We start from the raw sequence: 122852 nt of genomic DNA on the forward strand, positions 1-122852 counted from the left end.
TGTGATTGCAAATTCAACTAGCTTTCTCCCTCCCGCCTCCCGCACAATACTACTCAAATCATCTTATCTCAGCGGGCATCACCCTCCTTCTCTCACTTACACCAAAATAAATGGACGAACACACATTTCTTCTTTTTTCCAAATACATGTACACGTAACATTTATTCACTTCCATTCAAATGCCAGAAACAGCATTTCACTTTGGTATCACTTCACCACGAAACAGAATTAAATCTTTTGGCAAGGATAGCAATTGAGACACACACTTCATTTTTCAATATAAGAAATAAAATGACAATATATACAATGTAATGGATGTACATATCATATTACTTGTATATCTAACATAAACCATTATTTTGACTCTTATATAGTCTATGAGAAGTTCCTTCTATACCCACGTGTCGATCTTGCCAGTCCGCATTAATTCTGCTACCCCAAAATACCCGATCATAGTATTGTCCTGTCGAAATTCTTTCATTTTAGCGCAATTCCAAGACGAATGCGAATAATCTTCTGAGCTTTGACTACAAAAAGAACAGAAATTATCAACAGCAAAACCATATTTAAATAGGTGCATGGTCCTTACTGTAAACCACCCCATGAAGTAATTCAAATTGAAATTTGTGTTGAAAGTGTTGAAATTCTAGTCCTCACAAGAATATCTCATACTTTTTTCAGGAAAATTAAATTTCGAATGGCCATTTCTGATTTCTAAGCAATCACACTTGCATAATCATACATGTATAGATTTTATAAACTAGACACAAAATGTGCATAAAGCTTCTGTGATTGCACATATCTTACAGTAATGATTTGCTAACAATTTTTAAAGAAATATTTTATCGCAATCACACATATCTTATGCAGCTTGTACTTGAAACCAATTGCGTACATGTATAGAAAATACATGCACCATCAAATTCTCCTCTTTTTAAGAAAGACTCGAGACTCTAATGCAATACATGTATTTCTTTAATATACAAGTGTATAAAGATAATATAAGAGATCGATCTCATCTGGGAGTTTTTGTCAAACAAAAAGTTCCAAATGATAAATCCTTCGCCTGAATAAATCTGCATTAAATGCCTCCCCCCTTCAATAAAAAATCTGTTACTGAATACATTGTATATATATGACTGGGTTCATAATGTTCTCCCTCTCAAAAATTTCTGCAGTTGTAAAAATACACAAATATACATGTACACACACACACACACACGCACAAACACACTCACACAGTCGTTATATTCGAACGAGTTCAAGGGAGGCGATTTCGATATTGAGCTCACGTGAAACGGTGCTGTGCAATAATTCAACTGAAAAGTATACACTGGACGCAACTGCGAAATTTGTTATGACCCCAGAGAGATCGAACAGGGAAAGAGAATGACCGAGAGCATTTCTATTTACTCATATATTTTTTTTTAAATTCAGTTTCTTTTCCTTTCTTTCGTTTCAGATATTTTTATCCTTAATCTTTCGTCCGCTGTTACCAATACAATGTAGTTGTAATGCGATAATTACTCAACCTGTGAATAAGATCAATTATTGCTGACATGACGCATGTTATAGAAACAAAGCAGACTTATAAGGATTACTTAAAAGTTGAAGACTGTTATTCTTAATTCCAGTAGTAGCACAAGAAGGTGGTTTTGGTACAGATGAAAAATATTTAAAGGCCTGTAAAATGATGATATCATTGAGTTTTCAGGAAAGTGTATAGGACAATCCTTTCAAAATTTATTTCTTTTTATAACTTCGATTAAATGTGTATCGATGAATTAAGAAGATTACAACTTTTCGTGGTGTTAAAAATAGCGGAACTATGAACGGGAAGTATCAAGAGAATTGTACATATACCTGTATTTCATTCCTACAGCATATTAAAAAGGGCATTTGAATTACTAGCTCCCTCAAGACAGTGTATCGATAACCCTTTATAATTATCAGTAGCATGTCGAGAGAATATTCCGAAAGTTTGCAGACTACATGTATTTTCTTGTACAATTTTTTTTTTGTCCACTACTGTATTAACATCACGAACTGTGTTGTATATCCTTCTTATCCAAAGATTGCGGCGCATGAATTTAAGCAAAACTTTAGTCTTAAACGGATAATGTTATTTTAATTCTCTTAAACTTCGTTTGTGTGTCCTGTACTAGTATATAATACCGATTTCTGCGTTTACTGGCCATTCATTAATGATTTAGGGATCACATTCTCTTTCTTTTCTGGACTTGGATTCAACGGCCGATAATGCAAATTGTGTATACTGTGGCTTATCAACATAAAAACAATTCAAGTTGGCAGAGATAGAATAATTACACACGAGTGGTTGTAGTTAAACTGCCTCGCACTATTAGATTCGTTATCTTACAAGCGATGCGAGTTTTAAAGGGAATTCCATGTTGCCAAGCTGTCATTGACAATCAGCAAAATCACACAAACTAACTGTATTAAACAAAATGTATTCGGGCCTACATTTTGGATTAAAAAATTAATCCTCTAATAGTGATCGGTTGAAAGAGCTTCAAGTGATTGCATTTGGAACTACATGTACAGTAAATGTACATATTTGGAAAATATATGACGTCACTGCTTATGACATTTTCCAAACAGTGCACTACTGTATTTGTGAAATGATGTCACAAAGCAAGTATGACATATTATAAAGCAATTGTTACATGGCGCGCTGCTGTTGAATGCCAAGGCGTGAAATGTATAGCAATTTCTAAAAAGCAATTGTGACACCATAATACAATTCTGACATTGCACGCTGCTTCGTCGGTCGACTTTATAAAATACAGTAGCATAAAGTAAAAATCAGTTGTGACATCGCACCACGTTTCATACAGTCACTGTTGGACCCTTCCACATCATCGCATCCACCACACGACTTCTCGAGCCACATTCCCCTTCTTTTGTTTAAATCTTTGGTCCCAAATGTAAAACAAATAAAAAGTCATGCCCTGCCTAATTTGCACGGTTAAAACTTTGGGCCTCGGTGTCTCCCAAACCTATACAAATGTACTACATTTTGGAGACACCTCTGCCCGTAGTTTTAAAGGACAGGTTCACCTTCATAAACATAAGGATTGAGAAAATGCAGCAATATAAGTAGAACACATCAGTGAAAGTTTGAGGAAAATTGGACAATCGATGCAAAAGTTATGAATTTTTAAAATTTTTGTGTTGGAACCGCTGGATGAGGAGACTACTGCAGCTTGTGAGTCATATGCGTACAACAGTATAAAGAAAATGTAAAGAAAAATTCAACATATTTTCACTTTTTTCGCATAATAAAAGACCACTTGACTTGTCTCTTTCTAGAGGCAGGGGAAATAATATTACCCATAACATATGTCGGTAACGATTCAAGGGAATGTGTACTTTTTTTCAAAAGATGAAATTTCGTGAAATTCTCTTTATATTTTCCTTATATTGTTGTACGCATGTGACATCTGAGTTATTCATACACTGCAGTAGTCTTCTCATCCAGCGGTTACTGCACAAAAACTTCAAAAATTCATAACTATTGAACAGATTGTCCGATTTTCCTCAAACTTTCAATGTGTTCTACTAATATAGTTACAATCTCTCAATCCTTATGTTTATGAAGGTGAACTTGTCCTTTAACCAGAAACTCTCTAGGCAAAGTATTTGTACAGTATATTTATACTGGATCAAAAATGTAAATATCCTATGGGGAATGGGTGAAAGAGCTTCACGTGATTATGTGTACTGTACATGTATTTGTTTGTCATATTTTGTATCAAAAAGTTATCCTCTGACGATTGGTTCAAAGAGTTTCACGTGATTTTAGGTATTATATACAAATATACTTTGCCTTGAGAGTTTCTGGTTATGGGCTGAGGTGACTCTGAAAAGAACTATTCAATGAGGGCCGCAGCCCCGAAGTGAATACACGTACTGTATGTACAATGTAGTTCCTTTGGAGTCACCGAGAAAGAAGCTCGAAATTAGGCAAAGTATATTTGTTTTATATTTTGAATCCAAAATTTGAACAAAAAGGGGGAAAATAGGGGGAAATGCGAGGCGAAAATCATGTGGTGATGGATGCGATCGTGTAAAGGGACCCTATAGGCCTACGTATAGGGCTACTGACCCAATGTCAGAAGTGCTTTGTGATGTTTTGGTTAAAAAAAAATATCATATACATATTTCACAGAGTGACGGTACAAAGCAATGAGCAATGTCAGAATATCTTTATGAGGTCACAATTGATTAGTTAGAAATCGATACATTTAACAGACTAACGTACTGACCGGTGTGCAATGTCAAAATTGCTTTGTGGTGTCACAATTGTTTTTGTTACAAATGTTACATTTCACAGAGTGACAGTACAAAGCTGCGCACAATTTCAGAATTGCTTCAGTGTGACATCATTTCGCAAATGGTATACCGTATTATAATTGCAAAATGTCGTTATAGAGGTGATGTCATTTTGCAAATACATGTAGACCAGTCTAGTACTTCATGGAGTGTCAAACATGCCAATATTCTGACATAGCTGAAAATACCTATAATCACGTGAAGCTCTTTCAACCAATCAATTGAGCATAATTGTTTGATCCAAAATATAATTTCAGCTATGTCAGAATGTTGGCATATTAATTTTGACACTCCATGAAGTAGTACTATATGTACTTGCAAAATATGTCACAAAGCAATAACCATTCTGAAATTGTGCGCAGCTTTGTTCCGTCACTAGCTGTGAATGTAACAACTTTTAACAAAACAATTGTGACATCATAACGAAATTTAGACATCGCGCGCTGCGCTCGTACCGTCACTGTGAAATGATTGCAACAATAGTGTATTTCTGACCAAACAATTGTGACATCACAAAGCAATTTTGATATTGCGCACTACTTCGTACCGTCACTCTAATGTAACGAAACAATAGTGACGTCATAAAGCAATTTGGACATTTCGCTCTGTGAATGAAACATTTCCGAATACTAAACAATATTGTAACATCACAAAGCATTTCTGACATGAAGGGTCCCTTCACAACGCCGCATCCAGCCAGGGGCCCATTGCATAAAACTTACCGTTGAATTTCAGTGGTAACTACCGTCAAAATTAGTCGTCACAGCCAATCAGCATCAAGGATTCTAAAATTTACCGCTAATTTGAAGACTTACCGCTAGAAAGGAGCGGTAAGTCCAGCGGTAAGGGTTTTATGCAACAGGGCCCAGGGATCAATCGGGTACAGTACCACATGTAGGCCTAACGTTTGGGGGTGTTTCACAAAGCTGTTCCTAAAGTTACGAAGGACTTAAGAACGACCGGTGATCAGTTCTTGTGCTGAATTATTGAGATTCTGATAAGTATAGCACATACGAAATCACCAGTCGTTCTTAAGTCCTTCGTAACTTTAGTTTCAGAACAGCTTTGTGAAACACCCCCAAGAAGTTCTACCAATCAAAATGCTAACAATTGTATTACACTGTAATATACAAACGTAGAAAGGAAAGTCGGACCGAACCGCGCTCTTCTCTAAAAACAGGCCACGGGAGAGGGCCTCTCTGAGTCTTACTGTTAGATTTGATATGGACCCGCTTTAATTGTTTGTCTGAAAACGAAAAAAAACACACAAACAAAGAAACAGATTTTAAAAAGACACGTATGCGAATGCGTACGTGTAACAATTACACGAGGATCTGTTTCCCCTTCTAATGCACTATACCCTATCCATATCAATTCATTTCAACAGAGTTTCAATCATGACACAAACAAATGTAATAGCACTAATACATGTACCGCACTGAACCATTATTTGCTGACAGTCGTATCGCTCCGAGCTGGCCCTGTGGCTGATATCTCTCTCTACCGTACGGCTTGTCGGGCCGACCAGCCGGGCCTACCAGCCGGGCCGACCAGCCGTAAAGAGAGATCAGCCAGGTGCCAAACATGACTGGATAGCCAAAGTTGGACTGTCTCTTATTTTGTCCGATCCGAACGAAACCGTTCGTCTCACTGCTGCTTTCTCCTCTCGATGGTTTACGGACTCCTCTACAACAAACTAGCACTTCCTGCAACGTCGGCCCCGCCTCCTCCGATACATGCAGCCGTCGCTGATCGCCAGTTCTCTGTAGGTATTCCAATACGTACGTACAGTACACGTACGTACAGCATGCTTATCCTTCGATACAAGTGGCGTCTGCTGCGGAAATTGATTGCCTTGCTTCTGCAAGTTTCGGGTCCTTCCCACGAAGAATGTAATGCGAGTCTGCTATCAAATGAGTATGCACTCTGCCGTATATAATTCATCGGATTCACCCCGTACCAATATGTATTTTGCTCCGGGAGTTTTGCCAACACTTGTGGCTTTACGGGTGACAGAGTCAAGCTAACAGAGCAGGAAGAACCGAAAAAGCCGGGAATTCCCAAAACTTAAATTCTTACTTCATGACATCACTGGGCATGACTACCAATGACTCGCCCTGGTTACCGAACGTCATACACCTTGATTCCAAATGTAGGAAACCCCTCACCGTTGGTACTGCTAGGAGGTTCCTTGGAACGGTGAAGTGGTCACATAAAAACGTACTCCGATTCATATATTTAGAGTTATCGGATGTCTGCGATTATAAGGCCTTTTGAAGTCTAAAATCGTAAATGTATAGCCACTTAATTTCATAAAACACCATTGTGTATGAAAATCAATAAGGAAACGACGTTTTATCTTTGGCGGATTAATAATTTTGGTCAAATATTAGTGATAGGGCCCATTCTCGCCGCCATTTTCTAACTTATCCCTTGGCTCGACGACGCCCGGCCCATGTATGTGTGCATGTGTATGTGAGTCTATTTGATTGCTACTTTACTTCGACTGATGCCAATATCCACATTTCGGAAAAGAGGAGGTTGATTGATTTGTGAGAGTATTTTCTTCATAGGCCATCATCTCCACGTACCAACATGGGGAATCCTGATAAGGCATATCTTATTCAAAAGGCTAAACTCGCTGAGCAGGCCGAGAGGTACGATGACATGGCCGAGGCAATGAAGAAGGTGACCGAAATGGGCTGTCCCCTGACCAACGAGGAACGAAATCTGTTATCTGTAGCGTACAAAAACGTTGTCGGAGCAAGGCGCTCATCATGGAGGGTAATCAGCAGTATCGAAGCGAAGGAGGCGAACCAGAGTAGCAATTCAACAGAAGCGCTCTCAGAAAGGAAAAAGGCGTTGGCGAAGGATTACAGGGTGAAAGTTGAGAAGGAGCTTGAGGATATCTGCAATCAGGTTTTGGTAGGTAGCATCTGATCCAACGAGATGAATGTAAATTTACTGATAACTTCGTCATAGATTGCTGTATCTTATGTGCTCGCTGGTAACGACATTGGCAACAGCAGGGATGTAAGGGGATGTAACACCCTATGTAAACTGCGCTCTCACGGCATTGCAGGGTGTCGCCCGTACGGGCTGTAGTGTACAGGCCCTACTGTGACTGGGACACTGTGTGGGTTTCTAACAGCTAGGTGAGCATGTGTCACGATATAGGCGGACTGTCGATGGACTTCTGGGTTCTCTCGCTTAGACAGCCAAGGGCCTACACTTGTTCTCACTGACCCAAACGAAGGGAATTTATACATTGAGTAATTATCCCGGTTTGCAGCATCAACATAGACTAACGACTAACGTTAGAGTAGTCTAATTGTGGCAGTAGATTTCTGTACGGCCGTGAGCCTGTTCACAGTTCACGGCAGTCTAACGTTACTTAGAGTGTCCAACACATCGACACCGTAGTCTGTCCATTGAAACCGACACCCCTCTGTTCTATGGCTTTGTGCGTGAAGAATGAACTTCCACGCATTAGAACCTAAGACAACACCACCGTACGTGCAGTGGTTCTGCTTTTTCACTGGGCATTTGAAGATGTTGAAATATTACTGAAAACCCGATAATAAACAAGATCAACAGCAAAACATGATACCGTAGATTATGAATGTAACGCAAGCTGCCCATGATTTGACCATAACGCTGTCCAACATTCGACCGCCTGCTACATTTAAAACGTATGCTAGGGTTCATCGTTCAGCACTAGATGGCGCTCTCGCACGTAGGAAGGCTACATCTTTTTCTACGCACGCAGTGATCAACTTCTGAGCCCATTCGCGATGATCGCTAGCTGTATCAGTTTTGAGAGGGGTGCATTGATATTCTTTTCAAAAGTAATACGGCCGTATGACAAACAACGCATTCTAATCGCAAACCTGAACCTACTTCTGCCTTCCTGTACGCAGCCGCAGCCTGTACGTGGGTTTGCGTCTGCTACCGGCTTACCGTAGTTATGGGTAAACTCGGCCTAGCGGGTAAAGTCGGCCGCCAGCGCGCACAGTACATAAAATTGTACTGTGCGCGCTGGCGGCTGACTTTACCCGCTAGGCCGAGTTTACCCATAACTACGGTACTGCTAGTAGCCCGAGGGGGATGATTTGTTCAGCACGCTAAATCGAAATTTCACACTTATTTGTCGTGACCTTTGATGTATTTTGTACTTTTATAAAATCCACATTGCGCAAAATATGGTAGTATCGAAACTACACTTTCAAAATTGAAATGTTTTCTGAATTTTTAAAAGAGATTTATCGACTTCACATAAGCGCATGTGTTAACAACAGTTCACGAAATGGACCCTTGTAATGCGTGGTTTCAGTGAAATCAGCTGCCCGATCAGAACCCGCGAAGAGCTTTGCGGTTGCTGCCGCGGGAGTCGCTATGGATGTGTGATTTACGACTGCCATTCCGCGTATACAGATGCCGCGCGCTGGCTCAGCGCTAGCGAGCTCTCCTATGACGATATGCAAATCGAAGCTTCCATTAAAATGGGAAAATCGTGAATGTGAAAAGTTATTAAAATGCAAGATTTTTTTCAAGAAAACAAAAAGTTAGGCTGATTTAAACCATATTTATGTCTATATATTATCAATGCACATATAATTGATCTCATTTCATGGCTTGGTGTACATCTGATTTTCATATGATAAACGCTACCTATGCGTGTGCTTGTGGTCAAATTTTGGCACGACAGGTCGAACCTTGGCATTTTTGTCTTGGGACTATAGGAAAAGCAATACGTGCATTTCACACGTATTGTCAGTGGAGGGTAGGGGTGTTGGTTTCCAATTATGGCGCAACTGAGTGCGTCAAAATAGCCCACTCGTTCGAAGCAGTTATCTTGGAGCGTGTACCGCAAATACCATTTTCAATGCGCGCCTGTGAATTCAGAGTATTTTCTTTAGGCCTATTGTCTACATATGAATAAGATTTCAGGCAAACAGAGATATTTTGACCCTTTTACAACCAATGGCGAGTTAAAGCCAAAACATAGTTCTGGTACGCCTGCAAAAGTTGTCAAACTTCGCTCCCAAATGTCAACGTATGCCTAGGAAATGTGCGGAATAACGCTGTAATAACAAGATATTCGATGGGCAACGACGAAAATGCGAAATATTAACCAAAAAGGTTCAGTCTCCGAACTTACCTGAATGGGGTCAGGCTAAACTCGGACTCGGGGATAACTCGGCCTCGCTTTGACGGCGGGCTGAGTTGTATTGGTTGTCCCTCTGGATTGTACAGTGTTGTACTATGGGAGTGGCCTGTATAAACTACATTGTAGCGCTCCGCGTTCTGGCTACTCGCAGTAATGGTCCGAGTTACTACAACACGCGCATCAAAAAACCTCTTTGGCGCGCATGCAAAATTAGTGTGCGCCTATCAAGCACCTCTAAAAACAATCAAAGACGCTTGATAAACAACAAAAACTTCAATGACCGCACGTCTCAGCAACTGAGGTGATGTGCGTATAGGCTTGAGGACCGTGCGCTGTCCATTTGTTTTGTACAGGATTAGCACGCACTTTCCTGTCTGTTCAGTTAGGCCTCGTTTGGCATTATACAGTAGAATGTGGCGATCACGAACTGCGTGTAAACTGTCTGAAATAGGGTCGAGTTTTCCCTGAGACCGAGTTAGTCTGGAACCTTCTGGAATAAAAGTCGGTTTTCCGACTTTAATTACTTTTCTCAAAAATTTTCAAAACGACTCATCATTCCGGCAAACCGCGTCAGCCAGGTAAGTTTCTTTGTAGACTCTTTTGATATATTGCAAGCAAATATGAGATGGTGCCAGACGGGTTCTCAAGCCCTTACCAGAACTTTGTTTTCACTTTAACTCGCCAGGCTTCGCGCTGTGTCCCAGCCAAACGGCGAGTTAACTTGCCGAAATACACGCCTGTCTTTGATCGTGAATAAAAGCTCTATATGCTGCCCTCGCATGATGAAAGTTTACGATACGATAGGGGGTACCATTGAAAATTCTTGAGAAAACTTTCAATAAAGCTCTCCAATGCATCGCTGCTTCGCGAGTGTAGCGTAGTGTATTTAGTGACATGAGTCTGACTTCACCACAGTTTTGCGAGTGGTTAAATTCGCGATTGTGAAGTACAGCGAGCGCGGAATGCAGAATGTATGCGTGCACGTCTCATCCAATATTTTTGCGTGTTAGCACCCGACTCGCTAAATTCGCGAAACTAAAAACAGCGAAATATGCAGCGTAGTGCAGGGAAAATACATGCAAGTCTTTGGGAGCGCTGCAGAATCGTAAGGTTAGGTTGTATCAATTCTGATTTTCCAGACTGAATATTAATATTTTTCTTTCGTCTCCAGAGTAAAATGAAGCTGATAGTGTGAAAATATGATTATCAGAGAACATCTATTCATAGAAAAACATCAGGGTTTTGATGTGTTGGACACAACTATACAACATAGGGTAAGCCTACCAGTATTCGATCACCTACCAGAATTTGGTCATTTACCTTGAGTAAAACCACCAGTTTTCGGACACTCAAGCTTTTCTTCAATATTTGTTCAACTCAATAAAACGTACAAAATGATATCGACAACAATGTGTGTTAAATATATCGAAACTAGAGTAAAACTCGAAGTTTTCGGCTGGCCTCCAGAATTCGGACACTCATCACTTATCACAAGCCAGCAAATTCTATCGTCACAACACATGCATATCATGGCGCCCATATTACATCATTTCACATACTGGCACAGTCGTTCACAGCAGGGAAGTGCTATAGTCACCTCCAAAAATCCATCTGAAATCCCGAATTTTGCCGTCATAAAAATGTAGAATCGGCGCAATTCATCCAAAGCCATTCTGTTGCGAGATTTTTCGCTTATCGCAAGTTCAGAGTGTGATGCTATCCTCAAAAAAGCAAAAGAAAAACATCGCCATATGTGCCGATGCAGTAATTAAAGGCGCGTAGTCCCGGTAGTGTAGAGGGCGCTGTTGATGATACTGCCGATCACCGTTAGCATTGATACGAAGATTACTGAAGTTGAGCTGTCGTCAAGAGTGAAGTGCGTAGGTGTTGCTAAGTAATGTTGCCTTCGTTGTCTTCTCTGCGCATCACGCAGTCTATAGTAATTCCAGGGTGCATGCATATGTGCTTGTTATTATGACATCACAAAAGAAGTTTGCGAAAGTTGTCATCCCCCTCAGCCGAATCATGAGCCGAACTGTGATCGAACCACTGACCACAGTGAATCAGACTTCTTCGGACTCCGGGAAGTGGGCCACAGCGTAAGCACTAAAGAGGTGTCGATAGCGTAGGTCTCTATAGGAAACTTGCGTTGTTGCCGGCGTACGCATTTGACTACTGTAAAAGTGGAAATTTTCACGGTGTTGAAATTTTCGCGCATTTCACGCAACCAGAAACTAGGGCAAAACTAAATGCACGCGAATATCTTCGGCCCCCATATGATCCTGTGCATGACGTCTTGATTCTGCGGAATTAAAAACACGCGAAACTCTTCTTACCCGGCCAAGCGCGAAAAATTAGTCGCGCGAAAATATTCACTTTCACAGTAACCCTAACCCTTTTCCAAAGCGTGCATGAATAATGCCCCACTTTAATGCCTGAATTCATAAATGTGGTTACAAAATGTCATTTTGTCGACGAAATGACTGATTTCATCACAAAATAGAGGCCATGCGACACTTCGCGCTCCATACATATTGTCCATGGTTTAAACCATGGTTTCAATTGTACCACCTTCGTGAATTCGGGCCTGAGAGTCTGGGTCACCGAAAAAGCGCAGAAAAAAAAAATCAAGAAATATGCCTTTTTTTAGGGAGATTTTTTGCTTATTACAAGCTAGACTGTGATGGGTATCTGCAAAAGGCAAAAGAAAAATAAAATCTCCATACATGCCGATGTAGTGACTAAAATGTACAGGGGTTCAATGCAAGTACAGACTTGTCAGAATTTGGTCACCAATGGGCGCCGCAACATCCCCAATTCAATTTTGCGTCAACAAGGTATTTCACGACGCAATTTTGAGTGACCTTGACTGCGCGTTGACATTGAACGCACAAAATGTGACAAGTTGGTCTGTCCACGTTACACGCATTCACCACTAAGTCTAGAAATGGTTTGATATCATTTTAGAGCTGTTATTTTCTTCTCTCATCAAATTAGGCTGTTGATTGAAAAAAAAGTTTCAATGAGCATTCATGATTTGACCTTCATATGTTAATACACAGATTTCTGTCCAGCATTATACACGTTCATCCAAAATTTTTCATTTTGGCATAACTTCTAATAGATTGCTTGCTTGAAGCAATTTTGAGGCAAAGTTATCTCTCATCAAAGTGTTCATGAAGATGACATAGTATTAGGGGTACTTCACATTGGAAACAGAAAATAAAGGGACATCCCTGAAAAGTACCCTTTTACTGTGGAAATGCCCACATACATGTAGATCTACCAGGTACTTGTAGCTCACAGCGCCACGAGCCTCACACACACAGCACATCATTAATGCACCTATCAATTCTCGCTATCGCCAATGACGTAAACAGTACCCGGATGTGGCTTTTTCGTCAAGATTTAGTGCACTTGGTAGCAAGGGTACTTCCGGCGCGGGGCATAATTTGCACAACGCTAGCGTGCGCGTACGTGTACCTTACCTGTAGCGCAGCGCCGACCACGGATACTAGTACAGTAGGCGAATAGGCCGCTGTACCGCCCGAGCCAGCGAGTGGCCAGGCCTGTCATACTCGTACACTGTAGTCCCCGCCGGCGGCCGGCCTTGCATTAGCATTCACCATAGACAGATAGACAGAAAGATCCGTCTGTCCGGAGGACTCTTTTATATTTTGCCATTAACGCTGTCCTCCGTAGACGGTGGGGATCGGTGAAGCCAGACGCAGTCTCCGCGGAACATTCCCCGACGGACAGATACAGACCGATCTTTCGGTCAACATGCACCACACTGCACGCAGCGCATAAGCTAATTATATAACACATACCGGTACGGCGTACTGCTTGATCATGCGATCGATGAGCACATCACAGACCAGTCATCTCTGCATACGCTGAAAATATGCTGGAAAATATTCACCCACCTGGATATACAGTATATCGTCATGGAATATGCCCATCTTTTCTTTTATTTGTTCTCTGTCGAAATGTCACGAACACAATCGGAACGAACAGTAATTTCTTCCAAGTAAGTACGTACAATGTACGTAGGCACTAGGCCTACTACCTAGTGCTACTATAATACTACCACTACTAGTAAGTCGCGCGTGCACGTACTGCGCTGTGGAGTCACCCGCAAACTTCACCCACGCGGCCACGTCACGTCTCGCATGCCAGTAAGGGTCCTATTTCTGCAGATTTTTTTCATTTATTGTCGTGCGAACAACACATGGCAGCTTCGCAGCAACAACCAAATAGTCGTATTAACAGCAATTTCTTAAGAATGGAGAAATTTCAAATCATATTAAAGCTGTAATTCAAGTCGAGAAAACCGGAAGTACACGTAGAATACAGTCGGTTGTGTGTATGAATAGCATTAGTCACGTATCACGTGCGTACGAACGGAAGTGACTTTGCTACCGGACTATCCCATAATGCACCGTAAATGACGCTTAAATCAACATCCGGGTACTTTTTACGTCATTGGCGATAGCGAGAATTGTAAGACCCACTAGGTGACCCCCGCGAGATGTCAGTCATGGTCAAAGGAGAGTCCACTTCTTATTACCATGTACACACCCTCCGTCGCCACTTTGGACTCACCATTCAATGAATTATGCGCACCCTCCGTCGCAATTTGGACTTACCTGCAGAATTTGACTTTCCATCTTACGCACATCAGGTTTTGGAGGTTTCGTGATGTCTGTAACTTGTGTCTTCTTTATTTTCACTTGCTACTAATTAAAATCTATCAACAGAAAATTTTGAACTTAAAATATAACAAAATTATAACTGTAGTTTTGATACGGAAAAATATCCCTCGTAAATATTTATTGTTGAACATTTTCCCCCTCCAAATTCAAATTCGTCGTTCGAGTACATACGGATCGTGCAGTGCATGCGCGTGAATATGTGCTGCTGCACGGTTACAACTAATGTGCATGCGCATGCATATTGTACGTTGCGCTATAGCGGGACTATTTTTTTTGTAGTCGAGTGGCGCTGGCAGTAGTATCGTACGTATACCACTGCACCCGACTGTACTGCATGCACCGTTATTAATGCCCACATGTTGTATTGAACGCCGTGCGTTTTCAATGCCAAACCAGCAGCAATCGCAACTGCATGGCACTGCCACACGAAATACATGTACTTTCAAAGATAGCAATCGTGAATAGGTAGGCCTACATGTACATTCATTTTCTATTGGCTTTGAAAAACTGATGTTTCTTTGAAGTGTATTATTGCATATGTCAAATATTTGAACTGCAATAGTATTTACTGGTTGTTTTGAAGAGTTCTGGTTCACATGCATTCACTGATTCGACATTCATGTACATGCGTTGATCGACGCGTCCATGGTATTCAGTACCGGTCCTGTGCGTACGTGCGTAATAACGCGCGTTCGATGCTGAAAGTAGTGCCAGCAGTGGACTAAATTGGACGCACCCCGTACGCACATCGGGACCCACCCAGTAAAGAGACTGACATTGCCCCACCATAACATCTCTGGCGCGACTCACCAAAGGTGTCCTTGACGGTGCCCTGAGTCCATAATTTTGGCGCAAGTACTCGCCCATGACGCATTTCTCCCGGGGGTCACATAGTGGGTCTTACAATTGACGGGTGCATAACACCACAACACATGCATATAAACTCTCAGTGCCGCATAGGGTACACAAGGCAGCTGCTGCACATGGCTGTGCTAGCCTGGCTTTGCCAGCTGCGCCGCTGGCCATTGATTGTGGAATCGGAACGGAAGTAGGATCTTCTTTGAGAAAACTTACAATTAAAACAGATATGAACGTTTGTGACAAGACCCAAAAAAAGAAAGAAAAAAAAAACAAGCAAGAAATGAAAGACGAAGAGAGTGAATTGGATACCATTTCAAGAAAATGAAGCTGTCTAGAAGTTAAGGAAAAAATAGGTTATTACCTCCACCAAGGAAGGAGGAAGTTAAGTGATCATCAGTGTTGGTTTGTTTGCAAAATAACTCAAAATGTTGAGAACGGATTTGAATGAAACTTGCAGGAAAAGTCGATAATGACACAAGGAACAGATGATTTAATTTTGGTAGTGATCCAGGAATTTTTATGGATTTTTGAAGGACTTTTGATACTTTGACATTTTAGGTCAATGAACTTGGTGTTCTAGCTTGTGCATACTGGAGGTTTACATATGTGCACTAAAGTGCGTGCTCTGTTCAGGCAAGGTGGCACGCAACTGAAAGCTGATGACGCAAAGAAAAGATTTCTATATCTGAAAATTGCATTCCTGTATGTATAGGTGGCAATGAGTTGCTGGCTTGGCGGAGGTCTGCGCTCTCCGAGTGCTTCTCAACCGTAGTTTTCAGAGCGGTGCTTGCCTGCTACCAGCTGAAGTCTTGATGTACCACTGGGACTCTGAACAGTCGTAGCGATTTCATTACGAGGTCCCCCAATCAATTGTGACTTTGCTATTGATTATAATCTATCGTTATGAATACGGCGAGAACAGAGTGAAAAAAATAAAACGTACCGGGTACTGTATATGCTGAATATTTCGCAAGGTTTTCATTTTCGTGAATTTCGCGAGTCAGGTGCTATTTGCGAAATTAGACACGCGAAAATATTTACTCTGATCCAGATGTGAATGTGACGTACATGTGTACACTTCTCCATTCAGTACAGGACTCCATGATCGCGAATTTAACCACTCGCGAAATCATCGGGAATTCCAGATTCGTGAAAATTTAGACTTGCGAAATATATGGCGTATACAGTATTTGCAAGAAAATAACATTAAGAAGGCAATTTGTCTGTTTTGTGACCATAGTTTGAAAAAAAAAAACACTGATAGTCCTGGGCCCTGTTTTATGAAGAGTTAAAATTGATTTTCAAGTTGATTTCAACTGTAAGTTTATGGCAACCTGTGTGGTATAAAGGAAATTTAAAATCAATTTTATTTTTTGATAAAACAGGGCCCCAGGGAGGTGGAGAGACAGAATGTTAGGTGAAAACATCAAGTAATGTTACAGCATGATTACAGTATAACATTGGAGAAATCTTGCAATCTCATTCTTGGTTTTAAAAATCACTACCGTAGGAGTGGAAATTTTTGCGGTGTTGAAATTTTCTCGCATTTTGCGCAGCCAGAAAGTAGTGCGTAAATAAAAGCACACAAATATATCTGCTTGCTATATGTTGCACATGTCTTGACTCCGCGAAATTAAAAACGCGCAAAACCAATCTTACCCAATCGAGCGTGAAAAAATTACATGTGCGAATATATCCACTTTTACAGTATGTTACTGTTCAATAAGCATTCGAACTGTGAATTACTCTATAAGTCCTACCTTTGGGATTTGCCAATCAAGAGTTCTTTATATTTAGCACAGGAATACAATTCAGAAATAAGTGAAACCACCCAACAAAGATCTATATTCACTTTCAGTTACAACAACATGGCATTAACAATGATGCAACTCTGAACATGGTGCAGTTATAATGCCGGAGGCCAACTGTGGACACTGGCAAGTTAGTGAAATAATTTTTTGCAACCTGGTACATCGATGGGCAGTTAACACTGTTGCATTCACGGATCACAAGTGTAGAGGCGAGGCACGCTGATGCAATGGACAGACGCCCATGATATTCATTGAGCCGAGCTGCTCTTGTTACTTGCCATGGCTCATGGCACAATTACATTGCCAAAATTTTCTTGCCTGCATGGATAGTATTGCGCACCGAGTTCCAATGTGCACATAGGACCTCTTAAATTAAAGTTGAATTCTGCAGATGTGTATCCTGTTTTTGATGGAGGGGTGTATCTATTTCATCGAGTGGCAAGTCCAAATTTGTGCTGAAGGGTGTATCACATTCATCGAGATGGTGATGCGCCTCTGACAATGACGTAACCATCCTGGAGTCAGGGTGTATCTTACAATTGACAGGTGCATGAACTTGAAGAAAAGGGAGTGATCTAGGACCTCTGTTACACATACGAAAAAGCTTCTTGTGTAAATGGTCACACAAAAATGGGGCCGGTCTAAGGCCAACTCCACTTCAGGCCACCTCTAGCGGTGGTCTGAGGCCAGCCCTGGCTATGTGTAAACGGTACCCAGCCAGAGGCTGGCTTTCAGAGTTGCGGTTGACTGGTCAATTGACCTTCTGCAGTGGCGAGAGCACGGTAGAGTTTCGAAACCAAATTCACCAAGCAAAATGTTTGTTTGCTCAGAGGACGCTCCTATGGCAGAGTAGGGAAAGGCGACGTGAGACCGGCCCATGTGTAAACAGGGTCCATGAGGAGCGTCATCACTTGAGCCGGCCCTGAAGCTCATGTGTAAACGGTCCACAAAGTGGCCTCGGGCCGGCCATGCAAAGCAGGCCTCGGGCCGCCTTTCATGTTTAACAGGGTCAAAGTCTAGATGGTTCTGGCGTGTTTCCTTTTTTTCTCCTGCATGTGATTCTATGTCTGTGAAATGTGTTGCTTGCAAAATGATGCAAAGGATAATAAGGCTGAGTAAAATAAAGATTAGTTTCTCGGTCCTTGCGCACATCCGATTTTGGATTCGTGCCAATTTTTTTTTATGCCTCCGCCACGAAGTGGTGCCGGAGGCATTATTTTTTAAAATATTGACCATTTTTCAAAATGGCGATGATAATATATATTTTTTGGTGTGACTGTTGGCATCTATTGCAAGTTTCCACATCAACTTTTAAGATATTTACTACTTATGGGCAGCAGAACAAATATTGAAATTCAGCTCCCATTCCAAATAGTGATCAATTACTGCAGGTTATTTTAGGAATAGTTTTGTGTCCAGATTGGATCAGTTCACAAGCTACACATATCTGGTGCTGCAGCGCAGTCTCTGAATTCTATTCAGTGTGCCAGATCATCTATAGCAGCAGCACGCATGCGTAAGCCAGCGCAATAGCAGGCACAAGTACATGGCCTTTGAAAACTATGCAAGGCTCATGGGCATAATGGTTCAGGGAAGACAACATTGTCCATTCACTGCATACATGCTGATATCTTCTTACCACTGTACTGTGCCCATGCCGACAGTGCAGCTGGTCGTGTGCATGTAGATCATTCTTGCCCAGTGGTTCAATTGCTCGTACACGCTATACTGTTTATTACCAGATGAGACTGTAATGCAGTCCGTGCATGATAGAAATGGCACATCATGATCCAGAAAGTGAATGTCCCTTTTTTTTTTGCAGCCCAAGTATAGTAGATATCAAGAAGATTGATGTGGCAACTCAAAAAGAGTGGGGGGGGGGGGGGGGGGGAGGGCGAGAAATACAAATTGATGTTTTCGTTAGCATTTTGAGAAATAGTAAAGAAATATAAAACAATGAGGGGGCCACAATCAGATGAGAATATAATTTATGGGGGGGGGGGGCATCACGGCCAACTAAAGAGGCATCGACGTCCATCGATGGCCGTTAATTAATTTGAGCCCTGTAACTTAGAACCATTTGAGGTATATAAGTGAACTTTGGCATATGTGTGAGCGGATGAAGCTGTGCTTGTCAGCTTTTGGGCGCTCACGGTCAAAGGTTGTAGGACGAGGTCAAGTTGTACTCAAAGAGATCGAATGTAAAATATCGATCAAGATTTCTATGTCCTTCTAGTTCTTATTTTTGTCTGTATCGTAAGTTCATTGTAGTTGTTGAAAGATGTAAAATGGCATTCTTTTTGATATGTGTGTGAAAGGTGGCGTTATGATGAAAACTATTACTTGCAGTTGCTTGTAATGATTGTCTCTTATGCATTGTGAACAAAAATGGGAGATTTGTATATTTTCTGCATGTTTTAGGAAGTTGAAGTTTGTTCAGATAGTGATAATTTTCAATGTGCTTGTTTTCATACAGAAACTGCTAGATGAAAATCTCATCACGCCCGACTCAGAGAAAGACAAAAAGGGAGACGATGCCGGTGCAGATAGCAAGTCGGTAGCAGCGGAATATGAAAGTCATGTTTTCTATCTCAAGATGAAGGGAGATTACTACCGTTACCTGGCTGAAGTGAAGCAGGGAGACAGCAGAACTGGTAAGAACTGTGCACTTTAAAATATTTTAACACAAGACAAGCTGTTGAGGTTCAGTGGGGAAGACCACAGACTATCAGTCAAGAGGCCTGTGGTTGGGAGTGCCCTGGCTGCAGGGGTTGTGCCCCTAGGCAAGGCATTTTATCCATATTGTGTAGTGCATCTGAAGGGATGTAAACCCTCCTATGCTATGATTTGGTAGGCTTATAAGCATTCATTGCTTATCTAGCTATTTGTAAAATAAATGAGTGTAAATCAGGTCTTTTGAATGGTCCCCTCAGAGCTGACTCTGTCCTGTAGGATGACAAAAGACGTTTGTTGGGATGTCCTTGTGAAACACATTGGAAACATTCTGCATTAGATTTCAGATGGCCATTTGTGCTTTATGCTCATTGCCTTAAAATTCTCAGTTGTAGTCATGACTTGAGCATTTACCTTCTTTTCTTTTTTTTTTTAAATTTGAGGCAGCGGCGTCACTAGGAGGGAAGAAAGGAGATAGAGGAAGAGGAAGGGAAGGAGTAAGAGGAAGAGGAGGACGATGAGGAAGAGGAGGATGAGGAGACGAGAAAGAGGAGGAGGAGGACAAAAGTTGTTATTCCAAAAGATAAAATAAAGTTTGTTTTTCCGAACCACACTAATGCCCCAAGATAACTAGGTATTCGTTAATCCAAACATTTGTGACGTTATTATGACGGTTCTTCATTCCGAAAATGAAATATGGTTCCTTAATCCAACATTTGAAAATGAAATCAGATCAGTTTAATATTTCGCAGAAGGTGCATTTGATCCTAAATTTAAATAATTTACTGTATAAGTGGAAATTTTCGCACAAACAGACGCTTGCGTGAAAATAAAAGCACGCAAATATTTTTGTATGCCGTATGTTCCAGCAGTCAATGTCTTGATTCTGCAAAATTAAAAATACGCGAAATCCATCTTACCTGGCTGAGCGCGAAAAATTACTTGCGCGAAAATATCTACTTTTACAGTATGTTAATCGGGAAACGGAAAGAAGTTGCATACATTGTACATATGAGACCTCCCGGGTCTCTTGTTTGTTCAGTGGGAGATCATGATTATGTATTTTTTTTTGTGTTTGTATTATACAGCAATTGTTGACAAATCCAAATGCGCCTACGAAAAGGCAATGGGGGAGAGCGAGGACAAGATGGCCCCAACACATCCGATTCGTCTGGGACTGGCCCTGAACTTCTCAGTTTTCTACTATGAAATCCTGAATAATCCAGACGAGGCTTGCAAACTAGCAAAGAGTGTGAGTGCCCTCCAACTTTAGTATCGTACTTATCAAGCAGCTTTTCTCATTGCATGGCATGATGTATTCTAGAGTTTGCAATGGTATTTTGATCTTCCATTTTTAAAGACATTCATCATTTATTTACGAGCAGTCTCCATTGTCTTGTTGCACATGGTTTGTGTTTAATGACAGGAATTTGACTAGTTGCATATTACTGTATTTAAAAATTGCACAGATGACAGCCACAGGATGCAATGGTACTTTAACTGAATGTCATGGGATGGGCAATCAACCAGTCGGATGGCTACATTCTTTTTAGGTGTTACATAAAAGTAACTGAAAATGAATATGCAGTGGACTCCTGTTGTGACATAGTCTTCAGGACCGGCAGTTTTCTTTCGTTAGATCAAAATTTTGTTATATAATTGTACAAAAACACACACACACACACACACACACAAAACACTCCAAAAAAACAGCAGATAATGTTGTAGCCAGAATTTTTACTTTGTTATAACCAGAATTTCGTTATAACTGTGTTCTTTATAACTGGAGTGCACTGTAATCCACTGTGAATAGTTCAGGAAAACCGGTACCCTCAAACAATGCTCGATGTGCTATGGCAACAAGGTTGACTGTACAAAGTACTGTAAAACATGATATATTCGCGGCATGAATTTTTCGCGAATTGGAACCGACAGCCTTTTTCGTGGCAAGAAATTTTCGCGAAGTCCACTGGCGTTCAATGCATATAGTGTAAACAAGGACTTTCGCGTGCATTTTAATTTCACGAATCTTGGCGCTCGCGAAATTCGCGAAATTAAAGTGCACGCGAAAATTCCTCGTTTTACAGTATATGTAGTGAGAATATTAGTGAAGTTCACTTGTTTCCGACGTGGCAGGGGGTATTCTATAGAGGGCATGATAAAGAACAGTAATAAAAATTATTGATACATTAAAAAAAGAATAGTATTTTTTAGGGTGACATTCCATATTGAATTCTGAAATCCCCATGGACGTGATACACAGGCCACCAGGTTCCTGTAGGAAATGTGTTAAGAGTTTGTACATCAGACATGGCTAAAATGCGTGTTCAATCAAATGTTATCTGCTTTCAGGTTGTCTTTGTTTGTATTTGGCATTGCAATTTGTGGTAATCAATTATTTTTCTATATATTTTGCAGGACTCTATGCAATTTTTTTTTTTTTTTTTTTTCTGTAATGACCCTCTGGCCACTAAAATCTGGATATCTTAACTTTTTGTGGTCCGAAATATTCAGCAACATATCAATCCTATTTGAATCTTGAAGTGCCTGATCTGGATGCCGGAAGATAGCCTTTTTTGGAAATTTTGGAGTTTTAACATCAATTTAGTGACCCCAGGACATTTGGCCACCACTAAATGATAAGCTCTGTTCCTGTTCAATAGATCAGAAGTGTACCAATATGCCGAGTATTATGTTTGTTCTATTTGTGAAATATACTTGAGGCATGTCCTCTGCAAAATATTAGAATTTTTTTGTTATTCTGCTTTTTATTTATTGGAGCTTAAATGTAAATTTAAAGAGTGTAAAAAAAAAAAACAACTTGGAAGAAATAGACTTGTCAAGTACTCAATTCTTTCAATTGTGAACTATCGCCTTGTCAATATCCCCCCCCCCCCAATATGTCTCAAATAATAGTGATATGCAATACATGCGTGCGATCAGCTAACCGATTGACATGGAATCTCGATCATATTTGTTCTAATTATTCGCGATCATATTTGTGAAGATGTACGCATATATTTAGAATGTGCACACATCAGTACTGGCGCTTACGGAGTAGAACTTGAACGCGCGGAGCACAATTGCCAAATTGTTATAGAGATATGATCTGATTATCAAATACAATTTTATGTACATACTTTCAGGGGCTATCACAGGTAAATTTTGGCTGTGTATTCTAGCTGTACACAAATTTGATTTCCAGGGTATTGGTACACTTCAAAATGTTCCCTTCTTGCATTGATTTTGAACTGATGGCAGTGATATCTTTCACATAGAGAGTGCGGATTGATACATCAGTTCACCACGTAATAAAACACGTCAACTTATTATTAAGCGTCAGCCAATGCGCAATTTACATTGTAAATAGCCTGTTGCTGGCCTTGAGCGATGATCAAAATTTCTCTTCAGGGGATTATGTGATGTGCCATGTAACAGTCTGCATGCTTTTTTAGTGTGTAGGGGAATCCTAATTATCCCCCACCCACACATAGTGTGCATGGGAGTATATTCGAATCGCTCTTAGATCGGGTGGCTGTTCGGTCCATTGCAAAATCTTGTGGATCGAACTACTCTCATTTTTTTTAAGCACTTGACCCCAAATTTGGCATGTTTGTGTGACCGTTATCAAAGGCAGATGTTTAAGACACATTTTTCGTTAGTATCACATAATGCGTTGCCTTGGCAATGGCAAATTTTCATTAAAATCATACAAAATGTTGTGGATCAAACTACTCTCAGTTTTAATGCGATTCAGGTGAAATTCAGCTTTTTTTATATGATCAATGGAATTTTTAGTCGTGCAAGACACCTTTTTCATGTGTGTGAAGAAATCTGTTTTTTACCGATCATTAAAAAAAATGTGGATTGACCTCATTCCCTTAGTTTTTGAGTATTTGCCCCGTGTTCTGGCACATGTGACTGCTACAGTATGTAGATGTGCAAAACACATCTTTTGTCCATGTTGAACAATACATTGCCATGGTGACAGCATTTTTTCACTAAAAAGCATGCAAAATTTTGTGGATTCAGTCAGCATTATAAATGTACATTATTGTTATTATTATTATTATTCCCGTAACCATTACATTTTAATTAAATATGTGTTCTTACTTGAGCAAATGTACTCTGAAGTTGAGGTTGCTTGTTGATTATGAGATTTTGCTTATCTAAAGCAGGTGGCAGGTTACAGGTAGAGCCTCGATACAATTATTGCAATTATTTATAACTCAATGCTGCACACTGGCTCTGGTCCGACGGTCCTTGACCAGTAAAAATCACTGTCACACCAGTAACTTTTTCAGGAATGGACCAGTAAAACATTGAAAAACTGGGTACCTACTGGTCCGACAGAGAGGCCGGACCAGTAGAAAAATGGGTTAATGTGCAGCCCTGTAAACAATTTGATCCTTTGTGTTACAGAATAGTGAGCCAAGTTTGTATGCATTTGTACACCAACAGGCTTTTGACAAGGCCATCGCTGAGCTTGATCAACTACAAGAGGATTCATACAAGGACAGCACGCTGATAATGCAGCTGCTCCGAGACAATTTAACTGTAAGTTGGTAATTACTGTCACTTTTGTGTGTGTGTGTGTGTGTGTGTGTGTGTGTGGTAGAGCGCTAGCATGTCATGCATATTGTGTCTTGGATGTGTAAAGCTGTGCCTCACACGTCATTATGATGGACCCAAAGGATACCAAGTGAGAACTTATTGTGCCTCCCCCACGGTGTAGCCGGGGGCATTATGTTTTTGTGTTGTCTGTCCATCAGTCTGTCCGTCGGTCTGTGATCAATTTTGTGGACAGCGCAACTTAAAGAAAAAACCCGCCCTAAAAATAAATTCCAAAAGAAAGAGAGGAAAAAAAATCCCTACAGAACATAGCATGTACTACCTGACAGTCATTCTTGTGAGAATTTTGGGTCCAAGGCCAAGGGTCCAAAGTCAGGTTGGAATGCTAAAATTCTACTATGTAGTGGTGAAACTACACTTTTCTCCATACCTTGGAGACTACTCAATGCATATGCTGAATGAAACTAGGTATATACATGCAATACTGCACAATGATTCCGTAAAGAAAGGTTTTGTTCTAAAAAATAGGATCAAAGGTCAAATGAAAATGTTCAAGTGTCATAATTTTCCCCATATTTTGAAAATAACTAAAAAGATTGTCATGAAAATGGATGTTACCAGTCAGTAATTATTTGAAGAATTGTAGGCCATGGTGTCAAAGGGCAAGAATCAAAGGTTAAATGAAAATGTTCCAATCCCAAAATACCTGCTCTTAAACAGTTTAGCCATCCATCCAAATGAAACCTAGTTGGAAGGAAAATAAGCACTAGCACATTTGTGACAGATATGTCGTTTATTATTTGTTGCCAGTTGTGTAAAACTGTCATCTCATATTGTGAAGACCTAGTCTAGATGTGTCGGGAGAACCATGCATTATGGCGCAGGCATACCAGTTGCCATATCGACATTTCTAATTCATAGTGTTTTTGAGTGTACTGCAAGCATCAGTTGTCAAAAGCCTGATGCGAATTGGAAATTGTTGCCAATTTGTGTAAGATACTGCAGTATAAACTTAAGTTGTTGTATATCTTGTGATGACATAGAAGAGGCAGTATATATTGGACATTTAACAAAAATAGAATTTGTATTCATGTTTTTGTGGTGACAGTCGAGAGGTAGGAAAAAATGTACTTCAAAAGAAAAAATGAAAAACTCTAGTCCAAGCTGGAAAAACAAAATAGCAAGTACATAACCCTTTGCATGGTTGGCCTATCAAATACTGACAGGCTTTCCTAACTGTATACGCTGTTATTTTCGCATACAGATATTTTCGTGAATGAAGCGGTCACAGACATTTTTGTGAGATGTTGTTTTCGCAAATTGACACAGAGACTATCATAAGCACACTATAAGCCTCTCTCATGGTGACATTTTTGCATGTTGTTGAATCGTGGTCCGACTGTGATTCTTGAAATTCGTTAAAATTAAACCCTCCCAGAAATAACAGCTTATACAGTATAGTATGGAAATGTCCTGTCTTTCATTGAATTGCCTGTTATCTTTTGGTCTCTTATGTGTATAGTTTTATGAAGCACATCTCCCCTATCAGTGCAATGTTGGGTAACATGAAGTAGGTCCAACAAAAAGAATTGTCTATGTCATACAAGTGATTGAGTTTGCAATGAAAACGGTGTGCAAGTCCTTCATTCCCATTTTATTTTACTTGTCATTACAGCTGTGGACATCCGACAATGCAGATGAAGTACAAGAAGCAGAGGATGGAAATTAAGAGTGTCTGCTAGCTGAATTCTAGGTTTGCCGTAAATGTTCTCATAATCACAAAAGATGTATCCAAACAAATAGCTTGAGAAAACAAAAGACTTTGCTTGTATCCTTTCCATATTTGAGGTAATGATGGAAAAAAGAGCACACTGAACTTAAAGCTTGTTGATCTCGTCAGTAAGAGGAAGGATGTGAGAGAAGAGTTTGGTTGTAAGTGATTATGCTGCACTTCTGCAAGGCAAGGTGGTTCTGTTTCGGATGGAATTATGACTTCAGTATGACGGCTTCAGGTCTACACCACTAACTTCCAAGATTTCAGTCAAAGTTTAAATTTATGACATGCAGCAAGAATCAACATGCATAATCCATGGGAATGAGTAATGGGGGAGAAAAAACAACAACACACAGGTAACTACACTGTCCATATTGTTCCACATCTCATGCAATTTATCTATATTCAATGGCAGAAACTAAGTTCAAGACAAGTAACCCTGTGATGTCATTTATTGGCTTGGTATGCATAAAGTACTTGCCTTGATGTTACTATTGTTAGATTCATCAGGAAGATAGACACTGGGCAGAATATACAAGAGTTGAAAAAAAAAGAGATAACAGCTTATGTCTTATTTATTTCTATCATACTGTTCAGTGTCCAGTAGTTGTTAGATGCAAAATGCATAGATCTAGATGATGTAATTGAAAGAATTCCATGAAGTTATGACTGTTGCTGCACTATGTGGTTGCCTCTTGAAAACTTAGTGCAAAGACTATTGTTATCAGTAAACCACATGTCACATTTAAGATATGAAATTGGCACATGTATGTGTAGAAACCTGAAGTATTTGTGCATGTTCTCTCAATTCCCACGGAAAGCAAGTTATGTTTGCATACCTATTTCCAAAGATCTTTGTTTTTTTTATTTTATTTTACATTATATGGAGGAGAACCATGAGGTGAGTGGTAAAGTTGCAGTACATACAAGCAGCAATGTAATGGTAACTTTATTTGTTTGAAGTGAATTTGTTATATTTATAGCACAATATCAAGTGTTGTCCAATAGAAATCAGCAACGCTTGCCATGACAGTGTGTTCTGCCAAAGCTTAGGCAAGAAGAAAAGAAAGGAAAGTAAAACTAAAATGCAAGTCTTTTTTTTTTCCCCCCTCTAAAATGTTTTGTGAAATGATACCCCTCCTTGAATGTTATGCACTTCTTCCTTTGGTGCACCCATGTCCGTTAGTTTCTTTAATGCGTGTCTTCGTGCTTTCAAGTGTGTCCCCATCCAATGTCTGGTCTCTGTGGAACTGATATCTGCATAAGCAGGCTTTGTCAATGTGTGTAAGACACTGGCGGCAGCAAGGGTTGGCCAACTGACTTGACATAATAACCATGTAATTGAGCCACACGTTACTCCAGAGACTTAATCGTTTAGGCAGGTTTCTCTTGCAAATTACGCTGAGAAACTTATTGGTAGGCACAGTACCAGTTCCGTTGGCAATTGCACTGGATCACTTGTTTATTTAATATTATCTATGTGTCATTGTGATATTTCTGGTTCAAAATGTATCAGAAATGTAGCATTTATGCATTTTTTTATTTGTGACAACAGAGGTGAAAATGTAATTGTAATGATAATGATATCTTATGTTTTATCGTGTAGTAATTTGTGATATATTCTTCCTGCAGGGACGACTATGATGTTTGAATTATTTCCATTGCCTTAGGAAGTTGGTTGTTTAACAAGTGAGTTCTGTAGTGTTAGATGACTTTAGCAGTTAGGATACCTTGTGTGAAAACAGTTGTACTGTAGTGTGGTTACAGGACTGTCTCATCGCTTTGCCATTTACTGCAGTCTTTATTTAGTTACTTTCATTTTCAGTAATTGATGCTTTGTAACTCGATCCATGCTGAGGAGGCTAAATGAACTCGATGGCCTACTACTTGTACTAAATCGACAAATACAGACTGCTTACTATTGAGAGTAGTAATTTATCTTTGGTTGTAGTTGTCTAATACAAACTGTCACAGGATCATAAAGTAGATATTACTGATTGTCCAATTTATGCTTCCCAAGGCGTATTCATTGCTGGATTGATTAATACTTTAGTATAATTTTCCAGAGAAGTTTCTTATAACAATTTTCATCTGAAAGTTTTCAAACAACTGTGCTTCATTTTATCAGAAGTTATCCCACGTTTGGTAATGTTAATCATGGCCTAAAGCTAACCGTGACAAGTAAGTGCATGCATTTTAAGCTGAATCAGATGTATTACCCATTACAATGTATCCTGTTGAACTGTCAGATGCACAGTTAAAATAATTATAATGTCTGTTGTCTGGATACACTTTGTGTCTGTTTTGTCATGTATTCTGTCGTGTGTACATGTACCACTGAATAAACTTGGCAGTTGTAAAAATTGGGTTGAACCAGTTGTAGTGTGTGTGTGTGTGTGTGTGTGTGTGTGTGTGTGTGTGTGTGTGTGTGTGTGTGTGTGTGTGTGTGTGTGTGTGTGAGTATATATGTGTGTGTGTCTGTATATGTGCTTGCATATTCTGATATTATCTTGTGTGTTCTGATGTGTGTGTGTGGTTTATGTATGTACAAACATGTACTGTAAAAGTGGAAATTTTTCTCACAACCAGAAACTAATTCATCTTATCCGGCTGAGTGCGAAAAAATTACTCATGCGAAAATACAACTTGTACATGCATCCACTTTTACAGTATGCCTTGGCAATTTTCTGTGCCGCATGGGACATTACATTTTGGGCAGCTGCTGAGCAGGTACATTATTTTTACCTCACAAGTCAACCTTGCATATAAGTCGAATCTATTTGGACTGAAGAAACGTAGCTTCAACTGTAATAGACAAAATTCGGCTTCTGAGGGATTAAAATCAGTAGAATGTAAAGAGAAAAGGACCTGAAAAGACCTTCGTCTTCAGCAATTATTTGACTTACGTGAGGTCGACTTGTAAAGGTTGACTGTAGGCCTATATCATGAAAACAGAATTTGAAACAAGTCGTGGTTTTATAGTGGTTGCACAAGAAACAATGCAGACATTCCTTCCATGGTCAGTGGGTGAGTAAACTCTAGCCATGAAATGGAATAGGGGTGGTGACAAAAGGTAAACTAGACTAAAGCTTAGGTCTTTACAATGTCTTTTTCTTGGCTAAGCAAGCATGACATGCTATTGCTTGGCTAAAGTAGTGTGTGAATGTGTGTGTGTGTGTGTGTGTGTGAATGTTTGTGTGCATGTGATCAGTGCAATTGAGAGTGCTATTGAACACTGTTCAAGTTGACTTAAGTAGAGAGAAATCAAGTAGAATGGTACAAGCTCTGCCTCAATTGAATTTGGAAGAAAGGTTTTCAAATACAAATCTCAAAAAAGTTTCTGTACAGTCAACCTTACCTATTTGGACTGAAGAATGAAATTTGAGGGACTAAAATTAATAGAATATAAAGAGAAGAGGACTTGAAAAGACCAGAGCGGGTTGATAGATAGAGTTGCGACACTGGGGTACAAAGGTCACGTCAAATAGTTCCCCCTGGTCGTCGATGTCGACGAATTATTTCTACAGGGTTTTCACATAGGCGCGCAGTACCCGGGCCCAGTGGCAGTGTGAGATACCATTGTTGCTTGCGACGGGAGTGTGTCTTGTTTAGAAAAATTTCGTGTTTTTACGGCAATCATGTAAACTTAATGAAGTAGAGAAAGGAGTACTTGCCTGTCGAAGTCAAGGAAACGGTTGCAAACAACCAGTAAGGATGAAATATTTTCAAAGTGATTTTAACGCTCCTGGATGATGTTGATGGGCGAACGTCAAAATGTGAGGACGGAAATATCATGTAGTCCCACTCCTTTACAATTGTTGTTGTAATTCAAAATCCCGGTTTGTGGGTCTTTATTGTTGTTATGACGACGAGGGGAAGCTGTTTTGCACTCTCGCGTAAAACTCATGCGCGGAGCGCGCAACTCTACTTTGCGCGAGCCACGGAACAAAATAACAATGAATGCATTGTTTGCGTTATAATAGGGTACGCGGTTTTCTAAGGTCTTATCGACATCATACGACCAGGGGGAACTATTTTGAGGGATTAACCAATCAGCGCGAACTTCCGGTGTCGCAACTCTATCTATCAACCCGCACTGGAAAAGACCAACTTCAGCAATTATTCGACTTACTGAGATCGGCAAGGTTGACCGTGTTTACTAAATAGTGATACAGTAATATAGAAACTCATAGAGACGTGGAATTTAACAAAACCCTCTTCTTTATAAAGTACATGTACAGTAGTAGGAGACCTGATATAACAATGTACAATTGTACATGTAATTGTCATGTATGGAGTTCCTCGTTACAAGAAGGCTCCTATGTGTTCATTGCCACCACATCATCGACATACTCAATTAATTAGCCGAGTTGATGAAGTTAAGTCGGTCGTATGTTAGGCTGTTATAGGCACCAGCTAATTTACATATGTGGTTATTACTCTGATATCAGCGTACCAAATCGTGAAATTTCAAAGTCCTCTTTGTTGGGGCCAATATTGTTGAAGCCATTACCATTCTGCTTGAATTCATTCTTCACTATTTTATAGCCGACTTCAACATTGTCGGTGAACTTGAAAGTGAAAAGCTTCTCAATGTCTAATTAGTTGACTTAGAGTATAACCTAGCAATATCTAAAGTGGGAATGAAACACAAACATACATTTGTGTTAAAGGGATCGTATAGTTTTGGTTGAGACCTAATTTCATGTTTCTAACATTTTTTGATGAGATAATGAGAAACCTCTTATGAAATGTGAAAGAGCGTGTAATTCCATGAGGAATTCAACGTTTATTTGATGAAAATTGGTTTTGAAATGGCCGAGATATCCAAAACAGAGCGATTCTAATAAAGTGTGGGACCCACATTTTATTACGATCGCTTTGTTTCACTTTGTTTTTGGATGTTTCAGTCATTCCAAAGCGGATTTTCGTCAAATAAACTTTGAATTCCTCTTAAAATGGTATGCTCTGTACTATATCTTAAGTGTTTTCTTGGTATCTCGCAAAAAGTTTAAAGCCCAATTCTCATCTCCACCAATACTGTATTATCCCTTTAAGTGAGTGCAGCAGTATGAGAACACATCAGTGAAAGTTTGAGGAAACTGGAATCTGTTAGAAATGTAATGAATTTTTAAAGTTTCGGTGCTGCCATTTTAGGCTGGATGAGAAGAGTGCAAGGTTTTGTGACATCTCGTATGGAAAACATTAACCCTTAACTTAAATGTCAGAAACAAGTCAATGGAATGTGTACTTTTCATTACAAAAGAAATCGTTTGTGGATTTGTGTTCATATTTTCTTTATACCCTAATCCACACATGACGTCACAAAATGATGAAGTCTTGTCATTCAGTGATGGTAGCACTAAAACGTCAAAAATTCATAACTTTTGAACGGATCGTCCGAGTTTCCTCAAACTACTTTCACTCATGTGTTCTTCCGATATCGCTGCATTCAATCAATTCACATGCATAATTGCGTGCGTCTCATTTCCCTAATTGGGACACGAATAAAATGTTCATGGCATCTGAATGTTGCTAGTGCTTTATAAGATAGTGATGCACGTAGCAAGAAATTTGCACATTATATGCAAGTAGTGATGGTATAATACGGTACCTCACAATTGTCAAATTGCTTCATACATAAAACGGGAAAACCTGGTTATGGTTTATATGCGTTGTACTTGAGCAGCTACAACCCCTTCTCCAGAGTTCTCACTGGTAGGTTGGTTGGAGCAGAGTTCTGCAATCATCTATCCTAGAGAATAAAGTTTTACCTCCACCAGTTGTAGAAACCTACAGTCTGTGGAGGTTGTGTTTTCTGTTCTGTCTGTTTGCTTGTCTGTGTGTGTACAGGTAACTTGAAAATGGCTGAAAACATTTTCACAAAATTTGCAGGATGTGTTCATAGTGAGGTAAGAAACAGTTACATTTTTGGGTCATGAGGTCAAAGTTCAGAGATCATAGGGTCATTAAGGACATAAAATAAACTTCATCTCCCAGTAACTGGAGAATGGATGACTGGATTTTCATCAAACTTGTAGGATGTGTTCATAATGAAGTAAGAAAGAAACAGTTAAATTTGGGGTTATGAGGTCAAAGGTCATACGGGGTCTAAAGAAACATGAAAAAGCTTAACTCCAAAATCAGAATGTATAGTGCATAATGCCCCTATATCTCCTTGTTTGTATTATAGATACTGCCTATGAAACGGCGATAGTATAATTATCGCTGCTTGGGGAGGTCTGCATTATTTTGAATTAGTGAAAACGGGAATTTTCAGGGAAAATGTGTACATAGAGGGAAATGCAAAGCTGTGACAATGCATTGCTTTTTCGTATTTTATCTCTAAAAATAAGCATAATTTCAGAATTTGGTGACTTTAAAAAAATACTTCTGTCCAATTTTGGTGAAATTTCTGTCATTCTACAAGAATTCACTTGTGTGTGTGTGTGTGTGTGTGTGTGTGTGTGTGTGTGTGCGTGTATGTGTGTGTGTGAAAATGAATGTGCAGTAAATGTGAATTGGCTTAGCACTCTTAAGGGAACGTGTTATTTCTGTCTAGTTCTGTTGTATAATGCAATATGCGTGCTGCAGCCATGTGCTGCAGCCATGTCCGGCAGGAGACCTGCCACCGACTTTTTGTTTCACTATGACAGGAAATCAATGGGTACTGCCCATTGTGCACTGATATAAGTTTTGCTAAGGAAGTACTCATTAAATTACCACAACTCAGAATTTTACTGCATACATCCTACATTGAATAAGCTTACATGAAACTGTTTCAATCCAGTAGGTCTGCACAAAATCTGAAATTATCCAAACTTTGCCAGTTTGAGTGAGAAATGCGAACGTCAATCTTATGAAAAATGTATTAGGAATGAAGAAGCTTTCGAAAATTCTGCTACAAAAACAATTATGGTATATCTGTGTGGATGAGGACTTGTGTGAAAGAATTCTTTACTCTACCTTATGAAGCACAAGCAATGTAGATTATGATAATGAAGTGGTACAATGCCATGCCACAGAAAAGAGATTTCTGGAAATTGGTGTGCTGTTAATTGAGAGCATAAATATAATACAGTCAACCTTGCTAAAGTTGACCTCGCATAATTCGAATAATCGCCTTAGTCGAAGGTCTTTTCAAGTCCTCTTCTCTCTTATGTTCTATGGATTTTAATCTATTCAATTGATTTTAATCTCTCATAAGTTGAATTTGAATCCCTCATAAGTCGAATCTATTTCTTCAGTCCAAATAGATTCGACTTACAGGCAAGGTTGACTGTATACGCATTTCAATAACCATGCTCATGGAGGAACAGTATTTACACACCTGCAGTATAACTGACAGGAGGTCATATGTGCATGTATAACTATAGTCGACCTCGCCCAAGTCAAATCCAAGGGGACTGGAGAAAATCATTCCACTTACTGTGGTACATGCATTTTCACTCAAACAACAGAATTAAACGTGTTCATAATTTTTTTCGTTGACTTGTGCAGGGTTGACTAATAGGCGAGGTTGACAGTAGTTGAGAAGCAAATGCCATTGTCTGCCTAGCCTGTATTTAGGCAGAGGATGCAGCTATTGTCTCTGCTGGTACGCAAAACGTCTGATGCGGCGAGACTACCGGTATTGTCTTTGCTAAGCGATAAGTCTGAAGCGGCAAGGCTACGAACAGTGAATGCACGTGGAGCATCCACTGCCTATATCCTTGTCTGACTGTAGTCGCTTTCTAATTATCAATTTTGAATCAGTGGCATTTTTTTCAAATTTTTAAAATATTTTTTTTAAAACAAAAAACTACCACTAATTCGCAGTCGATAATAAGAAAATAACGACTAGAGCAAGAGAAGTGGATATAGGCGGTGGATGCTCCCATTGTATGCAGTCTTGCTGCATTAGGCGTATCGCTTTATAGCAAAAACAAGTCTTGCAACATTATCAGATGTATAGTCTAACACCAAAGACAATAGTTGCATCCTCCGCTTAAATTATTGGCTGTAGTCTCCTGCCATGTTCAAGATAAAACCCATCTGGTTCTCGACTAATTACATGATGTGCAAATCGATATACAGTCATAACGAAACAAATTAATCAGATGAAACAATTTTGACTGGTTAAAAGAAAAGAAAAAGGAGAAACATTTAATGTGGAAATCAGCTCTGGTTCCATGCAAAATTGCAAGCATAAAATAATTTCTGGCTGATAAATACAAATAACTTTGACAAACTATGGACGGACTGCATGACAACATTATTGCCTGTGCGCGTACAGTGAAAGACTGGGATAACATAGAATCTTCACACTTATGAAAGAATTTTAGTGGGAAACTTGTAAGTGTTGCATCGGTTAAGAGAAAACAGTCTTCTCAACTTTTGTACTTGTTCACATAACAGAGAGTGCCAGCTGTGTTTTACATGGTAGTACGGGGTGTCCACTTGGGGGGCTGCTAAAGCAATGAAGACATGTGCTGGTTGCTTGGCGTTGCTTGGCACCAAAACCAGGTTGTAAAAATATCCATAGTACATGAGCTAACTGATGGGAAGCTACAATACAGAAAGGTTTTTAGTACATTTCATGAGCATTTTCTCTCCCTCACTCCATTTAGGAAATGCAGTACACTGTACTTTTTTCAAGCAATGTTACATTTTGTCTTTTCTTTTTGCTCCTGTATGCCATAAAAAATTCTTTTGAAGACCTTGGAATAGCTGTACTGAAGACACCCGCAATACTTGTGCAGATACACTTTGGCCAGAATTCATGAAGGCAGTTCAAATGTAGTCCCTGGATTCTGTAAATTTTGACTGCATAGTGCTGGCACAGGGCATATCACACATGCCTATAGGCTAGCTACCAAGAATAACGGGAGCTTACATGCGCATGTGCATGGTAGACCTTTTCGTAAACAAGTTTGCGTCCATGGACCCAATAAAAAGTAGGCCTACACCATGGATTTGATTTTAACCACCCTCATGAATGTGGGCCATATCAATCACATTTTTGTATGACATAGAAATTCTAGACATATGAACATGATTTGCACATATTTGGAGCATCTTTAGTGTGATTTTACAATTACATTAACACAGTACAGTACAGCCCTATAACGTACAAGACTAAAACACAACATGTTACACAAATCGTCCACGGCATCCTGTGGTATACACTGAAAAGAAATTGTACCTCAAAGTGCTAACCAACATCACTGACACAGCATGTCATAAAAGATTCAGTCGGAATGATATACAAATATTAATAGTACAGTGTATGATTGACAAAAGATGAATACTCTGATATATCCGAGTACTTGCACAGCATGAATACATATACAGGAAGACACTTTTCCCCTCCCTATACATTGAATATTCCAGGTATAACACAGAATGTTTACAAATGGTATAAAAATGTCTTTCACATATGGTTCTGCACCCGAGCTTGGATGAAAACTACATTGTTGTGCCTCCTGGATCTTGACACGTTCCTCGGCTGCTCAATACCCATGTAGCTGAGCAAAATACAGATATCACACTGCTCTCATATTCCAGTAGATGATTCAGATATGAAGAGTTTTATCGCAAAACAAGCTAACTCCATTCTTGTTCAATTGAGATATTTGTGATTAAAGCTGCTAAATAATAAGAAAATACAGGATATATTTAATCATAACTTGTAGAATATTCCTTGTTATGTCACAAGTGAGGTACATAAATTGTATTACATAGGTACTGGAAAGGTTTAATTTTGCTCTATCTGGTGATAGACTTACTTTGAAATGTTTAAAAATGACACTTAGCTCATTTTGCAATATACTCTTTATACCTGAACATCCACCAGCTTCTAATACATGAACTACACTTGCAGAATATCCGTGAAAGACAATGAGAAGAGTATTCAAGGTGTGTTATGCCAGACTAACGGTAAGTTGCATAGGGAAGTCCCATGTGACTTAATGTATAAACTAGCAAAGGCGACAGAAAGACTAGAAATAGTATTACAACAGCATTAAAACAGAAGAGTCAAGGGGAATTTGGAATGGAACAAAAAAATATTCAATATATCATCAAGAAAATTTTCACTGGTTCCAGGAACAATGAAATACACCATAACGCAAATTCAGCAAAAACAGACACAAACATCAGCAAAAACACATTTTTTACTACAACCCCGAACAAATGGAAAGATGGTGCAACAAAATATCAGCTTTGTCACATATCGCTCGGCCCGACTGTCCATGATGTCACAGCAGTGCATGTTGGTGCCAACTGAAACAAATGATGCAGTGCAGGGAATAATTTTCCAACTCAAATTTGATTAACAATTTCAGCTGATGAACAATATTTTAAATGTTATCCTGTACACTTCTATGGAAGAAAACTGCTACAAAAAAGTTAGTTTGTGTAGCAGTGTTGTAAAAATGCATAGCAAATTGCGATGCGATACCAGGAAAATTATTCCCTGCAGTGTTCATGGACATGGAAGTTTGAACTCTCACTTTTATACATTGTATGTGAAATGCATATCATATCTAAAATAGTAACGGAAAATGACCCAAGAAACTCTGAATTTTTTAAAGTTTACCGGCTTGACACATTTGTCTTTTCAGGCCAGGATATCATATGCGCCATTAATTGCACCTGATTCATTTTGAACTAGCAAAGCCATGGTCACAGCTTAAAAAGAAAAAGAAAAAGAAAAAAACTAGAAATATCGCTATGGCGACTGATGCCTCCGCCATAATGCATGATTCTCCCAATAGGCGTATAGTATAATGTCTTCACAATGTGTGATCCATGACAGTTTCACATAACTGGCAAAATATTGAAATGGCAGGTTTGTCAGAAATGTCTTGAACTGGGTTTGCTATAATTTTCTAAGAGTGTAGGTACACATATTTGGGGAACTGAGAATTTTTACTTGAATTCTGACGGACCTTTTTATAAGTTTATGCATTGAGTAATTTCCAAGGTATGAAGAAAGAGTATAATGATGGTACAAAATAGATTTTTTTTTTTTTTTTTTTTTTTTTTTTTTTTTTTAGGGGGGGGGGGGGCATTGAAACCTGGCCTTTGACCCTTAACCTTTGACCTTGGACCTTCTGGCTGTAAATTTCCCAGAGAATCTCCATTAGGTAATGCATGTATTAAGTTTTGAAACTTATAATGCAAACATTGCATATACATGTACTAGTATATGAGGGAAATAGTAAAATTTTGAGGAGTTGACCTTGACCTTTGACCCCTGACTATTGACCCATGACCCCTAAATTCCCTAGATAATCCCTGCCCGTCAGTACATGCGTATGTACCAAGTTCCACGAAGATACATTGAACCATTTGCGAGAAAAGTGATATTGCAACATTTTCACCTAACCTTTGACCTTTTGACCTTTGACCTTACGACATGACACTCTCTCTGGAGAATCTTTACGCAGTAGTTAATGTCCACATAAAGTTTCAAGAAAATACCTTTGGGCATTGCATAGATATGGGGGAAATTGCAACATTTGTAGCATTTGACCTTGACCATTTGACCTTTGACCTCTTGCCAATGTCACTAAAATCTACTCAACTAATTGTCCCATCATACATCATCCTTGGACCAAGTTTGGTGAAAGCTGCTTCATCCAGTTTTGAGTTATCACGTACACAGATAAATTTTAGGATTTGACCTTGATCTTTGACCTTTGACCTCTGTCCGATTTCACTGAAAAGCTAATCAAGTAATTGTCCCATCATACATCATCCTCCAACAAAGTTTGGGGAAATTTGCTCCATCCAGTCTTGAGTTATCGCGTAAACGGATACAATTTCATGATTTGACCTTGACCTTTGACCTTTTAGCCGATTTCACTCAAAATTTAATAAAATAATTGCCCCATCACACTTCATACGTGGACCAAGTTTGGTAAAATTCCAGTAAATATTACTCAAGTTATCGCGTAAACGAAAGCCGACGGACGGACGGACGTACGTACCGACGTACGTACGTACGGACGGACGGACAACCCGAAAACATAATGCCTCCGGCACCACTTCGTGGCGGAGGCATAAAAAAGTACCCCATCCCCACCTCCCCCCCCAAAAAAACAGACAAACAACAACCTAAAAAACTTTAGGCTGATGGAACAATCAGAAATTTGTACATGTCCATCACATCTGCACTTTTGTCTCTTGCAAACACTTCATTGTCTATACACTGGATATATTCACAAACATTGCTGTAGTACATTTGTAAAAAGAAATATAAATAATAATAATAATGGAAAAAAAAAATCACTGAATGACTTTTTAGAAAAAAAATTCAGGCTGGCAAAAGTCGCATAAAAAAATGACAAATAGGTATACATACACATAGTACATCCAGTACAAGCTTCATTAATACTCCAAATATCTGATTATTCAAAATACATCGATTTAATCATTTTAAATAATAGTACTTCAAAGTTGATCAACACATATAAACATCATAAATACCATATAAAGAAGGCAGAATACATTGTAGCTATGTATGTGTAGTAGTAATACTCTAACCTGATGAAACATCAGCAAAATGGCAAGTACATTCTCAAGGCTTGATTCTGGAGCAGTGCTCTCTTATGTCGATGCCAATGGCAACCTCTAAAATACCCTGAATTTGTAGTAAAAAAACCAAACCCAAACTGTGCATAGAATGAAATTCAAGCATTAGGATTATTGCTAAACTACATGAAGAACTTGTTCCGTATATGAATTTCTCTCAAAGGCACATGATCAATGACAATATTCAGCCTCACAACTGACAAGAAATACGTTTACATGTTATGAAAATGTCTAGTTTCAGGAAACTTGTTTACTAACACACTGAATGCCCTCAACTTCACTCCCAGCAAGCTGTAACAATCAGTTCTAGCATCATAATCCTGTTCTGGTACTGAAAGTTCATCCTGAGTAAAAATAAACAGATTGCCTATTGTTCTACATGGTTGGATGTACAAGCCCCTAGTATTCTAAACCATTAGAAAGCAAACCAAAATCAAAACATTTGCCACACTGTTTAAATCTGAGAAAGTACTCGATCTCAAAAATGTGATAATGTGGGACTAGTAAGATAATGTTTAATCATGGAGAAACAGGATGTCAAGTATTTGGTTTTTGGTCGTAAAGGGGTTTTCCTACCATCACACCACTAGCAAACTGACATTTCATCCATTTATTATTATTATGATTATTTCTTTTTTAAATATCATTCCAGAGGCAAAGGAAACATTTTCCAACATTTGATCTGGATACTTGTTCCAAACAACACGCTGGATTAAAAAACAAAACAAAAACAAAAGTAGAATAAAAATATCCCAAAATAGGATCAAGCAAAGGTTTGACCATAAATGTCAAATGATTTCAAATTGATACTTTTTTTTTTTCCCCAGCCAGGGTGCAGTTTAATAAAATGGGAAAGATCCCAAGACATTGACAATCTTTCTAACTCTTCTTGGATACTGTGAATAAAATTGATAATGATTTAAAAAAAAATATCCAAGCAATATTGACAGGAAAAGCAAAAATGAAACAACAGACAGACCATAATGGTATGGATAAAATTGGTACTGACATGATAATACAAATTCAAATCTCACACAAACTTAGTTTTGATTTTTGTCAAGTCTAAAAAGGAGTACAGTCACTCTATTTCAATAATTATATCTACATAATTGTATTTGTTCAAACTTGCCCAAAAAAGTGAATAGAATCATGCTTTTTAAACATTTTTTTTTCAAGTTTAAATGACAAAAACCCATGGGAATTCTCCAACCAACCATTCAGGTCGATATTCAGTCTACTTGATGTCTCCCTTCCCAAACTGTGTTGGAGTTTTTAACCCTGGTAATACCAACACCCTTCCCAGGAATATCTTCCAGCATGATATTTTGTTTCTCCTGTTCAGACGTTTCATCTTCATTTCACAATCATTGTTTATCATTTCCTTTGAGCAACCTACCATGATTTACATATCAACCTACTGAATTTCATTGTGCCATGTGGGAATCGAACAATCACAATCACACACACACTTACACAAGCACACACACACACACATACAAACACGCCCTCAACAAACATACACACATACCAACCCCTAACTGGCATAGGATCATGAAAGACTACCGGTCCCAATTCTCTGCAAAATCGTGCATTGCAACGCTGAGTTTTAGTATCACTCTTTAATAAACCAAACTACTACTAAAACAACTCGAACACGAGAGCGGTTCTCCAGGAACTTTTGGAAAGCATCCATCCCAAGCGTGCCCATCAGTGGTCATCAGTGGACTACCACTGGTCTTCCCCAACCCGGCCATCTTCAAGTATTGGAATGTCCCTTGGTGTATGCTTGAAAAAGCCTCTGGAAGACAACATGGATGATGTTTTCTTTCATCGTCATCTACCGCAGGACTGCACGTTCAGCGCATCGTCCGCCCTCATAAAGTCCACCCTGGGCGTGGCCGGCGCGAGGACGAGATCGCGGATGCAGCCCACGAAGCCAGCTTCGTACAGGGCTCCCGTCGCCGCGGCGACATCTGTCGACAGTCCAAAACCGCCTGGGCCAGAGAGAATAGAGGGGAATGCTTAAATTGTTTGTCTAGGACACAAGATTAACGCACGGTGAGTTTGTTTGATCTGAAACACATGTGCAGGCACCATACACGAAACATCAATGTGCAGACGTACAGAATAACATTAATGAAATTATGAGCTTTCCATGTAGGTACTCTTACAACGAGAGAGATATCAAAATGTTAATCTAATCATGCTAATGAAATGAAAAAGTGAAAAATGACACATCACCAGACAGAGAAAGAGTGACAAAAGTAGATACACAGTTGGGCAAACATGTAGATACCACAGTAGAAAGAAATATATACACATACATTGATAAACTCATTCATAAATTTGGCGGATTCAATTTTTCATTATGATTATTTTGCTTATCTCTTTCTCAGGACATTTATTACGAGATAACGGTTATGACGACACCAAATCAGCAGTCTCGGCAACCTCATTCTATGGGGTTTCCCAGTATAGACAGAGATAAATGAATGGATATATAGATAGATCGACAGATAAACAGGGATACTCATAATCATGCCATGACATGACATCACAATAGGAATTAAAACATAAACTTGCACAGTGAACTGCTCACCTCAAATCCATTGACAAACACACACACACACACACACACACACACACACAGACGAACAAATCTGGAGCATACAGCCTGTTCATCACAAAATACCCAGTCTCACCAAGATAGTAGTGTCCATCAGTGTCCAGATCAGTGAAGGTGCCTCCGATGTCCGACTCTCGCGGCGGCTGGTCATCTACATATAATCTCACATCGGTGCCCACCCTATGAACAGACAGACAGACAAACAAAACACAAGAAGCATCAAGTACCACTAACACTGCATACCAGGTAATCGTTTCCAAGTTTACAATGTGTGTCATGACTTGTCTTAGATTCTAGTCTCAAGCTAAATTGATATTCACGCTCCTTTGAGTCATCGCAGCAGCCAACCATATAAAATCCCTTCTCCTTTTCAAATTTCTGTAGCGTGAACTCATTGAAATACTTGTCTTGAACTAGCATCTCTGGCAGAAGGCATGCTCCTGATCACTCACGGGAAAATACAAAAACGAAAACAAACAAAGAATTGGACAGCTCATCCATTACAATAAATCAATTCTTTTCTCAACACCTACAAATCATCTTAAGCTGGACAACAGCCACCTTGCGATATTTCTTTGGCCATCTTCACAAACACACATGGAGAGATAGAACATTTGGATCTTCTCCTCTATGTAGATACATTTGCAGGTTCTCGATACCCATCCAATCATTAGTGGTAGAGTATACAGATATGGCCTGCATTTTGGGCATAGTTGATATCAATGCTATCTCAACTCCACATTATGACCTCAGGAACTTGCTGCAAAGGTCATATCATGGAGTTGAGATCTCGAGGGGCAAAAATATTAAACCGAATAAAAGCAGTCCATACTGTTTCACACACAGAATAAAATCATCAAAAGAAATTCTATTTGGTCAATCATGATCTTCCTAGCAGTTCACACATCAGGGCCCCATTTCATAAAATTTGTGATCAATAACAAGTTACAATAGTTGTTATAAGCTACTGAAATCCTTGCATCTGATTGGCTGAGAGCAAATTTGTTATAGAAATATGGCAGTTGTTTCTGATAACAAAGTTTATGAAACAGGACCCCGGTGCTCCCATAGATGTTTGCGTTGTGACTGCATTGGACAAGGGTCACCTCTTGTGTTATTGAAGCCAAGCATTTACAATACATGTACACACATCTGCAAAAGAGGGCAGTTTAGTCCTTTATCGGGAGGTTTAGCACTAGTACTGTGGGACGATGTGGGCACTATAAGGCTGCAGGTAATTGTTGAATTTATGACCCCGATTCCAACCAACCAGAATCGAGGATTCATCAAATGAGGTATATATGAAGGGTTTGTTTGCAAAAACCGATAAGTCCATTTTTGAAGATTTTGAAATACTATATCTGTCATAAAGTACAAAATAATACCTTTTAAATGATATATTGGTCACTACATATAAAGGTATAGTTTTGAAGTTATGGTCAAGAGAAGCAAAAAATTTCTTATTATTCTCTTTATTTTTCTTGACCTTTAATCGCAAATATCTCCATTTGGCAAATATGGACTTATCGGTTTTTGCAAACAAACTCTTCATATACATGTGGAGAGAACCAACCTCACGATGGTGACTGCATGCCACAAGCCATCCGAGACCACTAGAAGATGCTGCACGTCGCCATGGGAATCGTGGCCAAGGTTGATGCTACGCACAGAGCGAGATACGAGTGATGGAATTAGGAATCTCCATATGGTGACATACAGTAGTAACATGGCAAGATGACAATGCCAAAACTAGAGCTGTCAGTCTTGAACGCCAGAACGTTTAGTACAAGATGCAATTCTCCCGTTTCACAATCGTGCGCCACCAACGTTCATACTGTGAAAGGCCTGTTTTCCCACTTTTGGGTCAACGATTGAGAGGTCATACTATACATGTACTGAAGGTAGTAAGATATAACACTTCTACTGGAGTTCTCTAACTATACATTGACAACAGGTGTTTTAAATATGGCAGATGCAGTGAGCTTTGCAGAATGAAAGTCAACCATTTGAAGAAATATTTAACTAAACCGCACATGGTAACTCTGGAAACGCATTTCTGGATTTGTCTAGCCTAGCTAGTTATATGCAGGTGGGGGGTGTTGTTGACTAATCTCTCAAAAAGCAACGCGCTAAATGGACTAACGTATTTAAACCGAATGAGGGTGCATGGACTGCGAAATGCGAGAATTCAGTTTTCAATTGGAATGTACAAAGAAAAATAATAAACTCATCATGCACATGTTCACAAATGGGTATATCTACTTCACATTTCCAGGGGACTGGTTGTAAACTTTTTGTTTAAGATTAAAACAAGATTTCAAGATGGGAAAATCACATTTTTGCCCAAAGTTGGAATAAAAACCTCCCTGGAGAAGGCTGACCGCAGTGTCTCACCTTATCTTGAGGCGGCCATTCTCCAGGCCCACCGCCAGATAGTCGGTCACACCCGCCGAGATTGGCTGCCCGATCCAGAGGAGTAGGCCCTGACTGGCTGACGTGCTGAAGTTGAACGACACTGACGTTTCCGTCTTGTTGGATGAGTCGTAGGTCATGTCCTGGATGTACAGGAAGCTTGACCCCGAGAACTGAGCACTGGTGATGTTCACAGCTACAATTAAAAGCAAAAATAGCACAATTACATAAAAAACAGCCCTAAAAACAATTCAGGGAATGTATCCTAAATTTTTACCAGTAGATTGCTTTTCATAACAGCATTGATCAGTTCTTTTCATTCTGCTTCTAGTAGCTTGGGACAGAAATTGACTACTTAGGGTTACTTAGTTACTTTGTTTTATTTTTTCATGTTTGAGACCAATGTTACGTTAGCTGACGGTACATCATGAACAAATTTTCTGTCAAAAGGCAAATGAAAACAGGATAATTCTATTGCACTTTCCATTCCAGCCACTAAAAGCTAGGATGAAGAATCGAGGCAAACTTATTCTGTGGCAGGTTGATGTCAAGCTGCGAATATCAAATCAACAAGCAGACACAATCTGAGATACTATATGTCAATCTGGGATATTATTATGTCCTTGTACCTGATCACACAGCAATTTGCAGGTAAAAGGAGAAAAAAAAGTGAATGAGACTAACCGCAATTTCTATGATTTAGTATCACTGACCTTTCATACATTATTGGAAAGCTTAATACTTATGCGTTTTCTTACACTTTTTATAAGCATTTGACACACTTTAGAAAGCATATTAAAGAAACTGTTGAGAATTAACTAAGACTGCACGTAAATTTTGCAAGCGGACGGCGCAATACGCGACGTACCTTCTTCACAGAACACGCCCTGGAAGCCGAGCGGACAGCCGCAGCTGTAGTTTGCCGCATCCTCGTCGGGCAGACAGAGGGCGCCGTTCTCGCATCGGTGGTCGACGCAGTAGACAGAATCCTCGCACCGCGTGCCTGTGTAAGGCTGAAGGGGGAGGGGAAAGGGGGAGGGAGAATATATGATAAGAAATAAAGAATGAAAACCTTACTCCACTGCAAAGAGTGTGGTGTACTAAGCGCATGTGTGATATAAACGCCACTATCTACGCGTTTGCCGTGAAAGTATTTGCACTAACACAAAATCCTTTACATGGGTACACATCATATCTTATTCATTCGTGCCTTTATTTAATTTTCGTCAATGCACATCCTCCATTCCAGAGGCAGGTTCAGACACATTCATGTAGGTTACAATGCAAAGTTTGTGGAAAGTCATACGGCCTATATCTTGATGCAGTAGTTCAAATGCCTCTGGTATTATTGTGCAGATTAAATTTTGTTTGCACAAATCAGCTTTCTCGGACATGAACTCTTTGAATTACGCATTGGGAGGAAATCCTATGCAAAAGAATAGACTGTTCTTTGTCCTCGCTTCAAAAACACACTAAACACACAAAAATCATCTGCTCATTACAGTAGAGGGCTTTCAGAGCTCTCAAGGGTCAAGGGTCAATGACAGGTGTACAGAATAACAATCACCACTTGCGGAACCTAAGTGAAAACTGAAGGCACTTACGTTGAGACACTGACAGGTGAAGTCTTGTGAGCTGCCCTCTACGGGCGAACAGGTGCCACCATTCTTGCAGACGCTGTAGCCACAGCCGGTGCCATCACAGTCAGCGATGCCCAGGCCCTCCACCGCCCCGTCGACGGTCAGCTCGAGCTCGCGGCCGTTCACCACTGCACGCCGCACGCAGCCGTGAAAGCTCATCACCACCCCGCCGTCCACTGCCAGGGGATGGACATCATCGAGGCGGGGCGTCCCGCCGACGAAGAGGTCGGTACCGACGTCCAGGGAGACGAGGTTGCCGGCAGTGCGGCGGAAGAGCTGCTCGGATCCAAATTGGAGGATTGCGTTCTGGTTGACCCGGCTCACCTCGACAGTATACCATGTGTTGGACGAAACGTCCACTCTGCCGGTGGTGCGCAGAATGGCAGGGTCTCCCAGTCCATCTGCATCAGTGACATGGACAATTTCAGAGATGCCCGAAAACATTAAAAAAAAAAAATTTAAAAGAACATTCTCAGAGTTACTAAGTCTGTCTATTCTTACCAAGACTTACTGCAATTACAGAAATGTTTTGCAAATAAACACTCTGTACTACATGGGACAATGCATTGTTAAGCCACATTCCAGAGTTTTCCGCTCATCAAAACGAAATGAATATCATCTACTCTCAAGGCAGTCTTTGACATCAAAACAAACTTTGACTTTTTGATTTTGAGCCCTCTATATATATCACTGTGACACAAATGTTATCAGTTTGTTGCTTTTCAAGTTTAGGAGTTTATTGCAACATTTGAGAAACTGATCTTCACTGCTGACCCTCCCACCCTTTCCCCAAAATTAGATTAGCAGTTTGCATTGTCCTGTCATAGTCTATGATGGTACAAAGTTTGATTGAATTATGTCAAATATTTTGGGGTCATGGCAGAAATTAAAAGACTTTTGAATTTGACCCTGACCTATAATCTTCATATGATCTTTTTTTTTTTTGGGGGGGGGGGGGGGAGGGGGCTGGATCAAAAGTGAACAAGTGAATTAGTTTATGAGGGGCTATCCTTGTATATACTATCATTGACTTCCTTTAAAATACTATTTGGAATGACTGCTGGAAAACTTCACTCATGACCTCTGACCCTTGGTCATGTGACTCCCAACCTTTGACCTGGGATTTTGACAATTAATTTATTATAATTTGGCCATCCATACAAGTTCCACAAGTGATATTCCAAAGAAAGAAAGAAACTATCTAGGGAACGGATTATGGAAAAGAGACAACAGATGTGAGAGCCACATGTAAGACTATTTTGGGCCCCTGAGACTAGATAAGGCCTTTGACGGCTACTGTGGAACCAGGAATGTCAGCATGCATTTTAATTGTGCTAATTTCGCAAGAGCCAAGATTTGTAAAATTAAAAGCATGTGAAAGTTTTTGTCTACACTGTATGCATTGAATGCCGTAGTGGCAATGTCCCAAAATTTCAAGCCACGAAAAAAGGCCATCGGCTTCAATTTGCAAAAATTTCTTGCTTGACAATACTTGATCACAATGCTTTTAATAGGTATGATACATGCAGTGCAATATTCAAGTGATCTTAAAGTGTTACTGGTGCAACATGTTTCAGATTACTGTAAAAGTGGATATTTTCGCGCGACTAATTTTTCGCGCATTGCTGGGTCAGAAGAGTTTCGCGTGTTTTTAATTCCGCGGAATCAAGACATCACGCACAGGAACATATAGCAAGCAAAAATATTCGCGTGCTTTTATTTTCGCGCTAGTTTTGGATTGCGCGAAATGCGCGAAAATTTCAACACCGCGAAAATTTCCACTTTTACAGTACTGTTTAGGCAAAATTCTTTTCATAACTTAACGCATACTGGACTGCATGCATATGATATTATTCTTAAATCTTAAAGAACTTATAAACTGTATGCCTAGAAATGTGCATGAACTGCCTGTTACATGTTTATGAAGGGAGGTTTTTAGAGAAGTTGGATATAGCAGAGAGAGAAATTCTAAAAAACTTTTGGCAAAAATATGATCATCTGTATTTATTTACATCTTTTTTATGCAGCAGCTGTGACCTGATGTATGAGTAAAGAATAATGTCTGCATGTCCAAACTATCACATTTTGTATCAAATTTATGCCATGTTCATTTGTAAAAGACGTCGCAATGTTGGCTTTTTGCTGCTCCAGTGTTTTCTTCCAATAAATCTATTTAATCCCTCGCTCTATCAAGCTATCAATCTGAAAAGAAATTTTTCACAGACGTGAAGGTAAAGCATTTTGTTAGTTCTTCTAGATATGATTAAGGTTACACTGCATCCCAAGAAATCACCTCCTCCCCCCTCTCCCGAAAAAAAAAATACTGAAGTGTAATCTCTCAAGTTAACTCAGCCACCTGCTGCTTCAAAACATATTCTCCCAAATTGCATCCTCCCTCTGCTGCCACCTCCAGCTTAAACTCCGCTTGGGGTCTTTTGGAGGATCACTACCAAGTATCAAGTACCAAATACCGGTACCCCAAAAACCCTCAAAACGAAGACAACTCACCGAGAGAATACCGCAACTCCACAAAACCCTGGGTCAGAGATACGGCGAAGAAGTCGCCTGCGTGTGGACCGAGCGGGCTCGCAACGTAGAAGAGGAGGCCAGAGTCAGAAAGGGGGCGAAACTCGATCAAGACGCTCGTTTCAAATCGCAGGTTGGTTGTCCTGGCGAAAGACATGTAACTGAGAGTCCCGTCAAATAATGGGTCACTGATCACAATATCTGTTGTATAAAAAAGTAAGTAAGAAGAAGAAGAAAAAAAAAAGAGAAAAACACTCGAATAACACTACAATACGTGATTTAAAGGGGATGGCTAGTAACCGATCAGTGGGAATCAGTGGGAATGCTGAGGGATGATTGTTCCAATCCTTGTGGGATTCATTTAAGAGTACATTATATATCTACTTTTGTGTGAAAATTTGCTTCAGAACAGTCTCATATTCAAGTATTGTGCAGATTAATGCCCCGTCACTGACCAGGCACGCTAACCTGGAAACATTAAACTGCACCTTACTTGAATATGAGACCATTCTGAAGCAAATAATTTTCACACAACAATACATTGTATAACGTATTCTTAAATGAATCCCACAAGGATTGGAACAATCATCCTCCAGCATTCCCACTGATTCCCACTGATCAGTTACTAGCCATCCCCTTTAACAAACAAGTGGAAATGGGTTTAGCATGATTTTTAAACATTTTAGTCCACCAACAGACAGATCAAAATAAAACCTTTCCAATGCCACCTCACTTGTTGCATTACAAGAAATACTTTTGCAGTTATGATAAAAAGAAATAACCCATACTCTTTCCTATTTTCTTTATTTTTAGCGGGCTCAATTGTAAATATCTAAAACTGACAAGAATGACAAGAACATTTTGCGATGAAACTTTTCAAATCTAGATAATACAATTCCATTTGTAAGAACTGCAGATAAAGGACTACTACGGCATATTTCGTAGGTAGTTGCTACGTATGTAAACATGCAATCGTGAAGGAGTCTTCTCATTCCCTTACAACCTACAGGAAAGTCGACAACTTATTTGATGACTGTTCACATATATCATACTGCTACATAATTACGCTACCTAGATTTCCTCTTACAGCTAGAGGGCGCTAATTAGAAATCCTGGCTGAAAAAATATAGCTAACTTCAATGAGTTTTAATGATTACACAATAATTTGTTTTTTAGAAGGGAAAGTGTTGCAGTCTCTAACCTACTGAAAGAAAAAAAAATATCTTTGATGCTATTACATCATCACTTCATCAAATGCGCGAATGTTAACATGACAAATATCATGTTTGGGAAGGCATGAGAAAGAAAGATATTCTATTCATTATTTTCGCTGACATTTGCTCTTCTCATCGAAGGTCAATTTGAACGTGGGCTCGTATTTTCCTTTACAGGCTTGTCACGTGACTTTAATACAGCCTATGATGGGTATCTTCTCCGCCATCTCGCATCCCTACGCACCTTCATCGCAAAGAGCTCCCGTTCTCCCGAGGGGGCAGTGGCACTGGTAGCCGACGGGAAGGGGCGTGCAGACGGACCCTTCTGGACACGCGTGGGGATCGGGGTGCTCAGCGTCGCACACCGTGACGACGTCAGCACAGAGGGCGCCCTTCCAGCCATCAGTGCAGTTACAGCTGAGTACAGAAAGGAATAAGATGTCCTAATGAATGGATGGACATTGATGAACTGATCAACATTCTTTTGTTTAACACTTCAATGAAGACATGACAGAGTCTTTATCACTGTGCAATTTAAAATTCTGGCCCATATTCGCATTGGTGGTTTGAATCTAGGCCATGTTTTATGGAAATTTCTTCTGCATGACTGTGCGTGACAGTTTGCGTGTACCAACGCATCCAACATTTACCGCATGCTGAACCGGGCATGTGAAAGGTACACCTACTTCTCACTTATTCTAGTCCATGAACTAAATTTAAAACCATGGTTTTGATTTAAACCACCTTCTATTCATATGTTCTAATTATATTCGAGAATCAACATTCTTATTTAACGCGATTTCATTCCAGCTCATGGAAATAGTGGAAGGTCACATTGGAGCACTGTGATAGGACTTGGGAATATAATTTTCATTCTTCCATACACAATGCCAGAGATGCTACTCCAACTAACTGCTGCCATTTGCTTTCTTAAAAGTACAGGTACGCTTTCTCACATGTATGATGCTCCGAGATTGACGCACTCTGCTCCGTTCTGACACTCATTGAGGGTGCACTCCGAATGGCCGCACTGACCGACATTGAGACCGGCGTCCACACGGCCCGGGGGGTTGCCAGGAGCGACAAAAGACCCATACAGCCCCGAGTTTATCTCCAGGTCATAAATGCAACCTGGCAAGTGAAGAAAAGGAAATGAGGGGAATGAACTTTGACAAAAATATATGAAAAAACATCTTCATTTACTTCCTAATATGTTTTTCCCTATTTAAAAGGATACATAGGAATATATTGTTTCTCTTTAAGCATAGAATAGCATGATACTAATTGTAGATGCCTCCCATGTCACCTCATGGTGAACAGGAGCAATGGTCTTCTTTATTCAAGTTTGTGGTCAATGCTTTTGCTGTTTTAGTAGCCTTGGAGCATTCCAACTTCCTCACTTAGTCATGGACTACAGAGAATATTGGTGTGTTGGTTTTTGTTTTTTTCTTCCAGGCTTTGATTACATAACAGCAGTGCTTCCCTTATCATTCACACCCATGGGCATCACAGTTTCCTCACCTTTGAAGCTGTCGTCGTAGTCCACCACATCTGGTAGGAAGTGGATTTCCGTTGTGTCGTGACCGCCAACATACAGGTCACGATAAGTGTTGAGGCCAATGAGGGCACCTTGAGTAACGGCACTGATGTTGACCTGGCTGTCCAGCTACACAAGAAGAAGTCAGTACATCGTGTTAGGGAAGAGTGTAACAGCTACACCAATGACTGCAGCTGCAATAAGCTTGTGTGTGTTTCAAAATTTTGTCTTTGTTCTAGGGTAGTTTGCATAGATGCATCATTCTTGCCAAACTGACAAGGATCAGCTGCAAATACTGTCTTTGTTCACTCTCATATGAGTCATTCTGCCATAAGAAGACTATGACTGGTGAAAATGTGGAGCTACTATTCTTTTAGTCTAAACAAAGGCATGAAAGATTGTCAATTTTTGTCTTGGCTTCATTGAGTTGTAACATCACTTGAAGCTAGGACCTTACCACTTTTGAGCTCTGTCTGAATCAAGATTATCGAATATAACAACCGCAAATGTGACCCTGCACCCCAAAACCAACAAAAAGTTGCCAAACATGGATTTTTATTTAAGGAAAGATTCTGAGAGAGCAGATTTTAAGCTTTAAAATGATGCATCACTCACTTCAAATGGACTCTCCTAACCTATCTAGTAAATATTAAAAAGAAAACACATACTCTTGAAAAGTGTTTACTGAGAGAAGAGCCTCGAAAGTGTAGGGTCTATTCAAGGGCTTAATCTGACCAAGCCTTGCTAGCTGTGCAATGAAAGGGACAAAAAACAAAAACAAAAAACAAACTAGAAAGGTCGCTATGGCGACTGGTATGCCTCCGCCATAATGCATGGTTCTCTTAATAGGTCTATAGTACAATGTCTTGACAATGTATGATGACAGTTTCACATAATCAACAAAATATTAAATCCACAATGACAGGTTTGTCACCAATGTGTTGCATGTTCATTTTCCTTGAACTAGGTTGAATTGGATAAATGGCTATATTGTCTAAGAGTGCAGGTATTTGGGGATTTGAGGATTTTTACTTGACTTTTGACCCTTTTATAAGTTTAAGAACGAAGTGAAATTAAGCATTTTCACTTGACCTTTTGACCATTGACCTTTTGGCAAGAAACTTCCAAGAGAATCTTTATTGGGTAATACATGCATACACTAAGTTTAACGAATAATCCTGCAGGCACTGATTTAAGAGGGAAATAGTGAAATTTTGAAGAGTTGACCCTGACCTTTGACCCCAGACCTTTGACCCATGACCCCTAGAATCCCTAGATAATCACTGTCAGTCAGTACATGCATATGTACTAAGTTCCATGAAGATACCTTCAACCATTTGTGAGATATGGAGAAAAAGGTCAAATTTTGACATTTCACTTGACCTTTGAACTTTGACCTCACAACCTGAAACTCTCTCTGGAGAATCTTTCTTTGGTAGTTCATGTATACACTAAGTTTCAAGAAATTATCTTCATGCATTGCATAGATATGGGGGAAAGAGTGAAAAATCGAGCATTTGACCTTGACCTTTTGACCTTTGACCTTGAGCATGTGCACCCAAAAGTTGATAGGCACAACTTTGCTCACTCATACATATACATGCCAAGTTTCATTAGGATACCTCTTACAGTTTTTTGGATACGCTGTCCACAAAATTGATTACGGGCAGACGGACGATGGAAGGATGGACAGACGGACTGAAGGACGGACGGATGGACAGACAACCCGAAAACATAATGCCTCCGGCGACATTTCGTGGCGGAGGCATAAAAAAACCCCTAAAAACCAACAAAAAAGCAGGATGTGAAACTCAGCAGCATAAAAGAATGAAGGTATTATCAGATTAAGCTGAAACTGATCATGCTCTATTAACACATTCTGGGCATGTCACATGACTAATACCAACTTTTGAAGCAGTAGCATAATCTTTTTAAAAGTTATTAGAGTTCAAAGTGATGAGTGTGTAAAGAGTATTTTGTTGGTTATGTGATGCATGGTCACATATAAATTATTGCTGTCATTACCATCTAATATCATCATCAGCATCATCTACACCATTGTCACTGTTTATCTAAAGTTGATTCCTTAATACGCTTTGTTTATCAACTTGCACACCTGTTTCCACCAAATGGCACAGTCGTCTAGAAACTAATCACCAATGAACAGAGACTACCTAATCCCTTTTTATCTCAATTGTGACCCAATGAAATTCCTGTTGGACAGAGAGACATCTTCATCATCACAGTCATCTTCCTCTACCTGCTCCTCCTCCACATCATCATCACCATCATCATCATCAATGTTGTCATCTTCTTCATTATCATCATCTTCACTCTACTCCTCCACATCCCCTTCATCCTCATCATCTTCATCATCACAATCATCATCACTGTCATCTTCTCTTCATCATCTTCAACATCTTCTTTCTTCTGCTGCTGCTCCTCTTCCTCCTCATCATCATCACCTTCATTCTCATTATCATCACCACCATCATCACTGTTGTTATCTTCTTCATCATCTTCTCCATCATCACCATCCTTATCATCATCACGATCATCATCCTCATCATCATCAACATCAGCATCATCATCATCTTCTCCATCATCACCATCCTTATCATCATGATCATGATCATCCTCATCATCATCATCAACATCATCATCATCATCAACATCAACATCATCATCATCAACATCATCATCATCTTCATCATCAACATCATCAACATCAACATCATCATAATCATCATCATCATCATCATCTTCATCATCAACATCACAATCATCATCATCATCTTCATCATCAACATCACAATCATCAACATCATCATCATCATCATCATCACCATCATCATCACCATACCAATCGATGTTAAATCATTTCCATCATCCTCATCACAATATTCATTGTCATCTTAATCCTCTTTCTCCCCACTTTCAACCAATGGTAGTCATCATCAGGTCAGATGTTATCATCACCATGGTATCATCGACCCTCATACCTTCATCCATCCGTCTCTCCTGTGCCGTCCTATCTGCAGGGTGTGAAAGGGCAGGCCAAGGTCGATCGGCTGAGGCGTCCTCAGCACCCCCTCACCTATTTTTGGGGGGGGGGGGGGGGGAAGGGAGGCAGAGAAACGAAGACAAGGACTGTCAAGCTTCAAGGCCATCAAGTGATGAATGCTATGAAAGTGGACTTTGTCATTCACTTAATAATAACAGATTATAAATTCATACCTCAGAATAATGTTAGGTAGCTTTTGAAATGTGTTTCATAATTAAAAAAAAGTCTCTCAGTGGAAGATAATCAATTCTAATTTCTCATTAACTGCCCCCTCACTCCCCTCCCAAAAAAAAGCACACCAAAAACTACTGATGAGTTATCTGTTTGCTACCTCTCAGATGTCTTAAATAACTTAAAGCGGAGACATACATTTGCAACAGGAGGGAGGGCGGGAGGGGTAGCTCTTGTCATTCTAATCTATCTTAATTACTGTCAGAGACATCCGAGACATTTTTAGGAGAGCTTGGTTAATTACTACAGCACTACAAAACACTTCTGTACCTGAATGTACTTATGATTCCCCCACACAGCATGCATAAGTAATGACTGACATGCATTTTGCGCTGCACATAGCCAGTATACTGCTTGAAAAAGAACGAATCTCCGTAATAGCTTCACGCTTTCGGCACTAATGACATTTTGGCATCCAGGCGAAAAACTCTAATTGCAATCTCGCTTCGTTGCATTCAAACAAGGCTTCAGGCTGTACGGCCTCATGAGATAGAGAGAGAGAGAAAAAAAGAAAATAGATGGGAATCTCATCTTTAGACAATAATTGTAAAAACATGAATCTTTGACTTCTTCACTGCTGATTGACAGAGCAGTGCTGGCGTCTTGCCAATAATTCAGGCTGCATTATTGCAAAATTTTCCCAGCAGACAAGATCATCCATACTTCATGATATTTAGGGTCTTTATTGAGATGGTCTCAATTAATCAGAGGAGAGGAATATATTGAACATGACACAATACCACAAAACAATCAAATATTTGAATACCAATATCATATTATATTCTTCTATTCATGAGATGAATTCTATGGCATTAATGAATGTTAGTCCAATTAATTTTTCATATCACAGGTTCCTTTCAATTGTCATATATTCACAGCCTTGGATAGACGGCTTTCTTTGTGGTGATGACAATAAGAAATAATGTTGAAAGCTCAAAGCAAATTTGTACTGCTGCACATCTCTTGACCTTTTCCAGAAACTACAACTTTCCCGCTTTTGGTGGGAGATCTCCCGTCTTGAGGCCATTTTCTCAAAATCTCCCTCTCTGCCGCTTTGAATCTGAATTCTTCCTGCTCTAGCTGTGTGTCTCCCACTACAAACATATTTTCTCTGGCTCAAAATTTAGCTTTCTCTGGCCCAAATTTACTATTGTCATATATGCTGAAAAATAAGGATATATGACGTAACAGCATCAGACAGCATCTACAACCTAAGATCGAGCTTCCGGACCCTGGGTGTAAGGGACATCACGCCATCGCACCATAATGTGTGCGTACAAAATATTGTGTGCATGTTTACACAATCATTTTGCGATGGGATACACAAACGGCATGTCATTGATAATAGGAAACAATGCATTGTATACTGTGGGGTATGACTGTTGCATACCTCAAGCAATTTCTTCAAGGCAAGAGAAATGTACATTTATAACTTATTGTCCTCTGCTTGAGGAATGTTGTGACATCACAATAGAAAAACACTTGGTGCTGTTAAGTTGACAATGCAGGTGTGATTCATTCCTTCCCTGCATCCTATCCCTTAGACTGAATAAGAGCAGTTCTCCTTCTCTTTCCTTTCTTTTGCTTCCTTCTCTCAATCAAATCCCTTGGAATGTGTAAACATATTCTACAGGGGTTAATAATTGCCATATGTCTGTAATGCATAAAGCACTGCTTCTATTGTAGCCACACTGTTAGTTCTACAACATGTACGTACATGTATACCTTTGACTCTCTTGCACTGCTGAAGGAAATAAGAAACGACTGCATTCCTTGTGATCCAAAAACTTAATTAATAGATGATATGAATATGACAATACACACAGATGAATCAATGAAGCAAATCCATTTAAATCAGAGCTGTTTATAACAAACCAAGCACCTACAGTCTTTGTGCATGGGACAATCACACGTTCAAAAATGCAAAAATGAAGGAGGAATTAAAGCTGTAATCGATGGTAAGTTTTGATTTAATTCAATATCTCCCATTTTTTTCTTTTTCCTCCAGCAGGATGTGAGTAGGAAGAAGCCAATTTTCATAGTAGAGGACTTTTCTTACCTGACCCAACATCAAAGTGAAACCAGACGTAGCCATCTTGGATGCCGACAGCTAGGTAGTCGTCTCCATCGCTTCCTTCCCCTGCACGCATTCAAGTGGAAACGGAGTTGAGAGCTTTATATGTTAGGGTAATGTCTGGGGTTTGCATTCAAATAAAAATTTTCAATGTTTGGTCAGGTTAATAATAATATTCATAATTTGATTGTGATGTGATGTTTGCCATCAGGATTTGCAACATTTGTGATCACTTTCGACAATGAAACATTTTGCGTTGGGAGTTGTCGTTACTCTATTTTATGACACAGTGCAACAACACAATCATACAACATGTTGCATTCACAGTCATATATATGACACAGTGCAATAACAACAACAACAGAATCATGCAACATGTTGCATTCACAGTCATATATATGACACAGTGCAACAACAACAACAACAACAGAATCATACAACTTGTTGCATTCACATGTCATATATCTATTAGAACACTCGGTCTCTCATAGGAGTACAGTGGGGATCATAGAGTCAACACTGGAATAAAAACCTATTTTCTCGAGTCCAAATGCATGTGGACCCAAAGGCAAAGAAACAACTGCTAAATAAACATACAAAGAATGTGCAGGGAAAGAAGAAATATTCCATTACTATGATATTTAATGATTGGCACATGCATCAATCTAATTGGAAGCAAAACCTTTAATGCATTACTCAGTTGTTCTTGTGTACATTAAGTAACAAAGATCCAAGGACTCTGATTCATAGTATACGACTAGCTTAGAAAAAAAAATTGTGAATTGCTAAGAAGAAAAGGATGGATATGTATCCAGTAAAATGCTAAACATGAAACAAGATATGTGCATGTGTGTGATTGTTTAATGTGTGTGTGTGTGTGTGTGTGTGTGTGCCTATTTGTTTTTATGTGCCTGTGTGTGTGTGTGTGTGTGTGTGTGTGTGTGTGTGTGTGTGTGTGTGTGTGTGTGTGGGTTGGTACACAGAATGACTGCTATTGTGTTGCGATGAGCTGTGATCGAGATTAGCGGCTTAATTCACAAAGGTGTTGTCTGCACAAGGGCATTCATGAGTCACACCAGAAATTCCGACGATGCACTAGCTCCGGAGGCAGGACGGGTGGGGTGGGGTACAGCAGCGCCCCATTTGCAAGTCAAGAGACGCATGATGCTGTGGGGGTCGTAGATCGTGAACACAAATAGGCTCAAAGCCTCTAATGATGATGACTCATATAGCTGATATGTCATGTCACTGCATTTAATTTATGATCACTAATTCAGCTTGCTACATACTCTTCTTCATCATAATCTCCTACTATCTTTTTCTTCTTTCTTCTCCTCCTTTTCATTATCTTCCACCATTTCCTGCCTTCCATTCCCTTCATCCTCTACCTCCTTTTACATATCCTTCCTTTGTTTCCTATTCCCTATTTATTCTTTTCTCTTCCTTTATTCTCATCCTAATCTACTTCTACTCCTCTAACTTCTTTCCCCTCTTCCTTCTCCTCCTTTTTATTTTCCTCGCTTATTTCCTGCCTTCTCTTCCCTTCATCATCTTCCTTTTCATCCTTCTTCTTGTTTCTTATCCTCAAATTTCTTCTTTGTCTTTTCCTGTATCCTCATATATATAGAAAGACATGCTGTACTGTAAAAGTGGATATTTTGCGCGACTAATTTTTCGCGATCGGCCTGGTAAGATGGGTTACGCATGTTTTTAATTCCATGGAATCAAGACATCAACTACTGGAACATATGGCAAGCAAGAATATTCCCCAGCTTTAATTTTCGTGCTAATTTCTGGTCGCGAGAAATGAGCGGAAATTTCAACACCGCAAAAATTTCCAATTTTACAGTGTTTGAAAGAAATTAAGGAATGACAAACAAAATGTTGACTACTCGGAAAGAGGAGGGAAAACCCACAAGAGAAATAAAGTGAGAAAGAGAGACAGACAGACAGACAGACAGAAATTTCCCTTCATTGATTCTTTCACTGACTGTCACATGAGCAGTTATATAGATTTAAAGGAATGGTACACTATTGGTGGAGATGAGGATTGGGCTTTTAACTTGTTGCGAGATACCAAGAAACCACTTATGAAACAGTGCAGAGAGGATACCATTTTAAGAGGAATTCAAAGTTTATTTGACAAAAATTGGTTTGGGAATGGGTGAGACAAAAACAAAGTGAAACAGAGCGATATCGTAAGTTTCAATATCTCAGCCATTTCAAAAACAATTTTCATCAAATAAACATTGGATTCCTCTTGGAATGACATGCTCTTTCATATTTCATAAGAAATTTTTCATTATCTCAAAAAAAAAAATAGAATAGAGAAGTTAGGTTTCAACCAAAACTATACGATCCCTTTAACATTTTGCTGGCCAGTAAACTAGTGGGTGAGATTCAAAGCAACACTTTAAGAGGCTGTGATAGCAATCAAATACATAGTACAAGTTGAGAGTGAAACTAATCCTTCGGTCTGCGTTGCCAAGCAAAAGGACTTTTGATATGCCATTTCCTGAATGAGAACAAAGAGATTAATGTCCTCAGTATGTCAAGTTCACACGATTAGTAGGCCATCTCTGAATAGCCAGAGTCAGAAGGAAGCATATCATATGCCATGGATTGGTGTTCATTCATCCTCATTGTCTTTTCCCATTCTGTTTCAGTTTATTTTGTTTAATCATTGCCAAGAAGGATGACCTGGTATAGAACAAGTCATGTCGAAATGCTCTATGGGTCTTGACTTTCCTATTCTTTTTTTCATTGCTGTAAAAGTTGTTCTGAAACAAAACATGCAATTTCTGCAAGGTCAAAAGCAAAACCCTTGTATGACAGCGGAAGTGCAAATAAAGATAAACTTGCTTCTCTAAAATGCACAGTATTTTCTATTGCAAAGCTGCACACAACAAACAGATTACACCTTTTGACTTATTTTGTAGTTGCACAGATAAGAAAACAACTTGAAACTAATCAATTTTCACATCCCCTCCACTTGTTGGGGATATGTACAATACGACCGACTGGTGATCTATATCCGATTATCCGTGCAATCAAGATCAAAACAATGACTTCAAACCCTGGAAAGGAAGTGAAGCAGGCTGAGTTTATGCACTTCAGTAAAAAATTTGCAGATTACATGACTTTAAATGTATCGTAGTGTGTTATTGCTATGTACATATGTACTATGAAACACTGACATGTGCTCATACACTTATGTATACAAACACACACACACACACACACACACACACACACACATACATGCAAATGCACATACTGCATATCGCATATGTTTCATGCCGTTTCTATCAGTGCAAATTTCACAACTTGACTGACTTTTGAGAAATTAACGACCCACGAAAAAACTGTCACTTTTAACAACAAGGCAAGTGCCAAAATGCACGTGTCTCGCCCATTCGTGTAGAGGAAATTAATGTTTTTTCTAACTCCCAGAAGTTCATTGACCCCTGTCTGTGAGCTTTGACCTTGTGGTGACCTTCAACTCCCCAAGGGACATCTACCATCCAAGTTTGGTCACAAACAGACATATGGATCAAAAGTTTTGAGCCATAATCAAACGCCATAAAAACCTAACATTGGGACCTAAAAGTTTGTTGACCCCTGCCTGTGACCTTTGACCTTGAGGTGACCTTCATGTTTAGTAAAATGTGTAACTTTGTATAACCACTCTTCCCTACAAGTTTGATTGAAATTGAAGTTCTCAGTAGAGAGTTATTCAAGTTTTTGTAGCGTTACGGCAACGATGGACGGACGGACGACGGACAGGCAGACGCCGCAGGCGATCCCTTAGTCTCCCCTCACCTCCGGAGGGCTCGACAAAAATGCAAGTCATCTCCTAGTGTGTCAGATCACGAGAATTTCCCTTCAACAGGGATAATACACTGTAAAATTGGATATTTTCGCGCCACTTATTTTTTGCGCTCGACCAGGTAGGAAGAGTTTTGCGTGTTTTTAATTCCACGGAATCATGACATCAGCTACTGAAACATATGGCAATTAAGCAAAAATATTGTGTGCTTTTATTTTCGCGCTAGTTTCTGGTTGCACCAAATGCATGAAAATTTCAACACCGCGAAAACTTCCACTTTTACTGTGAGTAATATTTCTCACCACGTCACTATGGTTCTGGATTGCGAATTCAACCACACCCGAAAATATTAAGCACATCCGGATTCATGCTCACATATCAGGTGGCATACATACATTACACATCAAACATACTACACACATAAAAATTAATTTACAACTTCAGTCTTCATGTTGAACGTGTCATATTTTGCAAGAAACTGGGTGCTGACAAAACAGAAATACCACGGTTGCTATTTCATCCCTGCATTCCAAATCTAGGGTAAACATCAAAGTGTCCTTGAATTGCAATTGAAAGCCAATTCACTTTTCTTGTCTGGAGACTTACACTTTTACAGGTACACAGCTTGCATGGCTCTGTAATATATAGGAGAATTATTCAACTTGTGACATCGTACACCCCAAAACACAGCTTCTATATTGACAAAAATCTCTGCACAATTATGTTAGAAACTGCATCTATACCCAGAAACAAAACAAAAAGAACAAAGTTGACAAAGCAAAATTTTGCAAAATTGCATACATGTACATGTATAATCATATATTTGAGATATAGATAGATAGATAGATAGATAGATAGAGAGAGAGAGAGAGAGAGAGAGAGAGAGAGAGAGAAAGAAAGAGAATATTGAGCAAATTTCGCTGACAGCTTTCTCCAATCTACTCATTACTTTATGACAAAGAAGAAAAAAATAGTTGATATCTAAAATCTCACTGGCCTAGTGTTACAACTGACACTAATCCCCCAATACCCCCCCCCCCAAAAAAAAAGCAGAACAAAACAAAACATTACACAAACACTTTTGCCACTGGAACATTTTTAACCACACTATCAAGTGACACCATTCACAGAGTTTTCTCGCTGCATCTGTACAATTTGTATGTGTTAAATGCCTTCACATTACCCAAGTTGGAATTCATGCAACCGCACTGGCTGTACCCAGTTTCATATTAAATCAGAAATACAATCCATGTCATAACCGCTGTCTGCGGTTGATGCATTGGCATGTCCGTATCACTCCAGCAAGAAAAACGGAAACCAGCGTGAATGAAGAAACAATTTAAAGGAAAGACAAAGAAAATCGCTTGCATCAAAACTCCACAACAGGAAACACTCAGGAAATGAAATGATTGAATCGGGTGCGATATCTCCTCCCAACCTCTGTGGTAGCTGATAAAACAAATGTGGGCGCTACTCCAGTACATTTTTTTTTGAATAGCCCGGGAAGTGACGGGGGTGGTTGCGTTTTTTATCATCTTCACGTGGAAGATATTATGCACAGTGTATGCGACCATGAAATTGCTGTTCTCTTTCACCTTTTCATTCATTAAACCATTTATCTATCAATTTGAGTTCTTAGATTTGGATTTTGTTTTTGTTTTTTCAATTAAAGGAAGGCATCAGAGTAGAGAGAGTGGATATCATTTTCAATGACATGCAAAAGTGTAAAGTAATGATACACAAACTCTCATGCAGAGCAGGCAAACAGACATACACTCCCATACATGGTGGATATCTACTACTGTAAAACGAGAAATGTTTGCATGCATTTTAATTTTGTGAGAGCCAAGATTCGTGAAATTAAAATGCACATGAAAGTTCTTGTCTGCACTATACGCATTGAATGTTAGAGGCAACTCGCGAAAATTTCATGCCTCGAAAATTTCATGCTGCGAAAAAGGCGATTGGCTCCAATTCGCAAAAATTTCATGCCGCGAAAATATTGTGTTTTACAGTATTTAGTACGAGGAACACAGCCTTTGATAGCGTTCAATATCAGCATCCATGGCTAGGTATCTGGATGAAGGTTATGCCCAAGAATGCGAGCAAAGCAGGCACATACACACTAACACACACATACCCCCAAAATGACAAGGCTATACGCTTTCTGACAGTTGTACCTTACATACATTTCAAAATCATAAGAGGATATTTTCAATACAATCCTGACAGTGCAGCTACATGTATTGGAAGTGTATCTTTCCCTATTAAAAGACCAATCTACTCTCACAATTGCCACATATTGTACTGCACTCTAAAATTACATCTGGTGTACATCATACACATTCACACACATACTATACAGACAAAGATGTGTCCCACTTCACATATATTCTACTGACTTTTGACCTATGACCTTTGAAATGCCTCTAATAAAATTCATCCAAATGACTTTACAGTAATGCAGTAATGTCTGTGAGTTTGGTGAAGCCCTATTTAGATTACAATATCAACCCCCCCCCCCCCAAAAAAAAAGCATACTAGCATTTGACCTTTGACTCATTCATACACTAGACTTTTGGTGGAAATGGCATAAATTAGGCATACGTCAAGCATCCTTTGAGTCATTTACAGACTTGTGATGCAATTCTGGTGGATCTATTTTGCTGTACAGGCTGACCCAATCAGAGCTCAGATAAAGTGGCAATAACCTTTTTCTCCAATAACATAACATTCCAGGGTGACAAGAGCTTATATCTTTAAAATAAAGATGGATTTACAGGGGAAGGAAAAAAACTTCTAAGTTTTCGCAAAATAACATCCATGTTGATATTTATCAGATTATGTAGAAACATTGTCTCGGATGACATGAATATCAGTGATTTTTTAAATCTCAAAGTCAGTATTTTTTATATTTAATTGAGTTAGGATGATTTTGGATACGTGCCAATTGAGATACAAGGTCTTATGACCTTTGTTAATGTTATTGCGTTTTCTAGTCTATTTGTATGAGTAGCAAAGTGCGCTTAGAAACGCCAGTATGAAGCGCCATATAAATGCAATTATTATTATTATTATTATTATTATTATGACTCCAAGGACGATAAGCACTTGGTGAGATTTAAACTTAGGAAGTCAGTTTGAAAGCCAAATGTCTAACCCAATGCACCAAAGTGCCCCCACTGTTTCTCTCTCTCTTTATACCTCCGCTAAGGGAGGTTATGTTTTCATTACCGTTTGTTTGTTTGTCCGTGTGCAAAATAACTCAAAACGTTGTGAACGGATTTGGGTGAAACTTGCAAGAAAGGGTGAGAATGACACAAGGAACAGATGATTAGATTTTGGTAGTGATCTGGAAATTTTTCATGGATTTTATGATGGATTTTAAATACTTTGACAGGCAGGGTCCATGAGTTGGGGAATTCAAGCTGCGCATTTTTGAGGTTTTCATACGCACACTAAAAGTGAGTACTCTAGTTTCTGCTAGGATGAGGCGTGCCATGCAGCTGGAAGTTGATGACGCAACAAAAGGCTTTTCTATTGGGAAATCAGGCGATTTTCAGCATGCTTATGCATGGGTGGAAATCACTGATCTCTATGAAAGAACAAGATCATCATGGTGGAAATAACTATATGGCCTACTGCTTGGTGGAGGTCTGCGCTCTCAGAGTGCTTCTCTCGTTTTTGTTTTTTTTCACATCTAATAGCTTAATTCTCAGGACAGATTAACAACTCACATTTGCCAAATTATTTCATGTGTATAATTCTACCCCTTTCCAATCTGGATGAGTGCCGCATTTTGTGAGAGAAAAATAGCCGTGACATTGAAACTCCCGCATTTGAAGTCATGTACAGGACAGGCACATAAGACCCACCAAAATTAGACAAAACCCATAAAAGAGCACATTCGAGAAAAATCAGAAGTCGTCTTTTGTTGCAGGGCTCTGTGCTGTCATGAATGCGATACGAGATCTCCACTGGATTTTGTACAGGCACTGCATGAGCAGTTCACTGTAAGGTCGCTCTATGTTTGTTGATTCTTTCATGAAAACACACAAAAGAAAAAAAAAGGGGGTCGCGGTATGAGTACCATTCACACATATGACGACCTATATGTGACTCCAAACTGGTGATCATTTACCAGGTCTACAGGCATTCAACAGTTCATGACATCGGTGCATGCAGAACTGACATTCTTTGCACATTTCAGTGTGCAACGCTGAAATGTGTGCATTCATATACATGATATGTTACTCAATACAAACCATCCAGAGATAAAATAGCAGAGAGGGATACATTGATTCATCAGACAAAAGCATTAGATAAAAGCAGTTGACTTCAATATATATTTGTTTTTCTGGACACATTTACTAGCTAACACACATTTTGCATCTGAAATCTAGGAGCAAAGCTCATTACAAGTGAACCCATCAAAAACACAATCACACAAACACAACCAGTCAACCTATTAATCTCATTGTATCACAGTTTTCTTTCTATGCGAACTCACAAGGGTGAGTTTGACATGTACATGGAACAGAAAGCACTAGGGCTCCATTGGGAATTGTAGCGCCCTCGCAGTTGCATCAACAGAAATGTGCACTTACCCCGCTGGCCGGAGAAGAGCATCAGGTTGCTGCGGGTGGCCGAGGGGTCGGCATCCAGGGTGAACTTTAACCTCAGGGTCAGCAGGAAGTCCCAGTTCAGGACCCTGGCGTAGCGGACAAACGACATGTAACCGGCGACGGTCCCACCGAAGGAGGGTCTGGTGATAGCGATTTCTGGCAAAAAGGACAGACAGAAGAAGGAAAATACGGAACATGAATCACAAATGGTAGGTTCTACTCAGAAGGGAAGGGTCTCAGATGTGCCCTTATTGGGCACAGACATTCTGGAACCATTGCCATCACTATTTATGGGGGAAAAAAAGAAGAAGGAAAAAAAAAAATTCATAGGATAACAGAGAGTTCTCCCAGTCTGGTTCTTCTTTCTGGAACTCATTACCTGTGGAAACTTAGAATAGAGACCTCATTACTGCTTTTCACTAAAGAATTAAAAATATTTCTGTCCCAGTGACTCTTGTAGTTGTTTTTTTTTTTTTTAAATTGTGGCTCCTTCCAAATGAAGCAAAGTCAAAAAGAGGTCTCGCCTCTCTGCACCAGGAGTGTCATCGCATGACAGACATGGTGCATTAAGAGACTTCATCTTTATTATCATTATCATAATTACATCCACTTCACAAGAATAATTCTTCAGGTAACAGCAATTTCTCTATTACCTATACAAATTTATCCATAAATGCCAATTGCTATTAGAGAGGCCTTTGCCAAAATATTTTTGTAATGCTTTCATGTGGCTTTTTTCTACACTTGTCTATTGTCTGAATACATAATAAATGGGATGTAAAGAATTAGAATAAGCGAATTAGGCATAGTCTTTGGTTTCAGGATAACAGCGTACAGTTTAATATGAGAGCATATGGGCTATATGGTTGTAAATATAATGCTTGTATTATGTAGGAGAAGAGAAACAAATCTTGAAAAGCATCATGGTCACTTTAAAATCGTCCACACTGAGCAAAATGATCCATAAATTTGACATATTAGCCTACACACTGGGGACATATATATATCTCTACAGATGAGGACTTGGCAAGAAACAAGACAAGCAAACCCTATCAATAGCGGCATTTGCTTCACACTATTAAGACGTGCCACATTCACATTTACACATCTCCGCTGGATTTCTGAATTTGTGTTTCTATACACAAAGTGGCAGACAGTTATTGTCTGCCCTCCCCCAACATCCCCACACACCCCAGATCTACGCGGACTTTGGTATGTCGCATGCATGACCGATTCCATTCTGCAGGCAATCCCAAGGTCCCCATCCCCCCCCCCCCCCCCCCCCCCCCTCTTTGCTTCCTGTGTGTTATTCATCGCTATTCACACCAAACCTTTGACTAGTAAAGCTGGCTCCGGGGGATTAGCACCTTGGCGGAGGGTGAAAAGAAACTTAGTGGGGTTCATGAAGGGTTACAGAGGTATCCTTGGTTTTCCTTGGCTTTCAGCATTCAACGAAAGACTTCTTTGGATAGAAAGGAATTCAGAAAGAGAGCAATGCTCCATATGCACACTAAAAATGGGCTTACGGCTTCAAAAGACCATCTATGTGTTTGACAGATGACGTCATGCAATTTATGGTTATTATGCACTGTTACAATACTGTATCAGATGATCTGATTCTTTCAAAGATTACTAACAATTGACCCGTTGAGAACAAGCTGATCTTGCTCCAACACACATGTTTCCTATCGAATAGACACCTGTCCTAAAATTCTTGTGACTAGTCTTCCATGGGTTAAGACCACGCCTCAGGCATACCCAATGAAATGTAAACAGGAATTTATGGTAACATAAATCAAGCCAGACTTTAGTTTACTTGGGCTTAAAGCTGGGATAATGCTTCTCCTATACAAAAGAAAAGGAAATAAGCTTAAACCCTATTCTAACTGGGCTATTTGAGACCAAGTTTTTACTGGGGGGGGGGGGGGGGGGGGGGTCAATTTGACCCCCCCTTCAGATCTCGGCTGCGGATCGCGCTATCGCCGCAAAATTTTGCCTGTACATAGAGCCGGATGTCAACTACAAGATTATATGGTCATGCAATAGAAAAAATTTGATTTATATTTTTTTAATAAATTAATTATGCAAATTTACGCATGAAATCATATTTTCACCTATAACTCCATTAAAAAGATTGAAGGATTGCTAAATTTTTGTGTCAGAGTTCCTCAAAACATATCTAACAATTTTCTTATAAAAAAAATAGCGCAATCAAAATCAGTTTCTTTTGTTTTGTATTGTTTTGTTAATTTCTTATGTATTTTATTGTTTTTTCGACCTTTTGTTTTCTACTGCTTTTTTTGCCAAAATTTGCTGCAGGCACTTTTCCAAGCTGATCTACATTAGAATTGATTAATTTCAATGGTTAAAAGTTGAAATAATCTAATCTATATCAATTAAACAAAAAAACACAATTTGCATTGGATTTGCACACAAAATCATGAATCTGAGCTGTTTTTGGGTTGACATGCATATGCAAAACATTGCGTGATTTCAGAACGGTGTCCCCTGATGTCGCAAATTTGGTCTCAAAATATGCGGGAGACTTCAATGAAACAAGTCATGAAACGCTGCGGCAAAATCTTTGCGCGTTGCGGAATCGTGGCGCAAAATGTCGAGGGGGGGGTCAATTTGACCCCCCCAGTTAGAATAGGGTTAAACTAGATATATCGCTACGGCTACTGATATGCCTCCGCCATAATGCATGGTTCTCCTAATAGGTCTATAGTACAATGTCTTGACAATGTGTGATGACAGTTTCACACAATTGGCAAAATATTAAAATGACAGGTTTGACACAAATGTGCTGAATGTTCACTTTTTCTAGAACTAGGTTCAATTGGATGAATGATTAAAATGTCAGAGTGCAGGTATTTGGGGAACTGATGATTTTTACTTGACTTTTGACCCTTTTATAAGTCTATGCATTGAGTAATTTTCAAGGTATTGAGAAAAAGCATAATTTCAGTATCAAATGGGAAAATAGCATTATCTAAACCTGGCCTTTGACCTTTGATCTCACAGTTCCAAAGAGAATCACTGTTAGGTTGAACATGCATAACTATGTAAGTTTCATGACGATACCTTGAGTTACTTTCGAGATATGGAGGAAAAAGTGCAATTTAGCACTTTCACTTGACCTTTTACCTTTTGACCTTTGACCTTTTGGCAAGAAACTTCCCCAAAAATATATATTGGGTAATACATGCCATACATCAAGTTTGAAAAAAAAAAAACCCTTCAGGCATATTGCATTTTAAGGAAAGTAGTGATAATTTGAGGAGTTGACCTTGACCTTTGACCCCCTGACGTTTGACCCATGACCCCAACTTCCCTAGATAATCACTGCCCATCGGTACAAGCATATATACTAAGTTCCATGAAGATACCTTGAACCATTTGCGAGATATGGAGAAAAACATGAAATTTCAATTTTTTTTCACAAAATAACCTGTGACCTTTGACCTTTGACCCTGTGACCTTAAAATCCACACAAAGTATCATCCCCCAAGGATATACCCTCATACCAAGTTTGATGTAAAACCACCACACGGTTCTTGAGATATCGACAAAAACAAAACGGGACGGACGGACGTACGGACGGACGTACAGACGTACGGACGTACGGACGTACGGACGTACGGACGGACGGACGTACGGACGGACGGACGGACGACCCGAAAACATAATGCCTCCGGCCACTTCGTTGCGGAGGCATAAAAAGAAGAAGTATTGACCTGGTCTAAAAAGGAAAACTACCTTTGAAATACTGGTATTTATAATCAAAGTTCAGCTGGCACAGGGTGAATATAAGTCAGGAGTTATAGAATGTTTACCAGATGCTTCTTTCTCAGATAGTAAACATTGGGGAGAGGCTAACCTTAGGATTTTGCCAAGCAGATCTCTTAGCTTTTAGTTATGACAACAACATGACGATGATTACAAGGTGTAACACAGCCTTGTTTTTAAGGTTGAAAAGTCTCAAGGCTAAAAAACAAATGACTCAAGAGTGAGGGGTGCGTCGACTCACCCTCTTCACAGACCACGCCCTGTCTGCCATAGGGGCAGAGGCACAGGAAAGACCGGTCCGCAGCCAGGGACACACAGGACCCCCCTGCCTGGCACGGCGAGCCCTGGCAGTGATCCACCAGCCGCTCACAGAGGGCGCCCTGGTACATCTCGGGGCAGTCACATGACCAGCTCAGACCGTCTGCAGACCTGTGTATGTGCAGTGGCAAATCAAGGGGGTAGAGAGGATTTAGCATGATGATAACACACCATATAGTTCGGTTATTTTAATTAGGCATCTTTAAGTAAATTGCTCTCAGCAATGTACATAAATCCTATTAAATTTTAGTGAATTTCCTCGAGGTATGAATTTTTAACTTCATACTAAAATGTCACCGTTATTCTACCATCAGACAGCCTTTTTTCACCACTACATGAACTGTGTTGTGTGCTTTTTCCTTTTTTATATCAAGATGAATCCAGGCTTTCAATGATATTCTTTTCTGTCACATCTGAATACAGAGATGGAGTGCAGAGCAGCATCTTGGTTGGTCCTATAGAGCATTAGCATGAAGGTCATGGGTCAACCCATGACCAGTCCTCTCTCAGTCACTGACTACAAATAATTTGATCACATTGTAAAATATAAAACTACAAAAGCACTCTGAGAGCGCAGACCTCCGCCAAGCATGCAGCTCATTTCCACCACTGATCTTGTTCCTCCATAGAGATAACAGAGATTTCCACCCATACGTACTTATAGCATCGTGTGCTGAAAGTCGCCCGATTTCCCAATATAGAAGCCTTTGTTACGTCATAAACCTTCTGCTGCATAGCGCGCCTCGTCCTAGCAGAAACTAGAGCACGCACTTTGGTGCGTGCATGCAAACCTCAAATACATGCAGCCTGAACTCGCAAGTTAATTGACCCTACCTGCAAAAATATCAAAAATCCTTCATAAATTCCCCCAAAATTATCGGATCACTACCAAAAGTTAATCGTTTGGTACTTGTGTCATTCTCAACCTTTCCTGCAAGTTTCATCCCAATCCATTTACTATTTTTTGAGTTATTTTGCGCACGGACAAACGAACGAACGAACAAACCAACGGTAACGAAAACATAACCTCCCCCCTTGGCGGAGGTAATGAATCACACACTGTAAATGATGCAATATTCGATTGCATTCTTTTTTTTTTCAGCGCTGTACCCTGGGTTACCAAAAAATGTGTACAAACAATTTTTAGTATTATTATGCACAAAAATGTTTTCTTGTTTGTGATTATGCAACAATTAATCCATGCAAATAATAACTTCTTTCTCATTTACATGCTCTGTGGTAATCTTCACTGTTAATATTATTGTACATGTTATTGTAAGTACTGATTTTATTATGTTGGCTTTGAATGAGATTGGAAATTAAATTTTGTTTATGATCCAAGACAGTATCAGTTTCTTTCACAAGTTGACATTAAAAGAATGTCAGCATTGGGATGATTACCGCAACGCCGATTTATGCTGGCGCTGATGATGAGAAAATAGCCGCCACGACAACATTGCACAACTGTACAATTAATGGACATGAGATGGCGCTACACAATGCCGTACCCTAGGGTACAGCATGCCACATCAAATATCAAAACTGTCTATATGATTCCTGGTTTTTATAAGAACTATTTTTTTGGTGCTTGTTTTTTTTTTCACTTGGTCAAGTGTGATGAATAAAGAATGCTTTTAACCCGTTGAGGACGGTTTGATTTTGCTACAACACGCATTTCCCATAGACGCTTGCCCGAGTATTCAACTCGTCCTCAACGGGTTACAATTGGCTATGGATACAGGAAAGTCAAACAATACATGATAACAAATTGTGCATAAGACACAAAATGATACAAAATGATAAGTTATCTCCACGAATGGCAACAGACTCCAGTAAAGCAATCTTAAAAACAGCATACTAGTACAGTGTACTTAGAACCGTATCGAAAGGGTTAATTCAAAAGCAATGCATGTTGATTTATGTGCTCACACAAGTTCATGCAATATGTCATACACACACACACACACACACAAAGAAAAGACACAAAAAAATCTTAATGTTTTCAAATTTTAGCCAATTCCCTGCTACGTGAAATGTAACCCCCCCCCCAAAAAAAAAAAATACAAAAATGAAAAGTAAAATGTCACATCAAAAATTATTCAGCGCTTGCTGTATAAAACAGGAAGCTATTGTCGCAGCACTTACTCTGAACATGTTCCACCATTCCTACAGGGTTGGTACTGGCAGGGCTGTGCAGCGACACACTCTTCGACGTCCTTCCCGTCTACGGCATCGTCGAATACCAGCACGTCCTGGTCGTTGATCTCCAGGTGCCTAACACAGCCTCGATATCCCACGATGGATGACGCGGTCAATTCATCCGCGGCCGTTGCCATGGGGACCCCTCCTATGTAGAGCGGGCCGAGGGCGGCGGGAAAGATGAAGGAGAAGAGCTGACCAGAGTAGAACTGGTTGTTGATGGAGAGGGTCGCTCCGCAGGTCATTGAGGTCAAGTCGGGACGAGTTTGGCTGCAAGAAAAAAAAAACTTTTTATTGTACTGCTTTCTCCAGGCAGTCTACAAAACAACCAAACAAGCAAAGAGAAACAAAACCATAATAACTATCTTCATAGCCTTCCACTGGTGCAAAATAGTAAAAACTCCAGTTCCCTCACCAAGGTATGCATCAAAGACAATAACATTTCATGCAATTCTTTAGATTACATATTACTATTTAAATATCATGCCACACATTAGGTAAAGGTGACTTATTGCATAAGCTGTAATTTTTGCGAGGGTTTAATTTTTGCGAATTTCAAGAATCACTGCTGGATCGCAAATTTAACGACATGCAAAAATGTCAGTATACAATTGTGCGCTTACGATAGCCTTGGTGTCAAATTGTGAAAACAAATCTCGCGAAATTAAATGTCTGTGACCTCCTCATTTGCGAAAATAACAGCTTATACAGTACTTGCAGTTAAAATGAAATGCTTTAAAATGCTGAAACCTAGACTGAAGCTATGCATCTGTGTTTGAGTCACAAAATTGTACATGTATGTCGTATAAAAAGTGTAAATATTCACAAATGAATGACACATGCACTAATAATCCAAACAACAACAACAACAGATGAGTGGTTGCATAGCATCATATTGGTTGTGTGCTGTATTATGGAGGTACACAAACATACAGCCTCACGGTGAAGTGATTCACGGCTCTACTAACCTCAAAAACACTTCCACGAGCTCATCTGTCGCGACGGAGACGGAAGACTCCACCCGCAGCGTCTGGCCCAGCCCGCAGCTCATCTCGTAGACGAGGCGGCCATCGGAGATGAACAGGTGGATGAACTCTGCTGCTTGCTGATTGGCTGCAAAGAGAACAGTACCCTCTGTAGCCGAGGTCTTGATGGTGATAAAGAGGCTGTTTTCTGACGTTGTGGACCAGTCTAGGGGGGCATGCTCCAAGTATGAGCTCCCGTTGAATGATGGGAAGTGTAGAGCCCTCTCTGGAATAATGTAGAATGATAAAATTAATAATGATCACAGTATTAGTAATAGTGCCAACAACAATAACTTTATCACCATGATGATGGTATTATTGCCATAACAATGACAGTAATAATGAAATCAACAAATGCGATAATGAACGTAAATATGATACTGATGAAAATAACAAGAATGATAATAAAAACTGACATGGCTGTACACCTTCAAATGAGAAGTTTTCGTTCAGAAAGCATATATATTTTGGGAAAACTAATCCTCAGGAGTCTTTCAACCTTGACCCTTGACTTCTCGATTTCCCCGTATCGACAATAAATAACTGCCCAAAGATACCTTGTCCTAGTGATACATTTCATTAGAAAAGTTTTTGCTAACTCTGTGAACCATGAACCAGAGATAGATAGGCAGATTCCAGAATGTGAGGAAGGATGAACAGAATACTTTTGGTGATGTAAACTCTAATTTTGTTTGTCTGCATTAGGTCATTCATCTCATTTTGATTGATTTTTGTTTGTGTTCATTGTAACCACTGATATTTTATTGGAATGAATAAACAAACTAACATAATATGGCAAAATATCATAATTCTTCTTTTTTCTTTTCTCATGGTGGTCACTTACCACTCTTAAAGAGATACATCTGGTTCTCACCTGTTTCACAGAGACTCCCAGTGAATTTGAAGGGGCAGTCACATGCAAATTGCTCAACTTCTTCTGCCGTAGTTCTGTTCCTGCACACCCCTCCATTCTGACACGGGCTGGCCTCGCAGGTGATGGGTGGTGCAGGCGTGGTGGATGCATCCACTGTCGTGGTAGGGATGGGCAGGGTCGTTGTTCCACCAACTGTCGGTATCTGAGTGGTGGTAACTGGGGTTGTTGATGTTACTGATGACATCATTGTGGTCAAAGTTGAAAGGTCAGAAGTTCCAAACATTGGAGGAATGCTAGCAGACGAAGAGGTCAGAAGTTGCTCTGAACTTCGCAAAAAACTTGAGACTGAATTTGTAGTGGGTGACGAAGTAAAAAATGGTCCATTCGAAATGGCGGGGGAGGTCATTCCTCCCATGGATAGGGTAGGAGAGCTTGGAGTAGGCAAGATGTTTGACGGACTGAACACATCAATTGTAGATGAAGGTAGTGGTTGACTCGAAGCAGAGAGAGGGGGCGTGGTCTGGAGTGCTGGAATGGAGCTGGTGGAAGGAAGAGAGGGCGTGGCTTCATAGACACTTGATGACATCCTCAACGTGTAGTGAGAGGGGCTTGATAGTATCCCTGACGACTGAACTGCTATGGTTGGAACAGTAGGTAATATTGTCATCACATTTGACACGGGAAGAGAACTGTCCAAGGGTGCAGTAAGCAAAGAGGGTGTGGTGCGCAGAGAGGGCGTGGCTTGCGGTTCACTCATCACTGAAGTAAATGTAAAGGCAGTGCTTGATAGAGTTCCAGACAGGGAGTTAGGCATTAGGGTAAAACTGGTTGTGGGGCTAAAGAAGGAGTTGTCACTCTGTACAGGTGCACTAGAAATTGAAGATCTCATGTGCTGCCCACTCAGTGATGTCACAAGCAAGTGGGTGGGGCTTGCCTCAGTCCCAGATGATTGGACTGTGAATGTTTCTCCAGATGGTGAAAGCCCAACAGCACTCGAGAGGGAAGCAGTTGTTGGGAGAGGTGCAGTGTGCAAAGAAGGCGTGGCTTGTGACCCACTCTCATACACTGTGAGTGAGTGTGCAGAGTTTGGTGTAAAACCTCCAGATGGTGATGGGAAGATCCCTACACTAGTTTCAGCGGTGGACATCCCTGTCACAAGAGTGCGAGATGCTGTGGGAATGGTCTCAAAGTCTGAAATGCCCATAGTGGGAGTGGTCATTGAGTGGGAGGGGCTTGATGTTCTGGTGTCAAATGGTGCATGGGATTGGACTGCAAAGGGGCAAACAAGACAGACAAAAGACAACAATAAATCCCTACCAGTGCAGTGTTTCATGGTAAGTCTATATTATGTGATATGGGATACTTATGACATTATAACCCCATCCCAAGAGCTAATTGTGTATACAACCAGACTGATTGCTTCTTTTTTATACTTGTTACCATGTGCTTGCCCTTACATGCATGTGCAAAAAACAACCAAAAAAAGACAAAAAACACATTGACAGGAAGACACTGAAGAAGATACACTTTCATAGAAAACAGCTAAATAAACATTGCCATCATCTTCCTCCTCCTCATCACCTTCAATGTTGTAATCATTGTCAATGTTATCATCAGCATCACAATCATAATATCGTTCTCCTCGTTGTCATTATCATCATCATCATCATCATCATCATCATCATCATCATCATCATCATCATCATCATCGTCATCATCGTCATCATCATCATCATCATCATCAAAAAGCATACCACTGTGCGTTGCATGAACATATTGGTAAGTCCTGCCTTAGTCCTGCGCCTACGAACTGTGAATCTATGCCATCTGTCCCACATTGGCCAAATTTATGATGAGACTTCACTCTATGGATGCGTTCGAGCACTCTAAAGCGTTCTGTACTGTACTGTACTGTACTGCGCTAGATTTGGAGCGTTCGAGAGCTCTGTCGAGAAAGCGTACCTCATGAGTTATTTTTAGAGGAGGTCACGCATTTTGTAGCAAGAGGGTCATTCACCCAGTGTGTTTGAACTACTTACAGCTGTCCTGAACGTGGAGAATGATGTCTTTGCATTATGACGTATGTGCATGTTACGCGCATTCTTTACATGCGAACTTTTGGTACCCTTCTGGAGCACATTGGGAAGTGGTCCACTCTTGGCTCGGTTCAGCTCAGTATGGTTTGCTTTAGGAGCATTCAAGGGCTTCTCTGGCGCGGGTACAGTACAGTACAATTCGCATTAGGAGAGCGCTCGAACGCGCCCTATTACTGTCTTGTCTATGACTGAAAAAAAACCCCCAAAATCACAGTGCAAGGCTGGTGAAGTTTATTTTTCAGACAGTGAGAAAGGAGCACAGTCTTACCTGAGGTTGACACCGTCCGCAGCAGAGACCCAACACCTGAGAGTGAGACTGACAAAGAGGAAGAAGCAGACTCCTCCAGGGAAGCAGAGTAAGTTGGGGTGGAGAGCAAAGGGCTTGGAGTAAGAGTTTGTGACATGACACCAGTCTCAGAGCTGGATGAGACACTACTTTCAAAGCTTGACAAGACTGGTGTGGAACCCATGGATGGACTTGTAAGAATAGTGTTGCTTTCAAATGGACTTGGAGAAAGAGTTTGAGATATGATGCCAATCTCAGAGCTTGAAGAGACATCATGTTCAAAACTTGACAAGACTGGTGTGGAACCCACAGATGGACTTCTAAGAATAGCACTGCTTTCTAATACACTTGAAAAATGTGATGACGAGCTCAGAGAAAGAAAAGATGGGGATAGGGCACCACTCTGAAATGAAGTGCTGGGAAAATGAGTGTTTGACACAGCACTAATCTGGACAGTTGATGGAGAAAAATAGGTAGAGCTTGGAAAGACTGGGTGAGACAGCATATCGCTCTGACTGCTGGTAAAACTTGGGGAAAGAAAAGAGGATGATACACCACTCTGAATGAAGCTAGAAGATATGGCCAAAATAGGGGAACTGGTTTGTTCCACTGTAAATACAGGGGTGTTTGATACAGAGTAAGTTGCAAAGGATTGTTCCATCACAGTTGAAGAGGAGGGTGATGAGCTCAGTCCTGACTCCCCAAAAGAAGAGTATATTGCACTTTGGGAAGTCCCTTCACCAGATGAGGAAACTAGAATACTGGGAGTGGGAAAGACTGGTGAAAAATCACTTCTCTCACTCAGAATATAAGATGTAAACAGTGATGGCAGTTGCGAAGAAGGTATGGATGATATCATACCAGTCTCGATCCTGCTGGTTGAGATGGGGAAGGTAAGTGATGTCATGGCAGGAGTGAGAAGTGAAGGGTTAGTATTAGTCATCAGAAGACTGCTGCTGACTAGGCTTGGAGTTGTAGGGATCAGTGTCGAGAGTGGTAAACTATCACTTCTCGTTGTAGAACTCATGGTAGCAGACGGTGCCACTGATGTGACGGCCTGCACACTAGAATTGGTCACCAGTCGGGTCTCGCAGGTCGGGCCTGTGAAGCCGCTGGGGCAGAAACACTGGAAGCCGGAGGTGCCCGTGATGCAGAAGGCTCCATTTGCACAGGGCTGACTGTAGCAGTAGTCGACATGCTCGCAGTTGGTGCCGAAGAAACCGGCTGTGCAGGAACACAGGTACGCCCCTGGTGTTGGCTCCAGACACGTAGCGTTATTCTGGCAAGGATCGCTCGCGCACTCTTCGACGTCACTCTCGCACAATTCCCCGGAGAACCCGTCTGGGCAGGTGCATGCGAAGCCATCCACAAGGTCGACGCACTGGGCTCCGTTGAGGCAAGGATCTGAAAGACATTCATCGTAGTCCACTTCGCAGACGATGCCCTGGAAGCCCTGAGCACAGAAGCAGGCGAAGCCCTCGCCGGGAGCCCGCTGCCGACAGAGGGCGCCATTCAAACACGGGGCGGAGAGGCATTCGTCCACATCCTCCTCACATCGCTGACCAGTCCAACCTGTGAACAGTCATGGCATCAAGCAATATCATCAAATCGTACTTTCAACTGAAACAACTTCACAGGGGTGTGAGAACAAAAGCAAAATTTGCTGTCTTTTAGTCAAAATCCCACGGCAGAAAATGTCATCAGCTACCAACTTCACCATATCCGATTCATAGCAAAATATATTTTGACAAATTTCTTCTGTTGAACATACGACACACTTTGTTTCAGGAACTTGGTAAACATAACTAAGAAATCTTCCACTCTACAACAACCTCTAATCTTAGCAAAACTGCAAAACTGCAATTATATTTTCTTGCCAACCTGATCATGACCCCCATACCCACAGCTGCCTGAAACTCCATCAAGGCTAACTCTTCATGCTCTTTCTGTGAAGTAGCAGTCAACCTTAAGTAACTATTCATGTCTAAGCCTTAATGAGCTTTGCTTCCGGATTGGCACAAATGTCTTGAAACTAACTGCCGATGAATGGAGATTACCTAATCCCACTAATCCGTCTTGTGTCATCTTAGCCTTCCTCTTGGACTGAGGCACATTAATACAAGGGAGTGGGCTTGCTAACTTCAAATTAGGTCAAGTTTGGAGGATTTATGTGAAATGAGATGAAAAGCATGGGAAAGCTACAGCTGAGAGCCAGGGCACATTAAAGGTACAGTTTACCTTTGGGAGCAGTGATTTTAAAAATTTTTGAGTTATCACATTTGAAACATATGTGTAGGTCAGTTGTATCACAAAACATCCTATCATATAAACATTTTGCAATGAAACCAATGATATAGGGAGATATCACTGTTTTATTCATGAAACCATAACTGTAGACGGTTCAGCCTATAGAAACAATTTTATTATAACTATTGTTCACATTTCGTATATTTAACAATACTTAATATTGATTATCCTAATTACAATTTTTACAATGGTTGTTTTGCCTAACTCACATTTTAGAACTATTTTAAAGCACTAAAGCTGGGTTTTTGCTTCATTTGCAAATGGTAAATAATTTAAGGGTTAAATCAATTATTCCCACCTTCGGCACAGGTGCAGTTGAAGCCAGCGATGAGATCGGCACAGGTGGCCCCGTTCTCACAGGGACCCGATTCACACTCGTCCACGTCCACCTCACAGAGGGACCCGGTGAATCCTGGTGCACACTGGCAGGTGAATGCCGCCCCCTCTCCGTCTATGCAGGTCGCTCCGTTCTGGCACCGGGGAACGGCCGATGAGGCATCATTGCAAACGTCAATGTCGATCTCACAGTTTACGCCTGCAGGATTATCAGTCAATTAATTATGATTATTAACTGTTTTTATGAAAGGTATTGTTATGTATATTTTCCCCTCAGGCTATATACATGACTGTATGGAAATTTGTATTGCAAATTTATAGACATTCATAAGCAAGAGTTACACATCTGAATATCAATTTGTGTAGGCTAACATTACATCAGCCACACTGAAAAATATAGTGGAAAAAAATGCTTCCAAGCTGCGTTTAATTACACTAGAACTGTGGGAAATTTGACTACGATAGTCATACTCAAAACTTGTTGGATCAAAGTTCTTTGATTATGTGTTAATTCTGAACTCTTAGCTCTTTCCACAGAACCCGCCTACACCAAAACTAAATGAATAACATACACGCTACTCCTCTTAGTGCTAACACATTTTTGCATCACCCATTTCTAATCAGCCTTTGCACTGACGGCAATGGTGGACCTTTAGAGGTTGGTTCACACTCCCACTGCCTACCCGTGTATCCTGGTGAGCAGGTGCATGTGTACAAGTTGATGTCGTTGGTGCACACTGCTGCGTTCACACAGGGGGTGCTGGAGCATTCGTCGACGTCCTCAGAACAGTCAGACCCTTGGAACCCTGGGAAGCACTCGCAGCGATAGCCATTCACCTCATCAAAGCAGCTACAACGGCAAGAAGTGAACCAGAGAATCAGTTTGCTTGTGACTGCATATGCTGCCGTATATTGCTATTGAATTGACAAAACTCATAATTTTATAAACAGGAAAGGAAACAGAATTGGCGACGTTTAAAATGTGACCATCGATATGACAATGTCTGTGCTATAACAGTTGATAAAGTGAGTGAACAAGGTAATTAGGTGACCTTGAACTTTATCTGTTGGTATCTAATAATGACAGATCATTTGCCGGTACGCTGTTATTCTCACAGAAATGAGGGGGGAAATATTTCTGCTGATGTTATCCGGTTGAGGATGGTTTGATTTTGCTACAACACGCATTTCCCATGGACTCTTGCCTGAGTATACTCGGGACTCGTCCTCAACGGATTAAAAACATGTAAAGTAAGAAATCATCATCTGTGCTGTATGAGCTGATGGTACACATTTCTAGAGCAAGATGGAATAAAATATCCCAACATGTTAGCATGAGCACTGAATCATGTCAGTGAAAAAAAGAAAACAGAGGAGGACAGCCTCTTTGTGTACTAAACTTTGGTAATAACTGGTGCTAGAAGGATGCTGGTGCAGAGTGTAATTGTGTGACTCACATTTTACAGTCAAATCTGACCCTTCAATGCTCAAATTGTCTGAAGATAAAACTTTTTCTGGGTATAACTGGCTTTGACACGAAGAAAAAAGAAGTGAAATCACATGTGGTACAGACCATTCAACTGCAAAGTTACACTCATGAGATGTCACTGACCAATGTTGTGTGTAAGCATTCTGTCCCCTCTAGTAAGAGGCACAACACTCTGTCTCTCCGATAGGACATAAAAAGGAGGTCCCATGTGTGAGTTAGCCAGAAGTCACGCACGTAAAAGATCCCACTTCATTTGTTCATTGCAAAAAGCTGAGCACTGACCAGGTGAAGAAGTCCCCCTGCCCACCCACACAAGAAAATGGGCGAATGATGCCAACCCCTTTGGTTTGCCCCAGGTGACTAGCAATAGTCAGCAGATGGTATCAACCAGGCACACTTGTGCCATATGCTTCAGTGAATAAGATATCAATGCCCAAATCCTCATGAAGAACTTGATGGTCTAATCGTAATGCCACTCACGTTCCGTTGTTGCACGGATGCGGCGAGCATTCATCGATATCCACCTGACAGTCCGTGCCGGTGTAGCCAGCTGCGCAGCTGCAGCTGTAGCTGTCCACTTGGTCCTGGCACGTGGCTCCATTCTGGCATGGATTTGACTCGCACTCATCAATCTCTGTCCCACACAGCACACCTACAACATACAGACATGAAAGAGGAAGGATGTAAGATGTCCTAAATTTAGTAGGAAGCTAGTTAATGGGTACTGCACAGGTAACCCTTAAACCTACTGGGGGGGGGGGGGGGATAAGCCCCCCACCTCCTCAACATATTTCACGATCATTTTCAAACGCCGAACAATATTTTGCTGAAATTTGTGGATTTTTTCTTATAGTTATCTTGTGCACATTTTGAGACCCTATTCGTGACAATCAGGGGTATGCTTGCTGAGATATAGCACATTTTCCTGACCAATATCACTGAAATGGGCAGTTTGCAATAACTTTTGTTTGTACAATGGATGGGTTTTACTAGAAGTGTAAGATGAATGTTTTCCTCTGGTAAATTCTCAGATAACATTCCTTTTGGTTATTATCAACTACTGTATACGCCGAATATTTCGCGAGGTTTTTATTTTCGCGAATTTCACGAAATCAAAGACACGCGAAAATATTGACTCTGATCCTGATGTGAATGTGACGTACGCGTGTACACTTCTCCATTCAGTACAGACTCAACGATCGCGAATTTAACCACTCGCGAAATCGTCGGGAATTCCTGATTCACGAATATTTAGACTCGCGAAATATATGGCATATACAGTATTCTAGATAAAATTTTTGCCAAGATCGTATCATTGACGGCTGAGATCTTAGAGGGGAGGGCCAAATCAGCCCCAAATCAGTTTGCAATGAAAGTTACAGAAGAACACTAAAAGACTGGCATGACTCACCCGTGTAGCCACTACCACACATGCAGAGGAAATTGTTCAGCCGATCCAGGCATGTCGCGCCATTGAGGCATGGTGCCGACTGGCACTCGTCAATGTCATCGGTGCAATTGACACCATTCCATCCAGCAGTGCATTCGCATGTGTACCTTTACGAGACGATAAGTGGGAAAACACCAGTCACATCATTTCTTTCCATTGCAATAATGAAGATGACAATTACAAAAATAACAATGACAACAGCAAAATTATAACTGACTATGTATAAATAGTGATACAGTATAATTCAACACTGACATCAGATATCATCAAATGCAAAGATACTTAATAACACTTCCTGTAATGAGGAGAAAGTGGCGACAAAAAGAATACTTACTACAATCTCAAGCATTGACACAACTATGAATTGTTTGCTGTAATAGTGGTTCATGAGAGAGAGAGAGAGAGAGAGAGAGAGAGAGAGAGAGGTGGAGAAAGAAAGAGTAAGCGTGAGTAAGAGAGAAAGGGAAGGAGAAAGACAGGGCAACTCAGGAAAACTGTCAATGCAAACTTTCACACTTATTTTTCTGCCATCAGAAATTAGAGATGTGTCTTAAAATACGATTGCCCTTCAAACACAAGACTTTACTATATATGCAAGCTCGCCACAGTCATATTGATTTATGTTTGACATTTTTGACTGTACATTGGCTAGCTTTAGATCTGTAATGCCAATGCTAAGATGATCCTATTAGGCTAAAAATGGTGTTCTGCACATGCGCGAGAAAGCCGTTTCCATCGTCTGACCCGAAAGGCTGCGTTGTCTTAGCTTTCGCATTGCAGATCTAAAGCTTGCTAATGATGGAAAGAAGAAATTACGAACGAAACAAGTGCTCCACTGCATACGGCATAGCTTCCGCAGAATTCTATTGACAACTGATTTCTAACTCCAGTATACAATTTGGAAGCGCGCACACACTAGCTCCTCACCCATTAATGCCATCAACACAGGTTCCGCCGTTGGCACAGACTCCAGGGATGCAGTCCTCGATGTTTTCCTCGCAACGGTCGCCACGGAAACCGGGGAGACAGACGCACTGGTATCCATCTATCCCATCGATGCATGCAGCATCATTGAGGCACGGCACGGAAGCACACTCATCCGTGTTGATATCGCAGTTGAATCCTTCAAACCCTTCAAATTAATGTCACACACAAATATCAAGTAAATTTACTTTGGCTCGACAAAAACCTCACATCTCATTGGAAAAAATGACATACTGTAAAAGCTATTATTTTTGGTTACAGAAAGATATTTTCGTAAATATGGAGGTCAAAGACATTTTTGCGAGATGGTGTTTTTGTAATTTGACACTGAAGATATTGCTAATGCACTTAAGCCTGTTCGTTCATGGTATTTTCGTGTATTTTTAAATTTGCGGCCCAACAGTGATTCGCTATATTCACGAAAATTAAACCCTAACGAAAATAACAGCTTTTACAGTAATAACATTTCCAGTAATCTAAAAGTACAAGGACTGTTCTCTACTTTTTCCACTTCAAGAAAAAACTAGATATATTGCTACGGCTACTGATATGCCTCCGCCATAATGCATGGTTCTCCTAATAGGTCTATAGTACAATGTCTTGACAATGTGTGATGACAGTTTCACACAACTGGCAAAATATTAAAATGACAGGTTTGACACAAATGTGCTGAATGTTCACTTTCCTAGAACTAGGTTCAATTGGATGAATGATTAAAATGTCAGAGTGCAGGTATTTGGGGAACTGATAATTTTTACTTGACTTTTGACCCTTTTATAAGTTTATGCATTGAGTAATTTTCAAGGTATTGAGAAAAAGTATAATTTCAGTATCAAATGGGAAAATAGCATTATCTAAACCTGGCCTTTGACCTTTGACCTCACAGTTCCAAAGAGAATCACTGTTAGGTTGAACACGCATAAATATGTAAGTTTCATGATGATATCTTGAGTTACTTTCGAGATATGGAGGAAAAAGTGCAATTTAGCACTTTCACTTGACCTTTTACCTTTTAACCTTTGACCTTTTGGCAAGAAACTTCCCCAAAAATATATATTGGGTAATACATGCCATACATCAAGTTTAAAAAAAAAAAACCTTCAGCCTATTGCATTTTAAGGAAAGTAGTGATATTTTGAGGAGTTGACCTTGACCTTTGACCCCCTGACCTTTGACCCATGACCCCCAACTTCCCTAGATAATCACTGCCCATCAGTACAATCATATATACTAAGTTCCATGAAGATACCTTGAACCATTTGCGAGATATGGAGAAAAACATGAAATTTCAATTTTTTTTCACAAAATAAACCTGTGACCTTTGACCTTTGACCCTGTGACCCTAAAATCCACACAAAGTATTATCCCCCAAGGATATACCCTCATACCAAGTTTGATGTAAAACCACCACACGGTTCTTGAGATATCGACAAAAACAAAACGGGACGGACGGACGTACGGACGGACGGACGGACGGACGACCCGAAAACATAATGCCTCCGGCCACTTCGTCGCGGAGGCATAAAAAATTACACATTCTTTCCTTCATGAGCAATTCAAACCTCAATCTGAATTACTAGTAATCGTGTCTTGAAGTTTTCAACTTTCTCTGAATTTATACTATCTTGCAGACATCATGATATGAATCATTATCATTTTCAAACTGATTTAATGAAAGAGGTTTTGTCATTTGTTACATTATTATAAAGCAAACAATGTGATATGTTCATTGAGACCAGATTTTGAATACAGTACATAACATTTGGCTGCTCATTGCTCAGCCTACAACGTACCTGCCGTGCATAGGCACTGGTACGTGCCATCTGGCTGCGTTATGCAGGTTGCGTTGTTGCGACACTGGTTGTAGCCCGCATCACAGGGGTCGAAGGAGATGTCGCATTGGATCCCTGTGAAGAAAGGTGGGCAGTCACAGCGGAACTGGTCCAAACCGTTGAGACATGTGGCCCCATTCTGGCATGGGTCAGAGTCGCACTCGTTCACGTCCACCTCGCACAACTCGCCTGTCCATCCCGACGCACACACACATCTGCAGCAGGGCATGAGAAAAATATCATCATTTGGAACCTTTGACCCATGGTCAAAAGATAAAAATAGCTATCCTTTGTAAACAACACATAAAACAATTCTCATGTCCATCTCCCCCCCCCCCCCCCTGTAATTAGAGGCTATAGGACAGAATCAAATTTGCAAAAAATACCCCAAAGAATTTACATGACTTTTACAATTCATGTTGAATTTAGGGTAAAAGTTGTTACAGTCAACCTCATCTAATTCGACCTTGCACACATTGAAAAAGAGGCCAAGTTGAATGAAAATTCTGTGGAAAATTAATGCAAATCAACAGACATTTCTCTGGTCCTTTTAGACTCGACCATTAAAGATGACTTTGACTATGTCACTGACTTTGAAGACTTCACTGCTCAAGATAGAATGGTTGATGGGGATATCTTTGTAGCTGTTTGCATGCACACAAAGACTGACTCTTATAAGTGCACACTCGTTCCATTTGTTGCTTACTGGAAACCGTTGAACCGGTCGACGCAGGTTGCCCCGTTTTCGCAAGGCTCCGAGGCGCACTCGTCCGTTTCCACCTCGCAGAGATCTCCTTCGTAGCCTTCCACACAGTGACACCTGTAGGCTTGGTTCAAGTCCTCGCAGGTGGAATTATTCTGTGATCCAGAGAGAGCCAGAGTCAAAGATTTCAAACTTATGATGCCCAGCATCTTCTGCACAGAGCTGCATATCATCGTGTCACCAGATGGGAAATGGGATGCTAACAAAAGTGACTCCTGAAATATATTTCTGTCAATATTTAGGCAATTAATCAACAAAACAAGGGATTATGCTTAAGAGACTCTGTCTTCTATCTCATAGAATATCACAGTGCAAAGAACACACAGAAGATGTTAAAGGGATCGTAAAGTTTTGGTTGAGGCCTAACTTCAGGTTTCTAACATTTTTTGGTGAGATGATGAGAAACCTCTTGAGAAATATGAAAGAGCATGTAATTCCAAGAAGAATTCAACATTTATTTGATGAAAATTGGTTTTTATATGGCTGAGATATCCAAAACAAAGCAATCCTAATAAAAGGTGGAGCCCACCTTTTATGAAGATCACTTTATTTTACTTTGTTTTTGGATGTCTCACCCATTCCAAAACAGATTTTCATCTAATAAACTCTGAATTCCTCTTAGAATGGTATACTCTGCAATATTTCATAAGTGGTTGCTTGGCATCTTGCAAAAAGTTAAAAGCCCAATCCTCATCTCCACCCATACTATACCATCCCTTTAATACTAATTCCTGATCTGAAATGCAACTAGCACTGTGAGTACATATTGTACTTTTATTAGCATGTTGCACTAGGTGTGCTCACTCATCTGTTGATACATCACAAAGATTCGTAACAATTTCTGCCAGATTCTCTAACAAAAGTATGGGTCACAGAAGACATTTTGTCTTCGGACTCTCCAAGATTTCCTACCTGGCACATGTTGTCGACGCAATCGTCGATGGGCAGACCGCAGTCAAAGCCGGCCCAGCCAGGCTCACAGAGACAGCTGTAGGAGACGATGCCGTCGATGCAGAAACCGTTACGACTGCACGAGTCGGGGGAGCAGTCATTGATGTTTACCTCACACCTCTCACCTGGGATCATTGTAGATTGAAAGCAAATGAGCACACAAATGAAACAGAAAAAAAGAAAAATCAAGTATACAATGCCATGACCGCATACTGTAAAACACAATATTTTCGCAGCATGAAATTTGTGCAAATTGGAGCCGACAACCTTTTTTGCGGCATGAAATTTTCATGAGTTGCCTCTAACATTCAATGCATATAGTGTAGACAAAAACTTTCGCGTGCATTTTACTTTCACGAATTTTGGCTCCCGCGGAATTCGCGAAATTAAAAATGCACGAGAACATTCCTCGTTTTACAGTACTACATACATAAATACTTGTAATATTCTACGATGAACCTCCTGTCATTTTATTTAATTTCATTTTGAAGTGACAGAATAATGAGCAAGTCAGTTGTGATAACTTTCATGGAAGGAAAGAGAGCGAGGAAGCTAACAAGAGCACAAAACCATTTGCTTATAATCCTTGTTTACACCTTCAGAGAAGAATTATCAGCAGTGGTGAAATTTCTTTCTGTTTTTATCACACCAGTAATTTCCAATGCATACTCCATCTTCTTCAAGACTGCATACTTCATGCATAAATATTTGAAATATTCTAACATGAACTGAATGTCATGCCATTTCATCTCACAATGATGTATTCCTGATCATGAGCGAATTATGGTCGTTATGCTTTTTAACAAAGAATCATATAGATCTGCACTTGTCAACCTTTTTCAACCTGAGGACAACTCTGGCCCCTTAATCTTTTTTTCTTTTGAGGCCCACTTACATGTGTAGATTGAATACAAATCATTTTCATTTATTTTTGGGAGGACATCACGGCCAACTGCTTGAGAAGCACTAGATTAATTGCATGTGTACCTTATGGTTTGTATCAATTACATGAGCCTATGTAAGATTAAATGTTAATGTAAGACTCATATACTGTTTGAGGATATGAAGATACGAAAGAAATCGAATGAAAATGACTGCAAAAAAAGGTGTGTGTGTGTTTGTATATGCGAGTGTATGTACATGTGTGTTTTTTGCAACATGGAGAATTTCTACTCATTTCAGCACAGCAGGGAATACTAATCCATCTCTCACCCATGAACCCTGTCAGGCAGTCGCAGTAGAAGCCCCGCGGGTAGGTCATGAGGTCGTCCACAAAGTTGGTACAGTTGGCGTTGTTCTCGCAGGGCAGGGCCTCGCAGGGGAGCAAGGAGCAGTCGTCCCCTCGGTACGGCACAGGACACAGGCACTGGTAAGCGTTGACGTCATCGAGGCAAGTACCCCCTCGTAGGCAGGGATTGGAAGCACACTCATCGATGTCTACTTCACACACAGAGCCTGATTTTGGGGACATCATAAAACAAAGAGCCACAATAGGAAAACATAAAGCAAAGTAGAATGATATGATACTCTGCAAGGGCAATAATTATAATCTTCATTCACAATAATGCAGCTACCGTCATATGAGCCAGGTGATGACAAATCAACCTAAGTGTTTCAATTCTTGTGGTTGGAAGTGCAATTTTGGCAGCTCGCAACAATTTTTGTGAGTCTCTTCATGAAATGGGACAAGGCTTTCCATGTCAAGATCTTGAATTCCTAATCATTTGAGAACTGAAAAAGTGTCACAGGAATAAGAAAACCTTGCTTCTTATGCTCAAGAAATGCCCAAACTTCCATGCAGATTACAGACACAAAACATGGATTGCAGCCTTGACTCAAAGACTAATTTATGAGCATGGCAGATGCAAAAAACAAACAAGATAACAAACAAACATTACATAAAATCATGAATTTGCATCAAAATTCTGGAAATGTGCCTCTCTGGTAAAAATCACATTGGAATAGTTTTGTCACAAAATGTCATCAGGGAGCAAATTTTTGGATACATAAAACCTCTTGTATATGCACTGTATTTCACACGTGTTTTTATTTTTGTGAATCTCATGAGTGGATTGATAATCATTGAATTAACTCACGAAAATATTGCAACCACGGCAAATTTCACAAGTAGATTGATATTTGCCAAATTAACTCAGGAAAATATTGCTACCTTAACACAAATGCAAAGTATATACTAAGGTAATCTCCAAGGTGGGAAATATGCAACTTTTCTCTTGAAAAGAGATGACACTTCCTTTCATTCTGTCAATGTGAATCTAGGCAGTGAACTTCATCTCTCATAACACTGCCTTACAAGTCCTAGCTCGCAAAATATAAGTACTTCATCAATAATCACTTCAGGTGTTGCCAATTTAGAGAACACTTCAAGTGTTGCCAATTTAGGGAACAATGTCCTGACCTGTGAAACCTGGTGCACACAGACAAGTGAAACCATCCACCTCGTCCAGACATTCTCCGCCATTCTGACACGGCTCCGAGTCACACTCATCAATGTCGATCTGAAAAGAAGAGATGACAGATGAAGGGATTGACAGGTGTCAAAGTGCCATGTTGTGATGAGAAAATAGAACTTTATTTATTTATCTATTTATTCATTCAATCATTCAGGCATTCATTTATTCATATATTTACTTACATATTTATCTATTCATTTATTTATTTATTTATTTATTCATCTATTTATTCATTCATTCATTCAAGCATTCATTCATTCATATCTACTTATATATTCATTAATTAATAATTAATTGATTAATTCATCGATTCATTCATTCATTCATTCATTCATTCATACATTTATTTACTTATATTCTTATTCATTTATCTATTTATTTCACTTTGTATACATTTTTTTTTTTCAAAATAGATCACACAAGATTGACTGATTGCATAGCTCCAATGCTGGTGTTTGTATTTATTACGGCAAGATATGATTGCATAGAAAAGAGAGGAAATACATGAGGCTTGATGCTATTTCCATACAGTACTATTCCTTAGAAAGTATGACAGGGAGCTCCCCATGTAAAATCAGTTTTCAATGAGAGTCCTAATGCATAGGAAGTGAAATCAGCAAAACTATGAGTGAAATTGCACTAGAAATCTGATAACTGTACACTGTATGTACAATTTACAACATCACATATCAACTTAACAAAAATGCTAACATCAAAACCCACTGTAATTATTTATGAAAAGATTCATAAAGCATTTCTGCACATATGACAAATAGGTTCTTGCATGATAAATTTGGGTTTACCTCACAATACTTTCCGGTATATCCTGACAGGCACAGACAGGACACATCAGCGATTCCATCCACACACGTTGCGCCATTGAGGCATGGCTGGCTCAAGCATTCGTCGACGTTGATGTCGCACTGTGGCCCCGCCCACCCGTTGAGGCAGAAGCAGCGATAGCCCGCCACCTCGTCCACACACAGACTCGTAGCCTCGTTGCAGGGGGAAGAGTCACATTCGTCAATCTCCTGCTCGCAAAGGCGACCCTCGAAGCCCGGTTGGCACCGGCAAGTGTACCCGGCAATGCCATCAACGCAAGTGGAACCATTGGCACACTGATGATTTAAGCATTCATCGATGTCCCTCTCACACCACACACCCGTGAAACCTGGGTGGCACCGGCACGTGTAACCAGCAAAGTCGTCAATGCAGGTAGCATCATTGGTGCAGGGGTTGGATGCACATTCGTCTGTCTCCACCTCGCAGAACACCCCTTCCCAGCCTTCTGCGCACTGGCACCGAAACCTGCGATTGTCTGGATTCGAATTCTGGATGGGTCCACTTGCTGTTGGAGGGGTGGTCGCTGCAACATCCTGGCATGTGCCCATATTCAAGCACGGATCTTGCTCACAGCTCACAATGGTGACATTACAGTACTGCCCAGTGTAACCTGGCAAACATAAGCAGACATAGCTGTCAATTCCGTCTTCACACTGGCTCCCAAACTGGCAGAGATTACCGATACAGTCGTCGACGTTATTCTCGCAGAATCTGCCTTCAAAGCCTGGGGGACATTCACACCGAAAGTCCTCCAGTAGATCTACGCATGTACCCCCATTGGCACAGGTAACACCATGGAGGGCACAGTCATTAATATTGATCTCGCATGTCACTCCCTCAAACCCTGGCAGACACACACAAGTGAACGTGTAGCTGGCGAGGTCTTGCTGGCACGTTCCATTATTCTGACAGGGGTCAGACGTGCAAGGGGGAAGAGGGTTACAGAACACATCATAGGGACTGGAATCATCAGGGCACTCACAAACGAATCCATCGATCCGGTCCACACATGTGCCAACGTTACAAGGGCTTGAGGAACATTCGTCTATGTCAATTTCACAGAGATTTCCAGTGAAACCTGGTTGGCATACACAGCTGCAGGACAAATACAAGGAAAAGGAAAAATTTATGAAACTAACAGGTGGACTGTACATCCATCTGCACGAAGAAGAATGAACGTACATCACTATATGTATGATGATAACAAACAGCAGGTATCTTATATAATCTTATATCAGAGTGTAAAAAACTGCTACGCTTAGCAACAATTGTATGGTATACGCATCTCTTGAGATAGTTGTGGAGTTTAGTATTTGGCTTTTTTGTGTCAGTCACGACCCCTTTGGCAAGTTATTGAAGTTTCTTCTGAATGTCACCTGTATGTGTCAATGTGACATTAGATTTCCACTGAAGCTAATTACACAACTTCTTTTTTGGATGGCTTAAATTCCATCCATAATGTCACCAATAGTGATAGCTTGCATTCAAATACAAATCGATGGACTGATGCAGGCTAGAAGATTTTTATTATTTATTATATATATATATATATTTTTTTTTTTTTGTGGTAGGGGAATGCATGTTTTGTGGAACAACATCCTCTAACCTCTACACATCCATAACACCAATGATTCACTCCACACAACCACAACACCAATGATTTACTCTACACATCCACAACACCAATGAGTTACTCTACTCATCCACAACACTGATGCTTTACTCTACACATCCACAACACCAATGACTTACTGTACACATCCACAATACCACTGATTTATTTGATGCATCCATATCACCAATGATTGCTCTACACATTCACAACACCACTGATTTATTTGACACATCCATATCACCAATGACTGCTCTACACATCCACAACACCAATGATTTATTCTACACATCCACAACACCAATGATTCACTCCACACATCCACAACACCAATGATTTACTCTACACTTCCACAACACCAATGATTCACTCCACACATCCACAACACCAATGATTTACTCTACACTTCCACAACACCAATGATTTACTCTACACTTCCACAACACCAATGATTTACTCTACACATCCACAACACCAATGATTTACTCTACACATCCACAACACCAATGATTTACTCTACACTTCCACAACACCAATGATTTACTCTACACATCCACAACACCAATGATTTACTCTACACATCCACAACACCAATGATTTACTGTACACATCCACAACACCAATGATTTACTCTACACATCCACAACACCAATGATTTACTCTACACATCCACAACACCAATGATTTACTGTACACATCCACAACACCAAAGACTTATTCCATGTATGCACATCACCAGTGATTTATTCTACACATCAACAACATCGATGATTTGTTGTTAGAGTTGCTACCTGTACTCGTCGATTCCATCCACGCAGGTTGCGCCGTTCCGGCAATCGTGCGCTGTGCACTCGTCCACGTCGACCTCGCACAGTCGACCTTCAAACCCCGACCTGCACCGGCAAGTGAAGTTATCGAGGAGGTCGATGCACTCGAACGTGGTGTTGGTCTGGCAGGGGCCTGACAGACACTCATTGATGTCCTCGGAGCAGTTCTTGCCTTCATAGCCTGGATGAGAGGTGGCAATCACAAATGGGGAAAGCGACATAAATTAAACAGAGACCACATCACAAAGCTCTGGAAGAACCCTTTCTTTACTCTTTTGAAAACATAGTTTATTCCTGACTCGCAAACTTATCATGTGTGAATGCTGTTTCCATTCATGAGATTAAAAGCAACTGCTTAAAGGGCATTCCAGATGATTTGCATAATTTCACATCATGTAGTACATAAATCGACAACTCCATGTATAGATTTGTGGAATTTATTGCGGTCCATGGGCGGAGAAACCGATAGTATACTCTGAAAAACCTTATACACATTACACTCCTGAACAAAGATGATGACATAGGAGGCTTGCATATTTCAGAAATGTAGCAGTGTAATTCCATTACAATACCACTTGCTTAACAAGTTCACCTGTGTAGAATCTATGCAAGCCTTCTTCTTTCGTCCTGCTTTCTTGAGCCGCAACTCATGCATTCATATGGTGAGGCTGCCATGTCACCATCCTCATTCACTGCAATTTGTTATAAATCTTAAAAACATTCTCTTTCTTCATCTGAATCACTATTTACATTCTGAAACTCTGTCCTCAGTATTACTAATTTATACTTGTTCACATGTAAAAGTCTCAAAATCATCAAGAGGTCGCCTTTAAAGTGGATCATGACCAGCTTAATAGTCAAACATCCACTACTCAATCATATCTTTAACACTTTATGGCGTATGGCTGGCAGTGTTATAATAACAGAGTTAGATCCCGAGCCCACCCGGACAAATGTATGTGTAAAATGCATCATGTATCATCTTTACGACATTAAGAACCACACAAAAAACAAGATACGCAACTCGAAGCCGATTGATGCACAGAATACCGAGGAGTGCAGATCTCCAAATTTTTGGATAGCTTGTTCATTACTACGCAGCTTCGAAGGGGAGCTAAAACATGGTAGTGTCACGATATAACTGCTCTATTTCTCTGACAAAGATGGTGATTGATACAGTTTAACCTTTGCAGAGAAAGTAAAGGTTGAGCTAAAAGTAAAGCTTAATAGTGCAGTGTTGTGCAGTATCACACTTCACCCAAAATGAAGAGTGGAATTCATAGCTTTTAAGAACTAAACTTATGCTCCTATAACAGCTGAATTCATCAGCCTCCAAGTCTGAAACATATGCAATTCTATTCTAACTTGAAAAGATGCACATCAGGAAGAGAGAGAGAGAATGAGACAGAGTGACAGAGTGATAGACAAATAAAAGATTAAAGAAAGATATTGGGAGGGAGAAAGAGAAAGAGAGAGAGCAAGGGACAAACAGAGAAAGATATGTAGAGAGAGAAAAATAAAGACAGAAAGAGAGGGATAACGATAAATGGAGAGATTATCAAGTTCATCCAACTATGCAAGAAAAGGAAAAAGACCTTCCTATACCAACCTGCAGCACATAGGCATGTGTAGTCGGCAACCCTATCGACACAGGTTGCGCCATTCCGACATGCCTCCTGTTCGCACTCGTCGATGTCGATCTCACAGTTATAGCCCTCGTAGCCCGGCACACACCGGCAGGTGTAGTTGTTGAACAGATCCACACAGGTGCCGTTGTGCTGACAGGGCTCGCTGAAGCACTCGTCAATCTCAAACTGGCAGTGATCTCCAACGTACCCTGTGGGTGTGGTCGGTATCATGAAAAGCTTCATTTTAATGGGTTATTCCAGTGCAATCATAGTTCAAAGTACATAGTATTTCAAATTAGGTCACATCATCATCATCATCATCACTGTATCAATCATGATCATGATCATCATCATCATCGTGATCATCATCATCATAAACATCATCATCATAAGCACCATCATCAGCCCCATCATCATCATCATCACCACCACCATCACCATCATCATCATCATCATCATACCAGTTTTGATCCTAGTGTGTTCCCAATAATGGGAGTGGCCAGATTTATCTCACAGCAACAGCTCTCATGCCCTCTCGCTTTCTCCCCCAATTTGGGGCATCTTCCATTCTCAAGCCAACCTCCCTGAGCTCTTCCTGTCTCTCCACGCACAATAAGAATAAATATACCTAAATGTATTTCAAACATTATTCCAAAGCGTTTCATAGAAAGAGAAAAGGTAATTATATGCCATTAAGTGACATGGCAAAGAATCCCAGAGGAATAAATAGCAGAAGGTGAACTTAATGCAAATTTACCTCCAATATAGAAGCAGATTCAGTAATGAAAACATATCAGTAGCACACATCAGTTAGGTTTGAGCAAACACACAATGATTTTTTCGGCCAGTATCGATGGGACCTTGATTTCTCTTTGTCTGTCAGACTGAACTTCAAGACAGAGTTGAGTTCCTCCTTACAGCTAAATTTTAGCCAAGAACGACACTGTTTTACTCACCTGGGAGGCAGTAACACTGATAAGAGTTGACCCGATCCACACAGACTGCATCATTGAGACAGGGTTCCGAGGCGCACTCGTTGACATCAATCTCACAGCTTTGTCCAATGTATCCTGGTGATGAAGAAGGAAAGTAAAAAAAAAAAAAAAAAAGGAGACAGGATTGTGCTAAAAAAGATTGGACCATATCTATTGAGAAATATTGTGCAAAACATTGGAAGGAAAAGATATGGCAACAATTTTCAGAGTTATTACTGTTTGAGAAAGAAAACCTCGCATGGAGATCTATAATGCTTAATCCCCCTTGAAATATTTTAAAGTCTGCATGATTGTTACAATGATTGTTAGTGTTAAAATATCACATCGTTGATATCGGCACACTAATTTCACGATGTCATCTGTATTATATGTTCTTAAAATTGTGATTTGTAACTTTTTTTTAGTGTACATGTATACCTGCAATTATCTAAAATGGGTAATTGACCTGGATATATATGTTAAACATTATCTTGAATAAAGAAATGATTCAATAAAAAAATTGCTTTGAAGTTAGACATTTGGTTACTGTAAAACCAGAAATACTCATGTGCATTTTAATTTCAAAAATTTTGCGAGCCAAGATTTGTGAAATTAAAATCCACATGAAAGTTCTTGTTTACACTATATGCTTGTTTGCCAGTGGCAATTTAAAAAAATTTCATGCTGCAAAAATATCTTGCTTTAGAGTATACAAATTTTAGAAGGACAACTATTACCTATGGGATATATTGCTCCTGTTTGTTTGAAAGTAATCACAATTGTGCTCGACCTAATTGGAAGTTTGGCGAATATTGCATACATTGTTTCAGCTACATAATTGGCCAGGGCTCAGTTATTATTCTCGTCGTTTTTCTCTAAACAACACCATCAAAACTTTTGAATAAATGCTGCTACCAAAAACATTCAGCTGTACTGTTTTCTCCCCTTTTTTATATCTCTTTGGCACAAATCTGGCTGAAGTGTTGTAAGTATGCAATCATCATTTACCAGGGGCACAAAGGCAGGTGAAGTTGCTCCCTCCTTGCGTTTCTGAGCAGTTGAGGGCGCTATTTCGGCAGACACCAAGGTTGCAGAGATCCAAGTCTTCGTCACATTGGGTCCCATTAAAACCTTGAAAAAAATACAAGAAGACAAAGAAAATAAACATTCAAACGAATGAATATGTCTAGTAATCAGGAGGTTGTGGGTTTGAGTCTCACTCAAGTATGTCTGCCCATGTTAATTTTTATCTATCTATTTATTTTTTTAATCATACAGTCTAGGAATAAGCCAGTTCGCAGTTAGCTCATGTGCACATAGGTACAAATGACCTTTCATTTTTCTCAGTTGGTTAGGCAATTCCCTCGTTTTCAAAGCGACAAAATGCACAAGTTTGCCCAACATAACAAATGATGGAATTCAACAGTCATGTTCAAAGAAAGGATAAATTTACATTGACCAGGATGGGAAAGCATACATTTCATTATTCATTATTCATTCAATGTATTGGCTATCTTTTTCTATTGATGTCACCAAATACCAGTTTTGCTGTCAGGTGGATGTGCTGGCAACCACAATTTATAAGGATTACTTAAATATTCATTAGGTCACAGATCATCTCTTAGAATTTCAAAACCAATATGTCCTGTTGGTACAAATTACCTTCTTCTACTCATGTGCAAAGGTGGAACCCCGAACTGGCTTATTACCAAGCACTGAATAATTTGTGGTTATTTATGTCAATGAAGGGCAATTTGTCAATAAATTGCAAGAAAATGTATGTTTTCACATATCAATTAACAGTAATATAGCAGAGACTCCAACTCTCCCGTTTTCGACAGGAGATCTCCCGCCGAAAACCCATTTTTGCAAAATCTCCCGTTCTCCCGCTTGAGAGTTAATTTCTCCCGCCCTGGCTCTTTGTCTCCCGTTGCAAAGGATTTCTTACTTATTTCTATTGTATGTTGAAAAAATAAGCCTTAGACAGCACCAGAGAGCATATAGAACCCTGGGAGTTTCGCGCTTCGCACACATCAAGTTGGAGTCTCCCGTTTGCTAAGGGTTTCAGGCGGGAGAATCTCCAGATCAGAAGGTGCTTGGGGTTGGAGTCTCTGATATAGTCGATACACCACCTTACATGAAGTGAAATATGACACATTCAATGGGACATCTGTTTACTTTGTTCTGTCTTTATCTATTGATGACCTTTCTGATTTATCACTGGAAATGAAGAAAATATTGTTGCATGTTCTGTGTGCTCAGAACACTTCCATCAGAAACTGACCTACACGCTATCTTTATTACATCTTGTATAGGATAAAAAGTGTGGTATTCAGAAACTTTTTTTTTTTTGTATCTCAGAATTAGGTTGCCCCTCAGAATGGTTGCTACTGTATATTGTTCTAAATCAATAACTAAGCATCTATCTTCTTAAGTTTCCATCAAAATATACTTTATGCTTTGCTGAGTTACCTATGCCACAGTCACAAATGTATCCATTCACGCCATCTCTGCAGACTCCTCCATTGTTGCAGGGGGAAGATTCACACTCATCCACATTGAGGGAACAGTCTTCCCGGCTAAATCCTGCTGCACAAACACAGTTGTAACCATTGATCCCATCCAGGCACGTTCCCCCATTCTGACATGGATCGCTCCCACACTCGTCCGTGTTGATCTCACAGTAGCGTCCCTCGAAGCCAGCTTCGCAGAGACACCTGTACGAAGTGGTCTCGTCCAGGCACGTGGAGTTGTTAGAGCAGTTGTGATTGGTGCAATAGTCTATGTCCACCTCACACCACTTGCCCGAATAGCCAATCGGGCACAAGCATGTAAATCCACCAGCCTCCTCCTGGCAAGTTGCATTGCTGGAGCAATTATGTGTTTCACAGTAAGGGATGAAAGTGTCGCAGTTCTGCCCAGTGTATCGGTCTGTACAAAGGCACATATAAGTTGTGTCGTCTATTACCTGGCAGGTTCCATTGTTTTGGCAGGGGTAGAAGGAGCAGTTATTCAGAGGTATCTCGCAATCGATACCTGTGAGATAAGACAAAACAAAATAACACACAATGATTAAAAATCATACATTTAATCCCAATTCACAATTGCCCCATAGGCAATCATCATTCTGATGGGTAGGCAAGTTTTGCCTCAGTTGGGGGTAGGTGTGCTGCTACCTAAAAAGCATTACATGGCTGGGATGAATTCACTGGACTGACTTTCCATACTGCTTCATATCGGTGGAACACACATCTAATCTTTACCATAAAGGGAGCATAGCAGAGTCTTTTTCAATGGCAAAATGATATTTGTCTCTCACAGACCCCTTCTTTTTCATACTTGAGACTGATTGTTGTCAAAGGTGGAATAGGCCATGTAATGGCACACACAAGATATTTACACACTCCAAGGATGGCAACCTTGAGAACAGAACTGTAATATTCTCAGCATTGAAAGGGCATATTTTGTGGTGGGAAAATGGTATTCTTACCTCTCCTGCAAATAGACATGTGTAGTCAATGTGCTAGTTGACAAAATTCAAAGGAAAAGCAATTCACCATCAAAAGCGGCTTCATTTGTGTACAAATAAGAACAGTTTCTTGACAGAGTACCAGTCACATGTTATCTCAAGCACAGTGGGGCTACATATTAATGGGCCTACTGGAGCACTGTGGCAAAGCAGGTAAATCAAGTGGAGGTCCCAAATTCAAATCCCGTAAAGTGACTACATCCATGGACACAATGTTTTTACCCAACATGTCCCTCTCAACCCATGTGTATAAATGGGTACCTGGTAAGGCTAAGGGTAACAATAACAACAGGGCTGTCTGGTATAGAGCAGTGGAAACACTGAAGAGGCTACCCTGGATAAAGAACACAATATATACTGGAACTGTATGTCTTTGTCTAATCTCTCCATTTTTTGAGCGCACAGGGATATAGAACTATGTCTTATGCCCTATATGAGCACTGTAGATTATTATTATTATTATTATTATTATCATTATTATCATCATTAATATTATCATTGTTATTATTATCATCCTTATCATTATCATTATTATTATTATCATTAATATTATTACTATTACTATTATCATTATTATTATGATTGTCTTTATCGTCACAAGATATCTCTTGGAGATCAATATCACGTCAAGTTCTATCCTGGAACCTTAGACTTCTAGTACTTTTCTCAGGATTCACGCCGTTCCCAGCAGTGCTGCTTTTTGGCATCTTTGCACTCGATAGGGCACACCCACTTTATTATCATTGTTATTATTATTAATATTATTATCATTATCATCATCATTATTATTATTATTATTATTATCATTACATCTATCACACACTCACCACCAAAGAGATTCTCTGGACACAGACACTCGTACCCATCAACGAGGTCAACGCACTCTCCACCATTCCGGCAGGGGGCGGAGCCACACTCATCCACCTCCAGGGAACAGGTTTGCCCCGTGTAGCCGGGGGCGCAGAGGCAGGAGAAGGCGGCCCGGAGGTCCTGGCAGGTGGCACCGTTCTGACAGGGCTGGGAGGAGCATTCGTCCACCTCGGTCTCACACAGTGGGCCTGTGAAACCTGGCTGGCACTGGCAGCTGTGGCGGCGAGTGTGAGAAAGAGTATGGTGAGTGTGTGTGTGGTTGTTGCTGTTGTTTAATGTAACACATACACATACACTGATAAAAGGCCTTTTAAATGAGAAACTAGAGAAACACTCTGAGAGCGCAGACCTCCGCCAAGCAGCTCATTTCTACCACTGATCTTGTTCTTCCATAGAGATCAGTGATTTCCACTCATACTTATGCATGCTGAAAGTCACCTGATTTCCCAATATAGAAGCTTTTTGTTACGTCATCAACTTCCAGCTGCGCGGCGCGCCTCACCCCAGCAGAAACTAGAGCATGCACTTTTGTGCGCATATGAAAACCTAAAAAATGCGCAGCTTGAACTCCCTAAGTTCATTGACCCTACCTGCCAAAATATCGAAAATCCTTCATAAAATCCACAAAAATTCTCGTATCACTACCAAAATTTAATCATCTGATACTTGTACCATTCTCAACCTTCCCTGTGAGTTCCATCCAAATCTGTACACTACTTTTTGAGTTATTTTGCTCACAGACAAACAAACAAAAAGTAATGAAAACACAGCCTCCTCCCTTGGCTGAGGTAATGAAATGTCCAACCCCACAGAATGTAATACATGAACATCAAATGATTGACAGTGATGACGATGATGAAGTGATGATGGTGATGATATTGATAGTGATGATGGTAACGATGATGATGATGATGATGATAATGATAATGACAATAATGATAACAAAGACAGACAGGGCATTGCAAAATGGCTCTAATCATTAAGTGCCAAATTTGACCACGGATACTGCTGTGGTGAGATTGATCCGGACATGAAGATAAAGCTAATGATAATGCACATGGAGCATATGAAATCATATCGCACTACAGAATTTTAAACGATTAGGTCACAAGAGGAGAATATGTATAGGGACCGACTAGTACTTACAAGCATTGCTTTTAGTTGGTTCTGTCATATCTAACACTTCTTTTCGCAATGGAAGAAAATTTTGGTTCTGTTATTTACTTGAAGACAGCCTTGTGTTGTCTATTTGCTCAATATCATCGCATTCACTTTTATAGCTATATATATTTCTATGTTTTGAATTGTAATTCAATGATTTTGATGTTTTCTCTAGTGATATGTACATTGTACATCCTACTGTATCCGCCATATATTTCGCGAGTCTAAAATTTCGCGAATCTGGACTTCACCGACAATATCATGAGTGGTTAAATTCGCCATCGTGGAGGCCTGTATTGAACGGAGAGGTGTACACGCGTATGTCACATTCACATCGGGGATCAGAGTCAATATTTTTGCGTGTCTTTAATTTCGCGAATAGCACCTGACTCGAGAAATTTGCGAAAATAAAAACCTCACGAAATATTCGGCGTATACAGTATTTGGTTTTGTCATGAAATATGAGAAGAACACAAACAGACTTCTGACACCACTTGTAGATACGTAATCACAAGCTGCCACTCATGTTAAGCTGACAATTCTTAGAAACAGCTTTTCCTGACTCTACCAGCCATATATTAAATTCATAGCATATGAACATTTTGAGTGGTGATTTCCCTGGACTGTGCCTGGTTTTTGTGTGCTTTATTTCAGTTTGGCATCATTATAATCATAAAGTGAAGTTACATCATCACACATCATGTAAACAGCCTACAACAACACACCTGAAACTGTTGATGCCATCCACACATGTTGCCCCATTCCTGCATGGTCGCTGTTCACACTCATCAATATTCTCCGAACAGTTCTGTCCCGTGAAACCAGCGATGCAAGCACAAGTGTAACCACCTAGAAAACTACTGCAGCTTGCTCCATTTTCGCATGGCTAAAATTACACAGATACATGGGGGAAGAGAAAAGAAAATCAGAATTTTCCTTCTGCATGGTAGAAAGATTAGAAGGGGTTAGAAATTATCAGTAATTATAGTTCTCATGCAATAGAAATTGATCTAAGCATGTTTCAAATATGACCTCTGTCAACTCTGAAACATTTTCGAGTTCACATTTTATGCTCCAGTTCCTCTATAATGAACAAAGATGTGCTAGTATGGTCGTATTAGCACTGTACCCAGATGCATATAGAATCCAGCACAAGCACTCCAGGAAGTTGACACCAACCAAAAACAAGAATAAAAATTCTATGACATTTTTCTGCATTCAATGCTCAATGAAATATGATGATCTATGTATAATTCAAGGACTCCTGGACTAAATTTAAGACTTTGTATGCCAATGCTATATGCTATGCTTGACACTGATACTGAAAAAGGCAACCACTTCGTAAAGTAATTTAGCTGTTCAATAAAGATCCAAAATTAAATCATTGCATCTGGACTTACTGTTTTAATTCTGAAAATGGTTTCTTGTCCAATCCTGGACACTTCATCTGCTCAACTGATTTGGTGGCGGAAAACATTGGTGCCAATTGGCGCAGATGCAGACGATTCTCAGAACTAAAGCAGTAAGTCCACATGCAATGATCTAATTTTGTACCTTTATTGAACCTTACCTGGATGAATCAAAACTTACATCCATTGAATATATAAAAGTTTATTTACCTGACTGAGGCAGTAGTCTCTCTCTTCCTCACATCTGATGCCAACATAGTCTGCTGGACACGCGCAGCTGAACGCACCCACTTCGTCCACACATGTGCCATTGTTCAGACAGGGGTTGGATTCACACTCACGGATCTCCCTCTCACAGTACGTTCCTAGTGGTGGTAAGTAAGAAAGAATCAGAGTTGGTGCAAAACCAGAAATTTTCACATGCATTTTAATTTTGTGAATTTTGTGAGAGCCAAGATTTGCAAAATTAAAATGCACGCTAAGGTTCTTGTTTGCACTATGTGCATTGAATGCCACTGAAGGGCAATTTGCTAAAATTTCATGCCGCGAAAAAGGCTGTTCGCTCCAATTCGCTAATAAATTTCATGCCACAAAAAATTTCTTGCTTTACAGTATGAACTCTGTGTTTCTGTGTACAGGCAGAGTAGTTGCCAGCATTTTCAAACATGGAATGAGAGAGATCTACGAATCACAGCTTAAAATGATAACAATAATTAGGTGATACGCTATCAGCGTATCACCTATTGTGATTGTCAAAATCTCTCTTTATTTCTTTTTATTCTTCTTTCTTTCTGGACAATTTTGTGTCATCAATATCTCAAGAATGACATTACGGAATAACATGACATTTTCAGGGAACATGTCTCATGACAATATCTAGCCACAATAAGGTTTTCATGACAGTAACATATCTATGACGTCGTCTAGGCGCCATTTTGTGATTTTTGGACCATGTTACATGATCGATCATAACTTCATAACTAAAGGTCATTTCTGTATCATTTTTTGTGGACATAAAGTTCAGGTCACGTTCTATCTTACTTCTTTTGATGCTAATTACCTAGGACATCATTAAGTGCGCGTAAGCGCGCGTCAAAATTTTAAAAGGCTCAAAACAACTTTCCAATGGGAAATCTCGAAGTTTCAGACAATTTTATGCGTTTCAAACAATTTTGCGCGTGCGCGTCCGTCCGCGCATTTTCGCGCGCACAGCGCGTCAGCAACATGAAAATACACTTTTTTTGACAGATTTGGATTCCTGATACTTTGAGCAACAATATCCATTGATTTCTAATCGATTCCTACAAATAACAAAGCAATGCACTTGCGTCAAAGTTCAAATTTCGCGTGCGCGTCTATGTGCAAATATAGTGAAAAAACATGTCTTTGTTTATTTCGCCATAGCTCTTTAAAACGTCAGGTGACCCTATGTTTTTATTGCATATTACAAAAGCATATAAATTGGACATGACGTTTCAAGTATCATTATTTCCATAATTACATTATGACGTCATCATATCGTCATCTGAAATCAAAAAAGTGGAATTAATTTTTTTGAGGTACTGTTTCTGACATTCATTTGCTCGTATCTCTGTTGTTTAAGCTCAATATTATCCCAAATTCAGATATGTTGTACTTTGAACATTTGCCTTTCAAGTCCATGTCATGGTTTTGAAATTTGATGACGTCATCATGCTTTAAATTGTGTTTAAAGGTAAAGACGCAAAATCGGACAAGTTTACGTGTTATGTCTATGGGAGGTGATTTTTTTAGAAACCATGCATTGACTTGACAACGTTTAAGCACCTTTATCTCAGCTGATTTTGCTTCATTTCCTCTGAAACTTATTTATGTTGTAGCTGTGACAATAAGCTGCAGTAATCATGCATTTTATTCTTTGAAATCTCCTCATGAGGTTGACAATTTTGCAATTTAAAACTGAAAATGAGAATGGAATGCGGACCAAACGATTCCTGATTCATCTTTCACGTACATAAGCTTACGTTCCTCTAATTTTCTCGTCGAGACGTATGGTCGAGTGGTTAGAGGCGTCGTCTTAGAAACGTGAGGTTGCACACGTACGGGTTCGATCCTCACAAGAGCACGAAAGAAAATAATATATTTTTTTTACTTTTTTTCTTCAATAGAGTACTACACCTTCGTCCATGTAGAAATCACGTTTGCATGTAAACACACCTATACGCACACACTCACACAGTATACCTTTGTTTTGCGTTGGAGACTGCATTACTTCGACTGCTGCAAAATTATAGTTTTGCAGGTTGGGCTTTTCAAACTGATATAGTATACTGTCACAACATGAAATTTGTTCATATTAATTCAGTAACACAATGTAGTCGTGGTTACTTTGTGCTGATTTATACATGTAACAAGCTATACATTGTAAAAAAGGTATTCAGTCTTCTGTATTGATGATTATTTGTCAATTAGTGGTTTTTGTGGAGTTTCAGATAGTGATAAAAAGTATGGATGATAAGTGCAGCGATAATTCCTATAGTTAGTTCAAAGCTGTGTTACAGATGTTTGATACATACATTTAGCATTGTGTGTGTGTATATACGTGTGTATACAGGTTGGCCATATGACACATGCTAGACAATTACTCTTAATTGATTAGCAAACGTGATCAGCTATGGAACTGAATATGGTACTAATGTATGATGTTAATGATTCTGATTAAACTGTGACGAGTTTAAAGGGATAGCGTAACTGTGTGTAAAAATAAGGCAATTATAAGGATATTTTAGGGCAATTTGATAACCATGCCTATAATAATTTCATACAGGTACTAATGCCTGCCTCATATTCAAATGATAGATCGTCATGTCAATAGCAAACTGACAACGTACGATGAATGTGTTATATATTGAACAACTGTCTTTCAAGTCCATAACGTTCCCCATATTTTCCCGTCGAGACGTGTCGCCGAGTGGTTAAAGGCGACGTCTCAGAGACGTGAGGTTGCGGGTTCGAACCCCACAAGATCACGAAACAAAATAATTAGCTACTTTACTGTTTTTTTTTCTTCAATTTTGTATTACATATTCGTCCATGTAGAAATCACGTTCGTATATAAACGCACCTATACACACACACAGACACACACACACGCCATATCCCTCTTTTTTGTGTGTTGGAGACCACATTGCTTCGACTGCAGCAACATTTTGCAGGTTGACTTTGTCAAACCGATCATAGTATGTAATGACGACGACTGAGGTGTTGTACTTTGAACAATTTTCTTTCAAGACCATGTCATTGTTTTGTAATTTGATGACGTCATTACACTGAAAATTGTGATTAAAGGCAAGGTATCAAAACCAGCCGATTATAGGTTTTATGTCTGCGGGACGTATTTTTCCCAAGTTGCCAGAAATGGCATAGCGACCTCAGTCGTTACAAGGCCGCTTTTCCGTCTAGCAATGCAATAGATGTTCACACGGCCACGTTAGTTGAGTGGGCATTGACTTTCCCCCCGTTATATCTATACATTGTTGTTGTTTTTTTGTCTTACCATTTCCGTGGATGACCCGTGGTCGAGTGGTTACAGATACGGTTTCGCATGCACGCTCAATATAACTTCAAGGTGCCTATATCACATTCTTTTCTTTGTCGATCACAGATGACTGTCATCTGATGACCACAAGCGTATCACCTAACTCGTCCTCAATGTGACGAGTTTTCATGTCTCGTTGTGGGATGTGTATGATAAGAATGATTAATCAATTCCTAAACATTTGAATGCATACAATATATAAACAGTGTATGCATACACCACAAGCAGCAAAATCATGCACATGGAAAATGTCAATAACCTAGCATATCTCATTTTCATAATTCTTGGTAATTTGCCAATGTGCAGAAAACTGTTACGCATGCTAAAAAGCTCTGTCACAGATGCACTGTCTTGCGCATGTCTTAGTTCCCATGCAGTTCAATGTAAATTGTCTGCTTTTCTTTCGTTGCTGCATTTTTCTTCACTTAGAATTCAACTAAAAAAAAAGAGTTTAAAATTTCAACATTTTACTGATTTGCAGACACCACTGCAAGGCTTCAATGTGCTGGTCACATGATGGAAAATGAAGAAATCTTCAACAAAAAATACTCCTGGATAAAGATGGAACGTGACCTGAGTGCATATGCAGCCAAAATCGGGGCAAGTTTGTTCCCTGAGCTATCCCATAATGCATCTAGAACGCTGCTCTGCGCACAGCACCAGGTACTGGCAATACCAAGAATTGTCTTGCAATATCATATATACGTCATGTACTTCCTGGTTTAATTACCTTCATATCCGGCCTCGCACTGGCACCTGAAGGAGTTAGTGGTGAGCTGTAGACAGGTGCCATTCCCGCAGACAGCATCCCCGCAGGCACCAACAACGTCACTGCAGTTTTGTCCTGTGAAATTGATGGGCAGATCGTAACATATAAATGAAGCGATTCCATGTCTCTTCCTGAATTTCATACTCATTGGAAGTCTCACTTTACACTTGATCAAGAGACAATTTTTCTACAAATAATTCAGTGAATCGTCTATGTCTATAATGTAATGCCTATAGATGTGCGTACCAAAGATTGTTTTCCATATAGAGTGTAGACCTACCGCACATTAGTATGGATGTCACAAATGTGGAATCTGTAATTCCATGTAATCAATATATTTTTGGATTTACAGCAACTAATCACACAGCATGCCTTGTAGTATAGCAGGATTCTTTTATGATGATGCCACACATGAAATATAACCAAAAATACTGCAGCCGCACTTTCTATGCATTTGATAAAAAAGGTTTTTTTTTTTAGTTCAAGCCTCTGAAAGAAGATGAATGGAAAATTTAGTTCATTGTAATGAGCAGTTCTTGAAGCTTTCCTATAAGAATGCATTTTTTTTCACATTTCTTAGCATAAGCTTTTAGAGCTGAACCCTAAAGACTTTTTATTTTTCATTGAGAGATTAACAGAAAAAACCCACCAATGAATTCTGCAGGGCATTCACACTCAAATTCTCTGCCACTATGACCTTGAATGACATCAGAACAGGTGCCACCATTGGCACAGGGGTCATCGCCATAGCAACCATCAATCTCCTCACAATACTGGCCAATGTAACCTCCATCACACTGACAGATGTACAGAGAAGAAACGAATGGTTCCGTCACACACTGACCGCCACCGGAACAGAAGGGCTCCGATTGGTTTCTTTCGCAGTCATGTGATTTCACCGACACCCTGACCCTCAATCCTAAATCGCAGGTCAGGAAGGCATCTCCGGTCGGGAACTGGGCAAAGTAGCTCGTGCTTTCTGGCAGAAATTCAGGGCTGACTTCAATGGGTGCCTGCGATTCGGACGATACCAGCCACTGGGAGGTCGGATGGGCATCACTGGGGCACGACAAGAAGTCGTCGTAGCTGACATTCACCGGCAGTGCGCTCCTTGTCGAGACGGTCGGAGGCAGGATCACCAGTCTGTCGTTAGTTTGAATCTCGATCGGACAGAGCTGATGGACATCTGGTTCCGCCGGATCGGTCCTGCCGTAGCACTCTTCGTACGATGAACACACATTATCAAGTGACCAATCAATGTTGATGACTGCGGCTTCCGTATGCCACTCCGCGACGCTAGTCCTATTGCACTGATAAGCCCCACCGTGAGGCGGACTTGTCATTAGCAGGATGAACACTATCAGCAGAGCGTTTGTCAACTTTGCTGACAAACAAACACTCTTCAGTCTTTCAGCCATTCCTAACATATCTCAACCCATGCTTCCAGTCATGACTTTGATGGCAGACTACCTCTTTACCTCCTACATAATGGCAGCTTCTACAGATGGGACTTAGCTGGAATTTTCAGGCATGGCAAGTCTCCTGTGTTTCATAATTCTCAGTTCACCCTTTAGTTATCTGCACACAGAAGATGTAAGAAAGAATGATTCAAATCAACATAAGCACAATGCAAAACATATCATTATCTTCTAGATATATGCAACAACTAAGTAATTAATCTAAAATCATGCACTGGACTAAAATTCTTTTAGTGTGATTAATGCCATTATGCCTGTCAGTTTTCCAGCCATTTAATTTTGAGTTACATGATGTTACACTAAACAACACTAGACTTGTATAGAAGCTAGAAATTCAGAGTAAGGATGCTATATAATAGGAGTGGTCCATTTGTGAGTTTCCAGTGCTCTTTTGTAGACATTATATGCAAATTCAGTGTCTTTGGTTTAATCAAAATATATTAGTCATCTATCCCACACTTGCAAATTCAAACTTCAGTTTAGTTTCATCTTTCTTGAGAGCCATCACCTTCACTCTGCACTGTGGGAAATTTGCAAAATTTTATGCTGCAAAAAGATCTTGTTTAACAGTACTTTTTTGTTATCAAACAGCAAACAGCAATAATATAGGGTTTCTAGAGAGTAACTGGAAACTATTCAATTTATGGAATGGCTAATTTATGATATCTATGCTATACTTACAAACTAACTGCTCCCTTCCAACTTAAAACAAGATAAAATGTACAATGCCCAGCAAAGATAATTAATCTGCTGATCTTCAATTGAGCTTCAATCAGGAGACAGTTCTAGCATCAAGGACTACGTTGTATCTTCACCAGACTTAGATGAGGGAGAAACTAATTGAATTATTCTGCCCTGGGCCCTGCCAATATTGCGAACATGGTTTCCTCGCTTAGTTTTATCATAGCAAACTTCTTGTTATGATATCAGAATTATTCATTATTTTCACACGTGTGGTATTCAATAAGCCAGTTCAGGGTTCCACTTCGCACACGAGGAGAAAAAGGTCATTCATACCAACAGGGCATTATAAGTTTTTAAATTCTCTGAGATACATCTGTAATGCAATATAATGCCTTGATTATTCAAGAACTCCTTATAAATGGTGCTTGCCAGCACATCCACCTGACAGCAGAGTGGTACAGAGGACTCCCGTTAGAATAATGAAGTCCTCGGGACCGGCAGTTTTCTTTCGTTATATAGAAATTTCGTTATAACCGAACAAAATAAAGAATAAAAATACATTTAGAGTATATAACGTTGCGGACTAATTTTTACTTTGTTGTAACCGGAATTTCGTTATAACCGTGTTCGTTATAATGCGAGTGCACTGTATTTGGCAATATCTAGTTAGACAGAGATTGTTTTCTATGCAAAATAATGAAATGGATGATTTTCCAAGTGTTAGTTGACATACTAATAATAACATTACTATGGAAATTTATGTAGACAAAGTTCCGTGACATAATCACTAAACACATTGCCTGAAAGAAGGGCTAAAACAAGGTAAAGCCCATAAAGGAGCATATAGTTCTAGTGTGTGGTATGCATACCACTGCCTGTAAAAGTAGAAATTTTCGCACATTTCCTGCAACCAGTCAGAAACTAGCGCGAAAATAAAAGAACGCTAATATTTTTGCATGGCATATGCTCCTGTAAGCTGTATGGTTACTTACTGTCTTGATTCTACAGAATTAAAAGCATGCGAAACTCTTCTTTCCGAGCCGAGCGTAACAAATTAGTCGCGCGAAAATATCCACTTTTACAGTACCGACCTGCCTTGCGCCTGCCTGGCTGGACTGATAAAATCGCATGATGGGACGTGGACATGGGATGTAATGCGTACGCGCTTGTCTGTAGTTTGTACGCAGTGTTTCTCCCTCAGGCTCAGCAAGTTGAGCCATGGTTTGATGACGACAATACAATTCATATTAACGTTAGAAGTTGAGAACCTCATCAGTAGACGAGGTTTGGTGACATAAAAAAATGCGCTGCCGGAGCTGCCTGAGTCTGAGACAACGGGGGTAAAAACAGAAAAGACGAGCATCCACCTTGTAATGTTAGTAGCTAGCGCTAGCCTACACTACAGGTAGATTGGGTTTGACTTCTGAGAAGACTTCTGAGAAAGGCCAGTCTCACTTCTCTGGGTCTTTTACAATGTAGAAACGAAACGTGAAGCCACTTCAAACGCACGCTGCACTGCACTGTAGCTCACCAGCTCACTGAACAGCGGCGTCTGAGTCTGTCTCACTACCGATACGATGCCTCACCAAACATGCAGCGCCAACCCGCTCGCTCGCTTGCAGATTTGCTCTGGCAGAGTTACAGGCGGATGAACGGGCGGTTTGCTGTTGCAGGTGAAGACCACCACCATGCACCACACACCATCACGCGGAGTACGAAAGCAAATTGGATTTTAAATGCTTTTTTTTGGCTTAGTTTGACAACGAGTCCACGTTAAAGAAGTCAGTGAGTCCTCTAAACATGTTTAATGTTTGCAAATGTAAGGTGATATGATACTATCTTACCAAAATGTGAAAGCTGCTTATCACTTCGTGTCGTCAAGCCGTTGACACAGACGCCGATGTTATGAGTAATGAAGGTCAAAGGTTGCTCAAACTTTCTGAGAAAAGCTGAAGGGTTTCGTGTGACCCGCCCTCTCATCCGATATCCGTACATGTAAACAATTCGGCAGCGGTGAAGCATGGATGGTATGTTACCCACATCGTTTGCATGTTTCATCGGCTCACTCAGCTTATCTTATACGACACCAAAGAAGCTCAGCTATCAGTTCTGGAAGGAGAAGGATTTACATCCAAGGGGCAAGGTTTCACTTCAGGTTACAATCACTTTTATTCAAGAGTAATTATGACCCGGGCCGTGCAGGATTGCAGTTCATAGAATACATTTTAACATGTTAGGGGTTATATGGCATATAAATGCCATAAAATGACTCCATGCAATACTTGAACTTACATCTGATTGGTTGCTGCCGTAAATACTGCAATTATTGCTATTAATATTGTAATTGTGTTGTCTATAGGGCCTAGAGTTTGTTCTTTTTTAATGATAAATTGATATTGTTCAAATTCATGGAATATTAATTCTTCCGTCAAGGTGTTTTCATTGCAACTGATTGACAAACTGCCCTACATCGATGTAAATAACCAATGGATTGATCAGTGTTTTAGTACTACTAGTGACTATAGTACTATTTTAGCCATGATATCATGTCTACTACTAAAAACACTGATTAATTTAGTGCTTATTTACGTCGATGTAGGGCAATTTGTCAAAATAAATATTGTGTCCGACTGGGGTAGTAGGGCCCCTAGGGGTAGGGTATTCTGCAGTCCTGACATACTGTATACAAGCAACATCATGTACGCCACGGTATAAGCATTTGATTATTAACGACATGCTCAATGTTGCTGTGTTATTCTCTCTCTTGCAGATGTGACATTGTTGCAAACTTCATTAATTAAAGTTCCCGTGCTGGTGACTAATTCATCCTACGAAGTGTTGTATTCAACCACTTCATGCTTGTACCAGAGGTATGACTACTCACCGCTCCAAGAATCCACCAATCATCTCATTCCAACACTGCGACTCCCTGACCGACATCCTATGCTTCGACAGGGTACCCCCAATTTGTCTCGTCTGCGGGGGCCAGCTCGAAGGGGTCCCTGATGCCCTGCCCTTTCCCCCATTCCGAATTCCGCCCGTCTTGGTGAATGCCACCAGCAAACCATTTTGTCTCGTCATAAAGCCCACAGAAGGAACATTCTTGCAGTGAGTGCCAGTAAAAAAAAAACAACGCATATCTCTGTTCTTTAAATTTTAAGCTTAGATTGACATTCCATTTTGATTTACACGTTTCAGTTCTTGATACCGGTATTCACATACTTTCGACCTAAAATGTCAAGATTGCAAAGTTGGGCATTCTTTCATGTAATATGAGAAAGACACAATTTTCTTTTATTTACTACTGGATACTCCCCCCTCCCCCTTTTTGTCGAGCCCACCGGAGGTGAGGGGAGACTAAGGGATCGCCTGCGGCATCCGTCTGTCGTCTGTCCGTAACGCTACAAAAACTTCAATAACTCTTTACTCTGGGCTTCAATTGCAATCAAACTTCAAGGGAAGAGGGGTCATACAAAGTTTCACATTTTATCATATATGAAGGTCACCTCAAGGTCAAAGGTCACAAGCATGGGTCAACGAACTTTTAGAGCCCAATGTTAAGTTTTTATGGCACGTTTCTATTATGGGTCATAACTTTTGATCCATAGGTCCGTTTGTGACCAAACTTGGATGGTAGATGTCCCTTGGGGAGTGGATGGTCACCACAAGGTCAATGGTCACAAGCATGGGTCAACAAACTTTTAGAGCCCAATGTTAAGTTTTTATGGCGCGTTTCTATTATGGGTCATAACTTTTTGATCCATAGGTCCGTTTGTGACCAAACTTGGATGGTAGATGTCCCTTGAGGAGTGGATGATCACCACAAGGTCAAAGGTCACAAGCAGGGGTCAACAAACTTTTTGAGCCCAATGTTAAGTTTTTATGGCATGTTTCTATTATGGGTCATAACTTTTGATCCATAGGTCCGTTTGTGACCAAACTTGGATGGTAGATGTCCCTTGGGAAGTTGATGGTCACCACAAGGTCAAAGGTCACAAGCAGGGGTCAATGAACTTTAAGGGCCCAATGTCAAGTTTTTATGGCACATTTCTTTTTTGCCATAAATTTTTACCCTTTTATATAGATCTCTTTTTATCTGTTATACAATTTCTTGTACGCGAATGGGCGAGACACATTATGGCACTTGCCTTGTTTGATCTGCAAGTCAGTATCACAATTTGTGATAATAACCTCCAAATCTCTCTCAAGGATGATTTAGTGGATTTGCCTTCAAATGGAATTATGAGAATGTTTTACTCTGAAAAACATCAACTGAAGTTACATCCTCTTACATTGAACATTCGCTTTTTTTTGCCCTCCACAGATCATATGTTCCTGGGCAATACCTTCATGCTGGGATCACAAGCTCTAAGGGTGTGTATAATTTGTATTTTGGTTGTATGTGAAATCACTTTGAATGAATTTCTGATAAATGTGCTGAAATTTGAAAGTTAACATCATATCAGTTCGATTTGCACAACACAAAATTCTATCTCTCACAATAATGAGGTAACTAAAACTTTACATTTTCTTCCTAAGAAAAGCGATAGTCCTACAAATTCATACCCATGTTTGCGATATTTAATGTAAATTTGTAAAAGGACATCAAGTCAAACTTTTGCGTAAATATCAGTTGTCTGTAGAAACTAGAATAAGTATTTGCCAAGTAGTAGTCAGCTATTCATGAACAAACTAAGCCATTTCCTTCAAACAGGCTTTTTTACTAAAGATATGTCAGGGCTGTAAGAACGATGATGCAATCTGAATTGACAGAAGGTAAAATCATTTCTGACAAAGCTGCAACTTCAATTGATACTGATTGGCCCCAACATCTAAGATCCATTTGCCCTTTCCCTTTCTCAAAGAAAATACCTTGATGAGTATTCTTGTATACCCTTTTTCTGTACAAATTCAGTCTTTGGTGTTATGTTACTGAGTGACAGTTCATGATTGTGTATTATTTACTCTTCTTACTTTGATGTATATGCTGTGACATCTCCGTATCACTTTCACAAGGACATTTCATTGACATGAATGAGCTGAAGAATTCCTGTTTGAAGCTGTTCCCATGCTGATTATCAAATCAAGCTAGAAAAGCACTTGGAGAGCACAGACCTCCGCCAAGCCAGCGACTCATTTTCCACCCTTACACGTATGCAATTCCCTAAAATAGAAGCCTTTTGCTTACGTCATTGCTCGAGCTGGCTCGCCCGAGCTGCCTTGCCCGAGCTGAGCACATGCTTTAGTGTGCGTTTGTAAACTTCCAGTACGCGTAGCTTGAACCCCAAGTTCATTGACCTTGTATGCCAAACGATGAAAAATCCTTCAAAAATCCATAAAAATTTCTGGATCACTACCAAAATTTAATGATGTGTTCCTTATGTTAATATTGACTTTTTATGTGAGTTTCATCTGAATCCATACACAACCTTCTGAGTTATTTTGCAAACAGACAAACCAACGCCGATGATCCTTCCTTGGTGGACGTATAAATGCTGAAGAACGATTGTTAGCCTGGAGTAAAGGAAATTGTTGTGCATCCCAATTTCAATTTGCATCTTTATCCAGCAGGCACTGTCTTCAACTTTGATGAAAGGGGAGTTCACCAAGACACCACTTCCTGGGAGCAGAGTGTTGTCATCCCTCTCCTTGGTAACCATGACTACGAGATGAAACTACAGTGGGACTCTGAACTTGAGCAGTACTCTCTATCTGAAGACTGGGAAGCTGAAATGTAAGCTATTTTACTCTCTTCATGATCACGGGTTGTGTGCATGTTGTCTTCATGAAGGGGTCTAATTCTACCAAGTGTATCTTCAATGTTCACTTCCAGGTGGAATTCATGAAAAACTATTTCCACCCAGATGATGCATTGTAATGGCCTACATGCTATCTTAACTCTTAACATGCCATGGTCGCCGAACGGCGACCTTAGTCCTGACGTGCCATGGTCGCCGATCGGCGACTAAGAAGAGCGAGAAAAGCATTGATAATTTAAGTTCTTGTGGTACCGTAATGTGTTACACCAAGAAACTGCCAGTGATATGTAGTGGTAGCTGATTAGCATAGCCATCGTTTCCACTAAAAATGTGAGCATGCTTACATTAGAAAATTTTGAGTAATTACATGATTTTTCAGCAAGATGTATTTTTTTCGCGTCGGGAAAATCCGCAGCGAGTGCACCCTCTGCGAGATGTGTATGGATCAAAAGTCTCATTGGTAAACCACACGTGTGTATGCTATTGAATCTGCGTGTATTGTCTATGCGGTTCCAGTCGCATTGTTCCGCTTGGATGCTGTCCTGCGGGAAGCTCTTTTGATTTTGTCCCTCAAAGAGGGTCAGCTTTCATTCGTCGGTCAAGTCTTTCATCCTTTTGTTTCGGTGAACGTCACTAATCGTCCCCACGCTAGCATAGGAATTGCGCGCGGACAAAGACCTGCCAATTTCAATAGAGTACCCCCGCCTGCGGTCCGCTTAGACAAAAGAAGGATTAGTAGGCTCTTCCTTCTCAAGTTGTCAAAAGACACTCTTCCAGGGCCCGGGACAATCACTTTAGTTTCAAATACAGGATCTGGGACTAAAGGACTCAGATTTGGGAATGAATTACTGAGGCAGAAAGAGAAATTGCTAAGACAAAATAAACTGCTAGTATCTTTGGAATCATACAATTCTAGAATGCAATTTTGTTACCATTTGAAAGAGGAGATGTTGCTCTAAAACTTTCTCACAGAGTCAAGGGAGCTTTCTATTGAAGAAAAAACACGACCCACTCTTTTTTTTCCATACTGCACGAAAATTTTTAATAATTTTTCTGATGTATCAATTATTTCTGCAATACAGTATTTCAGGTTCAGATAGATATTATGGCAAACTGACTACATGACACGAAAGAACAAACATTTCTTGATATATGTTGTGTAGAACTCAATTCAAAACAGTCAATAGTTTCAGAGATATGGCGGTTTTAAAGTTCATTGTCAGTGCAGTTTCGAAACGTTTTGGCGTTAGGTGAAAACCTCTGGCACGTTAGGCGTTTTGGGCCTGGCACATTAAGAGTTAATTGTAGGATGTCAAGTGTAAATTTAATCCATGTATAGGTTCACAGACAAAAGTCTAATTAAAACTTCAAAACAGTTAAGAAAGTCATTTGATTTTGATATTGTCTTTTTCTTCAGGAAACAGTGATATTGATGAATTTATTGATTAATCATTGATTTATTAATTATTTACCATAGGAATTCTTAGTGTGTTTGATATGATCATGATCATGATCAAATCACAATCATGATATATACAAAGTGCATTTAATAGGTGATGATGCCATTGCCTCACAATTCTCCAAATAACCTTGACACAAATCTCCAATAAATTCCTTGGTAATGAAGTAAAAAACAAGAGAGAGAGAAATTAAGATTTGAGGTAATGTAATATTCATAAATTTCAAGGTTAAGAGCCTGTGACTGGCAAAGTATTGATCACACAGACATGATTTTTAGAATATCTATGTACAGGAAAATGGTAGTGTTGCGAGGATTTAGTCATAGTAACATCTGATTGCTACAGTGTACTTAATCATGACCAACATCACTGTTTCGTGAAAATATTTGTGAGACTTTCAAATTTTAATGCTCTCTTATGTTCCACTGATTTATTGAATCCTTTTCAATCAAGCATGTATGATTTCACTCGCTCTATTGACGTCCAATGATGTTGCCGTGACTTACGTTCAGTGTGTAGTTGAATCTTCTCGACTTTTACATTGATTGTGTATTCTTGGCTTATATATTTCATACCATTCTTACAGCTCTATTCCCTAATATTTCACTCTTTCTCTGTCTCTCCATTTTAAAGGGATAGTATAGATTGGGTTCAGATGGGGGCTTCATAGGTTTCCAACTTTTGGTGCAATAATGTGTAGCCTCTTATGACATATGAAAGAGCATACAATTCTAAGAGGAATTCAAAGTTTATTTGATGAAAATTGGTCTTGAAATGGCAGAGATATCCCAAAACAAAAAAAAAGGTCCTCGTAAAAGGTGAAACCCACCTTTTATTAGAACCACTTTGCTTTGCTTTGTTTTTTAATATCTCAGCCATTTCCAAACTGACTTTCATCAAAACAAACTTTAAATACCTCTTAGAATTATATGCTCTGATATTTCAGTGGTCTCCACTTATCTTGCAAAACCCACCTCAACCAAAACTACACCATCCCTTTAATTTCCCTTATGTCCACATACATTTATTAACACATACAAACACATGCACACACATTATAGACTCACAAAACAATCCATAGACAAATGCAGACACATCATGCAAGCCTAAGGCAATTCTTGTTTTGTTATTTTTGTTTGTGGCTTCCCCCTCTCTTCCAGGTATCTTGATGAGACGCACAACTGCTTTGACTTTGTTGTGGGATTCTTGAATCGTGTGCAGTACAACCAGACAGTAAAAGATTGCCACACACCTCTGACTCGGGAGGAACTCTGCAAAGACTACATCGTCACCATGACAACCAGAGCTGCGGATTTCATTCGAATCCATCGCACAATCATGCAGAATGGATATGTGACGCAGAGACAGCAGGACAGATAACGATGTCCTTGGGACTGGCAATATATAAACTGTTGGGTCTTCACAGCATGAGCTTGAGTTTTGTATTTGGTATTATTGCACCAACACATGGACTACTTACTCAATATATCATGTATATATTTTACTGAAAATTTGTTAAAGCAACGAGTAAAAATTGTAGACCTTCGACGCAAACAAATGACTGTCTTTTGTGTCCTAATTTGTTATGTACTGTCTATAAAAGGAGGAAAGGCAATGTTACACATGGTGCTGCTTATACAGTGGCCCTGCTTAGTTGGGAGCGGTCAGGGAACAATCTTTGCTTCCATTCATGCTAGACTCGTGTATAGCAGGAAGTGCTGAAAGAATTATGTTCATAGGAAGTGCGGGCCACACTATATTGGGCATTCCCCTTACAGCGGGTTTGTTCTGTAAAGTTATCTCATAAGCAATCTCCATTTCCTTTAAATGGAACACACTTCGTTTTTCTTACAGTCTGTGATGTACACCTGTGTGTTTGGTTTCTGTCTCATGACAATTCAAGGAAATGTTTGATGGTCTTCTGCTATGTACTGATCTGTTTTCATGACTAAGTGCTATCTGGACGTGGTCATTCAGTAATTATCACGCTGACCATGCAAATCAGAGCAATAATGCAACTTAAACTGCCTCTTTGCAATTGCACATAACCCAATCACCTCAATGTTCAATAAGATTTCAAACATAATTCACCTCGATTCAGTACTACTTCATGGTCAAAATCCAAACATTCAAACACAAGAATGGATAATAGATAATAAATTACAAACAAACTGACTCGTGTAGAGAGTTTTTCACTTTTTAAAATTACAATCTTCATTGTTTTAGAAAATATATGTTCATACTGTATATACAATTTATTTCATACAAGAGAAAGAAACTTGACTACAATCCTTGAATTTCTTGGAAAGCAAAGACCTTTGAGACATAAGATTTTAGGTCATTAAATAAAGAATGAAAAGATAGGAAAAAGGAAACTCAATGGTACCATTGATGTCTGTTATTGCACTGTATGTACGAAAAGCAAGAAGGAAAGGAAGCAGAGAAATAAAGCAGGGTCACAGTATGCTGCACACAGCAGAGTTTGTTTTCCGAACAGACTGTGACGACTTTGAGCTGCTCTGGCGATCGTACTCGGCTTGGCGGAGTTTACTCTGCAGGTCGCTGATCTGCAGCTGGTATTCCACCTCCTTATTGCGGAAATTCTGCAGTGTAGAGAGATAGAAAGAGAACTAAAGTTGAAGAGTTTGTTAAGAGTGCAGTTGTGAAAGATGTATCTCCCCTATGAGTCTTTACATATCAGAGAGAGGCACATCTACCATAAAACCAGACATTTTTGCATGCATGAAACTTTCACAAATTTCATGAGGAGCCAGGATTCACAAAAGTAAGATGTGTGCTACCTAATCCATTGAATGCCAGGTGCAATTTGTGAAAGTTTTTGGTTTTACAGCATGCCCTTCAGAATTATGTTGCATGTCTGATGGGACCATACTGTGTGAGTAAGCGAGAATATCAATTGCTGAAAGTTACGGCTCTTGTGTACGAAAATGAATGACATGACCATCTCTCTCACCACATTGCACCACTCCTGTACATCTCGTGGTTTGAGGGGACCCTGGACGCTGCCATCTCTTCTGATGTAAACTTCTCCCCCCGGCGCGGAGTAAAGAGTGTCAGGTCTTCCTGGTTTTACAATCAACTTGATCACCTTGAAGTCACAGTCTTCAGCTGCACAGTCAAAAAAAATGCAAACAAAAACTTATGTTATTTTGAAACAGATTTAGGGCGGTAATTTCCTTAGCCCCCCCACCTACCCTCTACTGCACATCCCTATTGTATTAGAGTGATTAATGAAAGGATTGTACAAGGTAGCACGCCAGTCGTATTGCGGTCCATGTGACAGATAGTTCTAGCCAAATGCAATACAGTCAACCTTGCCTGAGTTGAATCTATTTGGACTGAAGAAATAGCTTCGACTTCAAGAAAATTTGACTTATGAGGGATTAAAATCAATAGAATGTAAAAAAGAGGACTTGAAAAGACCTTCAACTTAGGCGATTTTTAAACTCATGCGAGGTCGACTTAGGCAAGGTTGACCGTATTTGAAACAATACTTCTAAAGAAGCATCTTACTTAATTTGATACAAATGCTACTGAAATCAGCCTCTAGCAATGACTGAACTGCTGATAGGAATTTACAAGTACAGCATAAGTGTACCTTCATCGTGATCCAGCACTGGAATGAACAGTACACTGTACATCTGAGGCAACACAGGAGGGTCAAACTTCTTGATGGTGTCATCTATTGCCAGCCGTACATCGTCTTCCTGTCTGTGGGTCATTGGTGTACCTGTAACATTACCTGGTAGAGGGAAAGTGAGAGAAAAATAAAAAGATTGTTCAGCATGGGATGCTAATCATTGAACAGTTTCTCTCATCAACAGGATGGTCCACTGGTGGAGTTTCAGCAAGTTGTGGCAAAACGCTAAAGCGTTTGCACAAAATCTTTCTCAAACAAGTCACTCCGTTTTTGGAGAAGATTTTTCAAATGTACTGGCGGACGTGTCTCGCTATTTTGGGGTGCACTCTGGGTACCCATTAAGACCGTCTTAACTGTATAAAAAGACTTTCATTTTGCACTTTATTCATGATTACTGCCAAGTTTAGTTTAAACAAGACCATATGACAGAAAAACAAAAGACAAAGAAATATGTACTGCTGACAATGGATGATACACAGCAAACAATACACATCTGACATAGAGTGATTGTAATATAGCTCACTTGCACCTCTGCTCAGGTGAACTAAAAAGTGCAATATCTTTTGGGAAAAAAATAGTAGTAAAAGTTTGAATGGGGCCTGTGATAACTAGCAGACTGACACCAAAGAAGTTTAGTCAGATCAGTGGAATATGCAAAGAGCGGCCTCTACTCTGAAGTCTGGCTTTTAACTCCTTGCTAATGCAGAACATATGAAAGAGGAATCTAACGTGATTGCACAGGACGATAGTTCAAGTTTAATTCTAATCAAAGAAAGATATGGATTGACTAATTGTGAAACACAAGACATAGCATTTAATGGTAACTGATCATCGTCCTTTGTGTCACAGCTTTCTCTCTCTCTTGGATTAAGACACTATATGCCTCATATCCCACATGCTACAGAGAAAAAATGGGGCCCATTTTTTTTTCTTTCTCATTTAAAAAAAAAATGTTTTGTCAACCTGTTGGCTTTCTGATCCACAAGTACACATGTACAAAATCAAAACAACTACACATATTTACCTCAATGTAGGTACTGCAGTCAATGTAAATAACTCCTGGAGCAGTGCATCGAGAGCTCAACTTCAAGTTGAGCAAGTTAAGATAATAATACAGGCGACTCCCGATATAATGAAGTCCTCCGGACTGGCAGTTCTCTTTTGTTATGTACATCAAAATTTTGTCAAAGCTAAACAGATAGAGTGTATAAGTACATAAAAAGGATGATTTGGGGACCTGAGTTTGATTTTGCTCTGACCAAAATTTTGTTATAACTTTGTTTTATAATTGGAGTGCTCTGTATATTTCTACACAGCATCTCTTGTGGAGGCATTTTTTTTTTTTTTTAGTTCTAGTGTGACATATTGAGAGCAAGTTTAAACAGGATTATAAGCTACCTCTGTCATCTACTCCCAGCATAAGTGCACCCCCAGAGCTGTTCAGGAATGCGCAAACGTAGCGGGAAACCGTCTTCCTTAGGTACTGGAGGTTGAGATTTGACATCTCCTTGAACTCCAGCATGCGCGTCTCATTGCCAAGGTGTTGTCCTACCACCAAGGAAAGATCATCGTCGATACTTCTGTCCTGTGTCTCATTCTTTGGGGTTTTCCTCCGATTGGGTTTCTGGTATACATCAACTCTTAACGTCCTTCCATCTTTGACAAGTCCGTTTGGCACCTGCTGGCATTGCTGGATATGATTCAGGGCAATATGCTGCATGTCTGGTGTTGGTAGTTTTAAGGTAGCAGTGTAGCAGTTGCTAGGGTGGGAGTAGCGAATTTTCACATCTGTGTGGTCTAAGGCGAGGCCGGTGCAATCTCGAGTGAGTTGGAGGATCATGGCCGCAATCTGCGCCTTTGGACGTTCGTTGTTGAGGTTTCCCAAGAAGAGAGCATTTGTCCGTAGTGACGACTGAGCCATGACCGCAAGGAGTTTTGTCATGGACAATATACTTGTGTGATATTTTATGATCATTGCTCTGAATCTGTGCAAAATAAAGGAGAGTGAAACTGTTACTGGAAATTGTGATTCAGTGATCGAAAGGCAGATCTTCAAAAAGAAAATACAAATGTGATTAAATACAAATGGTATAAGGGTTCCATAAAAATGTTGGCAAATATCTTGAAGATCTAACCAAGCTTTTTGAAGACAAAAAAAATGTCTGTACTGCTAATCTCCCACCCCATTTCTAATGCTGGCATTTCAGTAGCCATTGAAGGCCAGAGAACATTTTGTATGCTTGGGTGGCCATCATTGGTTTAGAATTGTCTGTCAAATGTAATTTGGACTTTTGTGCCGGCAGTGGTGTACATTGCACTGTGTTTGGTTGGTTTGTTGTCACACTACAGTTCAGTGCTGACACAATTAATCACATCTAACTTATTTCTAGTTCGTAGTTGCTTTATTTCATTTGCAAGACCACCATAGCGTAGGTCTATCTAATATTATAGCATATTTAATAAAACGGATACTACTTTCTAGATCATAATAGTTTTTATAAATACAAATAGGGTCCAGATTAATCATTATTATCAATTAACATTGTTTACATTAGTCTCAATACCGGTACCACTACTATTACGGCACGTCATTATCTCATGATGAAGTATGACGAGCATGCTTGACTGCCTTTGAGCGAGTGTGTGCAGATACATAATAGTTAATACTCTCTAAACACTAGCATACTGTATACGCTATAATTTTCGCGTACATAACTTTTCGCGAATTGCCGATGTCACACATTTTCGCGAGTGGTTAAATTCGCAATTGGGGGACCAGAGAAGATATGAAGTGGCAAAGAAAGTGTGAATTTTCAACTTACTAGCATATAAGAATGATACTAGTTATACACTGCAAGAAAAAGACTTGCCAAACTCTGTGAACTAGTAAGTTAGAATTCAACATTTTTGAAGTGGTTAAGTCCATCACGCTAGATTTCTGACGAGTGGTCCCCTTGCGATAATGGATTGGCTCTCTACAGTATTCGTATTAAAGTAGACGTGGACGTGCGTAAACAAGCTTAGCCAGTATGGTCTGTTTGGTAAGCCGTGACATGGTATTTTAGTACTGAAATGTTCGTATCATCAAGGCAAGGGATTCATTTTGGAAGGTAATATTTTCGCGTGTTGTTAATTTCGCGAATAGCTCCTGACTCGCGAAATTCGCGAAAATAAAACCCCCGCGAAATATATAGCGTATACAGTAGTAGCATGATTCAGACTATAACTAGACCCACTTCTAGAGTCTAGTTTCTGAGTTTTATTGAGAAGTTTATCAACATTTGAACTCTAGATTTCTATATTAAAATTAGAAGTTTCTATAGAACTTAGTATTAGTAGAACCTACTGCTTACTAAATTTACTAGCTAGGCCACCATCCAAGACTCCTCATTTGTTTAATCTATTTTAGAAATATGCCTCTGGCCGGGCCGGCTACAAAATCACGTGAGCTGCGATCTCTCAGCAGGTACAGGTTGAGTACTGCAAACTTATTCGGCATCTAAACAATCTATGCACAAAAGAGGAAATAAAAATAGAAGGAAAAGAAACGAGGAAATGTGAACTTACATAGAAAAGAATGTGTGGGGCTGGGGCTCTCGGTGGTTGTTGGCCACTTGTCACTCGAGATGCGCCGCATTTTTCGTGACGGCGACAAGGCCCCTACGTAGCGTAGTTTAAAACAAAATCAACATATCTTCTAGAATACACTGCTCATTCGTGTCTAACAGACGGAGAAATCAGACAGAGATAAACTGAAAAATTGAATTACACTACTGGCCTTGCATGTAGTATTTTGCTTTATGGTGTGGTTTACTGTTTACTGTTCACATGGAGATCGCCATATTGGAGAATACATGTCCTTGTTCAATTATACCAGTTTGTGATGTATATTTCTTTCTTTTTTTTGCTGGACTGAATACATTTTTTCTGCCAAAATGCATTCAGAACTATTCTTGAATATTTATAAACGGTATATTGACAGTTGCAGTACTTGAAATTGTATTTCTTTAAATCATATTTTTTGAAAAGTTTCTCAGACTAATCCAACCTTCAACAGGCAAGATAAGAGAAATGACATCATCGTAGATCGAAAGTTTGTCGACCTCCGACGACTTGATCGACTCGCTCTCAGCTCGTTCGCTCGAGTTGCCGTGAATGGTCACCTTCACAAGGCGAAAAAAACAGGAACGGGCGCTCTATTGACTGATGGATATTGAACAAATATTACGGTCACTATTCGCTGGCCATGTTCGTGTACGTCCCACGTCTAACGCAGTCTAGTCCTACAGGGCTATACGCCTATACATCCTCTACAGCTGATCCTCTAACTGCGGCTATGAACGGTCGATCAGCCCTTTGCCAGGTGTACCGTCATCACGGCCCTTGTAATGTGTGTATACGTATGTGAATGACCCTGCCATGTACAGCACTGTCGACTTGTAAATTGGAGAGATCCTAACGAAGGTACGTTTGTACGCTGTGTGAATGACACACAGACAGGGCTGGGCAAACTGTACGGTACGCCGGCTCGATCGCTCGTTGCCTGATACAGTGATGACTGATGTGATGCCCGACTTTATACGACTCAGCTCCAGCTCTTAGACTTAGTGGACTGTACTGTGGACCAAACACAAACAGTTATGAATATGATGGTCACAGCGGCTTGCAAAATGGTAGACCGAGCTAACGTTAGATGTTATGTGTCTTCTATCAACATTTAATGTGGACTGACTCAAGAATTTGCTGAGTGACATACTGACATGACAGCCTGACGTGACAGGAGAAATCGGTTCCTTAACGTTAGACGTTAGTTAGTGACACATTTTCTGTGTCTTTGGTGAGTTGTAAAGTAATTTACAAATTTGTCTATTAATTGATATGACAACTGTTCGACCAAAGCAGAGTGTGTAGAAACTAGTTCCCAACGCTACAAATCTATCACTGTGTTTCCAAATTTAGATCGGGTGATTACACGCCTATGCTATTTTGATTTGAAGAATGGCAATTGTGTGTGTGTGTGTGTGTGTGTGTGTGGAGTTTTCTGTTGATGAAACTAGTATTGAAAGTCAGGTTGAAGTGATTTGACACTTTATTTTAATAGCGATGGTAGCAAAAGTTCCAGTATGTGCTTCCGCTAAAATCTGAAACA

At 39.9% G+C, this 122852-nt stretch overlaps 4 protein-coding genes across 4 annotated transcripts; 2 read left to right on the plus strand and 2 right to left on the minus strand.

Annotated features, from left to right (window-relative positions):
- Positions 1-6776: 6776 nt before the first annotated feature.
- On the plus strand, positions 6777-28219 carry LOC139725883 (14-3-3-like protein 1). The gene is made up of 5 exons (XM_071636960.1): positions 6777-7281; positions 19390-19567; positions 20675-20838; positions 24048-24143; positions 25834-28219. Exons 1-5 carry the CDS (start codon positions 6952-6954, stop codon positions 25885-25887), a joined length of 822 nt encoding a protein of 273 aa, XP_071493061.1. The 5' UTR covers positions 6777-6951; the 3' UTR covers positions 25888-28219.
- Positions 28220-40344: 12125 nt separating this feature from the next.
- Positions 40345-106079, minus strand: LOC139725842 (uncharacterized). The gene is made up of 39 exons (XM_071636920.1): positions 105311-106079; positions 104623-104736; positions 100526-100680; positions 99625-99792; positions 97703-97952; positions 95819-96382; positions 94355-94477; positions 93329-93442; positions 92354-92581; positions 90709-90925; positions 88266-89400; positions 87408-87507; positions 86201-86443; positions 84950-85113; positions 83981-84132; positions 83236-83489; positions 81386-81590; positions 80420-80565; positions 79489-79660; positions 78203-78369; positions 77482-77718; positions 74859-76448; positions 72495-73763; positions 71564-71846; positions 70542-70865; positions 68320-68507; positions 64272-64445; positions 55821-55901; positions 53469-53563; positions 50451-50595; positions 49886-50060; positions 49174-49346; positions 47698-47916; positions 45154-45590; positions 44418-44562; positions 43532-43745; positions 42711-42797; positions 41214-41317; positions 40345-40505 (listed from the first exon to the last, which is right to left on the minus strand). Exons 1-39 carry the CDS (start codon positions 106077-106079, stop codon positions 40345-40347), a joined length of 11541 nt encoding a protein of 3846 aa, XP_071493021.1.
- A 3616-nt stretch (positions 106080-109695) lies between these two features.
- Positions 109696-115422, plus strand: LOC139725843 (MKRN2 opposite strand protein-like). Its single transcript, XM_071636921.1, has 4 exons — positions 109696-109931; positions 111148-111197; positions 112395-112557; positions 115203-115422. The coding sequence occupies exons 1-4, from the start codon at positions 109696-109698 to the stop codon at positions 115420-115422; spliced, it is 669 nt and encodes a 222-aa protein (XP_071493022.1).
- A 1076-nt stretch (positions 115423-116498) lies between these two features.
- On the minus strand, positions 116499-119624 carry LOC139725884 (schlafen-like protein 1). The gene is made up of 4 exons (XM_071636961.1): positions 119102-119624; positions 117662-117805; positions 117017-117171; positions 116499-116645 (listed from the first exon to the last, which is right to left on the minus strand). Exons 1-4 carry the CDS (start codon positions 119622-119624, stop codon positions 116499-116501), a joined length of 969 nt encoding a protein of 322 aa, XP_071493062.1.
- Between the last annotated feature and the right edge of the window lie 3228 nt (positions 119625-122852).

The sequence above is a fragment of the Diadema antillarum genome, unplaced genomic scaffold (genome assembly GCF_040938485.1).
Source record: "Diadema antillarum isolate AM-2024a unplaced genomic scaffold, OU_Dant_1.0 seq00000063_RagTag, whole genome shotgun sequence".
Lineage (NCBI taxonomy): Eukaryota > Metazoa > Echinodermata > Echinoidea > Diadematoida > Diadematidae > Diadema > Diadema antillarum.

Excerpts from the sequence above, each read along its gene's own strand:
- LOC139725843 (XM_071636921.1), top strand. The coding sequence starts at position 109,696 with ATGACTACTCACCGCTCCAAGAATCCACCAATCATCTCATTCCAACAC. Across the intron at positions 109,932-111,147 it reads ACAGAAGGAACATTCTTGCA|ATCATATGTTCCTGGGCAAT; the intron begins GTGAGTGCCAGT and ends TGCCCTCCACAG. Across the intron at positions 112,558-115,202 it reads GAAGACTGGGAAGCTGAAAT|GTATCTTGATGAGACGCACA; the intron begins GTAAGCTATTTT and ends CCTCTCTTCCAG.
- LOC139725884 (XM_071636961.1), bottom strand. The coding sequence starts at position 119,624 with ATGGCTCAGTCGTCACTACGGACAAATGCTCTCTTCTTGGGAAACCTC. Across the intron at positions 117,806-119,101 it reads GCTGGGAGTAGATGACAGAG|GTAATGTTACAGGTACACCA; the intron begins GTAGCTTATAAT and ends TCCCTCTACCAG. Across the intron at positions 117,172-117,661 it reads AGTGCTGGATCACGATGAAG|CTGAAGACTGTGACTTCAAG; the intron begins GTACACTTATGC and ends TTGACTGTGCAG.
- LOC139725883 (XM_071636960.1), top strand. The coding sequence starts at position 6,952 with ATGGGGAATCCTGATAAGGCATATCTTATTCAAAAGGCTAAACTCGCT. Across the intron at positions 19,568-20,674 it reads GCAGGGAGACAGCAGAACTG|CAATTGTTGACAAATCCAAA; the intron begins GTAAGAACTGTG and ends TGTATTATACAG. Across the intron at positions 20,839-24,047 it reads CTTGCAAACTAGCAAAGAGT|GCTTTTGACAAGGCCATCGC; the intron begins GTGAGTGCCCTC and ends GTACACCAACAG.
- LOC139725842 (XM_071636920.1), bottom strand. The coding sequence starts at position 106,079 with ATGGCTGAAAGACTGAAGAGTGTTTGTTTGTCAGCAAAGTTGACAAAC. Across the intron at positions 55,902-64,271 it reads GCTCTTCTCCGGCCAGCGGG|GGGAAGGAAGCGATGGAGAC; the intron begins GTAAGTGCACAT and ends GAATGCGTGCAG. Across the intron at positions 53,564-55,820 it reads TCACTTTGATGTTGGGTCAG|GTGAGGGGGTGCTGAGGACG; the intron begins GTAAGAAAAGTC and ends CCCCAAAAATAG.